This window comes from Pogona vitticeps, chromosome 1, assembly GCF_051106095.1.
Source record: "Pogona vitticeps strain Pit_001003342236 chromosome 1, PviZW2.1, whole genome shotgun sequence".
Classification (NCBI taxonomy): domain Eukaryota; kingdom Metazoa; phylum Chordata; class Lepidosauria; order Squamata; family Agamidae; genus Pogona; species Pogona vitticeps.
In genome coordinates, this window is record NC_135783.1 from 335,921,501 (window position 1) to 336,065,679 (window position 144,179).

A 144,179-nucleotide genomic window follows, 5' to 3' on the forward strand; every position below is an offset into this window, starting at 1 on the left:
ACAGCACATAACAACAACAGCAAGCGTGGCACAAGATAAGGATGCGTGTGTAAGTATGTAAAGCTGAAGTGCATCAAAGTTGTTTGATTTCTATGTCAAGGCCCATTCTAGCCCAATTCCTTACAAGCTTTCCCCTCCCTGCAAAAATATGCAATTTTCTTGTGCGCACATTCCAGGTGCACACCCCTATTGAGAAAATCTGTTTCTGTTTACTCAGAACGATATGCCGTTTCTTTGTTCTTTCTTGATGACAGGAATGTGAAGGATACATGGTAGCAATGTGTGAGCCACCCAATGATTCTCAAACGTCTGCACAACAGGATGGCTGCAACTGTAATTTTGAATAATTTACCCAAACGGAGCAAGTGACATCATTTTCTAAATTTATCCCAGGAATTTTCCCAGTTTGTATAAAAACTGTCAAATAAATATCACCAGAAAATAGTTCGCCCTCTTACAGGATGAGGAGGTGACTTTTGCAATTCCTTATCCTTGAGGCTGAAGAAGTAAAAATTTACTTCCCTAATGCACAGTATTGACCACTTTCTTGGAACACAGAGCAAACTCAGAAATGTTCATATTTCCAACTTCAGCTTCTGTCCCACAGGAGAAATGGTGTAAATCTATTATGAAAACTTCACGGAGAAAATTTCTCAAGGATCTGTAAGCATGAACCTGCCAAATGGCAGTTTGTTGTGGTTCAAGGTTTGTTGAGGTACATGAACCACGAACTTCCCAAACTTTTAAAAAAATGAACCATGAATCAGTACACTTGGGTTCAGAAGTTTGGGAACTGGGGAGAAGTTCTAGAATGGGGGCCCAAGCCACCTGGAGTCACCAAAATCACGCAGAAGCTTCCTCTGACTCTCCTCTGCACCCCTTCCAAGTTTCGTGAAGTTTGGAACTTGGATGTCTGAGTTATACTTCCTCAACACAGATCGTCCTGGGAAAGTGCCCTTTAGCAGATGGTAAAGGTAAAGGTAAAGATTCCCCTTGACATTTTTTGTCCAGTCGTGTTCGACTCTAGGGGGCGGTGCTCATCCCCGTTTCCAAGCCATAGAGCCAGCATTTTGTCCGAAGACAATCTTCCATGGTCACATAGCCAGTGCAACTTAGACACGGAACGCTGTTACCTTCCCACCGGGTGGTCCCTATTTATCTACTTGCATTTGCATGCTTTCGAACCGCTAGGTTGGCGGGAGCTGGGACAAGGGACGGGAGCTCACTCCGTCGCGTGGATTTGATCTTATGACTGCTTGGTCTTCTGACCCTGCAGCACAGGCTTCTGCGGTTTAGCCCACAGCGCCACCACGTGCCTTGAGGGAAATTCCAGCAGTGGTTCATGCCAGGGAACCTGACACAGGGTGTTGCTCATAGGGGGTGGACTGGGAAGGGACAATGCCCTTTTCCCAAACCCCACAGACAATGCCATGATGGAGGTCTGAGCTGAGGTATAGAGGTTGTTGCATGGTCAGTGGGCCAGAGGGAGAGACAGGCTGCCTGACAAGGGAAGTAATATGCTTCTGGAGATCTAACCTTTTTCCAATGTAGAAAAGTTCCTCTGATTAGCAGAAGTGCCCCTGAAGTGAAAATGGCTCCTGTGAATCAGTCTTATAAATAAGAACAAGCAACTTCCCCAGAGCCCTTTGAGCTGCACGTTTGGCTACCTGATCTGCCAATTCACTCGTCTCTAGGTTCCCCCCAGGGCTGCCAAGTACTTCTAATTGACAGGAGAAGGTTGTCAGGAGTGAGGGGGGAGAAAATGGACAAACTAACCAAACAAACCAAAAATCACTAAAAAAAAAATGTGTTGGCTCGGTTCATTTTGGTTTGTCACTTCTGACAAACCCGAACCAACTGGAACCAAGAAACCAGCAAATTTTGATGATATTCCTAGTTAATTTTTTGGGGTTGTACCCATCCCTATCTGTAAGGATGAAACTGGGCAACGGCTGTGCAGAAAGTACTCTTACTAAGTACTTTTACTGCATGGAGGGGGAAATACTGGAACAGTTCTTTGATGTGTTGATTCCCTGGTTAGAAAGTGATGCTTCATACTGTCTGGGCCAGGAATATGCTTCATACAGATGTGGCACAACAAGCACGGAACATAGAAGTTCAGGTGCCAAGCAGCCTGGAGACCATCAGTTGGCTGGGGGTGGGACTGACCTCACCCCCTGGATGACCAGGAAGGTTAAATAGCTATTCAGCTCACCAGAAAAGGCTTCTGCTAAACCATTGGTTCCCATCACTGGTTTCCCAGGTGTTCTTGGACTGAAACATCCAGCAGCCTTCACCACTAGCTGTGCTGGCCAGGAGTTCTGTGCCAAACACATGAGAGGCAGGAGAGGGTTAGACCAACACTCTCCGCCATCATTTACTCCACATGGAAAGAGAAAAGCCTCTCTGTGGGGGAAGAAGTCTAATTTTTCAGGGTCCACAATCATAATGGTGAGCTTCCACCCATAGCAGAGCCTTTCTTCTTCAGAACAGTTGGTCTCTATTTCCTCAACATCTAAATTAGACTTAATTTAAAAAGAGGGGGGAAAAAATCCAGACTAGAGATGAGCATGAATTGGAAATATGGTGTTTCATTTTGATTCATGATTCATCAAGGTGAAATAGCAAATTTATTTAAAAAATTAATGAACTGATTAATCAATTTACTGATTAATTTAACCTTTAAAATGTTTAAAACACTTGCCCACCTAGAGACACTAACATCACAAAAAAGCTTCCCCTTACTTTCTTCTACAAGCTCTGCAAGTTTGCTGAAGACTGGGTTTCAGATCCTACAAAGAGGGTCCCCCAGGGAAGTCCACCCCGGCACCTAGGGACATTGCCACAAACTTTCCTCTGACTCTTCTCTACAATCCCTCCAAGTTTGTTGAAGTTTGGTTTTTGGACATCAGAGTTAACAAATTGAGTCCCCCAAGAAGACAGCCTTTGGCAGCTGGCTTGGGGAAATCCCAATCTTCACCAAACATGGAAGGATTGTAGAGGAGAGACAGAGGAAGCTTCTCTGCAGTTTTGGTGTGTCTAAGTACCTGTGGGGAACTTTCCTGGGGGGAGTCCTCCCTGTGGGTGTATAACATGGATGACCGAAACCCAATGTTCACCAAATATGGGGGGGGGGAATGTAGAAGAGAGTCAGGGGAAGTTTATCTGTGATTTTTGGTCTCTCTGTGATTTTGGTCTCTCAAAAATCACTAAAAATTCATTGATTTGTATTCATCAGGGTCATCACTTTGGATGAATACAAACTGATAAATTAACAATTTCCAATGAATTTTGCAATTCATGCCTATCTCTAGTCCAAATTGTTTTCAAGACCCAGAAAATTGCAACACTGTGCTTGTTGTTTCTTGAGAACAGAACTCTGCTAACAGAAAGAGCAGATATGAAAACTGGGGTGGAGGAAGAGGGACAGAAGCAACGTTGAGTTTAGCAGTGAAGAGTCTGAAAAGTGAAGTATACTTCTTCTTTTGAAAAGCATGCCTTCATGTTAATGCTTCATGGTAAAATCTTCACCCTAATTAAGTATTTTAATACTTTTAAAATATTTGCACACTAACTTTTTAGCTTTTAGATATTGTCTTTTTAATTATGTAAGCCACCTTGAGACATTTTTAAAGGAAAAAACTGGGGTGAAAATATTATGAATGAATGAACGAATAAACGAATGTCGACTTATGGCAACTCTTACCAGTGATTTGTAAGTATGGTATAGTCAGACAGAGTATATTATTCCTTTCTTCTAGGAGTAATTGTGAGCTTGTTCAAGATTATGCAGGCTAGCTGTTCTGCTGACAAGCATGGGGGGGGTGGACTACCAACTACAATATATTTATTTATTTCAAATATTTGTATACCACCTGATTTACCAACAAGCACTATTCTGGGTAGTTAACAGCAAATTAAAAAAAAATTAACCCACCAAATCCAGCACCGCACAACCAACACTTTTAGTTCCATCTCAATCAGGTACCCATGTCACTGAGCTATCCTGCCAGCTGGTGAGCTTCTACTTTGTCTGCAGTTCTGCAGGACTCACAAATTGTGTTTTTCCAGTACAGTTCAGATCCCTTTCAAATCTAACTTGTAAATGAATATCCCAAACACTTCTGGGGCCATGACAATAGCAGAGAAGGCTCATATTCATCCTATTGGTAGAGAATGATTAGGTCTTGCTGGTCCCTCCATTGTTACCGAGCCTTTCAGGTCCCCTCAGTGAAATAAATCTCCATATCTTACCCTCTGAACATCATGGCAGGGGGGCAGTACTCTTATCTGAGTCCAATTTTGAGCATAAAGCAGGTGTCCTGCTTTCCTTTTGTAATTTCAGATGCTATTATAGTCCCACCATTAATTTGGAGGCAAACAGATTATGGAAAGGATACAGGAATATGAGACAGTCTTCATCAGTCCTTTTCCTGGGTTTTATTAGAGTTGATATATAATTACTTCTCCTTTTTGTCTTTATATCTCACAGGGGAATTATTTTATATGTGAAACCAGTGCCAACTTCTTTGGGCTAGATGAGAAAACTCTTGGGCTTTGAGCCATCATACCCCACTCCCAGTCTCCTCAGGCATTTTTTTTAGTGCCATATTTCCCATGAAAGTCTGAGGATTTTTAAACATTTTTTATCTCCTTGTTCTAGAAACTGGAAAGATATGGAATCCAGGAATGGGTGAGAATTTCATGTGTGTGTGTGTGTGTGTGTGTGTGTGTGTGTGTGTGTGTGTGTGTGTGTGTGTGTGTGTGTGTGTGTGTGTGTGTGTGTGTGTGTGTGTGTGTGTGTGTGTGTGTGTGTGTGTGTGTGTGTGTGTGTGCATGTGCTTTAAAAAAACAAGGAAATGCCGACCTTTACAGTTTATTTTCCTATTTGGAATAGAAAGAAGTGGAAGTTAAAAAAAAAAACACATGTAAATATGGGAGAAACTGAAACTAAAACTAACAGATTTCCCACCCCCTAGAGTGTAGAACATTGGGATGGGGGAGTTTTCACACCTTTCTGGATACAATACTGTGCATAATTTAGAGCTGAGCCAACATTTCTCAAAATAGAGTATCTGGGGGGAAATGTATTTTGGAGTCCCTGCCTGGAAATGAGGACCATTATGTAGAGTGTTATTCAGGATTTTGTTGCAACTGCCATTTCCCCCTCCATAATATTCCATAATTTTTTTTTGGCGGGGGGAGGATGAAAAGTACTTCTATTATTTTTAATGTTTAAATTGTTGCATAATTTTGAATTTTAGCTAAAAACATCTAGCTGTGTAGAAGTGCAGGGACTAACAGAGGAGAATTAGCTGTAAATCTCCGCAGAGTAGACTTCCCCTTTTCTCTCATCAATTGGCACTTACATTCTCAATAAGTCACTCGGAGCCACTGGTAAGAGAAAGAATAAAAACTAACATTTACTCACAATTCTGAACAGATAAAAAATAGCATGCTGTAAAGAAAAAAAACTGCTTTGCAGGATCAGGCCTCAATAGACTCATAGCCTGCTTCCAGCAGACAACATTCTTACTACACTAACTGCACAACTATTTGCTACTAAGAGAAAAGGAACTGCTGGATCATTCAGTGGTTTAAATATCTGGCTGTGGAGCCAGAGGTTGGGAGTTTGGTTCCTCACTGACTCCTTGACATGATCCTTTTCATAGGGTCCCTTCCAGCTCTGCAGTTCTGAGATTATGATGGTAAGTATAAAAAGAGGCTTAAGCAGAGAAGCATGACTCTCTTTAAAATGAAAATCAGGGGAAAACAATTGGTTACTGTTGGAATGATTGACAGTCACCCCAGTCCCGAAAGGTCCTTCCCAGCCAAACCTAATAAGGCAGCATACAAGGTTGCTAAAACTCCAACATAAACTGGACCAAACAATTTTTAAAAAGCTTTAAACAGGTCTTTAGCTATATGGCCTTCAAACAGAAGAAGCTTTCAAATTAGGTGTCAGGATCTGGCCCACACCACCCTGGCAGCTGCAGGATTGGGGCCAGCCTGACCCAGGAATAGCCTGGTGTTTGCAGGCTCAGGCCCTGGCCTGTGTAGCAGCTACTGGGCCACTCATGAGGCTCACCTGGAAACATAGGAGTGGTTCTCCCTCCTAGAACTTGCCTCAGCAGCAAAGGTCTGTGGTTGTCCTGTGCCTTGCTGCTCCTGAGATCCAGAGTTCCTGTGCTCCTACTTCTCTGTGTCTGTACGCCAATGTTCTTGCACCTGTTCCTGTTCCTGCTCTAGTCCTTGCTTGCTTCTGCTGGTCTTCTGCATCTCAGCGCCTTGTTCCAGCTCTGTGCTCCTGGTCCAGCAACCGGCTCCCAGCCCGGTGCTCCCGCCTCCACTTGGTCACGGCCACCTGTGCAGTGAGTATCTTGGAACTCAATACCTCATGTGGAGGACTGGGTCCTGGTGTCCTTTATCTATGGTGAGAGGCTGCCTGTGATATCTTGGACTTGGACCTTAGGGAAGTTGAGAATACATGCTAAACTCCTTGTCTTCGTTGATTTAAGTTATCCCTGCCTGATGAAGCACATCAACCAGGCTTCTGAAATCTTCATATGATTCTTTGGCACCCACTACCAAGTGTGAGACAAACATGTTAAGATCTTCATGATTAATGTAAAATATGTCTATAGCTGAGTAAAGGGAACTGTTTAACACACATAGTAAGAAAAGAACTTTGTTATGATAGCTTTTCTACCTACCACCATTTCCTAACCCAATTCAAAATACCTGCTTTTCGCTATACAGTGGTGCCTCGCTTAACGATGATAATTGGTTCCCAAAAAATCACTGTTAAGCGATTTCATCGCTAAGCGAAACACGGTTTCCCATAGAAATGCATTGAAAACCGGCTAATCCGTTCCAATGGGAACGGATTGTCGTCCTTAAGCGAAAATCGCCATAGGAAACATCGCTAAGCGGAACACGGTTCCCCAATTGAAATGCATTGAAACCTATTCAATGCATCTCAATGAGGGAAAAATTACAACAAATTTAAAAATAGTAGTTTAACAAAGGGTTTATTAAGTGCACTTATGATTTCAAGCATTCTAAACATTTTTAAACATTTTTAAACATGAGGCTGTCAAAACCATCGTTAAGTGAAACAGGGGGACCCAAACTGTAATTTCAGACCCAAACTGAAAGGAAAATGTTTACCAATTTACACTGGATATATTCAATGATAAAAATAAAAATAATCATGTGCTATCAAGTCAATTCTGACTTATGGCTTCCCTTTCCAGGGTTTTCTAGGTAGAGAATACACAGAAATGGTTTACTATTCCCATCTTCTGACGGTCCCAAGCATGGTCCCAAACATCGCTAAGCGAAAATTGCCCATAGGAACCATTGTTAATGGAGTGCAAGATCGCTCCGAAAAAGTCATTGCTAAGCGATTTCATCGTTAAACAAAGCAATCGCTAAGCAAGGCACCACTCTAAATCTCTATGTAAAGTAGTCCCTGTTTGAATTTTATTTACAACCTTGCATGCTATCTGTAGCTTGAGTGGGAGTGCATGGATGGGGGCAGAGTTGTGTGTGTGCATGCAGGTGCGCACCTTAGAGTGAACCTTGATCACCATATAACTGTCATAAGGGAAGCATTGGCTTCTGATCTCATTGGCTCAGTTTGGTGAATTTATGTATCCAGAAAATCAATAAACTGCCCTGAGGCACCGTTAAAACTGTGTTCACCACTGCAGGTTTTTAAGATTTCTTGCTGCTTTTTAACTGCTACAGCCTAATACTGGGAAGTATCCGGAAGTTATTAAAATCCATGTATACTTAAATCATAGATATTTAGGAAGGCGGTAACTTTGAGCATGACTATTTTCTCTTTCTCCCAAGAATATTCTGACCTCACATTATCTTAAAACTTCTGCCAGGTAGATACTATTTTTATTTTATTTTATTTTTTGTTTCAGCCAATTTGTCAAATGTTCATTATTTTCATTAGCATAAGGAGAGATAAAGATGGTCTAAAGGAGCTGAATAATGAGGCAACCCCGCTAGAAAAGCAGCTGAAGCAATGAAGACATACTGTAGAAGCGGGCAGAGCTTCATATGCAAACTGACAATGTAAGGAAGCAAGACGAGGGTGAATGTAAGGAATTATTTTAATGCACCATATATCATTTGAATTTCAACTTGCTGCCCTATAAGCATTTTCACAGTGCCCTGTTGAATAACATCTGAATGAGGCCACTCTTTGAGGTTCATTTTCTTTCACTTTTGAATTGTTAAAATTCTTTCTGTTCCAGAAGCCTGTGCTGCAGGGTCAGAAGACTACCAGTTGTAAGATCGAATCCACGCGATGGAGTGAGCTCCTGTCGCTTTGTCCCAGCTCCTCGCCAACCTAGCAGTTCGAAGGCATGCAAATGCGAGTAGATAAATAGGTACCACCTCGGTGGGAAGGTAAAATGGTGTTCCCTAGTCACGCTGGCCACGTGACAACGGAAACTGTCTTCGGACAAGTGCTGGCTCTATGGCTTGAAAATGGGATGAGCACCGCCCCCTAGAGTCAGACCTGAAAATGTCAAAAGGAACCTTTAACTTTACCTTTACCTGTTCCAAACAGGTGGTCTGTCAATTTTGGCACATTCTTTAAATAAGAATTGAAATGAAAATGTTTACCAATTTACACTGGATATATTCAATGATAAAATAAGAATAATCATGTGCTATCAAATCAATTCTGACTTATGGCCTCCCTTTCCAGGGTTTTCTAGGTAGAGAAGACACAGAAATGGTTTACCATTCCCATCTTCTGAGGGTTTCTTGGGGCAGTGCAGCTTGCAGATAACTACACAGGCTGGCTCTACTCAGTGGAGAATCGAACTATCAACCTCTTGCTCTGTAGCCACATACCTAAACAATTGAGCTATCCAGCCAGCTTACAGGTAGAGGTACTTCTAGCATATGTTGGATCTGCCTGTCACATATATGTCACGTATGGGAATTCTCTCCAGAGTGGAGGACAAGTAACAATTCTAATGCACTACTGATAAGACTGAATACGCAGGGATTCAAATGCAGATTTGTGAATCAAGTTTGCTGAACCATGGGCTTGACAGATACATCCATCAGATTTTCTCCCTTCCCCATCATTCTAAAACAAAAAGAAAAAAAACACATCATTTTACCCAGGTTGAATAGATAGAAATCTTCAAATTTTGAATGTTAGTATTTAAAACACACATGCACAGATATTTATTTTCCTACCCAAGCTGTCCTGGAACACCTTGGAAGCAATGCCACATTGCAATACATTATTCCAATAGAATTTTGTAAGGAACAGCTGTTTGGAAGCTATGGAAAAAAGCGTTTCCCCATTGGAATTATTTTTTTAAGGATTCTGAAGGAAGGTATAGTCTCTGTCACCCCAAACAAGCCAATGTGAAATAACTAGGATGTAATAGTAAAATTCCTGGACAATTCCTTCGTACCATTCCATGACATTGATAGAAAACCTTTCCTAATGTGCCCATAGGAGAACATTTTTGAGAAACTATGGGATATGAGCTCAGTCCAGCTTTTGAATAAATACATAGATGATGATGATGATGATGATGATGATGATGATGATGATGATGATGATGATGATTATTATTATTATTATTATTATTATTATTATTATTATTATTATTATTATTATTATTATTATTATTATTATTATTATTATTATTATTTAATTATTTAATTATTTAATTATTTAATTATTTAATTATTTAATTATTTAATTATTTATTTAATTTATACCCCGCCTATCTGGTCGGTGAGGACCACTCTAGGCGGCTAACTACCCAATAGAAGTGGGTAGTTGGCTTTCTCCCACATTCATTTTTATAAAACAACCTCAGAGGGATTTCTGCTTCCCCCTCCCCCTTTCTGTCATTTCTCTGAAGTAGACATGGGCACAAAGTGCTTCCTTGTGCCTCTGCGCAATTCAGACATGTGGCACCAACGGTACTTCCCTTCCCTGCCTCCTCCTGCAGCCAGCCACTCAGACAAGGAGGTGGGATGGATTCTTGGTGCACAGCCATTGACTGGTCGGCTGCTGGAGGAGACCAGGAAAGGAAGCCCAGGCAGGATGCTGTAGGAGGATGATCTGACCCAGTGCGCACCAGCTTTGTGAGTGGGGCAGTCAGCCAGGGAGGAGGGGTGATTTCTGATCATATCTAGTGCAAATAACTTAGTTTTACATTAGACGTATGAATCTCTCAGTTTTAAACTAATCACAGACTAATTTAAGCCACAGGTTCAACTGATCATTGTTTCTTTTTCTATTACTATTTTATCAATTCCAAGGCTGACATCAGATGGTTGAAGTCTAACTGAATACAAAACTACAGCTAAGAAGGTATTTCAGGCATAATTTGAAATAGCTCTGAGGAATTACAAGAAAATATTAATTGTAGAAGCTTTTTGTTCCCTAGTATTCCTGAAATATTTACTGAGAGAAAAGAGTGCATTATGTCTTCTTATGTTTAGGAACAGAAAGTCTTCACATTTTAGAAATGCAGATTAAGGAAAGAAGAGGATTATAATGAAAATAAATGAGTGAAATAGTGGGAATTTAACTTTTAACACAAAATGCAATTGTCTTCTTTACATTACACTCTCATATATGCAATGACCACGCGCATGTGCATGCACACACACATATTAAATATGCAGAAAAGCACAGTGTAATCTAAGCCCCAAAGTGCACATGTCCTTAAAATGAACTTTTTTGCCATCACTGTTTAAAAGCCAGTCTTTCATTTTATAAATATTGGGGCCTAAGAATAATTCATGAAACATTCTGCACTGTAGACACAGTGTATGTTTATAATTTTTTAAAACAAAATTAGAAAACCAACCAAGGCCAATTTGAAAGATGGTCTTCTAAAAGATGCTGCAGTATTTATGAGTCTCTGGGATTTCATTTTTTTTTCCATATATGTTTTTGGTAAGAAAAAGGAAAATCAAGCTCTATGTAACATTCAAAATAGTTACTCTTACCCCCAAAAAAGTGCATATACCCATATAAGATGTTATGCCATTCCCTCCCCAACAGGGAAAGGGGCGGAAAACCCTAGAATGAGGAAAGGCAGGAAGTTATAAAAGTCCTGTGGTTTTGGGGGAAAAATATCAAAAATAAATTAAACTTGGAGCAAAATTATTCAAAACTTGATTTTTTGCAGTGTAGCAAAAAAAAAAGATGCTGGGTGCATGCACAGCTTCTTAGATGCTCACTCATTTGCAAAGCAAGCCCCTTTGTGGGGAGAGTTTAACGATATCACATTAATTCTTGTGTTAGTATTTAACAGTCATAAAGAGGTGTAGCTTAAAAGCTTTCATGGGGGTTGCAGACTCGAGTAGTCTGTCCTACTTTTATGGAGCTTAATTTTAAAGGAGTGACTTCCGAAGCTGGGTATGAGAAAAAGAAATACTCCCATATGTCTTTATTAAAGGAGGAAGGAGCTCTCTGTTCAGTTCTGGGCATCACATTTCCCAGAGGAGATTGACGGTTCGGAGCCTGGAAGAGCAACCAGAATGATGTGGGGACTGCAAAACTAAGGCCACGGTCACACTAGAGAAATGCCTCCCTGTTTTCTCACATCTTCTGCTTCCTGTAGAGATGTACGTTGCAATCACGTAACATGTATCCTGTGGTATTTATTTATTTATTTATTTATTTATTTATTTATTTATTTATTTATTTATTTATTTATTTATTTATTTATTTATTTATTTATTTATTTATTTATTTCTATCCCGCCTATATGGTCATATTAGACCACTCTAGGTAGTTTTTCATCCTTCAACATTTTTAAATTAAATTAGATGCGTTATGTTCATCTACCCTCCTGCAGCCGGGCATATCCCATCCTCTTTTTGTGTGTATCTCTGCCCCCTTCCCCTCTTTAAAAAAATATTATGTGGGTATATCAGTGTGTCAGCAGAATGCCCTTCCTGGCCACATACTGATATGGGGCATTTTTCCCTATTTCCGTGCTGCGTTACTTTCAATGGTGGAGAACCCACAGCCCTTTTAACAGAAGCATACCAATGCGCCAACATATCCGTTTGAACATTTTTTAAAAAAATTAAGAGTCAGACAAGAGTCGGGAGTGGTGTAGGACCGCATGCCACATGTATAGGAAATGAATCAGTTTTGTAGTACACCATCTATGGAATTTCAGTTGTCCTGTGTGATGAAATGCGGAACAAATATAGTAGTAGCCTCCCTACAGGCTGGAATTGATGTGGATATAGCACAGAGGGGGGACAAAAAAAATTGATAATGGTTGTGCATCGTCTGAAACCCCCCTCCCCAAAAAAGGGTCAAAACCCACGAGGAGTAGAAACATTTTGCTGGTGTGACCACAGCCTGAGTCCTGAGATGAAAGGTGTCAGAAGATGGATCTGTTTAGCCTGAAGAAGCAACGATTAAGTAGACCGTGGAGAAGATCCTCCAGATATCTGAAGGGCTATCAAGCAGCAGAAGGACCAGACATGGGCAGTCCTAGAAATGAGAGGTGGAAACAGCAGCAAACAAAATGTCAGCTAAAAATTCAACAAAACACCCAAGATCTGTGAGCTGTTTGGCAGTAAACAGATGACCTCAGCGTATGGGGGAAGATTACTCTTTGATGTAGGTCTTTAAGCAGATACTGGATAGTCTTTAAGCAGGTGCTGGGGATGTTACAACTGTATCCTGCATTTCAGGGACTGTATTGACGTGTGGGTGGACTAATGACCTTTGAAATCCTTCTCAGGTTTATAATTCTATGAATAAATGGTATAAATGTTATTTAAAAATCATTTAGTTAATTGTAATTTGAGTATAGGGAATTGAGATGAATTAATGTGGCGCATTTTTAGATCAATGACTTTCGATAAGAGAAAGATTGACCATTGGCTTTAATGCAGTTGGGGACCGTTCAAATCACACCTCATTGTCATTCCTGTGATTCAACATCTAATGATTTGACATCACATGGAAGAATGTCTGACTATGAAGGCACTAATCAGCTGGTCCATGTGCACCTCATTATTATACATACATCAATGCTACACAATTAGAGCCCTATTGTCTCTATAAGACGAGACTCCAATGAAATGTAACAAACAGGGGAGGTCAATTTCATGATATTGTCTTAAAGACGCAACCTTTTGCAAGTGTCATGTTTAATTGGCACAGTTGTGAACCTTATTTAGAACAGTGTCTTGTCAGAGATCATATTTCTGGGTACAGATGGTTAAGATTAAGCTGGAAGGTTCAGAGACCAGTTTTCCACATGGTGCATTTTTAATTTTTTGACATTTTTTTCAATGTAGGTGCCTGAAGAATGGAAAACTCCAAATATGAAACCCATAAAACCTTTTTCTGAAAAAAAGTAAATTATGATACAGAAGTGCCTAAAGCCAGGTCTGTATAAGCAATGCGTGGAATTAACAAAAGGAAACAGCAATTCTGTATTGTAAAACAGAGAGACAATTGTCATTCTTAAGAGCAGCAATTAAAGACTGTAGGCTGTAAAATATAGTATGTTATATGATGTGTTGTTTGTAGGCTGGCAGCCTTCTAAATCACACTCCTGTAATTTCCCCCCTGACATTTCTTTTCTCTAAAAAAAAAAAGGCTCTATTTATTTATTTTTCTATCGAAACTATCCTTTCCTCTATATTTAAAATATATGATTTCCGCAGAGGCACTATTACAGATTCTCCAAATCAACAGGAAAAAAAACAACCACCGCACTCTGTTACTTAATACACAAAACTTCAGGTTCTTCCTGCATTATGTGAAATGGCTTGAAACAGGAGGCAGCTGCCAAAGAACATCACTGCTGCTTTGCTCAAGAGAGACAAGGGAAGGAAGAAGGGGGGAGAAATTCCCCCGATGGATACCACAATAGCATGTCTTTCATTATCGCCCTGTGTCAAGGCACTGCGTAATATTCATTGTGCATGCATAGTAAATTCCTATTTACCTGGCACTTCCTTTGATAAGTCAGTTTTTTCTCCCTCTTTTCGTCCACACAGCGTGGAACAGGGGAATCTCTTTTTTTAACCACCCCACCCCCCTTTTTTTGCCTATAATTCTTATTAAGGTGATACCTTTTCTGAATAAGAAAGCATGCATATCCAAAGGAGGCATTCTCTGGGGTTTTTAAGGGCCATTGTTTTTATTGTTTTCCTTTTATTCCTCCCACCCTGCTGCTTTTTAATGCTATAGTGACTTCTCTGTGTATACAGCTCTCATATTGAAATGTCTGCTGCAGATATATGCAATATTAAAGAGTGCTTATGAATTTTTGACATCTAATTAGTTGCTACCCAGTTAACATGTCAAGACTCAGAGGGATTAGGGAGTCAGCCCTTTCTGAATAAGTTAAAGCTATGCCCTGTCCTTTTCATGTATTATTCTTTAATGTAGGTGGTGATTATTTTGCTGTGATTAATTGATGAAGCTCATTGGTCTGGCTAGTGTTACAGAATTCACCATTCCTCACTTTTATTTCTCTCTATAGGGCTCTCCTCATTTGAAAGAAAGTGGTTCTTTTCCGGTATGTGAAGCTTCTTTTTTCTTTCACTGATAGTGTTGCATTTTGCGTTTCCTTTCAAGATCCTATCGACTTGATATTCTGTCTTTCCAGGCTGTTGAAAAAGTTAATTATCTTTTTTAAAAAATAAAAAACAAAAAAGTGGATTTCAGAAAACGGTGTTTTGTTTAACTCTCTACCCACCCTCCAAATCTGTGGCTTATTCTGAGGGAATATTATCAACTTTTTCTTTTTAAAAAAGTGAAGTTACTCTTTTCCACAGACCATTAATATTGCAAGATTTAAGATGTTAAAATGTAACCACTCTTCCCAATATGAATTTGCCTTTATTTTTTACCCTTTTTTCCTCTTGATTTTATTCTATGTGCTTTGCATTTTTTTCCTCACATCGATCTTTAAAAGCTGATGTTATGCGAACAACCTTCACAAATCCAGTTTGTTTTTTAGCATTTTCTTTTCCTCCTTCACCACCCTTCCCCCCCTCCAAACACCTGTAGAAATCAAAATGATGCACATTTCAAACAATGCAATTACTCATAAATTCAGCAGCATGTCAAGGCCTTTGCTAACCTTCTGTTGCATGCCAAGAGAACATTCCATTGATTATACACAGCTGTGTGAACATCCCAAAAGGAAAGAGAGGAAAAATAAAACTTGCAGAAGTCCAGTATATTTGGTAGATCTCTTTCTTGGGTGAGCAGTAGAAGGATTACACAAAGAACAGTATGAACCACAGTGATGCACATAGAATGGGCATTCAGTGTGTAAACGTGTGATGCGCATGCACTAAATCTCAGGCTTAAATCTTAAATTTATATAGGATTAGGGTGATACTAGGAAAGATTAATCCCAAATAGTTTCCTTCTGGTAAGATCCTGAACTCAGTGCTACTGATGGTGGGCTTGATATCATGTCACACATGCTTGTGAATTTCATGCGGCAGGCCTTCCTAAACAATTGTCCCAATAAGGCAGCCGTTTATTGTGCAAAGAAAAAAAAACCCATGGACATTCAGAAGACAATGTGGGAAGCAAGTGTTGCATCGAAAACTGAGCTTTATGCATCTGTCTAATCATAAGGCTGGCACTCTGGAGGACTTCCATGCAATTTCCCTGTCTCTTTAGAGCAAGGCAAGGGAACAAAGGCTACAGCTATCCCGAGTCCCTCTCGGGGTCTATGGGCAAGAAATAATTACTTCTCTCAGTAATTCTCGACTCTGGCCCATTATAAATCTCCCCCATTCAATTCTGTAAATCGGACAATAAGACCGCTCCGTACCGTTTATCTTGGTGAAATGGTACGAATGCTGTAAACCATCCTGGAAAAGAAAAGGTACTCATATGAAATAATCCTTCACCTATACACATCGACTGGAATTTTAATTATAGCTCTACACACCATTCAAGAGCTGGCTACAGTTTTTCCTCTTTCATTGCAGATATTTTGTTATGACCCAGGCATACCCCCCACCCAAAAAACTGAAGGAATCAAGGAATAAAGAGAATAAACATCAAGGTGTCAGGTGTTATATCACACACCGTTTTGGGGATATGTGTGAAAGTGTCAGTGGTGGAATGTGATTTCTAGAATACTGGGAGCAATTTTTGGGTTGGGGGATGGAGTAGGATGTAAACCTTTGCATGCTCATTAGCTCATCACAACTTCTAGGATGTAAACTAGCATGAATTGTGGCATAAAGGGGAAGAAAATGTGACAAACTATGAGACAAAACAAAAATGATATATGTACAGTGAGAGAGGGAGGGTTAGCACAAGAGAGACAGGGACATGGAATTAAAAGAAATATCAATCAGCAGAAGCATATTCTGCTTTCTGCCACACAGAAGATTTCTATCAGGAGAAAACATTGAACTTTGTAGTGCGAGCAGCAGCTGAAATTTAGAATTATTGTTTCCTCGTAACAGAAGACTCATTTTCCACGGCCGCATTTGCAGCATAATAAGCTTTTTGTTATTTTTTCAATTAGAGTCAATTGACCTAACAAAATGGTTGGCAATTAAGTGATTTTTGTAATGGTCCGGGGTAATTTAGTCGAGCTTGTCAGCTGTGTTTCATGGAGACGAGATGTCTTTTTTTCCCCCATTGCTTCTCTCTCAATTTCTCTCTCCCTCTCTGCCTTTGCCTCTCCCCTCCTCTCTCTCTCTCTCTCTCTCTCTCTCTCTCTCTCATAATGGCTCATAATTTCAAAATCTTTTCCTTCTGTTTCCCTCACAATAATTCGCAATTACAGGAAGTTGTTGGAGGTGATTTTTTTTTTCTTACCTTGCCTTTTGAGTCAGTAATTTAAAATAAAATGTACATACATGGAAAGGGGGGAGGAGGTAAAAGAGAAGAGCACTTAAAGAGAACACTTTTTTTGTGTAAAGTCAATTATTTTATGAATAGTGACACTAGCTTCTGCCGGGTTCTGCTCCTAAATGCCAGATCTATGATTATTTTCAAGCCAAACGGTTTGAAAGAGGAAGAACATTTTTCCTAAACCAAAACAACATTCAGAAAAATAAAAAATAAAAATGTTATAAAGTTCCCAGCAGAGGTGAAAAGCTTGGAAAACTAGGATATTTCTAAGACATATGATATATGACCAGGAAGTGCTCCCTGGTGGACTTTGGATTCTTATGTAGACAATTGATTCATTCTCTTACAGTACCAGCTAGCTTAGTATTTTTGTATTGAAATACTGCTTTTAGGTCTAGACTTTGTGTTATTTTCAATAATTTTGCCTGCAACGTGACAAAACATGAAACATTGTAAAACTGTATTATCAACCTACAACATTCTGTCCTAAAATCAGCATGTACATACTTGCCTATGTCTCAAATCTCAGCCATATTTTTAAAAAAGAAACAAATAAAAAAGCACTACCATGAAAAGACCAATTTTTGATGTGATTAAAGATTATAACGATCATTCCAGTAAAATAAGCTGTTACAGAAGATACTACCATGAATTGGATACTCACTTTGAAACAAGTCATGTCTAAAGAGATCACTCCCACTTTCTCGTGTTTGTATAAATATCTGTCTACTGAGGAGCCAATGCAGTGCTGCAGACAAATTGTTAGACAAGGGCTTAAGGAACCTGGGTTCAAATCCCTGCTCAACCATGGGAATTCACCATGAGAGAGAGAGAGACTGGTAAAATCACTTGTTAAATATCTCACAGCCCTTTCAGGTTGCCATAAATGTATGTCTCCCTTGAGACATTCCATTTAAATTTATTTTGGATAAGAGGTTATCAGAATTTGCAAAATCTGAAGAACCTGAAAATAACAAATAGGCTCATTCATACGTGTTAGACACCGAGGAATGGTCATGTCAAAGAGAAGGTGGTAGCCAGCCTCCCGCTGTTCACCCAAACTGACATTTCAAATTTTCCTCTAGTCAGAGGCAGCCCTTGACATTTTGCAGCCTGAGGCAGCCTAGGTGCATAGAACTGGAAGCCAATCAAATCAGTTTAGCTAATGAGACAGAGAATCTCATGAACCCCTGAGTGAAGCATGGTGGTTGAGGTACAATTGTTTTTAGTTGTTATCTGCCATCAGGTCACTACTGACTCATAGTGACCCTAACAGGGCTTTTTAAGGTTAGTTAGATCTTTAAGGAGTGGTTTTATGAGTTCCACATCCCCAGCTTCCATGGCGCAGCAGGAATTTGAATCCAGGCCTCCTATCCACTACACCATACTGGGTATCACAGAGGTACAAAACCACCTCAAAAATGTATCTGAATTGGATAGCAACCTCTTTTTTATGATTATAAAGAATATTCAGTACATGACTTATTCTCATTGAATCCAGGTATCTCAGCATAAGGTATAGCATACATCCAGAGACCTTTGGGTAGAGTGGGAGGCATATAAGTTAAATAAATAAATAAATAAATAAATAAATAAATAAATAAATAAATAAATAAATAAATAAATACAGTGATGCCTCGCTTAGCGATTGCCTCGTTTAACGATGTATTTGCTTAGCGATGAGGTTTTTGGAGCGATTATGCGCTCCATTTAGGGATGTTCCCTATGGGGAAATTTCACATAGCTATGTTCAGGACCTTGCCTCGCTTAGCGATGACAGTTTTAGGTCCCCTGTTTCGCTTAGCGATGTTCCGTTTTTGCTATTTTTAAAGTGTCTTAAAAGGTTTGAAACCTGTTTTAAATGCTTGGGATTGTTAGTACACCTTCTGAAACCTTTGCAAACTTAATTTGGCTTTGATCTGACTCTTCGTAAATTTTTGGTGAATTTCCCCTCCCCCATTGAAAACACTGAACTGTCAGTTTGACAGCTGTCAAACCTACAGTTTAGTGCATTCCAATGGGGGAGAAACAAATTTACCAAAAATTAACGAAGACTCAGAACAAAGCCATATTAAGTTTGCAAAGGTTTCAGAAGGTGCACTAAAGATCCCAAGCATTTAAAACCGTTTTTGAACCTTTTAAGACACACTTAAAATTGCAACAACAGACATCGCAAAACCATTGGAATGCATTGAATAGGCTTCAATGCATTCCAATGGGGGAAACATTGTATCGCTTAGCGATGTTTCCTATGGGGATTTTCGCTTAAGGACGGCAATCCATTCCCATTGGAACGGATTAACCGATTTTCAATGCATTCCTATGGGAAATGGTGTTTCGCTTAGCGATGTTTTCCCATAGCGATGTTTTTTTTGGGAACCAATTAACATTGTTAAGCGATGCACCACTGTAAATAAATAAATAAATAAATAAATAAATAAATAAATAAATAAATAAATAAATAAATAAATAATGAGGCGCCTTGATGTGGAGTGTCAAAAACAAAATCCACAAGAATCCTCATCCAGCCCAGGGCAAACCAAAGAGTTCTCTTTTTTTGTTTCCTGGTCAGGTTCCTATGATTTCCACAAAATATCTCTTGACTCCTTTCCTGTGGAAGAAAAAAATAGGCACACAATCAACAAGCACAAAAGGACTAGTGGGTTGTTAGGAAAGTCACAAGCAACCTATTTAGTGCTTCACATTCTTAAACAAAAGGTGCAGTCTTCCTCGTTTGTAGACTGCACAATTTTGCGCACAAAAAAGCAACTTCATGCAAACAATGGGTTATTTTTGCTTATAAAATTGTTCTCATGAATACAAGGACTCTGTTGACTGCACCAGGAAATTATTGCCATCCTCACCAGTGAGGAGAAGGCTGTAGCTCTCTATCCTTGAGTGCTAGGACAAGACAAGTGAAGGATTTCTTCCCTATTGCCAATATAGCTTTTGTGTGTGTGTGCCTTGGTTAAGTAGGAAAATACTTTTTCCTCTTTTTTCCCCCTTTCTACACCAGGCTCAACTTTGGCCTGTGTCTCCAGAGCCTTGATTAATCCACTGCACCTAACCTCCTTCCTTTCACTCTGTGGACTATAAAAGGAGAAGTTATGGTTCTGAATGAGCATCATGCAGGAAAAAAAAAAGGAAGCAAAAGCATAAAGTATTAAACTTTCATCTGGCACCATAGGAGAGATGTAGTTATTAAATTTCAGCTGCTTATCGAACTGATATGAAAGTCATTTTGCATGATTGCTTTGCATCCTCAAATCTTCTGCTTTTATTTGCTGTGCATCTCTCTGCTTTCTTATTAGAGAAATACTCAAAGGATAAAAAAGCTGATAATATTATTCAGTTTTGACAATTAGGTGGAAAAAAACATTTTAAGAAGTGCTTTTTTATTGCAGCTAGTAATAATATTGGTGGTCCTCCTGGTAGCAGTCTTTGCTGATGTTACCCAGGAGTGATGCTAGTTTTTTACCTTGGAACTGCTAAAGCCCTAATGGTTAGACTGGGGAAGCTGTTAAGAAGCTAGGACGGGATGTCATTCTCAATATCATAAATGTCATGTGCAGCCTTAGCTTAGAGAGCTTATAGAGGTGTTCCAATCCTTCTGTGGTTCTCCTCTAGCTGACCATTAATGCTTCCCAAATTCTTCCACTCTTTTTTTCTTCCTGCCTCCCCATACCCATACATCAATCATAATGGCAAACACCTTGCTCCTAATATTATACAGGAGCCAGTTCTAGTCTCTTTGGTATGTCAGGATTGATATCCAGCAGGGTAAAAATTCTGATGTCTAGTATATGATTTTCTTTCTTTCTTTCTTTCTTTCTTTCTTTCTTTCTTTCTTTCTTTCTTTCTTTCTTTCTTTCTTTCTTTCTTTCTTTCTTTCTTTCTTTCTTTCTTTCTTTCTTTCTTTCTTTCTTTCTTTCTTTCTTTCTTTCTTTCTTTCTTTCTTTCTTTCTTTCTTTCTTTCTTTGGCTTGCTGGCTTGCCTGCCTGCCTCTTCTTTATTTATTTTGTAATTTTATATATGATTCAGTGTGAGGCACTACTGTAAGTGGTTTATAAAGGTAAAATGAATAATAAGCCTGACCACCCAACAAAACCAGTAAGATAAAACCCTACATCAAATAAAACTCCAAATGATGGTGGATTACAGGGAGCACATGTAAAAAGAAACCTTCCTTCCTTCCTTCCTTCCTTCCTTCCTTCCTTCCTTCCTTCCTTCCTTCCTTCCTTCCTTCCTTCCTTCCTTCCTTCCTTCCTTCCTTCCTTCCTTGCCTATTGTCCATGTTCTGGACTTCCTTTCTAGACTTTTTGTAATCCAAAGGTAATTCTTTTGCAATCTATGTGTCAACTCAGGATGTGTGGATGAAGTGGATAGTATTAAAAACAAAATGCTCCCTATTCATATTTCTGCTAAGAGCCAGATTAAATTAATCATCTAGAGATGACATTTGAAGTAGTTTAGGAGTTCAATAGTGGAAAAAGAGGATCCTTCCAACAAAGGCAGACGTGAGAGTTAGGGCCAAATTTTGTCAGTCATTTTTATAGTCCCTCAAGTAGCAGGATATTTTTGGGGAGTGCAAAAATGCAGCTAAACAGCTCAATGGTTTATGTAGCTAGCTGCAAAGCCAGAAGATCAGAGTCTGATTCCCCTCTGTGCCTCCAGCAAGTACAGCCAGTCTGTATGACCATGGGCAAGCTGCACTGCCCAAGGATGCCCCTAGGAGAAGGGAACGGTAAACCACCTCTGAGTTCTGTATCTGGAAAACTCTGAAAAGGTTCACCATCAGTCAGAATTGACTTGATGGCACAAGATGGTTATTAGATATAGGCATGGCCCACTGGTTCAGTGTGGTTTGTTTACTGGCTGCATTACTGATCCGGCATTCGGTGCTCTGCTCCCCCCCCCCAAGTGGGTTCCCACTCAGAGGCAGTACCCCTGCTTCCCTGCCCCACCTCCTCTCAGCACTGGCTCTGAGTGGGTGCCCCCCCCCCAGAGATGGCCTGGCACTGAACTGTGGATGAGCTGTGTGGTTGATTCGTGCTCTTCACACTTTATTTTAGTATAAAACAAACAAAACAAAATTAAAAATGGAAGAATTCCCCCCCCCCTACACACACACACTTCTTCTTTTTTTCAAGCTGAAAAATCTGTTTTCTCCACCATCCGCAATTCTTCTGGATGCTTCCTGGTCTCCAATTCCTTGTGTGCTACAGCAGTTTTCATTAGAACTGTTAACTAGAGAATTGGTTAAACTTGTAGTTGGCATATATGGGGAGAGGGGAGAAATGGTGAGGAACACCTGCATCCGAGTCTGTGATGACTACAATGTTTTTGCTCTGTCTACCAGTTCTGTCTTGCGTTTTGCCTAGGGAGGAGAAGCTTGAGGTAGTGTATACATTCAGTGTAGGTGTGTCCATGTTTTTCATGTGTCGCAATACCAAAGGGCAAATTCATGCCCTCCCAACATATTTTGTGCCCTCTAGATTTGCCCCCCCCCTTGGTTGAAGCCTCAGTTTATTTATTTGTTTGTTCCACTTTTGCCCCACTCATCTAGATTCGGGAATCTACTCCAGGCGGCTTACAAAGATAAAAACAACATTAAAATAACTTTGATCAAAGAGCAAAAATCGATAAAGAAAACAGGATCCAAGAAACTATGTAATGGGAGGGGGGGAAGGCCTGTTGCAAGAACCGAGTCTTCAACTTATTTTTAAAAAATCCCAACAAGGGTGCCAGTCGAATCTCCAGTGGCAAAGTGTTCCAAAGATGAGCAGCCACTGCCGAGAAGACCTGGTTTCTAGTTCTCTCCTTCCGGGCCTCTCTCAGGGTTAAGCCTGTCAACCTTCTGGTTTGGCTTGATCGAGTGACACGAGTAGAGCTAGGTGGGGCCAGGCGCTCTGCTGGGTATCAAGGCCTTAAACCGTTTATGGCTTTATATGTAAGCATTAGTACCTTGAAATCAATGCGAAAACGAATGGGTAACCAGTGTAAGGCCACCAGAGTGGGGGAATTATGTTGGTGTTTATAATCTGGTTTATAATCTGGCGGCCATGTTCTGGACCATTTGTAGCTTCCGCATCAGTCTCAAAGACAGCCCCACATACAGCGCATCGCAGTAGTCTAATCTCGAGACTACAAGCACACTGACCAGAGTGTGGTTGCCCTGGCCTAGTTATAGCTGGGCCTTCAATGCTCCCGCTACAAAATCAGCTATGGATGCAGTCCTACTAAGAAGCTTGTGGGGATATTTAGATGTGAAATACAGGAGAAAGGATCTTCCCACCAGTCTGTTATGGCGTTAATATCAGACACATACAAACCAGCTGATATTAAGCAATGGAAGAAACACCAGGAGATCTAATAGCATCTTCTAGAATAGATGCACAATTTCACTGGAGAAACTTAATTGGGCACAGTTCATCAGGAAGTCAAACTTTTCACTCTATCTTGGATGAGAAAGCATCCCCATTCAATCATTTTCTAGGTTCTGGGGTCTTGCTTGTAATCAGGGATGAATCTGGAGAGCTTCCTCCTCACACAAGCAAGAACCCAGATCTTACTGGGTGATGCTTGCACTGGACCTCAGGAATGTAAGGCAGAGGGGGCAGCTGTGCAATGTCTGAGAACCACTTTGGACTCCTTGTAGACCACACAACTAAGAAAAGGTGACGACTACTCTTGGTTTGGTAATTGCCAACCCCCCAAAAAATCTGAAATTGGGTGGCAACAACAATGGTTTTCTATGGTGCAGGAAGGTGCCTCGGTGCCTCCCATACTACACAGGCAATCAGATTATCTGGGCAAAGTGCCCCCTTCCTTTCTCAACAGGGAGACTGAAAATACTCTTCTTCTGCGTGACACAGTTTCATTCATCTGCAACTTTTCCACTGCTGTCATTTGTGCCTTTCCTGCAAATTTGGTGACGCTATCAGAGGCAAACAGGGGCAGAAGAAGCCCGTGAGGCTGGACAAGGCTTACATCTTTCTTGTCCACCTGTGGGATGCAGCCACAATATACTAAACATCCAGACGTTGTTGGTTGCAGCTCCCATCATTTCTCACTATTGGCTATGCTGGAGAAGTTTAGCAAGATTTGTAACCCCATGACACCTGCTGGATATATTACAGGTTTAGGGATCTAGCTGTGGAACCAGAGGTTCGGAGTTCGATTTCCCACTGTACCTTCTATATAAGGGTTGGACTCTATGATCCACAGAGTATCTTTCTCTGCAGTTCTTAGAGAATATATGTGCCTCCAAAGGAAAAGAGCCAACCTCCGTGGCCTTGAGCAAGCTACACGTTATCCTAGGAGAAGGGAATGGTGAGCTACTTCTGAGTATTCTGTACCTGGGAAACCCTGAAAATGGTTGCCATAAGAAAGAATTGCCAGTATGCGTCCAGGCCAAAGTGCTGATATGAACTTATTAAATCCTTTACAGTTTAGGACCTTGCGACCTGCCAGAACACCTCTCCCTTAGGTCGACTTGCAATCCCAGCTGCAGAACTGGGAGTCAGACCTTTTCGGTGGTGGCCACCTTGCTGTGGGTTTCCCTCCCAGTGGAGATGTGCTTGGCCATCACCCGCTTCAACTTCAGAAAGCAAGTAAATATATAGCTTTTTACCCAGGCCTTTTAAAATTCTACCCTTTCTTGATTTCAGTCATTTTAATGTTCATGATCTGATGGATAGTGCTTGACGAATACTGCTTTTCGCATCACCTTTGAAGTTAATATGTATTCTTTAAATACAGTTGGATACTGTATTTAAGGGGGGATATTTTTATTGTTATTTTAATTTATTCTTGTATTACTGTTTATATCGGTTTGTAATGCTGCCCAGAACAGTGGCTTACCTCCAGATGGGTGGCATAGAAATTCATTTGGATGGATGGATGGATGGATGGATGGATGGATGGATGGATGGATGGATGGATGGATGGATGGATGGATGGATGGATGGATGGATATTGATGCAATGGGCTTGCCCATTCATTGATTGCTGCCTTGTTGTGGCGAGGGGCTTAAGAGAAGCTATGGGCTATGCCATGCAGGGACACCCAAGACCGACAGGTCATAGTGGAGAGTTCTGACTAAACGCAATCCACCTGGAGCAGGAACTGGCAAGACACTCCAGTATCTTTGGCAAGAAAACCCCATGAAGAGAAACAAAAGGCTAAAAGATATGACGCTGGAAGATGGGACCCTCAGGTCAGAAGGCGTCCAACATGCTACCGAAGGAAGAGCGGAGGACAAGTACAAGTAGCTCCAGAGCTAATGAAGTGGTTGGTCCAAAGCCTAAAGGACGCTCAGCTGCCTGGAAGTGAAAGGAAAGTCCGATGCTGAAAAGAAAAATACTGCATAGGAACCTGGAATGTGAGGTCTATGAACCTTGGGAAGCTGGATGTGGTCAAATGGGAGATGGCAAGAATAAACATTGACATCCTGGGCATCAGTGAACTAAAATGGACGGGGAAGGGCAAATACAATTCAGACAATTATCATATCTATTATTGTAGGCAAGGATCCTGTAGAAGAAATGGAGTAGTCCTAATAGTCAAGAAAAGAGTGGGAAAAACTGTACTGGGATATAATCTCAAAAATGATACAATGATTTCAAGAAGAATCTGATGCAGACCTTTCAACATCACAATATTCCAGGTTTATGCACCAACCACTGATGCTGAAGAGGCTGAAATTGACCAGTTCTATGAAGACTTACAACACCTTCTAGAACTGACACCAAAGAAAGATGTTCTTGTCATTATAGGGGATTGGAATGCTAAAGTAGGGAGTCAAAAGGAACAACAGGTAAGTTTGGCCTTCAAAACGAAGCAGGGCAAAGGCTAATAGAGTTTTGTCAAGAGAACAAGCTGGTCATCACAAACACTCTTTTCCAACAACACAAGAGACAACTCTACACATGGACATCACCAGATGGGCAATACTGAAAATCAGATTGATTATAGCCAAAGATGTAGAAGCTCTCTACAGTCAGCAAAAACAAGACCTGGAGCTGATTGTGGCTCTGATCATCAGCTTCTCATAGCAAAACTCAAGCTTAAACTGAAGAAAGTAGGAAAAACCACTGGGCTACTCAGGTATAATCTAAACCAAATCCCTTATGAATACACAGTGGAAGTGAAAAACAGATTTAAGGAACTCGATTTGGTGGAGATAATGCCTGAAGAACTATGGATGGAGGCTTGTAATATTGTACAGGAGGCAGGAACAAAAACCATCCCAAAGAAAAGGAAATGCAAGAAAGCAAAGTGGCTGTCCAACGAAGCCTTAGAAATAGCAGAGAAGAGAAAGGAACCAAAATGCAAGGGAGATAGGGAAAGTTATAGAAAATTGAATGCAGACTTCCAAAGAATAGCAAGGAGAGACAAAAGGGCCTTCTTAAATGAACAGTGCAAAGAAATAAAGAGGGGGGTGAAAGAAAAAAAACAGAGATCTGTTCAAAAAAATGGGAGATATTAAAGGAAAATTTTGTGCAAAGATGGACATGATAAAGGAGAAAAATGGTAGGGACCTAACAGAAGCAGAAGCCATCATGAAGAGGTGGCAGGAATACACAGAGGAAGTATACCAGGACGATTTGGATATCCCGGACAACCCAGATAGTGTGGTTGCTGAGCTTGAACCAGACACCGTGGAAAGTGAAGTCAAGTGGGCCTTAGAAACCATGGCTAACAACAAGACCAGTGGAGGTGATGGCATTCCAATTGAACTATTTAAAATCTTAAAAGATGACACTATTAAGGTGCTACACTCAAGATGCCAGCAAGTTGGGAAAACTCAGCAGTGGCTCAACATCAAAAAATAAAAATAAAAATAAAAATAAAAATAAACTAAGATCATGGCCACTTATCCCATCACCTCCTGACCAATAGAAGGGGAAGATATGGAGGAGTGACAGATTTTAGTTTCTTGGGTTCCATGATCAGTGCAGATAGTGACAGCAGCCACAAAATTAACTCACTGCTTCTTGTGAGGAAAGCGATGACAAACCTAGACAGCATCTTAAAAAGCAGATATATCACCTTGCCGACAAAGGTTTGCATAGTCATAGCTATGATTTTTCCACTAGCGATGTATGGAAGTGCAAGCTGGACCATAGAAGACTGACCGCCGAAAAATTCATGCTTTTGAATTGTGGTGCTGGAAGAGACTCTTGAGAGTCCCCTGGACTGAAAGGAGAACAAATCTATCTATTTTGCAGGAAATCAACCCTGAGTACTCACTGGAAGGACAGATCCTGAAGCTGAGGCTCCAATACTTTGGCCATCTCATGAGAAGAGAAGACTCCCTGGAAAAGCCCCTGATGTTTGGAAAGTGTGAAGGCAAGGGGAGAAGGGGACAACAGAGGACAAGATGGTTGGACAGTGTCATCGAAGCAACCAACATGAATTTGACCCAACTCCAGGAGGCAGTGGAAGACAGGAGTGCCCGGCGTGCTTTGGTCCATGGGGTCACGAAGAGTCGGACAAGATTTAACGACTAAACAACAACAACAAACTGGCTAGAGATCTGTTTCTTTCTTTCTTTTCTTTCTTTGTTCTATTCAAATAATGATTTGTCTGTGCCCAATGGAAGGACAGTTCCTTGCAGCTTCTGAAATTCAAAGACAGCCCTGTCTCTCAGCTGAGTGTTCTATTCCTCTCTTTGGTCAGTTAGTTGTTGATGATCTGTTTGTTTGTTTGGTAGTATGTGTGCAGTAAAGAAAGCAGAATACACAAGTATAAGTAAGTAAAGAAGCTGTTTTTATTCTTTCCCCTACAAATGTCTCAGAGTGAGTCATTTCAGAGTTTAAGTGCCAGTTAATGAGAAAGCGGTGGACTCTGGGGAACTTGAAGCTATTCTCCTCTGTGGATCTGTGTACTTCTTTGTTGTTGTTTAGTTGTTAAGTCGTGTCACTGTGTGGCAAAAGGAAATTTTAAAGAAATTTCAAAAGTCTGAAGGCTCCAATCTGGCAACCCTCTTCCTAGCGTCCTTCATAGCAATTTAAGAACAAGACATTCCTCGTCAAGCACAATGCCTACCACAAAAGAGGCATTAACATGGGTACTTCAAGCAACAAACTGGTGGTAAACTGTTACGATGATTCCCTATGAATACAATGCTTCTTTATAGCATGTAATGCACCGGTCAAACCTTTTATTTCAACCCTAGTATTAATACGTTGCATTCAGTTTCTAGATAATCATTATTATCTCCAGGAGAACATAATGGTTTTTCTGTAGTATATGCACTTTATGTTTGTGGTAAATTTTGTGATTCAAAATTATAGGCCTGTGGAATAGTTTATTATTTTAACCACTCTGTGGCGAAAAACTGTCAACTATTGTAGCGCGTCAGTGTTATGCGTAAGTGGTTAGATTCTACTTGGTATATATAGCAGGCAGCACGTAACCTGATATTTTGCTGATTTGGATTTTTAAAACCCACTTTTTGTATAAAGGTTCTGGGAGGATAGCCGATAAGAATGTAACAAATACTCCTGAATTTTCTGGTCCTTGACGAAAAAGGGTGTTGCAATTCCTCAAGATACTCTTTCGAAAAAAATGGACAACTGCAGTGGGCATTTTGACTCCTACAAAAGACTGAAAGACCTGCAACAGCATTCACAAAGAAGTGGGTGGGGGCTGCAATGAGAGCTTATATTTACCTTTAATAACCATGGCCTGATGCCTAGCTGGTGAATGAGAGCAATCATGTAAGCATTTCCTCACAGCAGCAGACCTCCTTCTTTTACCCAGTGTGGTGCAGTGGACAGAGTAAAGGACCACTAGGGTTCCAGAGACGAGGGTTCAGATTCCGACACAGCCATGGAAACCCGTGGAGGTGAATGCTGAATTCATTGAGCAACTCCTTAAATATGTCACTTACCTTGAAATCTCTATCAAGGTTGCTGTGAGTTGGTTCTGATGTAACTGCACATGACACATATATACAAACATTTGATTACCCTTCTGGAACAAGCACAGCAAGAAGGGAAAGTGTTATGCAAAATATGTATAACGTTCTTCACAGAGAGTTCAAATGTGCCCAGTAGCATCTTCTCCTAGTATTCTTGAGACCAGTTCAGGTACAGCATGGAGAAGTAACAGTGCCTCTAGTTCTTATCTGAAGTAGATTCTCTACCTAGACTTGATGTCTTGATGATGGAATATTCAGAAACAGAAAATCTTCACCCTGGACTTCTGCAGCCTATTCTATTTAAAACACACAAACACATACACACATACACACACAATAAACACACACCTGTTACTCATTTATTTAGATAGACCCAGATATTTTCTTTCAAAAAAAGGAGTCCAGATACAACAATGGTGAAAACCAGACTGTCCGAGTGCTTATAGAATCAGACAAGAAAGAAGGAGATTAAAATATTTTGAGCTGAGCCATGGCGTTTCTCAGCCTAGCATACCTTATAGGAATTTCCAAAGAAGTAGCCATGTAAGTCTCTCCCAGCAGTGTGTGTGTGTGAGTGAGCACAAAAATACTGTAGCACTTTAAAGATCTACATTTGTTATTCAGTGTGAGAATTCATGAAATCAAAATCCACTTCCTCAGATGCAGGAGTGCAGAAAAATGTCCTGTATATACATATCAGGTAAAAACCAAAGAAAAAGGTTTAAAAAGAAGACAAAAATGTTGTGGCAATGTTATTGTCTCTCCCCCGCCCTTCCCAACCCTTTTTTGTTTTTGCTAATATTCTAACACAAACTAATATGGCTACCTCTTGTAAAACTGTATACACAATTGTGTGTCTGAAGAAATGGATTTTGATCGACAACCATTCATACTGACATAAAACTGTGAGTATTTAATGTGCTACAACATACCTCATAGGGTTGTTGTGAGGATAAATACTTTTGCATTCAGACATGCCTTTGGCAACTCAGCTAGGTTGTTGCTGCTGATACCTTTGACCAGTTGTGTGGCATTGTATTCTTTTTATTGATGTATCTTAACTGGGTTTTAATGGTTTGCATCGATTTTAAGGGATGTGTTAACACTGCGTGTTAAACTGCAGAAGCCTAAGTGCTGCAAGGTTAGAAGACCAGGAGTCGCAGGATTGAATCCATGCGACAGAGTGAGATCATGTCGCTTATCCCAGCTCCTGCCAATCTAGCAGTTTGAAAGCATGTAAAAAATGCAAGTAGATAAATAGGTACCACCACGGTGGGAAATTAATAGCATTCCATGTCTAGTTGGGCTGGCCACGTGACCACAGAAACTATCTACAAACTTTTAAAATGCTGGCTCTACGGTTTGGAAACTGCCCCCTAGAGTCGAACACGACTGGACTAAATGTCAAGGAGAACGTTTCGTCGTCGTTTAGTCGTGTCCGACTCTTCGTGACCCCATGAACCAGAGCACGGCAGGCCCTCCTATCTTCCACTGCCTCCCGTAGTTCTGTCAATTTCATGTTGGTTGTTTCGCAGACACTGTCCAACCATCTCATCCTCCGTCGTCTCCTTCTCCTCTTGCTCTCACACTTTCCCAACATCAGGGTCTTTTCCAGGGAGTCTTCTCTTCTCATGAAATGGCCAAAGTATTGGAGTCTCAGCTTCAGGATCTGTTCTTCCAGTGAGTACTCAGGGTTGATTTCCTGCAAAATAGATAGATTTGTTCTCCTTTCAGTCCAGGGGACTCTCAAGAGCCTCCTCCAGCACCACAATTCAAAGGCATCAATTCTTCGGCGGTCTGCTTTCTTTATGGTCCAGCTCTCACTTCCATACGTCACAACAGGAAAAAGCATAGCTTTAACTATTCGGACTTTTGTTGGCAAGGTAATGTCTCTGCTTTTTAAGATGCTGTCAAGGTTTGTCATTGCTTTCCTCCCAAGTAGCAGGCGTCTTTTAATTTCGTGGCTGCTGTTGAGCTTCAGACCATTTTTTGCACTCTCCTCTTTCACACTCATTACGAGGTTCTTTAATTCCTCCTCACTTTCTGCCATCAGAGTGGTATCATCTGCATATCGGAGGTTGTTGATATTTCTTCCGGTAATCTTAATTCCGGTTTGGGATTCCTCCAGTCCAGCCTTGCGCATGATGTATTCTGCATACAAGTTAAATAAGCAGGGGGACAATATACAGCTTGTCGTACTCCTTTCCCAATTTTGCACCAATCAGTTGTTCCATATCCAGTTCTAACTGTTGCTTCCTGACCCCCATAGAGATTTCTCAGGAGGCAGATAAGGTGGTTAAGCACTCCCATTTCTTTAAGGACTTGCCATAGTTTGCTGTGGTCCACACAGTCAAAGGCTTTTGCATAGTCAATGAAGGAGAATGTTTACCTTTACCTAATTTTACTAGATTGTATTATTATCTGCCATGAATCTGTCAGTCAAAAGGTGGTGCATGAATTTGAGAGTTGTCCTGAAAATTTCTTCTGTGAAAATGTTGACCATTCTGGTTCAATTTCATAGTAAGGAAATTCCCTCTGGAAAGGATTTCAGTGGAGGAAAAATGTCAAAGGAATTTTGGTTGTTGTAGTTGTCTTACTTAAGACGTGGCTGAGTACAGTGGACCCTCGACTTACAGACGGCTCGACTTACAGACTTTTCGAGTTACAGACTTCTCTGGCTGCAAAATTTAGATTCGACTTGCAGCCAGAGAATTGACTAACAGACCAGAAAAAAACCAAAATGGAACAAAAATAAAATAAAAACTGCCAGTTGAGGGATTAATCAGTTTTCAATGCATTGTAGGTCAATGGAGATTCGACCTACAGACTTTTCGACTTACAGCCACCGTTCCAATACGGATTAATTCCTTAAGTAGAGAGTCCACTGTATGTGTTGTAAATGATCAGTCTGGATAATCATCTCTGGGACAGGAAGCATCCCCTCTAACTTCCTTGGGAAAAACGACACAAGATATCACCACCTCTAGGGTTTTGCAGACCAGGAAGGGTAGGCAGCTAATGAAACTATGGAGTAATAAACATTCAGGGAATTCTACCAACAGACACCTTACAGAAACCTATATGTTGTTCACCTGGAAGGGCTCTGAGGCCTAGCAAGGCCTAGATGTACTCAAGCTTCTTGCTCCTGTACCAGTGCTAGCTAGGAACTATGTTTCTGAACAGGAAACTAGGTGCTCCTAAGCCTAGGTGAGCCTCAAAGTTCAGGCCTTTCTCCCAGGTGAGCCACATTTAGATGTCTGCTGGAATTGGGATGGTGAATTATGGAATTTGCAGCACAAGAAGTTTTTTTTTTTTAAAAAAAAATCTCATCCTAATGGTAAGCTCAACACTATTACCAAAATAAAGTCAAAAGCGCCTTGCCAATAAAACAGAAAAAAAAGTAAGCCTCTCTGGACGGGAAATTAAACCTCTGGAAAATTGAAGGATGAACTTTGACAGTCTAGCTTCAACTTTTCTGGAGGCCGGCGACACATCATTCTGTATCTTCAAATCAGACTCGGATTGAACAGCATTTCAGAAGTCACCTTCAACAGGAGGACTACCCTCCAGCAAACCTTCAAATAGAAGATTGGCAGCAAGTGCATCTGTTCAAGGAGTACAGGCAGAATCATACTTCTTCAGCAGTGGGTTATATAAATAATCAAAAATGAATAAAAGGGGTCAGAGAATTTGCATGGGACTTGCCATGTTCTCATGCTACTCTTAAAATTCAAGACCAAGAACAATGTCTTTGGCGGAAAAGACTACCATTATGTCAGTCTGACTTATGGTGAACTTAAATAGTTTACAAGGAATGTCTCACCCCACCCTGTAAGTTTCCCATGGCTGAGTGGGGATTTAAACTTAAATCTTCTGAGTCCTAGTCCAACACTCTGTTCACTGCACCACACACCATTATTTGGTATTGCTAGAAGAGATGGAGGCAGTAACAGATTTTACTTTCTTGGGCTCCATGATCACTGCAGATGGAGACAGCAGCCACGAAATTAAAAGACGCCTGCTTCTTGGGAGGAAAGTGATGACAAACCTTGACAGCATCTTAAAAAGCAGAGACATCACCTTGCCAATAAAAGTACGCATAGTCAAAGCTATGGTTTTTCCTGTCATGATGTATGGAAGTGAGAGCTGGACCATAAAGTAAGCAGACCGCTGAAGAATTGATGCTTTTGAATTGTGGTGCTGGAGGAGGCTCTTGAGAGTCCCCTGGACTGCAAGGAGAACAAAACTATCAATTCTAAAGGAAATCAACCTTGAGTACTCACTGGAAGGACAGATCCTGAAGCTGAGGCTCCAATACTTTGGCCATCTCATGAGAAGAGAAGACTCCCTGGAAAAGACCCTGATGTTGGGAAAGTGTGAGGGCAAGAGGAAAAGGGGACGATAGAGGACGAGATGGATGGACAGTGCCATCGAAGCAACCAACATGAATTTGATAAACCTCCGGGAGTCAGTGGAAGACAGGAGGGCCTGCCTTGCTCTGGTCCATGGGGTCACGAAGAATCGGACACGACTAAACAACTAAACAACAAAATAGGAATGTCTACTAGAGATTGGATATTCATATTTGTTTCCTAGGGGAGACAAATGCGAATATCACCACCACAGGTGGCCAGACCCTTTTGACTCATCCCCCAGAACTGTCCAGCCCACTTACTGCTTGCAGGGACACACGGCTGTCATCATTTGCGCTGTGCCAATTGCGAAAGTAGCCCAGCCAGGGCTTCCCTGCCTTCCTACACTGCTGACCACCCACTCCGGCCAGGAGCTGGGATAACAAGTCTCCCCATTCAGCTGCTGAGTGGTCAGCAGGAGAAGGAGGCAGGGAAGCCCCAGCTGGGCTATTTCCACAATTGGCATGGTGCAAATGACAATAGTTGTGCCGCATCACGAGCAATAAGTGGACTGGCTGGTTCTGGGGGTGGGTGGGTCAAAAGGGCCTGGACACCTGTGGTGGTGATATTCGCATTTGTCTCCCTTGGAAGATGAATGCAAATATCCCATCTCTAGTGTCTACCATCTTCTCCACCTCCTTTAGCTTCTGTTTAAGTTTGATCACTGGCTAATTTGAAAACAAGACCTGCTTTACTAGAACCATTGTGATCCATGGTTTGGTTCTGAGGCCAATCATCTTAAAATATATGGCAATCTCAGAAGGGCAAATCATTGGGGAAGCCAGGCTTTCTTTCTTTGTTCTGAATCAGACAACACACAGCCAAACAAAACTAATTCACTATAAGAACAATATCCTCATTCTGGATGGGACAGAACAACCATACCAAAATATCGCCAATTGGATTCGATTACAGACCTTTGTCACAACAACTGTTCAGAGTGATGGGAATGCTTCCTTCTCTTCAGCCTGAAATACAAAACCTTCCCTGCTCTGCCATTCTTGTGAAAAACAAAGAAAACAACAATCACAGAATAAGTCAATTATTGACATGCTGATTTATTAATTGTTTTAATTTTGCATGAAGTAAAAGCTTTGGCAAAATGCTTCCCCCTTTCCTCTCTCTCTCTTTCCCCCCCCCCCAACACCAATTATTTCAAGTATCTGTGGTTTTGTGCTGTGACTGATACATCCATCTTAAGGCACTTTAACAATGAAGTTACTCACTTGGCTTTAAAAAAACAGGACTGGCGAGTAAATAGCTAAATATTAGGGGTAAGTGAAAGGAACTTATCAGAATCCATGCATTTCTTTATTGAATAGAAGGAATTTGAGTGTCATTTTATCTTTGCCTAAATGTGGAATATGAAGCTGATAGATGAGGCCAGCTGGATAGAGGACTTTGCTTTTAGAAATGTTGTTTTAAATCCCTGTAGTCTTAAGTGTATTTGTCCTGCTAATTTGGGGTTACCGTTTCTGTTTCTGTCAGGTTCTGCATCTTGAGCAGCTATATGGTGTGCAAGCCCAAGATGGTTCCTTCATGCTACGAAAGGGGTGATTTTGCTGCTTGTCATCTACCTCCCTTTTCTCTACTTTGCCCAAGGAAGAATTTGTTGATTCTTCTAATAAAACTGGTTTATTGTTTAACATGGCTTTTTTGATTTTTTTTGTCTTGTTTGTCTTCATCCAAGTTCAACAACAAATCATAAATCTTTGCATTATTAAAACTGGGTATTTCTTTGTGGTAAGACAACGGGGAATAACTGTTAACTTCTTGGGTCCACTTGGGTCTGGCACCCATTAACTCTGGTGTGTTCGCAGCCCACTTCAAGTTTGCAGATGGGATGTTGAAGTTCCCTGCAGTCCCCCATTTGTCAAGCCACATATCTTTCTCTGTCAGGATTTGAAGGGGCTGGGCCCACGGGACTTCTCGGGAATCACTATACATTTTTGCCTTTCTCTCCTTTGTTCTTCTCTCTTCACCCACACCCTATATTCCTTCCTTTGCTTTCTCTCCTCAGTCTCTCCCCAGTATAGTGGCTTTCTGTACATTTGTTGCCTCCATTTCCTTTCAGCGTACTCACAAAGCACCTTGAACTCTGCCCACTCTCCTGTCCAAGGATCTTCCTGGATCAACTCTACTAGCTCTTCCTTTTTCTCTCCTTTCTCCGCTCTTTCCCAACATGCTTCTGTCTCCTCCCCTCCTTCTCCCTCCTTCTTATCCTCTTCCTTTCCCGCCCGATTTGTGCCCCCTTTAGCCTCTTCTTTTATTTCTAGTTTACTTAATTCCTTTTCTGTCACTCCTATCTCTTGTGCTTCTTCTTTTACTTGAGAGGCAAATGGTACACTCTCCTGATCCTGAGCGAGGTGGCTTGTTGCCTCACAAAAGGAAAAAAAAACTTCAATTTTCATTGAAACATGTGTGACACAAACATATTTTCTACATGGCTGTGCTGAATTGTTACAGTGAAAGGCCGTGAATGAAGCTTTCACTCTTCATGACTTGTCATGTGTCACTGAAAATCACTACTGTATTCTGCAAAGCATCCTGTCTCATTGGAATGGAGTGTGGCAGCAAATGCCTGAATACTAGAAGGCAGTATTCCCAATCTGCTTATTCTACCAGTGCAACTCATGGGCTGAAATTCTGTGATGTAACTTATGTCTGTGGAAGGCTAATGACTTCACCAACAGAGGAGGATTTTCTGTAACTAAAGATTTCCTATTTCTGTCCCACAGCTTTCCCCACAACTCCCATGAATTCCCCTTTATCATGTGGAAGCTGTGTGAGCTGCAAGATCAAAGGAAGAAATCTTTAATTGGTGAACATGTCTGCCTGCTAGTAAGCTCATCAGGTGGTGGCAATTTTTGGATAAGGCAATTTTCCCAGCTTTCATCCTGCTGCTCTCTTGGCATCTATGTGATTGGATGAATTACTCCCCTGTCATACAAGCTGTGGGGTTGAAGGGGGAAGTCTTTAATTAACAAAAATCCCTCCCCCGCCAGTGATGCGATCATTTTTCCACAGGCATAGGTAACATAATTTCATCCAAGGCCCTTTCCTACTGTAGTATTCTATACTATAGTGTGAAGTATTCTAATGTCCACTCCATGGACATGCATTCAATATTACACAGAGACAAAATCAGGTATTTACACAACTATTCAGTAACTACAAGCAATTTCTTTTTTTAATGTCATCCCCTTAGAAGGCTATCTGTGTGTTTTATGTGGAAAGTATGGATAGTCTTAACAACAGTCACAGCTTTTAGTAGACCTGGGCAAATGTTAAGGAGTTGATGGCCTATCCAGGATTCGTAACAAAGCTCCCTGGAGCACCGATATGTATGTTTAGAGTGGTAAGGCCTGTTTTCCTACATAATGCAGATAGCTGGATACTTGATAAATTCTTCATTTTCATTGACTCGGACTGTCGTGACATGACAAGACATTTTCATGAGGAATTTTCAAGGTTTGTGAAATCTCTTGCCTCAAGTATGAGAATAAGACAGGAATATCTCTCTCTCTCTCCATCACCCCTGCCATCAAGATCCTTGCAAATTGTACAAAATGTCTTTGTGCAAAACTAACATCCATTCCCTTTGAGAAGCAAATACACACCAACACATATCAAACAGAAGTTTGATTCTTGGGTTTTTTCCCCCAAGAAGAAACAAACCACCTATTCAAGTCTTCTAATTCTCAGAACGTCCATGGAAAAAAGAACAGCCATTGTAGTTTTCTATAATTGTGTAATTTGTGCAAAAGTCACAATGCAAACAATTATTTTTTACATCACTAGAAAAATTCTTGCTGGGAAATAAAAAAGCTTTGCAATTCCTCAGACTTGCTTGCAAGGACAAGGCAAGTGAGGGTCTACTTCCCTAACCTGATGATGAATACATTTTTGGTTACAAAAAAATATTCATGTATACACAGTGAATACAATAGTTATTGTCAGATAAGAAGCTACTCTCAAGTTATATGTGTTAAACACTAAGTGTAATATCAAGTAAAAGAGTTCAGTCAAGTTTACAGAACTTTTACCATCCATACATGTGTTCCTGTGCCCAACTGCATGCAAAGAAATCTTTGAGTTTTAGGTGAAGAAATGAGGGCATAGTTAATAGAGAAAGATAAGACAAACGCATTTAAGTGGGAGGCCCATGGCATTGTTTAAATGGCAGCTCTTTTTGGTATTTTATAAACAACAATATGACACTATTACAAAAGCTGTTTCATTTAGGACCATCCGACATTCGGCAATTTAATTATTCCCTTAATTATTGAAGCATTCATCATAGTTTTCCAATTGATTCATTGCTGGCTGGCTGCATTTCTTTGACTCATTAATATAGTGACAAGTGAACTGACAGCTTCCTTGCTAACCCTACAAGAATACTGGGAATAAGAGATTTGGAATCTTGAAGAGTGCTGTGTATTATTGTAATTAACTAACAAAACCTGGTGGCAAAAGCTTCATTAAAAGGCAAAGGTATATAATAATATATCAGAAAAGCCCAATTATCAGTGGCTTTTATAGTCAAATCTACTAAGTAATATCTTCCTGGGGCAACTTTATTTTACTGGAACACAAGCAATTTAAAAAGAGAGAGAGATTCGTAGTGCAAATAAGCCTTCTGTAGAATATAGAGGCCACATGGTAAAATAAATAAATGCCACAGAAAATTTCTGTCCTGGTTGCTTGAGGGCTGTTACCTGTAAGAATAACTAATATTGTAATGTGTTCCATCCTCCCTAATTTTGTTTTCCTTTAATTTTGAAATCTTTATAAATCACAGTCTCCTAGGGAAGATGTTAAAGAATTTCTCTTTTTATTTAATAAAAATCAGGGAATATCTCTGTTTCTCTTGACCCCATCCTGTGCTAAATTCTTTACTTTTCTAAAACATACCTTTCGCAAGACCATCCCTTTCTCTCTTGTGTTTCTACAGTTTCTGAGATCTGTCAAGTACTCCTGGCACTGCCTGCCCCATGGTGGATGACTTACGTCGCAGTAGCTAACGTTCAGAGAGAAGGACACAGCATCCCACTCTTAGCATGATCTTCAGCTTCCTGCCCTTGGACATTTCTTGATTTCAGGCTGCTCGACAAATCAACAGCTCTTCCCTTCCCATCTCAGGTTGGGGGTTCTGTAGGAAGAAGAGAATGGCAAAAAAAGAGAAGCTTAAGTCTATGAAACATGAACCCTGTGGTTGAGTGTGAGCCCCAATGAGTGTAGCTTGAAGGAGCAAATCCGTGTAAATCAATACATTTGTTTAGCTTCAGTCACCAACTCTCTCCCTGAGTTTTAACACCCCAGCACACACAATGCTAGCGGAGGTGATTATCTCTGCTAGCATAATTCCTCCGTAACATCTGCTTTCGCCCATAACACTCCACTAATTTTTCCCTCATTTCATTACACATAATTTTCTTTCAACACAATCTACATGTATTAAGTGGTAATGACTTTCCAGTTAAGAGCAAATCGACGCCAAGGGACACCCCCCCCCTCGATTGCCTGCCGTGCCTGACTCCGGCTATTAAAGATAAATTTGGTGTCTCAGAAAGCGGCAGTAAGCTAATCAATCAATTAAGCGGTTAGGACATACATTATCAAAATTCCACAGCACGGGGGTGCATGAGAGCAAGCTGATATACTTGGTGATTTTAGGAATTAAAAAAAAATGTAAATGACTAATGAATACATTTTAAGAATGAAATTCTGCATTTAGCATCTCCTGGACTGAAAACACCAAGTATTAGCCTAGTTAATCAAAGGAGCAAGCATTTCAAATTCTAATGATACTGTAAATACAGTATATACTGTCAAGCAATATTTGAAGAATGGATAGGAGAGGCAAAAGTCTTTGCTGAAACCATGAAATAAGGAGAAGGCATTCTTCATTAAGGCAGCCGTTGAAACTTGCCAGCATATCTCTGGATATCGCCCAGGTCTCTCAGCAAAGACTGGTATTCCATAATCTACTAAACTACAGTAAAATAGGTTAAGAAGACGATGACAAGTAACAATCTATCTTGGATAGCGTTAAAATGCAACCATTAGCTTGATTTCCTATTCCTATCTTGTACTCAGTTCCTCAAGGCATTTATTTTTCTTTCCAGAGAAATCATAGAAATACACAGAAAGAACTTTCCAAGAAGGCCACGTTGCCACCCCCACATTGAAGCACCATAAGGTAAATACAACAACCCAGGACATTTCCTCCCATTTACTTACCACCATGAGAAGGATCTGCACAAACGTAAGCCACGGATAGAGTCTGATTTTCTGAATGCAAAGATCTTCCCTGAACAAATAAAGAATGAGAGTTAGCACCAATCAAAAGGAGGTGTTTTTTTTTTAATGATCTGCTATTCTTCCTTAATGTAGTGTGTATGTGTTTGTGTGTGTCTGTGTGTTTTCTGTACATGTGTGCCTGCATGTTGTTGGAGGGGAAACTGCATCCATTTAAGGTGGTTTTTAATTTCTTTTCTCCAGTTTTATATCTCACTTATCAAGTTTGAATGTCAGTGCTTTGGCAAATGATGGTGAGGGATTTTTTTTTAACGTAGCAAGCGACAAGAACAAGCTCAGCAAAGAAAAAGAAGCAAACTTTATTTCTTTAAAGCATAATGAGACTGAATGCCCGAGCAGAGTGAAATGGGATATTATAGCAACATATGCCTAATAATAAAATTGTGAACCTCTTCATTTTAAAAAAAATCCACAACAATCAGTACATCTTTAAAATAAAAGTGATTGTCACCAGGCACTGCCAATTACTTTTCCTGTCAGTGTTAAGCATTTTGCCTAAAGCTTTGTTATCCTACTGCTGTAGATATCAGATGAAATGACATTAAAAAAAAAAAACACAGCGATTTTTCAGGAGCTTCCCTCTTCTCCCTCCCTCCCTCCTCTGGCCCCTACCATTCTTTACATTTCCACAAGTTATACATGCAGTGAAAAAGGAAATGTGCAACTTGTGCTTGCTATAATGTCAGGGCAAAATGGAGACAACGGATGAAAAATGGGGCAGAACTTCTAATGCAATCTGCAGTCAAATTAAGGAAGGACTTAACATACATTAGCCATTCTCTCTCTCTCTCTCTCTCTCTCTCTCTCTCTTCCCCATTTCTTCAGGTAAATATAAGCTCAGGAACAGCAAGTAAGGCTGTACATAAATAAAACAGGGTTTACCGGTAACTTAAAACTGGTTTGCTTGCTTATAAACCAAAAGTAGACTTCTGCTGTCACATTGGGGTGTCAGTGTCAAATACAGTAATCTTGGTTACTACACAAAACAACATAAAATAGTCATTGCTACTATATAAAACAAACTGACAAATGTCTTCCCATTATTCTGTTTTCTTTTATTCCCCCACCCCACTGAATAGTTTAATGATAATAAAGTGTTAATTACCTAGTAAAACCACACACACACAAAACCACTCTTTTCTATATTTGTCACATTTCTCAGTATTTTCATGATTTCAAGACATACAAAATATTACATGTTTTATATTCATTTGCATTAAAAAGATGATGATTCAGTAGAATACTCAGGTGTTGCTTTACTTTAGCTATAAAGAAACACAACAGATCTGTTTCAATCCCACAACCATCAGTGGCATTTCTGGCAAATAAATTCATTTATTTTAAACAGACTTTCCTACATTTTTGTAGATGGCTGGCATTCCAGTCTATCTTTTTTTTCCTCTCCACAAGATCTACTCTTGGCTTGAAGGCTGATACATTTTCAAAAACTGCATGAAATAAATATGAAATTTAATACCACAGATGAAGAGAGAAAGTGGTTTTAGACCAAATCATCTCCTTTGTCCATTTTGAGAACACAGGTAACCTCAGGAAGTTTCTGTTTGCAAAGTTTTGTTCAAGTTTATTAAAAGATTTCAGGCGCACGAGCGTTCGCGCACACACACACACACACACTTATACACAAATAAATACACTGTTTTTTTGTTTTTTGTTTTTTTTTACAAATGGATCTATCTACACAGCGGCCAAATGAGGGGATTAAGGTGGTTATTGTTGTTTACTTAACTCAAACAAAACACCCACCTTAAACCCGCCCTCTATTCGGTTCAGTAGCATCTCCATACTCCAATAAACCGTTTTCATTCCATCTGGCGTGCGTTTGCTCTGAAGACATTTTCCTGTCAATCTCTCCTGCCACATTAAAAAATCTGTCATTACTATTGCATTGCTGCCTGGCTCCAGAGATTTCTCTGACTGCTTTATTGCTCCACTCATTTTTTTTCCCTGCTACAGCCAAGAAGCAGAAATAAAGGTTTGTTGTTGAAACATGGCCGCAAGGAAAGTAGGAGGCACACATCTGTCAAGGTATTACCTTTCTTCAACCAGGGATTAAGGTGTTTTACTGCACTCGCTACTGAGCAGTCACACTGAATAAATTTTCTCAGTAGAACATAAAAATGAACTCATACATTTTGAACTGAGTTTCATTCTTTCAACCAGCCCAGATAATTATGCAATGGCATCACAGTGGGGGTGGGTGGAGGGAGCCAAGAAGGGGGGAATTCTTTCCGTTTCAAATTTGCATTATTTAAATACAAAGAAGAAACCTAAGAAGATTCAAGGAGACTGAGGCACCATAGCTTTGGTTTGGGAAGGGGAAGAATTCTACATCTTTGCTCTGTACTGCTCGATATTGGACACCAGGAAAAACTATGTAGGTTACAGAAGTTTGCTTTTCTTGTATTTGTCATGTGTATGAAAAAAGAAAAGGCTTTTGCATTAATATTCACACCCAACATGAATAGAAGTGTGCTGTACAGAATATCTTGGTTTCTAAATACTGTCAGTCTGGAAAATTCAAAGTAGTTGAGATAAATACCAATCAGTGCATTTCTTCTTACTAATGGAATGGGAAATTTCCTCAGCCGTTGTGAACTATAACAAAAACCAGGAATGGTGGCCGCTGACTCAACAACCTGCATATGAATACAAGAAGAACCTCGCTGGATCTCACCAAATGACATTTCACCTCATCTTGTGACCACCCAGAGGCCTAGAGGAAGCCTGTAAGCCAGAAATGAGGGCAACATCATCCTCCAGCTCATGTTTTCCCAAAACTATTGAGAAGCACACAGCCTCTCATGCTGGAGACGAAATGCACATATAACGGCTAGTAGCCACTGATAACCTGACAGGGCACAACATCTGTTCATCTGAAGGATGAACCAGCACGGACAGCTGAACTGGTGGTTCACGCCCATCTTCACTGAAAAGTGTCTCTGACCAGGACAAGATTCTAGCTGGACCATCTGGAAGTCACCGAATAGACTCTGAAGTGAAGTAAAAAGATTTTAAAAATCAAGTAAAATGGGACTACTTGGACACAGGACAAATTTTCTGTGACTGTGGAGAAGGTCAATCAGTGCATCACTGACATGCCATTTGTGCCAGATTATGTGTCCAAAGAAAGATCTAGCAAATGGCCAAGATAAACACTATTGAAGTAGCCCACTTCTGGTCAAATATAATCGAATTGTCTTAACATTCTAATTTGTTTTTAATTTTACCGGGAGGCAGTGGAAGACAGGAGGGCCTGGCATGCTGTGGTCCATGGGGCCACAAAGAGTCGGACACGACTAAACAACAACAACAAAATATTTCATATATATTCATAATTTTAAATTGTGCAACACCCTGATACATATAAAGAAAGAAAGAAAAGTCATTAAAATCATCCGTGCTGGAAGTCATCACTACATCTTGTAGTGGTGAATGCCCTATTTTTGCTATGTCTTCTGCAAAGAAATCATTCTCTTCATCAACTCTAAATTTCAATGTATTGTATGCAGATTTGTGGTTTTGGACTTCAACTCCCAGAATTCTTCAAAATGTTCCCAGGCAGAATTATGGGATTTGCAGTCCAAAAAATCATGTATCTGCAAATACCAACCTACTACTTAGCTACATAGACTCTATCTATCTATCTATCTATCTATCTATCTATCTATCTATCTATCTATCTATCTATCTATCTATCTATCTATCTATCTATCTATCTATCTATCTATCTATCTATCTATCTATCTATCTACCTACCTACCTACCTACCTACCTACCTACCTACCTACCTACCTACCTACCTACCTACCTACCTACCTACCTACCTACCTACCTACCTACCTACCTACCTACCCCGTTAGTGCAAAAGCACTACTCTGGGCAGTTTACAATCAGCTAAAACAATAAATGTAAAGAAAAACAAAAAAATAACAACACATCAAGTGGTGGAAATATAAAATGAAATATGGTGCGGGCATATAGCCGTACGAAGCAGCAGGATTTCCACAAAAGGCCTTTCTATAAAGCAGTGTTTTCAATTATATTTTCAAGGAGTAGAGGGAGGGTGCCAAGCACAGTTCCACCAGCAGTTGCTTCCATAGCGTTGGAGCCACCGGAAAGAAAGCTCTACTTCTAGTAATGGATTTCTTGACCTCCCTTGAAGTGGCTATCCAGAGGATCATGGCCTGGGAGGATGACCTTAGGAAAAGGCATTCTAACAAGTCATGTTTGTGGTTTCTGATATAGTGAGACACAGAGAGAAATTATCCCCCATCACACTATACACTTCTCATTTTTTTCTCTCAAAAGAAAAGAGGCTTGCAAACCATGTAAAATCTCCTTTTTTCTACCACTTCTCCAGCTCTGCAATCAATTTTGGTCACCAGAACTGCAAACAGTGTTCAAATGCTGGTTGCAACTAGAGATGGGGATGTATATAAAAACAGATTGGTTTTTTCGACAAAAATAGCCGATTCGTTAAATATTCGTTGATCCATATTCGTCAAATTTTAAGTCCTGACGAATACAGGTTGAGGAATATTTGCCCATTTTATTCATCCTTCATAATTAAAAAAAAACATTCTGCCTACCAGCCACTAATCACCCACCCCTACCATTACCCACCCTCACAATCTAACTCCATCCCTTCCTCTCCCTACCTTGGCCCCACACTCCCACCGGCACCCCCTTACCATAATCGGTACGACCACTGCCAAGATCTCTGTCAGACCTCCGCAGCCATGGCATGTAAAGAGGGAATCTGGCTGCCCTTTGCAAAGATGGTGGCTGTGGCTTCATTTGGGGTAGGGAACTTGCTGCTGCCATCTTTGCAAAGGGCAGCCTGGATTCCCTTAGCCTGCCTTAAGGGAATCCAGGCTGCCCACGGTGGCGCAGCAGTGTGGTTGGCAGCAGGATGGGTGGCAGTGGCAGCGGGGGGATGGGGGCAGGGGTGTTTTTTTTAATAACCCCCCCACGAATCTACGAATAACTTCATTATCCGTTGCTTCGTGAGGCAACTTTGACGACTCACACAGTGGGACGACTCGCCAAAATGGCGAGTCATTCCCATCTCTAGTTGCAACACAGATGAGTACAAATTCCCTTTAATAGTGGTACTTTTATTTTCAACACATTCCTTAATGTTTTCAATCAAGGAATTTCCCTTATTTCTAGATTATCAGCATTCTATAATAAAGTTACCATCAAGCTATGCACCTGGACCGCAATATCAATTTCTTGGTTTAGTGCTGCCACTATACTAGTGGTTCCAAACCTCAGATCCCAAGACATTGCTGAATTGCAACCACCAGAAGCCTTCACCACTAGCTGTACTGCCAAGTGTTTCTGGCAACTGCCGTCCAAGAATGTCTGAGGACCTAAAGTTGGGAACTGTTATACACCAGTGGTTCCCAACCTTGGGTCCCCAGATGTTCTAGGACTACAAAATCCCAGAAGCTTTTACCACTAGTTGTGCTAAACTGGAAATATCTGGGCGTTGTAGTCTAAGAACATCTGGCGACCCAAGGCTGGGAATCTTCGTGCACAGAGCATATACAATGACCTAAGGGCAGCTTAGGCACATGGATGGGAAAAGAGACACTCACCCCAAAATTACTAATTTTGTCTCTACATTCGGCTCTATTTGCCTTTTTAATGTCCATTCCCCCAGTTTATTGACATATAATTTTGGAACTCTTTCCATTTTCATTTTGGGACTGCTGGGAACACATGAAGCTGCCTTATAACAAGTGAAACATATGGACCTATCTAATTTATGTTGTTTACGCCTACAGCTGATGACTATTTTTGATGCCATTGACAACCCTGGCCAACTCAGTGTTAATCCTTCCCTTGAGTTCACCACGTTTGACAAGCTAACATGGATACTTGGAGAAATACACTGTTTATATTCTTAACTAGCAACGTTATATAAGCAAGCAAGCAAGAGGCTCAAACTGTTAGGCCAGCAATCTTTCCATTAGTTTTGCCTGCACAACAGTCCATTGTGTGAGTAATTAATTAGTGACAGAGCTTCTGTGAGGAGGTATCTCATACATTCTAATGAAAGTAGAAACCTCATTACACCAAATGTATGTTTTCAGTGATCTCCACTGGCACCATGGAGACTGTGCAGCAGCTCACCAAGTGGAGCATTCTTGTCATAGAAGCTAAAGACTGTGGCCTTACTGTTCATTTCTTCCGTCTTTTCCAGAGACGTCAGGTTCATATTTCTTAATTTATAAGATAGGCTTCCATAGAATAGTAAGAGCAGTTCTTCTATTGTTGTTGTTTAGTCATTAGGTTGTGTCTGACTCTTTGTGACTCCATGGACTAGAGCACGCCAAGCCCTCCTGTCTTCCACTGCCTCCCGGAGTTGGGTCAAATTCATGTTGGTAGTTTTGATGGCACTGTCCAACCATCTCATTCTCTGTCGTCCCCTTCTCCTCTTTCCTTCACACTTTCCCAACATCAGGGGCTTTTCCAAGGGTCTTCTCTTCTCATGAGATGGCCAAAGTATTGGAGCCTCAACTCTGTCCTTCCAGTGAGCACTCAGGGTTGATTTCCTTTAGAACTGATAGGTTTGTTCTCCTTGCAGTCCAGGGGATTCTCAAGAGCCTCCTCCAGCACCACAATTCAAAGGCATCAATTCTTCGACGGTCTGCTTTCTTTATGGTCCAGCTCTCACTTCCATACATCACGACAGGAAAAACCATAGCTTTGACTATTCGGACTTTTGTTGGCAAGGTGATGTCTCTGCTTTTCAAGATGCTGTCAAGATTTGTCATCGCTTTCCTCCCAAGAAGAAGGTGTCTTTTAATTTCGGGGCTGCTGTCACCATCTGCAATGATCATGGAACCCAGGAAAGTAAAATCTGTCACTGCCTCCATATCTTCCCCTTCTATTTGCCAGGAGGTGATTGGACCAGTGGCCATGATCTTGGTTTTTTGTTTTTGTTTTTGTTTTTTGTTTTTGTTTTTTTGATGTTGAGCTTCAGACCATTTTTGGCACTCTCCTCTTTCACACTCATTATGAGGTTCTTTAATTACTCCTCACTTTCTGCCATCAGAGTTATATCATCTGCATATCGGAAGTTGTTGATATTTCTTCCGGCAATCTTAATTCCAGCTTGGGATTCATCCAGGCCAACCTTTCGCATGATGTATTCTGCATATAAGTTAAATAAGCATGGAGACAATATACAGCCTTGTCGTACTCCTTTCCCAATTTTGAACCAATCAGTTGTTCCATATCCAGTTCTAACTGTTGCTTCCTGTCCCACATATAGATTTCTCAGGAGATAGATAAGGTGATCAGGCACTCCCATTTCTTTAAGAAGTTGCCATAGTTTGCTGTGGTCCACACAGTGAAAGGCTTTTGCATACTTAATGAAGAAGTAGATGTTTTTCTTGAACTCTCTGGCTTTCTCCATGATCCAATGCATATTAGCAATTGGGTCTCTAGTTCCTCTGCCCCTTCGGAATCCAGCTTGTACTTCTGGGAGTTCTCGGTCCACATACTGTTGAAGCCTGCCTTGGAGGATTTTGAGCATAACCTAGCTAGCATGTGAAACGGTTGCAATTGTACGGTAGTTGGACCATTCTTCGGCACTGCCCTTCTTTGGGATTGGGATGTAGACTGACCTTTTCCAATCCTCTAGCTACTGCTGAGTTTTCCAAAATTGCTGGCATATTGAGTGTAGCACCTTAACAGTATCATCTTTTAAGATTTTAAATAGTTCCACTGGAATACCATCACCTCCACTGGCCTTGTTGTTAGACAAGCTTTCTAAGGCCCACTTGACTTCACTCTCCAGGATGTTTGGCTCTAGGTCAGCAACCACACTATCTGGGTTGTCCTGGATATCCAAATCTTTCTGGTATAATTCCTCTGTGTATTCTTGCCAACTCTTCTTGATGTCTTCTGCTTCTGTTAGGTACCTACCTTTTTTGTCCTTTATCATGTTCATCTTTGCACAAAATGTTCCTTTAATATATCCAATTTTCTGGAACAGATCTTTGGTTTTTCCCTCTATTTCTTTTTTCCTCTATTTCTTTGCACTGCTTATTTAAGAAGGCCCTCTTGTCTCTCCTTGTTACTCTTTGGAAGTCTGCATTCTATTTTTTGTAAGTTTTCCTATCTCCCTTGCATTTTGTTTCCCTTCTCTTCTCTGCTATTTGTAAAGCCTCATTGGACACCCACTTTGCTTTCTTGCATTTCCTTTTCTTTGGGATGGTTTTCGTTGCTGCCTCCTGGACAATGTTACAAGCCTCTATCCAAAGTTCTTCAGGCACTCTGTCCACCAAATCGAGTTCCTTAAATCTGTTCTTCACTTCCACTGTGTATTCATAAGGGATTTGGTTTAGATTCTACCTGACTAGCCCAGTGCTTTTTCCTACTCTCTTCAGTTTTAGCCTGAATTTTGCTATAGGAAGCTGATGAACAGAGCCACAATCAGTTCCAGGTCTTGTTTTTGCTGACTGTATAGAGCTTCTCCATCTTTGGCTGCAGAGAATATAATCAATCTGATTTCGATATTGCCCATCCGGTGATTTCCATGTATAGAGTCGCCTCTTGTGTTGTTGGAAAAGAGTGTCTGTGATGACCAGCTTGTTCTCTTGACAAAACTCTATTAGCCTTTGCCCTGCTTTGTTTTGTATTCCAAGGCCAAACTTACCTATTGTTCCTTTTATCTCTTAACTCCCTACTTTACCATTCCAGTCCCCTATAATGAGAAGAACATCTTTCTTTGGTGTCAGTTCTACAAGGTGGTGTAAGTCTTCATAGAACTGGTCAATTTCAGCCTCTTCAGCATTGGCGGCTGGTGCATAAACTTTGATTACTGTGATGTTGAAAGGTCTGCCTTGGATTCGTATTGAAATCATTCTCTCATATTTGTGATTGTACCCCAGTACAGCTTTTCCCACTCTTTTGTTGACTATTAGGGCTACTCTATTTCTTCTACAAGATTTTTGCCCACAATAGTAGAGATGATAATTGTCTGAATTGAATTCCCCCTTTCCCGTCCATGTTAGTTTACTGACACCCAGGATGTTAATATTTATTCTTGCCATCTACTGTTTGACCACATCCAGCTTCCCAAGGTTCGTAGATCTTACATTCCAGGTTCCTATGCAGTATTTTTCTTTGCAGCATCAGACTTTCCTTTCACTTCCAGGCGCATCCACAACTGAGTGTCCTTTCAGCAGTGGCCCAACCACTTCATTAGCTCTGGAGCTACTTGTATTTGTCCTCCACTCTTCCTCAGTAGCACATTGGATGCCTTCCAACCTGAAGGGTTCATTTTCCAGTGTCATATCTTTTTACCTTTTGTTTCTGTCTATGGGGTTTTCTTGGAAAAAATACTGGAGTGGCTTGCCAGTTCCTGCTCCAGGTGGATCGTGTTTAGTCAGAACTCTACACTATAACTTGTCCATCTTGGGTGTCCCTGTACTGTGCCCATAGCTTCTCTGAGTTACTCAAACCCCTTCGCCACAACAATGCAGCAATCTGTGATGGGGAAAGCCCGTTGCATCAGTAGATTTTATTTATTTGTTTGTTTGTTTGTTTGTTTAATGCTCTTGTTGTTAGAGAGTTAGAGAGGACCTCTGAGCAGTGAGATGTGTGAGAAATTTGCTAAGATTTTTTTTTATAAAATACAATGATTCACCTGACTCATTAGATTAGATTAGGTTAGATTAGGTTAGATTAGATTAGATTAGATTAGACTAGATTAGATTAGATTAGATTAGATTAGATTAGATTAGATTAGATTAGATTAGATTAGATTAGATTAGATTAGATTAGATTAGATTAGATTAGATTAGATTAGGCATCCTTCAGGCTCGAGAGATTATGGTAACATGCTCTGAATAGAAGACTTGGAACAGCATCTAGTGTGTCGGAGAAGGCCAATATGAGAGTGACAATCCCTTCTACACTGAAAACAAATACAATCTGTCTCCTGTCCAGCTCCGTGATTTTGCTAGTTTCAGGACTGCCTCTTTGCCTCAGCCTGCTGGACAAGTGTCTCCTCAAAATTTCAGAGGCTATGATGCATCACTTGCCTCCAGGCTGAACGCTCAGATGTCAGGGCTTCCCATCTGTTGAGGTCCATTCCTAAGGCCTTCAGATCTCGCTTGCAGATATCCTTGTATCACAGCTGTGGTCTCCCTCTGGGGCACTAAATTCTCCATACAGGAGATCTTTTGGAATCTGACCATCAGCCATTATCACGACATGCCCGAGCCAACGTAAACATCACTGTTTCAGTAACGTATATGTGCTAAAAATTCCAGCTCGTTCTAGGACTACTCTATTTGGAACTTTGTCCTGCCAGGTGATACCAAAAATGTGTCGGAGACAACACATATGGAACATGTTCAGCTTCCTCTCCTGCCATGCACAAAGGGTCCAGGACTCACAGGAGTGTACCTGACTCATACCTACCAGATAAAATGCAAAAAGGTGCTCCAAAAAGGGAGCCACCCACCACCAGTGATGGGGGTCATAGGGCAGGGATCAGGAGATCAGAGAAAACAAACAGGAGGGGAACAGTAATGAGGAACACCAGACTACAGCCGGGATGGGATAGAGAGCAAGGAATAAAAGGACTAGATGAAACGGTGGGAAGGGGTTGGGGCCCCACAACCACAGAAGGTAAGGCTCCAGAGGTATATGAGGAATAGCCAGAGGCTCTGGAGTGGCTGCGTCTCAAGCCTATGAAGGATGCCCTCCATGAGGTGGTGAACCGGCCCCTTGACGTGTTGGTACAGATATGACATGGACAACAACTTGCACCCACTCTAAGCTACCTCATGTCACCCCAGCGACAGTACAGGTATTGGAAGAGACAGACAGAACGGCTACACCAGCTGGCAGACAAGGTCTCAGGATCTAAGCCTCCTTTCCCTCATCCCTGATGCTCAGGATGCTGGACATGGAAGCTGAAGGGGACCACTCCCTGATGAGGAAGGACATTTAGTGTACAGGGGATATACATCTTCCACCCAGAGGAGAAGGAAGGAGTTAATCAATCTTGGGTTCTTTTGTTTCCTTGTCAATAAAGATTTGCTCCTTGAGTTCAATTCACCATTTTATACCTTATATATGTCAGGACCCTCTGACCGTTTCAACATACTGCTACCCAGGGATTGGTGCCTGCTCCTCTATATTCCTGCCCAACTGCAAAGATAATCTTCAAAGGATCTTCTCCCTGTCCCAGTGTTATGCTAGGTGGCTACCAGTTTGACCTCCTGCCAATTTATAGAATGCCCTCCTGCCTGGCATCCCCGTTAGTAGCATTTAGACCTTGCAGTTCCAGCAGGCACGTAGTCCTTGATTTTTATTTTCCATTTTACGATTTGCATTTCATCACGAGCATTTAACATCCCGGTATTTTAGCATTTTGGTAACATTCCAACTACTTTATTCATTTTTGTTGTAAAATCTGTGATTTTTTAAATTGATTTTATATTTTGGGGGCCATTGTTTATATTAGTTAAGTGCCCCATGGGAATTAGCTAGTCGAGCAGTATATGAACATCTTAAATAAACAAATACAGAAATAAATCTCCATGGGGCAGAGCTGTACACATGGCTAATATGCTCGGTCAAACCACAGTGACCCAAATACAGCTGCTTCTTTCTGCGCACGTACTGCTATCTGAGCACATTCTCCGTGGTTACACGTGATGTGAGGCCTGCTGAGTTTTTCACTTTCTCACCCACCTTCTCATTCTTTTCTCCCTGCCAAGTGGTAAGACCTTCTTCCTCCTCCCTCATGGACATATACGTACAAAGTACGGTAATCCACATGTTCTTGCACACATTGGACATTATCTAAAGTTTCTCTGTATGCATTTTTGAAGGATAGGTATGGTTTACACATGTTTCACTCTCTCAAAAAATGCCTCACAAGTTTCTCAGATTTATAGATTTCTAAGTCAAAGTGCATTCCTTGCCACAGGCAGTCTCAAGAAATATAGAATGTTTATTTATTTATTTATTTATTTATTTATTTATTTATTTATTTATTTATTTATTTATTTATTTATTTTATTTTATTTTATTTTATTTTATTTTATTTTATTTTATTTTATTTTATTTTATTTCATTTATATCCCGCTATCTGGTCGTTACGACTATTCTGGGTATCTCTGTATGGTTTTGTCCTAGGAATTCACCTGAGAGTGTTCTTTTTGGGTGCTGTTTTGAGGAACACCAAAAGGGTACTATGATGGAATTAGAAAAAATCCTGATGTGTAAGGACAAGACACTGCAAACTAAGGCCAAGATCATCCACACTACTGTATTGTCAATTACTGTGTACAGATGTGAATAGAGACTAACAACCACTGAGCACCATTTCCCTTTAATGTTTGATCCAATGGGATGGGAACAATGCACTAGAATGTCAGGCTTGTTTGTTAACATGACTGACCTCTGCTTTTCTGTGTCACATTTTGTATCAACAGTGAACTAATTTATTCTGAGAAGCATTCCGAATTGTTGTTTTGCTGTGTTCTGTTCTCATTATATCCTACTGACTGGCAAAACCTGCCTTAAATGCCATTGTCCTACCCAAATGCTCTCATCATTAGGAGACCAAAAGGCTCTTCATTTGCCTTGCTTTCCCCATAAAGATCTCCCAATGCGGATGTACCAAATACAACTTGTCATCATTGGAGCCTCGTGACACAGTGGTTAAACTGCAGTAATGCAGTGAAGACTCTGCCCGTGACCTTAGTTTGATCCTGCGCTCAGGTAACTGGCTCAAGGTTGACTCAACTTTCCATCATTCCGAAGTCAGTAAATTGAGCACCCAGCTTGTCCAAGGGGGGTGCATAATTAAATTGGAAACCATACAGGAAGAGTTTTAAGCACTATGGAGTGCTATATAAGCAGCACACTTTATCAGATATGGGAGCCAGAAACTGTGCATGCCTAAGAAACTAACTATTAGTAAGGGTGGATGGGATTTTTTTGTTTCAGTTTTGATCAGAATTTAGTAAAACTCACATTTGAATGTTGAATAAATCAAATGTGACTAATTTGCCTGTCTCTTAGGGTTAGATATTGGTGTACAGCTCACACGGTCAAAGCCCCAAGAGAGCAGGTGGATTATAACATTGCGTGTCCGCACCCCTCAGGTTTTCCTGCTTGTTCTTATTTAGCTGCAACTCTCACAGTAGCTGGAAGACCAGTGGAGTTCTCCAAGAACAGTATATTGTCACAAACCAGCCCTGTTGTAATGCCAAAGAATTGAAAGCAGTTTGCTCTTGAATGTGCAAGCAAGAGTTATTAACTTTACAAAAGCCCTGACTCTCACTTAATGATATGGGCAGATTCAGCTACCTATGCTTGTTGACTCTCCTGGTGTTAGAGCGAGGCTGACTATGGGGACTATCATACCTGCATTTCAAATTTACCACTGTATCACCAGGATTAAATTATAATTCAGTTGTTTGTTTTTTTATCAGAAATCAGAAACATTCAAATGTGAGGGAAAGTGAAACAAATTTCCCTGTTCAGAATTGCTACTTTCATAGTTTGGGGATTTGGGCTTACGGCATCAAACCGCTGAAAACCGTTCTAGCCTCAAAGTACAGGCTAGATGGAGGGACACGTAGAAGTTGGCTGCTCGCAGATCTATCAACGTTGATCAGTTTCTTCTGTATACATGCAAAGAGTTCTGTACCTTTAAATGTCCCCTCCCTCCATCTTCAAGGCCAGAGAGCAACAGCTGTGGCTTCAGTGGCTCCCTAAACCCTCCTGTTTTGCAGAGCGCTTAAGCCAGTAGGTCTGCTGCACTGGGAACCCTCCTGGCCACAGGTGAGGAACTTAGCCATCTTCAATACTCAGTAGGCCAATCAAGCTGGCCCTGCATGAGGTAAGATAGATGGTCTCCCCGTGTGCCCTGATCTCCCTCTGAAATTTCAGCAGATCAATGTCACTGTGGCTTTTAATTACCCCTTGGCTTCATCATTATTTCATGGGCTTTAATATGCCCGGCAGGACACAGCATCATAGAATACAGATAAACAACCGCCAAGCACCATTTCCCCTTGAGGGCCATCCAAACGCCGTTGGAAGGGAAGGAGGCACCATAATATCAGGCTCGTTTTGTTAACAAGACTGACCTCCGCCTTTCTCTGTTACTTTCCGTATCAACAACACAGGACTAATTTATCCTTAGGAGTATTCCAAAAGGGCTGTGTTGTTCTGGACACCGCACTCTGCCGGTGCAGAAGGAAACCTTGCCCTAATATTGTAGGAGGGTTTTAACAGACAGAGATTTTCCTTCAAGAAGTCACTTAGAGCTGGCAGAGTTAAATGACAAAGTTGCTTCCTGGACTTTGCCAGACTTTTCAGGTGAGGAATGGCATGTAACCCTTGATGAATAAATGAATCCCTCTCTGGCAAACTAGAGCTGCTGCTCTTATTATTATTATTATTATTATTATTATTATTATTATTATTATTATTATTATTATTATTATTATTATTATTATTATTATTATTATTATTATTATTATTATTATTATTATTATTATTGGCTGTTTCCATCACACAAAATGAATATTCAGCAGAGCTGGGGAGATGTAATTGCTTTTGTGGACTACAGTTCCCAAAATCCCTCAGGCAGCATGGCCACCGGCTATGCTACCCTGTGGCATTCTGGGAACGTTATGCCAAGATGTAACTGCCCAGGGATGCTTCCCTCTGCCACTTCTTTACCAGTGGATTGTGCTGAGTCCATAAAACTGGCCTTCAAAGGAAATGTCAATGGAAGAAAGATTCGTTTTAACACCTCTGAATATTTTTTCAGCCACCATTAAGGAAATTACAGCTACATGGACAGTAATCACACCCCCATGCTAGAATTCAATCCATATAAAGTGTGTGTACATACAGTCCTATAAAGATATATGAACTTGCAATAGTTTTGTATGAACAAGGCCAGCTGCAAATCCAACCCCAGGTCCATATGTTGCAAATGGCTTGAGGACAACTATCATAAGTGAAGCAAAAAAGGGGGCTGGGGAGGAGCTGACAGGAAAATGAAAATATCCATCAGAACAAGATGAACACGTGTGGAGGTCAGAGTGGGACAATGCCAGCTGACCACGGCCCGGCCCCCTTACATAGCATGGACAATTAACCTTTTGCACTACAGTAACTCAAATCCTCTGGACAGCATGGCTCATGCTACTTGGGGAATTATGGGTTCTGTAATACTGTATGGGGGAAAGGTCATGTTTTTTCTGGTCCCTAAACTTGCATCTATATATGCACGGCCTGGGAAGGTTAATCCTGGAAAACCTGAAATGCTTTTTAGAGCATTTATGTCTGTTATCTCAGTAATCATTGTTCCAAGGCACTATGTAGTAGTCAGCGCGCGCGCACGCACTCACGCACACACACACACACACACACACACACGAGAGAGAGAGAGAGAGAGAGAGAGAGAGAGAGAGAGAGAGATTTCTCCAGTTCTTGGCCATCTTTTTTAAAAAATCTTTTTAGTGGCCAATATTGCATACCAATAATGCTCCAGAACAAAGCTGTGCCCTCAGGGATAGACGTTATAGCAGCCAGCAACTCTGGAGGAGGTCTGTGATTAAAATAAAAGAGAGAAGTTCTGCTGAACTGCCTGCCTCTTCATTGCATGCCTTTCAAAAATATGGAGCCCCCTTCCCCTACTCTGAAGAAAGGGGGACAAATTCAGATTAGACTCACAGCTGGTTTTGTGACTGGTTCCTTAATATTTATGCTCATTAGACTTACCCATATAAAGGTTAAAACTAGGTACGTATATTGTATTCATTTCATAACTGGCAGCTAACAGATCTCTTTCCAAGAGAGCCAGTTTCCATAACAAACATTCACAAAGCATTATCCCACATTTCTCATATTATCAATTGCATAGCATACTGAGATTATAATCCCTGTAAATCTGAGCTGCCAATTGTTTCAGTGGCACACACCTTTACAACACCATTTTAAGACATCCAGATGTGGATTTTCCCCTCAGAAAAGACATGAACTCCAGCAGAGATAGCAACCTTGCTACTGTTGGAATGTCTGCTTATCAAAAGTGACATGGATCATTATATCTCAAGGGATTGTTACATCTACATTAAATCTGACTTAATGATTCTCTCTGAACATGCAAACATGACCTCATAAATGGAAGCTTATGAAAATGCACAACTAGGAGCATGTACTCCAATTTGACTTGGAAGCAGCTTCCCCCTTTAAGGTCTTTGAAAAAGTTCCAGTCTTGAAAGTCTTAAAAGGGGAGCTCTAACATCTCCTTCCTCCACTTTCTCTCTGTTATTCTGGTTTCTGTGGTGGCCTCTCCTCCCATATTGAAATCAACCTCAGAAATGGGCAAAAGGGGTGGGTGTGGAAGGTGCAGAGCCGGTTGGGTTTGGAAAGAATTTGAATCTCAGAATCCTAATACCTCTCTGTTCTTGACCACACACTGAACATGAATTTACAGCACCTCATTCCATGTCTTAAATCAGGACTAAATCGATTTGCTAGTCCTGACTGTATAAGAATTAATGGGACTTCTGTGAGTGTTGATTTAGCAAGTAACAATAATTCAAAAATACGTGTCATCCAACCCAGTGGATCCTCCTGGTCCACATTGAAGTCAGCACCATTGGGAAGATACTTCTTTGGACAAGAGTGACTGAGTCACTTAGTGCATGTTCTAATTTCCTATGAATATCCATGATGCATTGACAATGTTGGCTTGGTTTTTAAAAAAAAAATCATTTGAAACATTATTACAATCCTTTTGGAAGTAATGAACTCTCTCCCGTGGGAGGCCAGGCTGGGCCCATCTTTGCTGCCCTTCCATAAGCACCTAAAGAGCTTTAATAATGTAAGCCACCTTGGGTCTTTTTATGGAGAAAGGGTTTTTAAAAAAATATTAGTAAGTTAACATATGTGTTTGCTGTTGTGTGACTTGGTGCATTATACCAAATGCCTACATTAATTTCTTAGTTTGTGGTAAATTTGTCACCAGTGAGATTTACACCATTTTCATTACAAAAGTGTTAGAACACAGTAGGATTTTGGCCACTGTTTTAATTTCTCAGTTGAGTTCTTAACAAAACGTATTCCAAGAGGTTAGTTCAACTGCGGATTGCAAATGTCATTCTCCCAGAATACCTGTGCCCCAAATTCTGCAAGAGAGGCTTCTGTGGAAAAGTCCAAATGGAAAGAGGTTACTTTTTTGAACTTCAGTTCCCAGGTTCTCATCACCGATTGCAGACTTTTGAATGTTTCATTGAATTCCTTTAGCTGTGCAGTAGAAGTACAGAGATCCAAAGAATAGAATAGCTACAAGTTCCACAGATAGTCTACCCATTTTTATTAACTAAAATCTCAGTAACTCATTATGAGACATTTGTAGGAGAAAGAATAAAAACATTTCATTACTCGCAGTTGGAAACAGATCAGTAGCAAACCTAAGAATACAAACCTCTTCCTAAATAAAGGAATACTCAGCAGGGAGGCAGGGCTCTTTATGAATTCAGATGTGAAAGGGAACAATTAGTTAGTTACTGGGTAAATTGATAGTCATCCCAGCCCAGAAAAGTCCCTCCCAGTCACTCAAACCACAGGCATCATGCAAGGTTGTAAGAACTCCAACATCACCAATGTTGTATTCTGGGACTTGTAATCCTAAAACATAATTTTTCCCATCTCAAATTTATCCAAGCACATCTAGATAAGCATTTGCTTTCTGCATCAGGGTGAATCGTAATGAATTGTGCAAAAGGTCAACGAACTTTACCCAGCCACAAGGACCAGGGATCACTACGCACAAAAGACCAGCTAATGACACCCATCAACCACAGTGACACATAATCTCTTCTCCTTAGCACAACAAGACACCCAAAACAAGACACACTAATCACCCATCTACAGAAAAAGACAAAAGCCTATCTCACAGCCATAAATACTGCACTCCTAAGCCAACTACACCAGAGCACAGGTTGCTGTCCTCTGAAGATGCCGGCCACAGAAAGTAGCAAAACGTCAGGAAGAACCTTCAGAGCACGGCCAAAGAGCCCGAAAAACCCAGAACAACCAGTTGTGCAAATGTCTGTATTAAAGCAAATGAGACATATATCCCTCTTTTGAGAGGCAATATTTCCCCCCCAATGACTAGTTGCTTTATGTATTTGGCATTGGATCAAGGCCTCTCTCACCTGTAGTCCAGCTTTGAAAAGGTTTGAGGCACTCCCATTCTCTGCATAACCTGCCAGTTAATATCGTGTTCCGGCTAGGTTACATTCAAATCTGAAAAGTGAAAACTCTTCGGCTTGCTAAATTCTCTCTGATGCCATAGCCTGTTCTTTGAAATGGCATGTACTTTACATCATTATATAATCGGTTTATTTAAAAGGCCTCTTTTACAAAACCAAAAAACATTTCCGACTATTTTAGGCAGGCCTCCTCCCACCTCTTTCACTTTTGAGGTGACAGTCCTCATAGTTGTTTCAGAAAACGGGACAAACAAGATTACAGAAATAGAAAGGTGGTGGAGAGAAAAGTACCCAAGAAAAACTATCAAGTTTAGGGGAAAACGTTGGCCCTACTGAGAAATCATGTTCCTGAACAATAAGATGAGCGAAACAGCTTGCTCTTTGATATAAAGTGGGTTAAAAAAAACAGGAAAAAACCCTATAGAATAATTTTTCTGCCTCAAGTAAATGTTTTCTGCTTGTTGCCTATTATTACATTCCTCGTGCCCCAAATAACAAGTACTTTAATGCAAGGTCAAAAGTGATACTAATAAACTCTCTCTGGCAAGGCTTGGCTTTATACTTCGTTTACAATGAAAATGAGTTGGCTGTCCAAGGTTAAGCAACTGTAAAGGCTTGTTAAAGAGTGCAAAGAGTTTAAGTGGTGAGCATTTCCTAAGCAGGCGATTGGGAAGGTGATGAGAGGATCACCTGGTGGAGAAGAGAGAGCCCCTGGAGTGTGTCATCATGACTTTTTAAATGCTCAGAAAAATCGTTGTTTCTCACAGTGGGTGGAGAAAGAAGACCAGAGACTCTTGAGAAATTTGTTACCTGCATATCCTAGCACCAAATGCTCTAAACCACATTTCCTGGTTTAATGCAGGGCTCTTCATCCAGTTGTCCTTTGCAAAAGTTGCCTTTTTCTTTCCTTTTCCCCCCAGAACCAGTGACCATGCTGTCTTGGGGATTCTGAGAATTGCAGCAAAACAAATGTAACAAAACTACAGCAAATACTGTCCTATCACAGGGACTTTTACAAGTTAGAAGTGCTTGTTAATCCGGATTTTTTTAAAAAAACTAGTGTGCCAATCCTTTTGTGCTTCCTCTAGATGTGCGCTTCGCTTCCCAAAGGGAAAGACATCAGTTTGATGCAGAGACACTTTGTACAAACTGTAGAAAGAAAGGAGAAGCAGCAGTACCTAAACCGGCTGCATCTGTAGGGCTGACTCTGACAGCAAGACTGGTCCCCTATATTTCAAGTGTCTAACCTCTTGGGAAACTGGTATTCCCACCACCGCCACCTGTTATGCAAGGAATTAAAACCATGACTCACCATCTGCATTTTAAAATTGTCGCCACATCCTTTTAAACAAATGATTTGTAATTAGAGTCATCATATACATAAAGAGCCTGTGTTTTCACTTAAGCGGTCACACACAACAAAGTGTTTCCTGCTTTAAAAAAAACACTTTAAAAAAGAGAAGTTATATTCCCACATGGTTTGTTTTAAAAAATGCTATTAAAGAATAATCATGCATACACTTATTTCATCTGAGTGGGAAGCAGAAACTGTCCAACTTTCTTATTCTTCCTACAACTGTTACAAACGGACAGATAACGGCAGTAATAAGAAAACAAAACAGTATTTTCCTTTCATGCTGTCTTCTCCAAATAATGCTTCCGTAGCTAGCAGTTTTGCTTCCTGGTACCTATGAACATGAAATCACGGGAATTTCTATGTGTGCACACAAAAACCCGCACATACACTTTCCTGCTAAAACCAAACTAGAAGAAAGGGTACTCCCCCACAAAACATACACGTGTTCTCCAGCCAGAGATGGCAACTATTTATTTATGCATATATTTCACCACAGAATCCTGCAACCAGCCTGGGAGTTTTAGTCCCCTCTCCACCTCCCAAGGTTGACATTCGTACAAAAACCTGTAGATGCAGCTGGGTCTCCAGGCAGGATGACAAAGCTCAGAGCACATAGCACTGGAAGAAATTCTTTAATTTTTGTGTGAGAGGTAATTTTTAAGCCTCGGCACCTATTCCTGCTAACACCAGGGCTCACTTGGTCAGCATGCATGTGTTTTCTCTCTGTGTGTTTTTTTCTTTCAAAATGGTAAAATGGGGCAACCCATTTCCCACCCCTCACTTGTTCCACGTTTTAGCCCTGAATTCTCAGGGAACAGGAAGCTGCTGATCTGGCAATCCAACCTCCTGCTGGATTTTGGATGTCATTATGGCTATCCTGACTGTGAACGCAGCAGCTGTAAATAACAATGTTGTGTTGTATCCAAATGTCTAGATGGGAATTCGCTGGTAAGGGAACTTTATCACTCTCTTCTCTCATCATAAAAAGAATCTCCATCAAGGCCAGCCCATGATATCTGCCTGCCTGAGAGGAAGAACAAGATGGCACCCTTCCCATTTTATCCTGAGAAGATTATTACTTTGACAGAGATGATGGGACATCCTTCGCCACATATGAAAGTAGAAGAACAATTAAGGGGAACACGGGGCAGAATCCAAGGCACACACAACTTGTTGTTCAACGGGTTGACCCTCCAACCTGTTATAGGAAGAGAAGATGGCAGAAGGAGAGAAAAGCAGTTCTTACTCCGACCCCAGGACAAAAGTGAGGAGGGAAGAGGTGATGAAAAGCAGTAGCAGCAGCAGGAATTTTTTCCCTGTCCTCTTAAAGCATGATGTTGGGCACAAATTATGCAGGTGGGAAAAAGTTGTAATTAGAAATTGATAGATGTGCAATTGAAGAAACAGAGGGGGAAAATAAACAGGTTTTATGTATCTGTTTATTAAGAACTTAACACGTAACTTGATTTATGCAATGGTCAGAAAGTGCTTGAATCTGTATTTAAATCAAAAATCATGGCTAGATGTTTATGTCAGTTTCAAAATGAGGGCTACAAAGTCAAGCCAGGATGGATGGCTTAGAATTCCAGTTCTAGCAATGTGAACTGAATTGTCCCAAACAAGAAGCTGCTAACCACTCAGCACTTTCACTCCTATCAAAGAATACTCTTCTTTGGTAGGAAACCAGAGCGACAAAGAAATGCAGCAAACCTCCCATCAGAAAAGTGGGGATAACATTGAGTTTAACCACTATGTATGCCAATAACCTATGAAGCCCTTAAATGACTTGGGTCTAAGCTATCTCAAGGACCACATCTCCCTTTATGAGCCTGGTCAAGTGTTAAGATAACCAGGAAGGGCCTTTCAGTGGTTCCCACCGCTGTCAAAGATACATTTGGTGAGTATCTGGGAGAGGTTTCTCTGATGCTGCTTCCAGACTTTAGAACTCCCTCCCACAGGAAGCCAGCCTGGCCCCTTCTTCAATCAGGCAAAAACCTTTCTCTTCAAGCAAGCTTTCCCATAGTGACTGATTGCCTGAATGAGGTTTTTTAATGGATTATTGTACCTTACTGTTCTGAATGTGCTTTGGTGTTCTTTATGTTTTTTAGTATGGTATTTGTTTGATCCTTTTGAGTATTTATATACTTAGTGTTATTAGCTTTAAATATTATCTTTTAATGATGTAAGCTGCCTTGGGTCTTTTTTTAAGGAGAAAGACAAGGTAAAATATGTTGTTTGTTTGTTTTTGTTTGTTTGTTTGTTTGTTTGTTTAATATACCATCCATCTATCCAGGCCACTCTGGACAGGTCACAACATAATCACACAACAAAAAGTGTAATGACTGAAGAAGCTACTTGGATGAGTAGCAAAACATTTCAACCTAGTAAGAAAAAAAATCAGTTGCCATGACTCAACTTCCAGATAACCTCACCTGGTTATCTTCACAGATATCGTTACAAATATAAAATAAAATCCAGCACATAAAACATCATGAGATATAATGACAGTAAACTATTACATATTAAAATATTAAATATTTAAATATTTTAAATGGTAGTGCAGTTGTCTCGTGGCTGTTAATTGCAACAGGTTTCTGTTGATGGGAATGCCTGCCTAAATAGCCATGTTTTTTTTAGAGATTTTTAAAATGTTAACAGTGAGGGATCCAGGCGGATGTCTGGAGGTAGTTGATTCCATAATTGGGGTGTGAACACTGAGAAAGCCCAGCTCCTAGCCCTTTCCTTCTGGGCCTCTGTCAGGATCAGCACCCTCAGACCGGCCACCTGGGAGAAATGTGTAGGATGGGCAGTTCTTACTGGAAGAAGGCATTCTGCCAGGTACTGAGGTCCCAAACAAATTATTTTTCAATAAATAACAGTCAAATTAATATTATTACCCAGTAGTTAGAGGAAGATATTGTCCTGAGGTTGCAGTCTTGCTTGGCTGGTGTTAAACCAATGTCCATTCTTAGCTGCAGATGGTACCCTGGGTGGCTGTTCAGAGTATCTTTCATCATCCTGCCCAAGAGGGAAAAGCCATGTGACCCTTTGGACTGCATAGGAAGGAAAAAGCAGGGATATACCCTCTGGTTCCTTCTACTTGCTAGTTCTGATATTGTACCTTGCAAAAGTTTATAAAATGTGAAAGGCAAAAATCAAATTAAAAAAAGAGAGAAATAAAAAAATGAAGAAAACCAAAACTTTGAGGCACCTTAAAGACTGCCATATATTTATTGTGAGCTTTTGTAGACAAGTCTATTTCCTCAGACAAAAATCAAAGAATACTTTCCTTGCCACTCAGGAATGATAACACAGTGGCATAAAACTTTTTTAAAAAGCAACAAAATGTCTTTAAAATGCCTTAAAATGTCCTACAAGTTTAACTTAAGTAACTAGGAATTGTTGCACTTAAAAGGTACTTTTACTGTACTTTTTCTTCTCCACCCCACCCCACTTCATTTTGATCCTGAAAATCTGTAGCCGTGTCATCAGTCCCCTTTTTAATTACACCATATCCTTTACAGTACATCTGTCCTGCTAAATAACTCTTCTTTTACTGTAACTATTCAATATATAGTTTCACTACTCAAAAGTAACTATTGTTTCTGGAATGGATATTAACAAAATGTCTTCACATCCCTACCAAATTGCCTCCAGTAGGGATGGGGATTGTATCCAGAACTCCCAGTGCTCTTCAACAGGATTCTGGCACATGTCTCGGTTTGAGCAAGAGCCCAGATTTACTGTGGCGCTTTGCTCCTTGAACAGATTCCTCTGAAGCAGCTATCTACCTTGCTTCCTCATCGAGCTTGTCCTCGGCTCATTTGTAGTCCACTGGAAGTTCTAACGCTTGCGGGGATTTCTCAAAGGCCTTTGAAACCATTTAATCAAAACAGAAAAAGCTAACCAGGAGAAGGGAAATTATTTTAAGGACATCCTAATTCTATTATCAGGAATCATCTGGTTGTTAATGATACTTCAAAGTTATACCCAGCCTGAATTTTGCAGAGCGCTCCAGAGGGGGAAAAAATTCAGCAGAATATTTGAAGACTTCGTTCCTCCATTAATGAGAGCTTCACCTTCGCCTGTTTGAACTTGGGCTCTATGACCAGTGTTCCATTTTTCAATAACAGACACCTTTCTTCTCCAACCCCCACCCCTCCTTCATTTTGATCCTGAAAATCTGTAGCCGTGTCATCAGTCCCCTTTTTAATTAGACCATATTCTTTACATCTGTCCTGCTAAATAACTCTAATTGAAATAGCACCGGCGTGAATTTTAGTAATGTTCCCCCCAAGACATCCCGAAAGTGACTCACACGAGAAAACAGACTGAAGTCACAGCTGGAAGCACGTCAAGGATCATTTCCATTTTTACATGATTAATTTGAATTTAATATCTTAAATCAAAACCTGATTAATTTAAATAAAATTTTGATGGTGCCCTGCTTCTAATATACATTGCAGTAATTAGATTGGGCTTAATGTGATTTTTTTTTTACATAATTAAAAAAAAGAGCAAGTCAAGTGTAACAATGCAGTGTGTGTACAATGCTTTGATGTGGGGGGTAAAAATGTCAGCTCTAAACATTACTTTGCTTTAGAAAGGTTCATAGCTGAAAGATAATGTCAAGGGCCAACAGATAATATATATTAGAAAAAAATATACCCTCCTATTTTGTTTTTTGGGGGGAAGGGAGTTCATATATATGCAGTGAGATCAGTCACATGGATCAAAAAGTTTATAGCAGTAAACTGGATTTTGGTTTTTCTCCCCACAAATTCATGAAATTCTCTAGGTGACCTTGGTGACGTCAATCTCTGCCAGGCCGTCCTACCTTCCAAGCATGTTGTTGTAAGATAAAACTGGCAGGAAAAAAGACATGGAAGTCACTCTGAGCTTCCAAGGTGAAAGACAAGATATAAATGTCTCACATAAATCAACTGGGTTTAAAAATAAAACCACCTTCTGTACCTGAAGGAAATAAGGCACTGTCTCATTCTACACGAAACTTACAGGAGAAAATCTCCTGATAAATGAGGTGTAGCATGACTGGGAGGCACCACACAGGCACAAATGACATCTCATACAACAGGGACTGTCATATAAAGGATGGTGTAGGAAGCAGAGCTGGCTGGGTAGCTGAAGTGAGTTGGATAGCTGGCTGTGAAGCCAGAGGTTGGGTGTTCAGTTCCCCATTGTGCAACCCTAAAGAACCAGCCTGTGTAGCCCTGGGCTGCTGTGGAATCAGTGAATTCAAGAGGAATGTGGAGAGAAGGAATATCTGACTAAATGACTGCCCATCAGTCTCTATACATGTTACATACAAATGCTTGCATGCATGCATGCCTGACTGCATTTTTGTGTGCAATGATATGCACATGGTCCTCTGGCTCTGCCCATCACTGGCTACTTTACTGCCAGCCTTACCAGCCATAGTGGTCACTATTTACCACTGAACTTCACTATTGATGAGAAATTTGAAGTCAGGGCACATTATATATATTTTATATTGATATATTTTATGTTGTAAGCCGCCCCGAGTAGACATGGTCTAGAGGGGCGGGGTATAAATTTAATAAATAAATAAATAAATAAATAAATAAATAAATAAATAAATAAATAAATAAATAAATAAATAAATAAATAAATAAATAAATAAATTCAGAGCACCACAATACCCATACTGGTTGGGGACTTTGGGAGGTGTACTCCAGAAAGCTTTGGGCATTCATGAGGTTACAATCCAGTCCAGTGCCCTCAGCATTTCAAAATGATGTTTATAGCTCCGAGTTCTTAAACTTATACGGCCTTTGTACTGCTATTGAAGGGTCTGTTCCTGAAGGAGTAAATATGAATTAACACCCACCCACCCTCTCTCATATTGTGCACTTCTGGTGCATTTCTTCTTTTTAAAAAGAGTCCTAAGCTCACCACAGTTTTATTCAGCTATTATAAATATCAAACATTCTTTCACCACCAATGAAATGGAGAACGTAGGTTCAACCCTTCCTGTTGTTCAGGAACTGCGAATTTTGCCACCATCTTGGAAAGTAAGTCTAAAAGATGTCGGCAGATCTCCATAAGTTTGCAAGAAAAACATGTGCATCTCAGTAAAATTAATGAGTTGGGTTTTTGACTACCCAGTCCTTCACATCCTTCGGCTGATGGATCTTGTTGACAGAAGCCAGACAACTTGAATATAAATTCCAAGAAAGCCACTTATTTATAATTCATCACACACACACTGATAAAAAAAAGAGAAGAAAAGTTGCCACTTTTTATCTGACAGCCGAGACTCTGATGACAATCAAGGATTTTAATTTTTTTTTTCACCACCTCTAAATTTAGGTTCCCCCCTGCAAAAAGTATATATCATTTTTTGCCTAAAAATAGCTGCTATCTATCTGGAAACAGGGGAGGAGCTTTGGTAACATCCTTGATCCAAACTTAAAGTCAAAGCAAAATTAATCAAGAAGAGTTATCTATAATGAATCACCATTCATTTCTGGAGAGGAAAGCGGGGGGGGGGGGCTACCTTTCACAGCAGCCGAAGGAAAGTACAGTACTTTCGGAGAGTTACATTAAACTACGGACTCTAAGGAGAAGATTACAGATTTTCCATATTCAGCGGCATGAATCAAAACTCTTAGGAACTATTCTAACTTACTCTCCCCCTCCTCAACTCCTTCTGCTCCCCAATGCAACAGGGATTATTTTTCTGTATAGGCAATGATTTAGATGGCTAATTGAAAGCAAGCTGCTTCTTCAGTAAAATATTACCAAGACAATCTTATCTGAGTTTACAGAGTCATTTCCAATTTGTAAATGCTGTATTCATTTCTAGCAGATAAAACACCTTAAAAGGGGGGGGGGAGAGAAAGAAAAAACTTACACCCGGCCACAGTGCAGGATTTGCTGTTATAACCATCCTTGCCCATTCCCTGTTCTCACCTTCTCCTTATCACCTGCAGAAACTTTAGACTTGCAGTTGAATAGTTCCACTACAAAAAAACATAAAATAAGGGGAAAATAATCTCTCACCATTTTACAAACAGAATTAATGATTTCTTTCTCTTCCCCCCCCCCCCCTTGAAATCCTGATAACTTGCTGCCGTTGTCGCTACTTATCTGCCCTACTGTGAATCTGGCTTCTTTGGCACCTACAATTCTTTTTTAAGAACATCACCTCTGCAAATTCATCCTATACCTATAATATCCAACCCCCGGCTGACCCTCTCTCCCCTCAAGTAACATCCCAAGTTGTGTTCCTCCATTATAATAGATGTAAATTAATGTTTTGCCATTGTTTGTTGCTGTAATCATAGAGGCAAGTCTACGCTTCTAACAGCTATCTTATTTTCAATTTGCAAAGCCTACTGTGCTTAATCCCATGTGGCAGCCTGTGGTTCTAGATATGAATTTTAAAAGGTAATTAGACCAGCTCAGGAAAGCTCTCCCTGAAATAGAGAAAGCAGACTCCTGCCAGGTCCAAGGGGGTCCCTTAGAGGTCCCAGGCTGGTCTCAGTTCTCATCCTAGCTTATTACTCTTTTCCACTGCGCGAAACAGCTTATTTGTTCATGAAAATTTAAATCATGTCAGTACTGGAAATAGTATTGTGAGCCTTAAAAATGGTCACGCCGTTGCTGTTGTCATTTTGTACTTAGGTTAGCTGGTCCAAAGACTTTGTTCTACCCTCCCCCATTTCCTAATGTGTTTTTTTTTTTTAACAAATAGCTGGTAAACAAGATGTCCACTCATAAAAGCCATAATGGATCTCTAGCAGGTGGTGGTGTGTAAATATCAAGCAAATTGTCTTCCAATCAGCTAAGTAAATGACAGCATCCTTGGGAAATGCTATGTGTTTTACATAAAGCTCAGTATGCATGATGGCACATTACCGGTATCATTGAAAAGCGCTATTGTAACTATCTCTATGTTATAAATGTGACATTAGCCAGAAGTTCTTAAGTTTTTAGAAAGCCAGTGAGAAACATCAGAAAATGAAGACATGGACTAGTAAATCTGAAAGCTGAATAAATCTTGATAATAAATAATAAAATGTAATTCATATTTCCATCATGTGCTGTTAAAGGATGACATTTGCTGGGTGTCGTTTGTAAATGTCTAAAACAAAGCTATTAACATGGACCTTTATGGTATTTATTAGTAAATCTGAAAGTGAACTGAATGCACATGGCAATGATCAAATCTTGTCTGTATTTTTATCATTTACTGTCAAAGGAAGACATTTGTAAATGGAACCATAAATGTTCACAGGCCGGCAGCAGTCTTCCAAAAACAAAGCAAACAAAAGGAAACTAAGCAAAAACAAAACAAAACCAAATACAGGAGACAAATAGGAGAGAAGATATGCAGACTTTAGCCAAAAGTAGGCAAGTTCAAACTGGATCTCATTCAGCCTAGAACCTAATTTCCAAAGTCTTCTGCAAGTGACCATTTCATGGTTCTTCAAGAGCCATTTGGGGATGACAACAGTGTGACATCAAGAGAGGGAGAGAGAATGTGAGTGGATGGTTGTTGTGGGTTTTTCGTGCTCTTTGGCCGTGTTCTGAAGGTTGTTCTTCCTAATGTTTCGCCAGTCTCTTTGGCCAGCATCTTCAGAGGACAGCACTCTGAAGATGCCGGCCACAGAGACTGGTGAAACGTTAGGAAAAACAACCTTCAGAACACGGTCAAAGAGCCCGAAAAACCCACAACAACCATTAGATCCTGGCCGTGAAAGCCTTCTCAAATACAATGTGAGTGGACCTACCTCTTTTTGGCTTTGGTCCTCTAAACTAGCTCAACCCTGGAAAGAGTTTCCAGGCTAGCTACACTCCATTCCCTGAGATTTTACGGTCTAAGCCTTAGAGACAAGGGTGGCCCCTGTGATGCCATAGGGGTGGGCCATTAATCAAAAATGCAAAATGGTGTGTGTGTGTGTGTGTGTGTGTGTATGTGTGTGTGTGTGTGTGTGTGTGAGCCAATCCAAGTAGTGCTATCAAGGGTCTGTTTCCCAGTGGACATTATCAACACTGGTTTCTAAACCAATGGTTAGGAGGATAGGAGTGAATTTGAAGCTGCAAGTAGGTGTCTGGGCAATCAGTTAGGGTGAAATCACAAACCAGATCTGGCTTGTCACACCAGCAGCATCTCATTTCCAGAGGTTTTAGGGCCAAAGCCTGAAACTCGGTGTTGGAGGTTCATACCCTTAAGAACATGGATGGAAACTGAGTGCTCCCCCTCCCCCACGATGTCAGAGCTCGTCCATCTCAGGACACAATTTGACTCTCAAAAGTGGAGCATCACTTCTCCAGAAGGCTACAGAGGTATGATTCTCAACATCCCTGTCCGGAGCATAATACACATTTACAGCAGTTCCATTCTTATTGCTACAGCCTATTGGGAAAGCACATCCTTCTAAGGCTGGATTAAAATATGTTGCTCTCCTAAGTGTCAAATTTAAAAGGCTGCACCGCAGGATGAGATGCTGACTTCTGACAGAATGTTGGGGAGTTGGATTCTGGTTTGTTTTGTTTGTATTTAGTGACTTCTCATAATCCAATACCGGAATGTATTTAGCTTGTACATGAATCCAGCTTTTTATCCAAGTTCCAAGTCCAGGCATTATTAATTTTGAGAAGAAAGGTTCCTGTGTTACAAAGTTGAGAAATTCTTTCTCCCATAATGCTGTCAACTGCCCGGCACATCCAGTGCAGTGTGTGCTCTCTAGTGTAAGTGAAATAAAAAAATCTGTACTGTCCTCCGTAGTAATGTTGGACCCCATGCTAGATATCTGTGTGAGCATCTAGACACACCATGAAAAGCAAATTCATGCTTCACCTCTCATCTTTGTGTGTTTGCATCCTGTAGGAAGACTACCTTTATTTTTAAATAAAAGAGCAGCATAAGACAACATCCGTTCCCATTTTGATTTCCTGAAAGGTGACTGTGGTCAGGCAGATGGTGCTTTTAGTTGTTTCATCTAACCTCATGATCAGATATAATTTGTACCTACAATGTACACGTCCATCTACCCTACTGTTGTACATTTCACTTCCAAGTGGTGCTGGTACCTTTCTCCCTTGTGTGAAGACATTTATTATACTTACACAAATTGAATTCTCATGCCTGTTAATTGATTAGATCAAATCCTCTGTGAAACATTGTCTGGTGACCTTCACAGAGGTTGGAAGTCTATTTTTTTTTCCCAAGCTCTGATGCCACCTAATGCCATTTGTACGATGGTGGTGATGGTTAGAGTTGGGGGAGAATATAGTTTGGTTTATCTCTGAGAAAGATCTTTGAGATCCAATATTTACACATTTCTTCATAAATTTAATAAGAAGAAGTTGGCATTAAAATAATCTGAATGTGGGAAAAGGTAAACCTGGCAGACTCACCTCCCCGGGTTGAGGGCTTTGAATAGTTCAAAACAGTTTAGCTTCAAATTCATGTGTAGCTAATCATAATTAGGATTGACAGCACTTTTCTGTGCTTCTGATTTTAAGCAGTTTCTCATCCTCAGTGGTTACGTATATATCAGGCAGGTACACTGTGGCCCTCTCAAGGTGTTTCTCTGGAAATAGGTCTACTTATCAGATTTGGCCATGTAAAAATGTGTGACTCTTTTTTATAAAGACTTTTGAAAATTGAAAAATCTCTTGAAAACTGGCATGACAAGCTTGTTTGTTTGTTTTAATAAAAATGAATTTTGGGAAAATGAAACGGAAATTTTGGAAAAATGGAAGATTTATTTGTCCATGTTAGTGCATCACTGTTGGATTAGAAGTTTCAGAACTGGATTCCAGACTCTGCTCAGGCAGTCACCAGTCAAAGGATTTAATCCACCCAATTCATTTGCATTATTGTTGACTCATCCTTGAACTCTAGTTGTACTGTCTGGTTCACATTTACTTTCCCTGTATAACTGCAAGCAGAGACTAGGCCCAAACTAGGCCACAAGAATTTATAGAATTTATGCAACCAGTTTGGAATCCCTGTTGCATTATAAAATATTGCCCTTTGGGTTGATATAGGCCAGGTTAGATCTCTAACTGGATATAATAGAATTTACCTCAGTGACGGCACTTCACCTCAGAGAGTTAGGCTGGAATCCAGTTGCTCCGAGTATGAACCACCTGTAAACACAGTTCTCCTTCACATATTTGGGTCAACACTCTTTATATGCATTCATTTTATTTTTGCTTGGTTATTCAGAAAAAAGATACATACCCAGAATGACTTGTAATAAAGATCTGCACAATGGTACTGAACAATCAACAAACTTGATTGTGTCTAGCCAACTAATCCGATGATGTCCTCCAGATTGTCAGAGAGGAAGCACTGTAGAAAGCACCAAAGGTAGACAAAGGTACTACATACAGTATGATATTATTTCCAGATGTAGTAGATGGGGAAAGAGATCCTATGGTCAGCCCTTATATAAGGCCAGTGTGAGAGAAAAGTCTGTGAGATCAGCTGATCTTGCGTGTCCTCCAGGCCTAAAGGACTCATGATGGGAGGCATTACAAGACTTCGGGTGCTCTACATCAGTGGCACAGAAGGAGCTCAGCACTGCATCTCTACTATATCTCATACATGACTTAACAGGGGATAAGATAACCCCTTATTAAGCTATAACCCTCCTGTTAAGCCATTAGGGAGGTATATGAGACATTGAAGATGGACATGGCTTCCAGCTATTGGTGAAGGTGATATTATTTTGTGCTTTTCAGTATTGAAGTTTTATAGATAGACTGGACAGAGATAAAGGGATTCAGGGCCCAAGTAAATAAATGCTACGACAGAGTGTAAAGTACATTTTCTGCCTCTGACAGGTTTGGGAACTGCTCAGAGTAAAGCTGCTCCAGACATCAAAAGAGAAAATGTACAGGGTGGAAAGAGGCCAATAAAAAAAACTCAGAAGCAGCCATTTCAGTGCCTCAGAAAGAAAATGTTGAAATGTTGCTGAAGTGTGAATTTTCTGCGATGCCACAAAACTTCCGCTCCAAGCTTTGATTCTACACGTACAGGGCTTCAACAAAGAAAGATCCGGGCTGCTAGGACTCACTGAAGACAGGAAGTGCGGTTGAGACACAGAAAATGGCAAGAGAAGGCAACTGACAAAGGAGCCGCACATCGACAGCAGAAGCTGGGCTTTTCAGCTATTAGTTGAGGCTGCCCACTGTGCGACATCAAGGGCCGGCTAAGCCTGCAAGCCATGCAGTCACATACATTGTTTTGGCACTAATCCAAAGAGAGGAGTTCTCATACTGGGTCTGAACAGAATTAAAGGGTATGGCAAATGAGCAAGGAATTCATGGTAAGGTAAAAACAAGCCTTCCGCTCTACAGCCCATCTACTACAGGGACAACGGAGGATGCACGACGAGTGATGCCAAATTAACCTGTCAATGTGAAATATTACAAAATGGCAGAAACCAGAGAAAGGAAATGGCACCAGACTATGCATAACATTGTTACCTGTGATAATCAGAACTGACTGCTACATCATTTCCTAAAGGAGAGGTTCATAAGGTTACTTTTGTGGGCTAGAACCCCATGGACCATGCCGACTTAGGAATACTGGGAGTTGTAGTCCCCAAAAGTTACAGCTCTGTTACAAAAAGTGCAGCAGGAAAAAGTAATAACAATAGAGCTAAACAAGGAGGTCTTGCTGCTGGTGGCCCATTTACTAGAGATGAGCAAAAGCATATTGGTCTATGTCATTCTCACTTGTTTTTACCCTTAATTCTGTTTTCTTCCCTAGAGTACTTCATCCAGCAGGCCTTTTTATGCTCTTTGGATCCCCAAAGCTCAAGATTGTTTAGTTGCTAATTTCTCTCTTTTCAGAATTCATTCCTTCTGTTTGTTCTGTACGTTTTCCACCCATTTATGCATGTTTAATCAGAAAAAAGCAAATATGAGAAGATACACACACACACACACACACACACAGAGAGAGAGAGAGAGAGAGAGAGAGAGAGAGAGAGAAATTACAAACATAATACAAAAATAAATACAGAAACAATTATTTTTTTCTTAAACATTTTAAAATGGGCAAATTTAAATGTCCTACAGTGCAAAGAGTGTAAGCAACCTCAAATCTCCCTTTCTCTTAAGAGATTCTACTTTGTCACTTTTCCTTTGGTGAACGGGCCAGGACTACCACTGTTTATTGCTGCAGGAGATAATGTAGATACCATGACAATAATGGCTTTCATCGTGGGCTGCATGCCTTCTGATTCAATTTTTATTTTACTGTGCTAGCAGACAATGTCTCACAGTATGGTTCTGCATTGTCTCCGTAAGTTATGAAAAGAGTTAAAGAATAAGGCAAAGCATTCTTGTTTTCTCTCCTTCCTTTATTACAAACAATAGCAATTCATTTCTTAAGCCTGTGGCGATGCAATGTGTGTTTAGTACCTCACACAATATATTTTGCTGTCTCCATGATCTTGACACATTCACCCAAACATGTGCATTCTGATGAACTTTAATGTATGTACCAATGAATCATAAAGGAAGACCTGAATGGACATGACTGACCCAATGTTATCACTTGAGAATTGGCAGATAACTATGCAAGTTGTTGTCCAATAAAAATAACAGTATTTGAGGTTATGATTAGAGATAGAGGTATTCATATACAAATACCCTCGCAGAGGTGGACATAACGCGGGACCAGCCCCATGGGGCCAGATGGTCCACTCAGCATTCCACCACTGCCGCAACCGCCACAGAACTTTCCAATGGCTCCAAAGATTGCGTTCAGCTTGCCACTCCTGGCAGTAGGTGGGACAACAAACCTCTCTGCTAGGTCGAGGAGTGTGGTTCACTGAACGCAATCTCTGGAGCCATTGGAAGGCTCTGTGGTCACAGGTTTAACAGTATTTGATGGTGAGCATTCCATATTATGAGAAGAAACAGTAATTCCATATTATGTCTCATGAAAAGAGAAGACTCCCTGGAAAAGACCCTGATGTTGAGAAAGTGTGAAGGCAAGAGGAGAAGGGGACGACAGAGGACAAGATGGTTGGACAGTGTCACTGAAGCTACCAACATGAATTTAACCATGTTAAATTCATGGAAGGCAGGAGGGCCTGGCGTGCTCTGGTCCATGGGGTCATGAAGAGTCGGACATGATTAAATGACTAAACAACAACATTCCATATTATGCAAGATTATCTAGTATGTGAGAGCTGCTATGTCAATTTTAATACAGTATTTGATGGCTGCTCTTCAATAGCATATAGTATTTGAACATTTTGTTAGATGACACACCAGTGGTAATTAGACTTGATGACAGCTTTTATTGTTGTTTAGTTGTTAAGTCATGTCCAACTCTTCGTGACCCCATGGACCAGAGACTTCAGGTCCATATTTCTTAGTTTATAAGATAGGCTTCCATAGAATAATAAGAGCAGTTCTCCTATTGTTGTTGTTGTTGTTTAGTTGTTAAGTCATTTCTGACTTTTTGTGACCCCATGGACCAGAGCACTCCAGGCCCTTCTGTCTTCCACTCCCAGAGTTTGGTCAAATTCATGTTGGTAGCTTTGATGATACTGTCCAACCATCTCGTCCTCTGTCGTCCCCTTCTCTTGTCTTCACCAACATCAGGGTCTTTTCCAGGGAGTCTTCTCTTCTCACGAGATGGCCAAAGTATTGGAGCCTCAGCTTCAGGATCTGTCCTTCAGGGTTGATTTCCTTTAGAATTGATAAGTTTGTTCTCCTTGCGGTCCAGGGAACTATCAGGAGTCTCCTCCAGCATCACAATTCAGAAGCATCAATTCTGGTGACAGCTTAGGAGATCTCATATATGAAGCCGGCCTAAGGTTCTTATATCCCATATTAACCCACTCCTGACTGAGAGGGATACCGAAAAGCTGTTACAGGATTCATTGTTAGAACTCAGCTCAAGCAGACCTGGTAAAGGCATCTGATATGAATTTTTAGGACTATTATTTACATTTTTTTCTTATAAAGTATTGGTGTATAAGCCTGAAGAAGTGGATTTGAACTGCAAAAGCTTGTTCAGGTTTTATAGTGGTCCAATAAAGGTATTGCTTGCTATTGCATTTGTGGAATCTTAAGGAACTTTTTCTAAGTTTTTAAAGGAGATGGTATCATTCCTAGGGGCATTCTGAGGAGAAAGGGCCTTGTGGGGTGTTCTGATCCTCTAGCTATGCCACCAGCAAATGTTTAAAGAAGAAAAACTGGGGAGAAAATTCCACTGCTACTACTCTAACTCATCCCTCCGGAGCCACAAGGAAGGTGAGGGAGTCAAAGTGTGGCTTCTGAACTAGACACTAAAATAGAGATTTCCAGTTCTAGTAAATAGCAGATCATGCCAAAGACATGGCAGTGCCGGTAGAGCTAAAGTCCACCAAAATTAACACAATCAAGTAATACTAGGGAGGATAAAGTAAGACTGTAATACTGTCCATATAAAATCAAATTTTTTAATTTAGGGTTTCTAACAGACAAAAAAGCGCAAAAACTCTGTTGTGATTCTTGTTGTTCTTTCAACTTATATACTGTCCCATAGTGCTAGAGCACTCGCTGGGCAGTACAACATAGTTGTGCAAGCAACACTTTGTCTCACCCGAGCACAGTGAGGTGGGTACTCATTTTACTGACTTTGGAAAGATGGAAGGCTGCGTCAACCTTAAGCCAGCTATCCAAATCTATCAGGACAGAACTTTTATTGTGAGCAGAGGCTTGACTGCACCACTGGGCTCAAACTAACATCTGTAATTTCATCCTAAGCCAACTTCTAAAATGCACAGCCGCCTTCTCATCTATTAACTACAGCAATTGTTCTAGTGCAGAATTAAAGGAATCACGTTGCAATCTGAAAATATATGTAATGTGTAATGGCAAAAATAGGTGTTGTGGTGAGTACCTTACATGAGTGGAGGATTCAGAGTTTAAATTCAGTCAACAGAACACCAAGGAAGGTGAAAGACCAGGTCCAAGGAAAAAAGAAGGAGAGACAGGAGCTCCTTGACCTCACGAGATCACAGGATGTAAAGCATATGTCTATGAGCTGTATTCAGCTAGCATGCAGCTGGATCCTGCTGGAGCAGTTTAGTGCCTACTTTGGACACAGAATGCAAAAAGCATCTCATGTACCAGAATGTGTTAAATTTTCATGAGATACATTTTTTTCCCCCAAGCAACTGCAGGACTGCCATTTTAGCCCAAAATTACTGGTTGCTGTTTGGAGATATATTAGGATACCTGATGTCTTAAAAAACATTTTTATAATACTGAAACTTTCTGAACTTTTTTTAGTCAGGAGGGCAACAGAGGGTGAAATGGAAAAAGGCTTTTCTAAGGCTTTTCTGTTTGCAACTTCAAAGTTAGCCTACCCAGCAGTTAAGCTGAAAAAGAACAGGCTTACCTCCATACATTAGTGGCTTTTAAGAATGCAGGGTCATCTTTTTTTCTTTCAACCCTCCCCATTCTCACTAAACAACCTCCAAGGTAGCTTCCTCTGAGGACGGCTTCCAGTAACAGGTGGGTGGGTTTTGTGGTCACTCCAGTGGTTTTAAGAACTACGTTTCTGCTGTTTTTACTGTACAGCTTGGAAGGAGCAAAGCTGAGCTACTGTTACTCAAGTCATGGTCAACACAGAAAGAGGAAGTCAGCAAGATGACACTGTTAAACAGAGGAAGGTGACCCTGTGATCTCCTTTACACAGGGCAATTTCTCTGAAAGTCTGATGTAAAAGAGATGTAAGCAGGAGCAATGTTTGTGGATTTTTAAATTTTGTGCTGCCAAGTCAATTTTGACTTATGGTGACCCTTTTCGGGGGTTTTCCAAGGGCAGAATACTCAGAAGTGGTTTACCATTCACTTCCTCTAGGGGCATCCTGGGACTGTGCAGCTTGCCCAAGGCCACACAGGCTGGCTCTACTTGCAGGAGGCATAGTGAATAATCAATCTCCCAACCTATACCTGAGCTATCTAGATAGCCAATATTTGTGAAGGGAATAACAAAATGTGGATCTACATGAGAGGGTAGGAAATGCCTTTCAGGTTCTGAAAAGTGTCTTTTGGGGTCCTCTTTCACGCTAGAGCTGAGAAGTTGTTTCCTAGAGAAAATAAGTTGTCCCTGGAGATGGAGGCTTGGGAATACTGGGAGCTGTAGTTCTCAGGTGATCTGAGATACAAGGACATCTGCAAGCGAGATCTGAAGGCCTTAGGAATAGACCTCAACAGATGGGAAACCCTGACATCTGAGCGTTCAGCCTGGAGGCAGGCACTGCATCACGGCCTCTCCCAATTTGAAGAGACCCTTGCCCAACAGGCCGAGGCAAAGAGGAAGTCACAAAAGCAGCAAAACCAGGGAGCTGGACAGGGGACAGATTGGATTTGTCTTCAGTGTGGAAGAGATCGACACTCTCGAATTGGCCTTCTCAGCCACACTAGACGCTGTTCCAAGTCCTCCATACAGAGCACGTTACCATAGTCTTTCGAGACTGAAGGATGCCTAAGTTCAAATGCAATTTTTTTCTAGAGATCTTACACAAGGTATTTATGGTGGTCAGCAACTCTTTTCCAGTAATATTGGACTCTTAACAGAAATCCACCATCGGATTCTGTGCATTAACATCATCATTAGTATTCTCGCTGTCATCAACTAGTGGAGGTACCGGCTAAAAACATATGCACAGAAAGCTAGGTTATTTGGAATTCAATATCTAGGGGAGATCATTTTTTGGTATTTAGGGCAGATAATTTATATTACATAATTTAATTTCTGAATTAGATTATATCCGGCCTTGGAGATTTTTGCCACTCACACATGCCTGTTAAACAATTTATTGGAGAGGAGATAATGTATGTACATAATTTCTAATAATAACCCCTTCACTGCAGCATCCTTTGCCAGTAACATTTAATGGCTGGCAAACTGATTTGAAATGTGGCTTCACATTATGGGTTCCCCCTGTGGTCAAAACCACAATCGGCAACAACTGCTTTGGGTTACAGGTGCTGTAAGGTTGTCTAAAACAGAACACATTGCTGAGTGATTGCTTCCAAATTCTGTTCTATAAAGAATTGTCCTTGATTTCAAACAAGCCAATAATGGCACAAAGAAACAGAAAACACAAATACAAATAATTTGAAAATAGTTCAGACCTAATTTATCTGCTGTATGTTCTATCAGTCATGGGGGAATGTAGGACAGAATGTGCAGTTTAGGGATCTGACAAATACTTTTTAATTCCTTGCTTTCCTCAGTTTTGGACACACTGAGACACGTCAACAAAGAATTTTCAACTCCCAGGAGATTCCTCACTTCCAGGGTGAGACAAATTCCATCAGGCTCTCTGCAACTGTTTGCAAAACATCGCTGCACAAAAGGGGTGAATGATGGTTTAAAAAGACACAAACTACTCATCCAGTGCCTTTAATTCTTAGAAATCCAGAAAACAAAACCACGGTTCTCCTAGTTGAATGCAACTGTTTTATTTTAGGCACATTATCTGTATTCGCATACACACTCACACAAACATTCTCTACAAAGTGCAAACTCTTGTGGAAACAAGACAGAACATATCTTACCCACTTGCAGGCAAAGAGAAATTATTTTAACTTTTTCTTTCTCTGACACACAAATGAGATAGACACAGATTTACATCACCAATACAGCTGTGCTCACATCCTGCTTCTAGGCTTTGCAGAGGACAGTGGTTCCCAACCTTGGGTCCCCGGGTATTCTTAGACTAAAACTCCCGGAGGCCTTTAACACTAACTCTGCTGGCCAGGGTTTCTGAGAGCTGCAGTCCAAAAACATCTGGGGAATTGGGAACTACAGTGGTGCCTCACATTACAACGTTAATTCGTTCCAGCGAAATTGCTGTAGAACGAAAATGTCGTAATGCAAAAATAAAAAGTCCATTGAAACATATTGAAACCCCTTCAATGCATTCCAATGGGCTGGAAACTCACCGTCCAGCGAAGATCCTCCATAGGGCGGCCATTTTTGGTGGCTGTCTTGCGAGGAATCTGTCCAAAAACACAGCGGGGAGCCATTTTATTTACCCGGGTGCCATTTTGAAACCACTGATCAGCTGGAGGAAAATCGTCATTTTGCGAAGAATCGGTTCCTGAAGCAGGGAACCAATCATCACAAAGTGGAAAAACCCCATTCAGACCATCGTTTTGCAATTGTGATCGCAAAAAGATCGTCATAATGCGGTTTCGTCATAATGCGGGGCAATTGTAAAGCGAGGCACCACTGTACTGCCATGAGGAATTGGTTGCTCACCAGGGGAATAGAACTTCAGGCTTGGAAGCCCTTTTGGTTTGAACTAGCAAGGCTCCTTTGTTGCTGTTGGAGAAAAATGTATACACTAGGAAATGCTCAGGATAAAAAATGCATGCAAAAATCCTCACACATTTCTGTGCAGAAAGAAAAAGCTATGCAATCTAATATGAACAAAAATATGGGACATGGATCCAGGTGGGATTCCAAAAACTGAAAGCAATCAAGTTTGGGGCTCAAATCCTATTAAGAAAAAACACAGGACCAGAAGGGCAATCATGTACTAATTTTGTCCCTTTCTGGTCAGCAGGGATGGTGGCAAGTCTTTGGGTCTGACTCCCAAGACTGAGTCTAAGTCTTTGGTACCAAGTCACGTGTCCCACGCTTCAAGTCTGAGTCCCTGTTGAAAACAAAGCTTCCCCCCCTCCCCAAAAAAATGAAGAAGTGGGTGGATTCCGAGAGTCCAAGCCATTGAAAAGAAAATCTGAGTCAAGTCCAAGTCAAGGCACTGGTGCAACCTAAGTCTGACTTGACAGTAAGTCCCACAAGTAGAGTTCTTATCCCTGCTGGTCAGCTGTCCTTTGCACAATTGGTCATGTGACTGGTTGTGTGCCCAAATTTGTAACTAGCATGTGAAGGAGACTCTGCTGAAGAGGGAGGAGATACATTTTTGACATCACACAAGTAAATGGAACTTTGTTGTGGAAAGAACACACTGTTTAGCTTCCCTCCATGGATTCTACCTCCACAGTTTTAACATATGCAAGAGACAGTCAAGACTTTAGTGATTGACTATCACGAATCCTTATAATTTGTGTAGCCCTAGACCAAGACTGCAACAACTTCCAAGTTCTTTCCTCTCTTCACTTAGTGATATGGTTCCCTTGGGGCAAAAGTCAATATGAATGGTTTTACAGGAACTCATATTAATCTCAATGGATTTTTGAAACAGGACACCCTATATTTTAACCAAGTTAAGAAATTTGCTACGAATTCTTGCCTTAAAGATCTTCTATCTTTACAACATACAATGCCATAATTCAACCGTTCTCCAAAAAAACTGGTGACCAAAACTGATTCATACTTCTTATTGTTATTGTTGTTTTGTACCATCAAGCCGCCTCCAATTTGTAATGGCCCAATGAGTGAGTGATCTCCAAAATACCCTATTATTAACAGCCCTTGCAAACTCAAGGCCTTGTCTTCCTTTATGGACTCTATCCGTCTCACACCTTCATACTTAGGTTGGAGTAAATCTGAGACTGATAGCCTGTAATGGAAAATCGATAATATTCAGTGAGGGGAGATTGACCAGCACTATCTTCCCCAAGCCAACAGAGGTTGACTTAACTGTGTAGCCTCTTTCCCGTTAGCCTAATTTCCTGTCTAAAAGCTTTACTGCCAAATAACTAGGAAGTTCTTTATTTTTTTTTTAATCTGAGAAGAATATGATTACACTTTCAACTATATTTTACCTTTCTTTTTTAACTGCAAAAGTTGTTCGTTGTCCAATTTCTAGCTGGAAAACCATAAAAGTCAATTTCACTTCAGTAAAGCAGGAGTTTTTTTTTTCCTTGAAGGAAGATTAAATTGATATATCTAGAGCTTCTGTCATTGTAATATGACATTAGGAGGCTAGTCAAACAGTAGCTTTGACTCTAAGTGGCCTACTAAAGTCGTAGTCTACTGCAGAGTGCTTTTTGATGCATCAAAGGAATGGTACTATCTTTCAAACTGCATTCATATTTTCACCTCCTATAATCGCTGCAAAGTAATAGCAGGACTCTACCATGATCCTTCTTTTTTATATATAGCTTCTAGAAGTCAGTTCTATGAGGGGTTGCCTAGGCTTGCATTAGATATTCAGGTTTAAATGAACCACTCTTTTGGCTCTCCAATCTGCAAAATGCATTCATTAGCTTTTTGTCCTTTCACTCTTCTTTCAGTTTAATCTCTCCATCTCATCCCTGCAGCCATTGCTGTGGCTGCATTAATAGCAGCAGCCCATAGCTTATGATTCTCCAAAATTGAAAATACTTCACAGGAGCTTTTTGCTATCACATCTGTGCGTTGAGTTTAGAATAGAAACTTCGGGAATATACACAATGCAAAACATCACCCAACTTAGGCACATAGTTGTTTTGTATTGGACCTCCTGGAGATTTTATTTTAGCAAGCATAAAGCTTGGGAAAAAATTGAACTACCATATCTAGGAGCCCTCAGCTGGCCTGAACATGTTGCCTGTGGCATTCCAAGAGCTGTGTTAAAAAAAAAAGTAACAAAATCATCTGGCTGCCCACATTCAAGATAGCACACATTTAATCTGCAACTGGCCACCCACCTCCCCACTTGCCTTTGGGGCATCAAAGGTTGAATATTGGTATTTCTTAGCACCTTACCAACTTGTGAAGTCCACTGTGGGTCTCTTCTCAATAACTACCACTCTCAGTACACTTATTAAAAAGCCTCCTTGTCCACTGCTGGTCCCAGCACATCAAAAGAATGGTCTTAACCGACCAGATAGGTGGGATATAAATAAAATAAATAAATAAATAAATAAAAGTGTAGGTAGATAAATCTCTTGATTGAACATGATCAGAGGCTGAGGGTCACTCTCCTGGTATATTTAGTCCTTACCCTGGAGAGCTTGAACCTGTGACGCTGCTCTATGAAAAAAAAAAAACCTGGGGCTGTAACTTTGATGTGAAGACTACCACTTTAGGCCATGAAGGACTGTTCCAGGAGTTAAGTACCTATTGGTACATAGGGAGCTTTCTTCTCTATATGGTTGAGGCATAATAGTCTTAGAAACAAGAGTCATTGCTGCCTCAGGAACCACATCTGCCTTATACTGAATCAAGCCATTGGTCCATTATGCCAGTGTTCCCCAGCCTTGGGCCTCCAGATGTTCTTGGACTACAACTTCCAGAAGCCTTCAGCAACACCTCTGCTGGCCAGGATTTCTGGGAGTTGAAGTCCAAGAACATCTGGAGGTCCAAGGTTGGGGACAACTGCATTAGGCTACTATTGTCAACACTGATGAAAAATCTCTTTCCAGGGCTTCCATTTCTCCCCCTATCTGGAGATGCAAGGGATTGAACCTGTGTCTTCTGCATGCAGCCCTTATGCTTTACCTCTGGGCAATAGCTCATACCCTCATGCACAAGGACATTTTCTATAAATGCTTGAGTGCAGCTGGATAATCAGAAGGGATTGCACCAAACTCGATGCCATTTATTGTCCTTTGCAGGTGACTTCAGCAAATGGCTCTGCAGATGAAAACAGAAGGAATACAGTCTACAATGCAAGCAAATGCTCTTCCTAATTAAGCAAAAACTACGCGGCTATCTGTTCAGACTAACCCTAGGCATGTTTACCCAGACATGTTTCTTACTGAATTTAGGGAAGCATAATTCCAAAGAAAATGACATTAGATTGTAGCCTAAGATATGCTAATTGCTGGGTTTTTTTTTTTTTTTTTTGCTTATTCCCCAGGTCTGAAGTAATCATTGGGAACCTTCATAGATTCCCATGTCCTGTAGTGTTTCCTTAATTCAGAACAAAATGAAGATCTGAGCCTAAATCGGCAAAGACCTTCAACTGTTCTGTCCAGTTGGCTAGGGACCAAAACACATTGCTTGTTTTGCAAGTTTAAATGTTCCCAGATGAGCTTGTGCCTACAGTCTCTGTCCTGCTGTTTTTCAACTAATCATTTGCAAAATTGAAAAAAGAAAAAGAAAGAAAAAGAAAGAAGGGAGGGGGGGAAGAGCCACGTAAGACTTCTGGTAGGTGAGCCGCAGCAGGGCAATTAAGATGATGCGGGAAAGGTACACAGCTGCTCCTAGACAGATACAGTTCCACTGATTCTATCTATAGTTGCAATCCTTCCGAGAGATAAACACCATGCGAGAGCGACGCGCCGGAGGAAGTGCCACACTGAGAAAGTGGTGATCAGAGTGCTGCCTCACAGCCCCTGTGGTCTGAGATGAGAAACGAGGGAGGAGGGAGGAGGTGGAGGATGGAACAGCCCGGCAAGTGACAGAAGTCGTGGGACAAGACTTGAATCAGAGGCGCCGTGTGTGAGAGATGACACTTGAGGGAGGTGGAATTTGAGCTGGCATGAAATGCTCAGCACAGGAGGAGAACCTGTTCTTCCACTCTTTGGGGGAAATTACCCCCTTTTAAAAACACACACACACACAACCCTGTTTATTTCTCACAATTAAACCTGTTTCATTTTGTTGGAGAGAATTGTATTCTAATATTACATCTACACGCCACATGCTTATGCAATTTTACTTGGGAGCAAACATTGTGGCAATGAATGGGGCTCCTTTGCAAGAAGGACCTTATACAGAATAGATGTGAATTTAGCTTCACTTTGTTTCTGTTAGTTTTTGGTAACCAAAAATTTCAAAGTCTTATTTCAGATTCTGAAGGGAAAGAGTCTGGGATGTTAAAATATTCATATGGGAGAGAAATTGGAAATGACATGTCTATCCATCAAGGCCATGGGATTTGCATGCTTAAAAGTCTGAGTGTCAGTCCTCTTACTGTATATTCAAAATGTTAGTGATGAAGTAGAGTAGCTCCTTTTTTTTCCCTGGGAAGAGCTCCTGATCTATAACATATATGCATGGCAGGTAGGGGCGACATTGTCTTTCTTCATGCTGGGAACAGGTGTACCCATTAAATTTAACAATGCAGAGGGATGAGAATTTTGTCTAATGGGTTTTCAAAGAATTTCGTGAAATCCACGAAGTTTGTCATATGTAGGACAGGAAGAACTTGAGGTTTTAAAACAGCTAAAAGGTTGGTGAAAACAATACGGACAGATTGTCTTCAATAAAAATGCTACCTCAGAAAAATTTGCTTGTGTGGATTTTGAAAGTTCGTGGTTTCATACTAACTGTACTGACCATATATTTATTGGAACCTGGCTTATCAAAATATCTCAGCAACTCCATTATGCTCCATTAGATACTATATAATCATTGGTGTCCATTATTTCTGTTGTTGTTTTTGAAAGTGGAGTGGTGAAGAAGACATATATAAATGACAAATGGTTTACAATTGGATTCTGCATTTATAAGAAATTTGATGAGTTTGTACTTTCCAGACTAATACACAGAACAGAACCCAGTTAACTTTCAATGTTTGTACTTCTCTGAATTTTGCAATAAAGTTCTTGTCTGCATTCATCAGAAATCTGACAAACTCTTACTACCCAGACTAATATGCAAAACACAACCAACTTAATTTTTGAGGTACAGTTCTTGGATCACCATTGAACAAAAATATGTACAAAATGCACATGTTTCATTAAGATGCATACAGAAACATGGAAAACATTAAAATGCTGTGCATTTTTATGCAGGGAGTTTTCTAGATGTAGAAATGGGATCTGAATGAATACATATGAATCTGACAAGGTCTATGGATGGAATAATCAATGCATATCAAATATAAATCTTATGATCCTGCTTGTCTCTATTTACCAGATACAGTCTCAACTTTCTTGTTTGTCTTCCTGACATGGTCCATTTCTATATTTGCTTTCTGAGGTGAAGTAAGCCTACTGAGTTCATTGTGACATATTCCAGAGCAGAGTTGTGCACTGCTCCCCTCATTCAATCCATGTCTGAATAAGAGCACACAGATTGTGCCCTGCTTTGCTTTTTGCCTTTTGTGATATTCCAATCCAACCCATGTCTATGTCTCTAGTCATTATTTTACCGTATCTCCAGGGAAAAGCCCATTACTGTAAATGGAGAAATGCAAATAGCGATATTTGGTGTGGGGGTGGGTTACGCAGCGCCACCAGAATTATTTCTGGCCAAAATATTTGCCCACCTTTTGTGTAGGGAATGCAAGAAAAAGAGGAACACGAGACAGCTATGTGCCAGTGTACCAAGCATTACACCAACAAGAAAAAAGAAAGCAAGAGGAAGCGGTAGAAGAGAACCTAAAGTGAAGTTCTGACTTAACCATTAAAAAACATACTAGAAACATAGAATAATGGAGTTGAAAGGTACAGTATCTATAAGATCACCAGGTCCAATCCCCTGCTCATTGCAGAAATCCAAATAAAAATCCAGGTATTCATCCGCACACACATGTACACTAAGTCCTAGTAGTGTAGTACATCACAATAATAACTATTTTTAAAAAAAGTGGAGTGGAAGAAAATGTGGAACTCAAGCTCTATGCTAATAATGCTACACAGACATACATCTCTTCTTCTAAACATCTACTAAAATAAATACTGCCAAGACTGGCTACAAGGGTAAATATAACCCACGGGGCTCAGTTAAAGTCCTCCCTTGTGTTCTAGAGACTGATGTACAGTATGCAAGACAGATCTTGGGCTCAATTGGATGCTGAAGCTGTCTTTCTTATAAAGTACTAATATTCATAGATATTATGAACCACTTTCTATCCCAATGAAGGGCATAAAGTTGGGGGTGAACCATATTTTAGGGGGATATTCTGATGAAGGATATGTCTTCCTTCCTTCCTTCCTTCCTTCCTTCCTTTCAGACTCAAATTCCCAGAATTTCCAAAAAATTCCTCAAGCAGAATTCTGGGAGTTTCATCTCATAGACCCATACCAATAGGCACCTTCATTTGTCTCACCTGCAATGGGGCCTAGTTTCCCAAGGATCCAGCTCAACCATCCTAGGTCTTCATTTGCTAGAGGATATTGAAGTGTTTCCTTGGAGGAAGTTGCTTCAATGATTCTTACGTGTGGTAGTTCTTTGGAAAGCACCTTATATAGAGCCTAAGGGAAAGCAAGACTACTATCCCCAGGAAGCATTGTGGTGGGAAATAAAGGCCTAGTACAGCTAAATGTGGATCCATGGAGTGAGTAAAAGAAAGAGAAAATAGGTTTATTCCAGAATGCAAACAGTAACAAACATACTTCTTTTTGTTCTACTGCTCCATAGAATGGCTAATTAATTGGCTGGGAAGGGATATATATATATTGCTTATGTTCATGTTCTACCAAAGAGTGTGATACTGGGCATATGTAGTCTTATGGATGTTGTAAACTTTAGGGTATAAGTGTTAGTCTAAATTTTCTTCTATGGAAGAAACCTAGATCAGAAATAAGAGTGAAACTATGTAGACAAACAGCCATTGTTTGCTTACACTTGGTTGTCTTTTAGAATTATCCTTTTTGTATGGTAGAGTGGTTGAAAAGGACCCGGCACAGTTTCTTTTACTTTAAAGAAATGCTCCTTCTTCTGCAATACTCTGGCTATAGCATGCTTTCTTTCTTTTTCTTCCTTTAGTTAAAGACCCCCAAATAACGGCCCTTGTTTATGAAACTTTTATCTGGCAGCCCAAGGACCAAATTAATCAGATGTAACCACGTAAACTGGAAAACGTCGCACACTGTTTGATGCTAATTCATTGCTCTGCCGTTAAAGAAGCTGTTTTTCATCATGACTGCACTCTCTTTCACAGAGACATGAAAGGGTGCCCTTCCTCTACCTCTGCTTTGCTCTGCAAGCCTTTTCATCTTTTCTACCTTGCTGGAGGCATGATTAGGGCACTTCACCTTTGACCAGATGGGCAGACGAGCATCCATCCTCTGGAGCCAGGACCGGGTGCTTTTCAGTAGATCAGCTCTTCAGTGGTACTGAACTGTGACCTTGTCTGCTGTTCAAAGACTAAATACATAAACTTGAGTTTCCGTTGGGTCTGGCCTGGGAACTTCAGCTATCCCTTAATCCCAAGTCTCCCACTCAGCAGTACAATGGACAGGCCACCATACTAGCTGAGAGTCTAAAAGAAAGAAAGAAGAATGGAGGGAAAGAATGTCTTTCTTGATTCCTTTGACAAATTGGCCATTATTTGGGCTGCAGACAGCCCAGTCGGTTGAACCACCCCAAACATTAGTGCTTCTCCAGTCAGTTTCCTTTCTCTTTATTTTAGATACATATGGTTTTTTTAAAAACTGACCAGTTTAATGGCCTGCCCTAAGGAGATGTCCTGGTTTAAACATCACTACAGAAGTCTGCATAGAGTTTCTATGGAAATCTGAAAAGATTTCATAGCTGCTAAGTAAGGACAGGAGCTAACCATGGACTTCCCTTCACAGAATAGTGGTACCATTGGAAGTGGGATCAGATGATCTCTCTCACACACTGCATCTCACCTCCCCATAATGTCAGAAATCTGCTTCAGAGGACTGGGAAACCCTCCAGAGCAAGCTTTTAGGCAGCTATGAGGGCTCAAGAGGGAGGAGAAGTAAAGGACATTTTTCCTTCTTAGTACTACAAAATGGGTGCCACCTTCAATTTTGGCCTTTGTATTATAATTAGAGGCTACCCCTCATGTTTTGTCAGTAGTCTGTCTTCATATAATTTAAAAAATGCTGCTCCAGTCCAGAGGGGTTTACTTTCATTTCTGTTTAATTGAAATTTATTTGACAATTTAAACTTGGCAGTTATGGACTGGAGCCATTATATCTTATCTGCCCATAGATTGAAACAAATAGTTCCCCACATCATTTTGCCCTTACTACAAATAATGGTGTCCCTAAATATTAGGGGCTATGGTAAAAACTCAGGTGATGGTATTTCATTTCACTCGAAACAGAAATGTGTGGATTCTAGTCCGTACTGTAGATTGATTCTCTTTCAAAATACCTATTTCTAAAGTCCCTCCCCAAAAAACGCTTTTCCATCAATATTTTCTAAATGTGTTGCCTAAAAAGGCACTTGCAAATGTGCTCTGAAATTTTTCGGAAGGATAAGTTCAGCAGTGAACTTATACAGGTTTACTCAAAGCTGAACAATAGAAGGGCAAGGATCACATCTACTCCAAGCTCATTCCCCATGATACCTTGCTTGTTCTCCTTGACCTGGCTTGAATATAAAGATTTCTAAGTGACATATGGGAAACAGCGAGATTCTGGTTGTCTTGTCAGTTCATTGCCTCCATCTGTGTTCATTTTTCATTTGCCAGCCTACTTTTTTCTCAGTCTTCTTGCCTTAAAAAAAACACATACACACACACACACAAAAACCATACCTGCCCATTTGTCTGCCAGACTCTTCTATACCCCTTTCCAGACTCATCGGGAAATATTCCTCTTGTACAACCCTTGTGTGTGCTGAATTCTGATTCTGACTGAATACATTACATTACATTGATATGAACTGACTTTGAACATAGGGGTGTACAATTATTAAATTATTCTGTTTGGTTTCAGTAGGCACAGAATGAGTCCTTCTGAAAAACTGGAGGACTGCAAACACATTTGGACACTCCCTGGGCAATGACAGCTCTTCCTTCCACTGCATAAGCACCATCGGATTGCTCAATATGAATGAAGAGTAAGTCACCAGAAACCTATCACTGATATACTACTACACAAGGGAAGTTGCATAAATTGCAGTTTATCAACATTCATACAATCCAGATTATAATAATCTTTGAATTGCAGAAATGGAAGGGAGCATCGAGTCCAGCCCATGTCAAGGATGCACAGTGGGAAATTGAACTCCCAACCTCTGGCTGGAATTTAAACCACTGAGCAGTCCTAATCTTGTGCCTAGGAATGTCACCAACCCCTCTTTCGGTAGTTCCCTTTTGTTGTTTAGTTGTTCAGTCATGTCCGACTCTTTGTGACCTCATGGACCAGAGCACACCAGGCCCCCCTGTCTTCCACATTTGAGTTGGATCAAATTCATGTTGGTAGCTTCGGTGACACTGTCCAGCCATCTCATCCTCTGTTTTCCCCTTCTCCTCTTGCCTTCACACTTTCCCAACATTAAGGTCTTTTCCAGGGAGTCCTCTCTTCTCATGAGATGGCCACAGTATTGGAGCCTCAGCTTCAGGATCTGTCCTTCCAGTGAGCACTCAGGGTTGATTTCCTTTAGAATTGATAGGTTTGTTCTCCTTGCAGTCCAGGGGACTCTCAAGAGTCTCCTCCAGCACCACAATTCAAAGACATCAATTCTTCAGCAGTCGCCTTTCTTTATGGTGCAGCTCTCACTTTCGTACATCCCTACAGGAAAAACCATAGCTTTGACTATGCGGACCTTTGTCAGCAAGGTGATGTATCTTCTTTTTAAGATGTTGTCTAGGATTGTCATCGCTTTCCTCCCAAGAAGCAAGAAGTTTCCTTTATACACATGTAAATCAGCAATATGATTCCAGCCATTATGTAAAACTCCCATCGTTGTAATGATTTGTTCTCTAAAATTACATTTTTAATTACAGTCTCCAGTGGTGCAGCCACTCTCTGTCTGCTGCACAGAGAATCTTGTGGTATCTTAAAGACTAATCATAGCATGCTAACTCCTGGAATGAAACATAATTTTCTGATGGAAATCCATATGTTTCTGACCTTGTGGTAGATACTGGAAAAGGAGAAAACCCACAAGAGTTTGCCAATGTTGACATTTGAAAAACTGTGTATTTCTGTAACATGCACAAACAGGCTGTAGTCAATGAACACATAATCAATTATAACAACATGGACATTTGAAAATGCACACAGAAATAAATGAAACGTTCTACAGAAGGCAAGGAAACCTGCATTTGGAACCAAGGTGGAACAACTGTGAAATGAAAATAGGAGAGGTCTAGCTCATGGATTTGGACTGCTAATCCAAATCCATGAGCTAGACTTTTCCAGTCAAATACAGCCTCCACCTTATTAGGGTTTAATTTCAGGTTGTTTGCCAGTCTTACTGAAAATAAGCAAGATTCTGGAGTGTTGGCTACTTCCTTTGGGTTAGGTGTCTAAGAGTGAGAAAGCTGAGCATCAGCAGCATATTGCTTTGAACCTCTGACTCTTCTCCCACACTGGCTTTATATAGATATTAACATAGCAGGCAGAATGGAACCCTACCAGTGGTTTGACAGGTATTGATTAAAACCATTCATTCCTGTGGTTGCGAGGAAAGGAGCTGTACTATCTACACTAAACATGCCCAAACTCTGTTTCAGAGTTTTGCTCAAAGTTTTGGCAGACTTGAATTTATGTGTTCTGGAATCTGCTGTGACTTTCTAAGAATTTATCTTCTAACTAACTTATCCTCTTGATATCTTTCTCTCTACAGTGCATTAATATCCAAACTGAACTGGATGGAAATGTCTTTCGCGTAGGGGTTTACAAACAATAGAAAGATTAGCATGACACCTTCTATGCATATACGTGTTTAAAGGTGTCTTATTCTAGAATAATAAATCTCATTGATACTTTCGTACTGGAGCAAGGTCAATTTTAGGTTTTGAAATAAACTCTATAGAAAAGGAGAGCAATAATATAGTAGCCTGTATTGCTTTTTTTAAAAAAAAAGACACCTCTTTTTCAGTTGATACTTTTTTCTTTTCTTTTTTTCTCTCTCTAATAACCCAGTGGGATTCTGATACCAGACATTCTGCTTGACTGACATCCACTGGGAAAGCGATGACACCATTAAATATTTAAAGGTTTGAAAACCACAAGAACTACTGTATATAACCAGATTGGATCGACTTTTTAACTCTTTTTGATTAATAATGAATAAAGCCTCGGATATGTGAATTGGTTGAGCGCTAACCTGTTAACAAAAGGAGTATAAGGGATGAATGCTAACATACCTCATGAGTTATTCCACTTAACACTTTGTCCAAACAACACACACACATAACACACAGAATAATATTCCTCAATCTCATCTATTCCTGATTCCATTAATGATTGATGACTACCTAATGTTTCTCTGTATCTTGATAGAGATATGTATTTTGATCATCTGTCTTTCTGACAACAGCATTTCCCCTGTTATCGACAGGGAGGGTGATGGCATATCCAACATCCTGGCTCCCTGACTTTTTATTTGGATGTCATTAAATATTTATAGACTGCACTCAAGGTCAACAAAGGGTAGCTGGGCAGCTAATCTGACCCTAGGAGGTGAGCACATTCTTTTCTATCTACCTGGTTATTGTGTTCGTCTATGTGTGCTTGAATTTTTGGTGCACCAGTAGAGACTTGCAGTTGTGCAGGAATATGTACTAAGAGGCAGATTCATGGAGACATGATGAAGGATACTGTTTTACCCAGCCTTGAGCAGCTAAACAAAGAAAGGCTAAGGACTTGGTGGGGGGGGGGGAGATGAGAATTTTTTTATTTCTGAAAAACTGCCATAGCTAATGACATCACCAGCCTTACACAGTGCAGGCTACACTGTGGATTTCAGCCAGCCTTTTCAAAATAGCAACAGAGTGGCCTAAAGATAGAGCAAATGTCTCCACCCACTCATTCAATAAGTGCATAACATGCACAGGGCAACAGCATGTAGGGTAAGGGCTGCTAGAAGATAAGACAATGTTTGGAAGACACTTTTCCAAGGATCATGATGAATCATCTTGAAGATGGCCTGGGTTGGGGTGTCAACCATGGGAAAAGAGGACTGCACAACGCTTTTGACTAGGTTTCCCAGTCAGCTCCATCCCATTCTGTGAAACTTTATGATGAAAGCCTAAGACCAAGAGGCAACTCATGGTGATACTATGGGACAAGATCTTGTGATGTCACAAAGATGAGACCTTATGGCTTCTGGGCCTGGTGTGCCTTCAGGAGATCCCAGGAAATGGGCTTGAAATCTGAGTAGAACCTGAAGAATCAGGCAACATCGAAAACCAGGACTGGGTGGGGTGGGATGACAGAAAAACATGCCCAGCAACTGTAGTGATAGCAGTCCTGCCAAGTCTCACATCCCGTAGGCTTGCGTACATCGTACTTGACATATGGGGAGTTTGTCCAGCCCTTATTCTAATGTAAAAAGATTAACAAGAGATCATAGGGAGTTCCCCCCCCCAAAAAAAAACCCTGCACTGCTGCTGCTAGAGACTGTGCACCAAAAAGATTTATAAGCCGTGGTGCTGGCACACTACTCTGTGCCTTAGTCCAAATGGACCAATGGGCCCATGTGCTTGTACACCTTCCCCCTCTGTCCCCCTTCTCTTGCTCCTGGCTTCTTGGATTGCAAGTGTAACACCCCTAAAGATTTTTTTGCACTGAGTCAGCATTCAGTCTAGCACCACCTAGAAGTGGGTGGAGATGGATGCTCAGGCGTTAAAGTTATCTATCTGATAAAATAAAATGATTTCTTCCTGAGCCTACACGGATACCATTTCCACCCTCGTCTGGCCCAGAAGTCATTGCCCCTCCCAATTCATGCCTGCTCTGCCTTTGTGACATCATAAAAACTCATTTCTTGATCATAGTTTTTGGCTATGAAACCTCAGGGAATGGGATGCTGTTGACCTGGTAACTCTTTTTAATTCTCCCTGGATGAGAACCCTTGGTTCTCCTTGTGAGGCCAGTGAGACTGATTTCTCCCTGAATCCTGTTTTGTGGACATGATCAGAAACGTAAGATCCAAGAAGCGAGCCTTTATTTGACTTTGTCATCTGTTTCACTGGCAATTCCATTCCTTTCATATATGGGGAAAGAAAGAGTGATGCCTCTCAAACCAGTCTCATACTGGAGTGGGATCTGTCTCAAGGCCTAGCAACAGGTTTTAAAACAAAACAACACGTAGATCTCACAAGCCTAAGGTCCATCTATACGTGCCATAGAGCATCTGCAAGATCCCACTAATAAAGCAATGAAGAACCAGTTCTGAAGCCAACCTAGTTGGAGATTCAGACCACATCTTTGCTTTTTTGTCAGAATGTCTCAAGAACTGGTCTTTCCGACTCCACTATCTTCAACTGTCATTAAAAGAGAGGTGGGGGGAGATGGAGGGAAGAAAGCATATCAGCATTTGTTTTCTTTTTTCCATCTGGGATTATGTGACAAAATGATCTCCTGCCTCTAATCAATTATTTTTCCCCTTTCCTATCTTTTGCATTTTCCTGCAGAACCATTTGCAAGTATAAGCGAGAGATCCTTCAGAGATAATCTGGTGATTATTACAAATTCAACCTCGGACGCTGCAGGCATTAAAAGATGAAAATTGCCTAAAGTCCACTGTTGTACAACAAATCCATACCTCTGGACTCCTGTCCTGAGGTGAAAATGCAAACAGGAGAGATATTTAGAATCATTTTGACAGTTCATAAAATTAAGCAGGGATTAGGGAGCCTTTAAAAAAATGCCATAGGGCCCACACAATGTTAATCACATCTCCTTGCAACAGGTAATACTACAGTGTACTATTTAGAAGAAAAGGTGGGAGCTATCATATACCTAAACTTGCCACATATGATTATGACAAAGCTGGTTTAATGACAAAGCAGGTTTTAATATATGAATCCTTTAAGGAAAATGCCCACCCGCTATACACAGGCACTTACTTATATCTAATGAGGGAACATCCTCAATCCTAAATCAAACATGTGCTAGCATTAGGGAACAGCATTAAGCCCAAGCCTGTTTTTGACAACGGAAATTCTCTTCTTCCAGAAAAACTGACTTTGTGCCACCAATGCTATCTTCTAATAGCTGATCTCCATGATTTGAAGAAAGAGCAATCTTCTGCCCAAATTCCTGTCCGGGTTATGATCTGCTGACAGAACCAGAAAAAGGGTAGAATGACAAAAAAAAACTTGAATATGGTCAGATCCAAACTACTTCCAGCCCAGAGACACAGACACACTGTTGGCATAAATTTAGGTCAGATCACAAGTAGTCTCTGGGATGTGGTGGTGCTGCGAGCTAAACCGCAGAAGCCTGTGCTGCAGGGTCAGAAGACCAAGCAGTCGTAAGATCGAATCCACGCAACGGAGTGAGCTCCCATTGCTTTGTCCCAGCTCCTGCCAACCTAGTGGTTCGAAAGCATGCAAATGCAAGTAGATAAATAGGGACTACCTCAGTGGGAAGGTAACAGCGTTCCGTGTCTAAGTCGCACTGGCCATGTGACCATGGAAGATTGTATTCAGACAAACGCTGGCTCTGTGGCTTGGAAACGGGGATGAGCACCGCCCCCTAGAGTCGAACACGACTGGACAAAAATTGTCAAGGGGAACCTTTGCCTTTACCTTTACAAGTAGTCTCAAGGAACTCTCAACTAACAACAGGGCAGCTTCCTTTCCGAGCAGGAAGCTAAGACAGACAGGCCTATGCCTAGCCTTCTCAGCTATGCCTTTCCTCCAAGTGTCTGTAAGTATGGAACTATCAGGTGGAACTCCCAGAATTGAGAACTGTGTGATTTGTAGTACAATTCCCCCCCCCCCAATCACTGCCTATTGATTCATCTGTCCTTGAGCTATCTTGGCCAGTTAGCAAGACACTCCAAAATCCCTGTAATTACCAGAGAACTATAATTCCCAGATAAGGACCCCATCGCAATTTCTCCCACATTTGAACGTTTACAACCGCAAAAATTTTTTTTTAATTTATATGCCGCCCACTCTACCCAAAGGTCTCTGGGCGGCTTACAACAATTAAAATTCAATGCAATAAAATAAAATGATTAAAATACAATTAAAATACAATTAAAATTGCCATCATTAAGACCCACAGTTAATGTTATTTCAATTAAAAGCCTTCTGGAACAGGAAGGTTTTGACCTGGTGCCAAAATATCATCAGTGTCGGCGCCAGGCGAATTTCAGTTGGGAGGGCGTTCCATAGTCTGGGGGCAGCTGCCGAGAAGGCCCTTTGTCTACAAGCCATCCCTCTTACCTCCTTGAGGGATGGCTCTTTCAAAAGGGCCCCCTGGCTAGATCTTAACAGCCGGGTAGGCTCATATGGAAGGAGGCGGTCCTTCAAGTATCCAGGGCCCAAGCCCTGTGATCTCTATGAAGGAATGTGTCTATTTGTCAGAAACATCCTGAATCAAATGTGCAACCACTTGCACTAGACAAATTCATGATGTCCAGCTACTTCTGACATGGAAAGGAGCACGGTTAGGCTGATCCTTTAAGATGATGATCCTATTTGGGAAGCAAAGAGGAGAAGCAAAAATTAGAATGGGAGAAGATAGAAGCTCTGTCTGTGTATTTTGAAGTAGTAAGGATGGTCATCAATTAAGAGCCCTGTACAGAAGCAAAATATAAGGTTCCTCTGTCTTCTTCACAAAAGGAGGGGAATATACGTAAAAGAAGGGAAAGAGCTAGAGTTAGCAGGAGTGTGTTGGTCTGAGGAAGTGGTGAAGGAGAGTGAGGAGTGGATGGAAATGATGACTGTAGACTCCTGGGCAGAGGAATGTGTTCCCTTGAAAGTATCCAAAGAAGTAGCAGAGTGAGAATGGAAAGAAAAAAACAGTGCATAAACTGGAGAGCTGAAAGAAAGAAAGAGAGAGAGAGAGAGAGAGAGAGAGAGAGAGAGAAAGAAAGAAAGAAAGAAAGAAAGAAAGAGAAAGAAAGAGATTCCAGAGAGAAGCTAACAATAGGGAACCTAGAAAATGTCTCATCTCCCTTGGGACCAATAGTGGGATAACCCAGTACTTTTTCCAAAGCCTGGTAAGATACCAGGAGCCCAATGCGGGAGAGGTGTTTTGCCATGAACTTACACAGATTTATGAACAATACTTCCACCCTGTTGGTTAATGACATGTTAATACCAGTTGATTGTTTGGTTGTATCTGTTGTTAAAGAAAAGAAGAATATGGAAGGAGAATTGTGGGACTCTAGAAGATGATATGTTGAACATAAGTCTTAAAGAAAAACTGTTGTCTGTGATGTTGAATAAACCTGTTGAAGCAAAGATGGAATCTCTGCCTTGTGATGAAAAGGAAGAAGTGTACAAAAAGGAGGGTGGGAGCTGGCGTGAACCTCACAAACAGAAATGGGGAAATCCTCCCATCCCTATAATAGAAGCAACTATGGGTAGGTGCTTAACCACCCCCTTTTTTCCTGCAGATTCACCATCATAAGGCCAGGCTTTCTTGACTGGGTATAGCTTTTTAACAATGTTCACTTTATTGGTTTACATTTTCCTCCAGAACTTTCCACTCAAGGTAGGGAATTCACAAGGGGAGAGAGATAAGGATAACACCCACTCAACACCCACATCTATTCATGCCAACAATACATAAAAGCCTAAACAAGGTCAGATGAAGAGCAAGCAATGAACAGGAAGTTCTCCTCCACAAGAGGCAGGCACATATGTAACAAACGAGTTAATTCCACACATCCTGAAAGGCTAAAAAGTAAACTATTCTTCCACTTACATTAATCCAACAAAAGGGTTGCTGCTATGAATACAGGTCAGATACATTTTATGTGAGGGTTCTTTCCCATTTTAATGGCCAATGACAATAATATATCTCGCATCAGTCTTAAGGCTTTAAGCAAATCCATCTGTACAATGAATAATTATTATTGCTGGGCAATTAGTAAAGCATTAATCAAACACTTTAAACAATGCAAATAATAGAGCAGAAATATGATTTTATGTTTCTGGTCCAATTCTGAGTGCCTGGCCAAATTTCCAATTAACCATTTATTCATAAGGTCATTACCCTATGCCTTGGGAGTGTTCTTTAAACCATCCGTCTGGGATGGATGTAGAACTGCCACAGGACGGGGTCTTCAGTCCAGCAAGCCTTTTGTCAGATCATTATGGTTGAACTCAAAATCACCCACGGGGTCTTTTTGTTTCTTTGACAATTTGAAAGTTTGCTGGATGGAGGTTCAAAGCAAGTTAACCTTGTGTGCTTTAATGAGACTGTAATAGCTTGGGAACTAGGTGGTATATTATGGTTCCCCAAGGACATGACTTTGATGCAAGACAAAACCCTAAAAGCAAAAAGAGCATATGGGATCCTAATATCTTAGGGCTGGCTAACCACATTTTGAATTAAGTACTGTAAATGTGTCCATATCAAGCAAAAGTGCACAAAATGCATAGAAGATATGGGGGCCATTTTTCTTCCCCTAGAGCCCACTGAGGACTCCTTCCACCATGGAAAAAAATAAAAATAAAATAAAATAAAATAAAATAAAATAAAATAAAATATAATAATAATAATAATAATAATAATAATAATAATAATAATAATAATAATAATAATAATAATAATAATAATAATAATAATAATAATTATTATTATTATTATTATTATTATTATTATTATTATTATTATTATTATTATTATTATTATTATTATTATTATTATTATTATTATTATTATTATTAAATGCAGAATACATCATGCGAAAGGAGGAATCCCAAGCCGGAATTAAGATTGCCGGAAGAAATATCAACTACCTCCGATATGCAGATGATACCACTCTGATGGCAGAAAGTGAGGAGGAATTAAAGAACCTTGTAATGAGGGTGAAAGAGGAGAGTGCAAAAAACGGCTTGAAACTCAACATCAAAAAAACTAAGATCATGGCCACTGGTCCCATCACATCCTGGCAAATTGAAGGGGAAGATATGGAGGCAGTGACAGATTTTACTTTCTTGGGCTCCATGATCACTGCAGATGGAGACAGCAGCCACGAAATTAAAAGACGCCTGCTTCTTGGGAGGAAAGTGATGACAAACCTTGACAGCATCTTAAAAAGCAGAGACATCACCTTGCCAATAAAAGTACGCATAGTCAAAGCTATGGTTTTTCCTGTCATGATGTATGGAAGTGAGAGCTGGACCATAAAGTAAGTAGACCGCAGAAGAATTGATGCCTTTGAATGGTGGTGCTGGAGGAGGCTCTTGAGAGTCCCCTGGACTGCAAGGAGAACAAACATATCCATTCTGAAGGAAATCAACCCTGAATGCTCACTGGAAGGACAGATCCTGAAGCTGAGGCTCCAATACTTTGGCCATCTCATGAGAAGAGAAGACTCCTTGGAAAAGACCCTGATGTTGGGAAAGTGTGATGGTAAGAGGAGAAGGGGACGACCGAGGATGAGATGGCTGGACAGTGTCTGTGAAGCAACCAACATGAATTTGACACAACTCCGGGAGGCAGTGGAAGATAGGAGGGCCTGGCGTGCTCTGGTCCATGGAGTCACGAAGAGTCGGACACGACTAAACTTATAATAATAATAATAATAATAATAATAATAATAATAATAATAATAATAATAATAATAATAATAATAATAATAATAATAATAATAATAATAATAATAATAATAATAATAATAATAATAATGCACCCAGGCTGTTTGTTGCTGAAATTCTCCTTCCCTTTTCATTTTTTTCTACATTTGACATTTGAGGTGTTGCAGGGGATGCACTCAATTGTATTGCATGGCCACTGCTCCTTGAGGCTTTGAGTAGTCAAAATGACATATTATCAATAGGGGGGCTTCTAGAGGCCAGAAAAATAGTTTTAGCAGCAGTGCAGTTGTAGTCCTTGGGCCATACTTTTGTCCACTCCTGTTCTAAAATAAGTTTTCCTCCAGACCATTAATATTCGATGTATGCGTAGATTGTTGTGAAGCACTTACTCCATCACTGTAATACACTTCTGTGTACCCCCATATCTGCTGGGGTAATAATGGTATGGATGTAAAATGTTTCTCCAGCTCCTTCTGGGCCCAGAATTTCTCTGGGCCACCTGTTTCAGGGTCCTAGGAGAGCTCAGATTTAAAGGTCTCTGATAGCTGGAAGCCGCCATTTTGTTTTCTTGTGATTTTATCCCAGTGTTAGAGTGAAGAAATGGTCTCCTACTATGACTGGTTTCAATTTGATGACATGATAATATAACTATGTGATGAAGAAGTGAATGGACACATACATCCCAGCTGCAACCCTTCCACCATGTCTCTGTGATGTGCCGGATTTCTCGACTGCATATGTCTTTGTGATTGTGTTCACTCTACTGTGGTTGCATTGCCTCTGTAGACTTTTTCTCCTCAATATGTGGAATTTGTGGATGAAGGAGGCTGGACTGGAGCATTTAGCATTGCTCTAAAGCCAGTTATCATAAGGAAATTCTTCCTGTCCTTACTCTGTGGTAGAGCAATAGAAAACCAAAACTTGACCGCCAGTAGCTATCATCAGATATGATTTAAGACCCAAACTTGAGCATGTACATCACAATTTAATTTTTTTTACTTGTTTGGAGTTAAGTTCCTCAGTTCAGAAAGGAAAGAGACATTATAATCTCAGCGTAGATGCTCTAGCATTTGGGCCTTGAACTGGAACAGCTGCTCACCAGATAGCCCTTCTTGGTATTTATTCTCTTCACTTCCCTGGCAAAAGGTGGGGACACCATTGACAGTGGCAAGGTATGCTATGGTGGAAGATGTTAGCAATAGCAGAGACTTTATCTTTAAGGCATAATTCTCCTCAGATTCTTCCAAGTTGTCCCATGGATGTCTATTGAAATTGACCCAGCAAAGGAATTCCCATATTAACTCTACTCACTTGAACAGATTGAGACAGGAAGATATGTGAGTTGATTGCCTGGCATAAAATTCTTAAATTTTAAGAAACAAGGGTGTAAATAAAGCACATTTATATAGGGTGGCCATGCAGTGTTCGAGGAGATTACAAAGAGTGCAAAGGTAGTATAAGTATCATCATAAGTGCTTGAATCTGAGTATGCTCTGAAGAACCTTACATTATCTAGGTCTCAAAGATGAGGGATTGACCATCTCTGAAGCTGTGCACCTGTCATTCCTCCCAAATTGACCAGGAAACATTTTGTGAAAAGAGATTGCCAACAGGGAAGGCAACAGAGATGGGCACGGACCACTGGTTCAGGAGTTCGTGCTGATCCGTTTACCAGCCCCACAGGTGTTCGGCATTTCAGCACTCCAGCCCCCTGTGGTGGGTGCCTACACAGAGGCAGTGCACAGGAGGAGGTGGGGCAGGGAATTTGGGGTGCTGTTTCTGAGTGAGCACCCACTTAAGGGGGTGGGGCAACAAACCACGGAACACCTGTGGGGCCGGTAAACAAATTGGCACAAACCGCCCAACCACTGGTTCATGCCCATCTCTAAAAGGCAATATTACACACACCAGCTTCCTTTACACTTCTATACTGTTCCTCTCAGGCTCATTCTCCTCAGTCTCATCGGTCACCTTATTGTAACCTCATAGAAGCACCAATAGCTTGCACCCTCACTCACTGAAGTTTACCCTTATCATTTCACCAATCTATCAGTCTAACACCCTGGTGTTACTTGATGAATCTTCTGATTGAATTCCTAATGTGTCGTAACCTCAGCTTGTGCAACTGAGCAAATTTGACCTATGTGAAAACAGATTCAGGCCATGAATTCCTTTAGTTGTATGCTTGGGCAGGTGAAATAGAAGCTGTGACACCATTTGGATATGGTGGTCATTCAGTGTATAAACCAGATTGATGCACTGGACTGACACGGGTGGGGTATATGGAAAATAAACTGCCCGATCATTCTGGACATAACAACTTACTAGCTCCAGATGATGTACTCTATGGCTTGTAGCGGCAGCTTCAAAGGCAGTCAATCAAGCCTCCAGCAACAGGGGCTGTTGGAATTAGGAGGCAAATGAGATGAGACAGAGAACAAAAGCTGCTTTTTGTAGAAATAGTTACCTCATACTCATTCCTCTCTTTCTTTCTTTCCCCCTCTCCATTTAATTTATATCCTTGTCATTATGACTTTTATGAAACTGCCTTACTTCCATCTGGGCAGCAGGTTTATAGAGCAATTAACAGGACAATCAAAAAGGTCTCATTCAATAATAGCAAGAATTACCTGTCCCGGAATGGAGAAAAAACACAAGAAGATGTTGTTGGGTTTTGTACAGCTGAATGGTGACAGAGGTGAGAGGGGACAAAAAGAGAGAAATCTTACTATTTGAAAGAAAAATGCAGAGCCTCTGAATAATTAATGGATTCTTTCCTACAGCACATTAACACTATTAATAATATAATAATTGATGTGACTTACGTTGAGGACTAAAATACATGGAATAGTTCTGACAGAATCTCCAAATTAGTGGCAGAAGATTCCTGGTTGATGACTACACTGGTATAGGTATATGTCAAATGAATGTGAACATATTTAGGCACATCTATTGATTTTTGTCAACAGAAGAGAATTTCAAATAGTCTTTAACAGAGTCCATGTAATAGAGGAGGAAAGGTTATATAGTCATGGCTTTGGAATACCTGGAATATTGTATACAGAAACTTGATATGTAATTGAAGGGAATTTAACAATGGTGGGAAACCTAAGCTTAGTCATACATTTTCAGAGCCTTTGGGTGAAACTGCACAGCGATGGAAATACACTGTGATCCACAGTATTTCAAAAGAGGTTTGTGATAGTTTTCATAAATAAAATCACTGTAGTCATCGATGACTACAAGTTTCTCATGAAAGACAGAAACAAGTCGGTTCTGGGCTAACCACCAGTACATTTGATCTAACAAGGTGCTAATTGGCAATTTCCACCTCTTTTATTCATTTTTTCCAAAGTTGTTTAGCGATAATTTGTTTCATTGCTGATTTTGGAAAACATTTAAAAGATACTATGTGGAAACAGCAGGCTCTCAGTTGGGGAAATTGACACCGCCAAAAACATCCCTTTCTGTCGGATCAAGCAATCACATGGGCAGAAAGTAGAAAAAAGTGATGCCAATGAATTGAATCAATCTTAACTACCCCATCTGAACTTTTTAAAAAAATCCCATTAAAGAAAGATCATTCCCCACTGGAGTTGTATGTGCTTAACTCTGCATAGTGCACTCACTAGTTTTTAACTTGATTTTAACTGTGCTAAATCCGATGCAAACTGCAAAGTAAATAATCAATGCCCTCCAAAAGTCATATTGTACTTAAAATGTTCCGGGCATGAGCCAGCCAGTCTATTGAAGGCTTCAGATTTTCAACAGAAGCTATACAGCATATGATTGTACCCCTTCACATTTCCAGTTTCACAATTGGGGTGCATGGGATTGTACAGATCAGATATTCGGCTCGAATCACCCTGACCTTAGAGAAACTGGGTTGGAGAACATTGTGTTTACTGGCCATATTGTCTGAGAGATCCTGAGATTTGTAAGTTTGGAAAAAGGACATTTTCTAGATCTGGGTTTGGTTATGACCACCAATACCTGCATGATGGCCCTGAAAACCATATAAGCACTGTGTGAGCAGCAGTGTATTAAATATGCTCTTAAAGGAGTTACATGAGTTAAAGCTTTAACATAGACCTCAACTAGCAGGGGAGCTCTTAGGCTACCTGTAAATGGGATATCAGTTACATTGGCAATCAATTATTCATCAGTACCATTAAAGGCCCGTGTTTGGTTTATAATAGTAAACTAAAATAGACTCTACAAATATTGCATAGTAAATATTAAGATCAAAACCCACAATTTGCAATGAAATGAATATCTCAACCAAATGTCACAATGATTGCATCCTGCCCAAAACTATTGTACCTCTACCTCTCCCTTTTGAATAACCTACAGTTCCCATAACTCCTTGGGCATCATGTCCATATTTGAGAACAGCATGCATCTCTCTATTTTCCAAATGGCAAATGATTCCTTAACTAGTTCTTCATATTAGGTTACAGTTATGGCGTGTCTCCCCATCACCTTTTTAGTCTTGGCCAAGGTTTCAAGTGAAATGCCTGAATAGGGTTTAAATTTATTAAGAAAATGAATGCAAAGAAAAAAATGTATTGCAAATTAGGAGTTAGTTTTTCAATAACGCGCAATGCCATATGTGAAGGAACTGAGAAAAATGGGGGAATATGGAGGCATCAAATCTGGAACATTTGGGCTTCTTTTTCAGTGCCTAGGAGCGGCTGGCTTGGAATGTGGAGGTTAGTGTTTGCCCACTAGAGTCTGCAATTTATCTCTTGTGAGAAAGGCCATTCATGCCAAGCTGAATTGCTCCCTGGTACTGAACTAACTGGGAAATAATTTCAGCTGTGGGAGGGGAGTTGGGCATAAAGTGCTCTGGTCTTCATGAACATTTGAGGGAACTCAAAGTCTAATTGGGGAACCATTTGGAAGGATGTGGAACAGGATGCTTAATGTATAAAAAGAGATCAGAAATTATGCTAGCTTAGATTACCACTCAGGATATGCTATGCTCAGTTGCTGTCCTGCTATGCTGGATCATAAGAAGAACCTGCTGGATCAGGTCAAGGGACCATCTAGTGGCCCCACCAGATGCCTCTGAGAGCACATGAGACAACTAGATACTTGTCTTCTGATATCCCTCCCCTGTATCTTGGGCAATATATGCCTCTGGAAGGTTATACTCTGTCTTTGCTTTGAAACAATGCTGACTCTACATAAATGTGTATTAGGTAGATTAGTTTAGCTTTGCTGTTTTCTGGTGTGTTGTCTTGATTGTCTTAGTTTTGTCTCAAATTGTATTTTGCTCCAATTGCTCTTCGAAACCTTTTTGAAATCTTAAATATGCTTGTTAATGTATACACAAATTATCACCGTGAGCCCACCTTATCTTGTTGTTGTTCTTGTCGTTTTGGTTTATTTGCTGCCCCATAGGGCTAAAGTGCTCTCTGGGTGGTTTACAACATAATTATTCAAACAATTATATAAAAAAACCCAAATATCATGTCTGATTTCGGAAGCTAAGCAGGGTTAGCCCTGGCTAGTACTTGGATGGGAGACCATCAGAAATATTAGAGACTCCAAAGTAGGCCAGGGAAAGCATGAGACTCTGATAGCTTGATGCCAGACTCTTGATGCCAGAGTTGTCAGTGCTAGGCTTGATGGACTTATGATTTGGTGCAATGTGTTCTTATGGTTCTACTGTATATTGCACATGAAGAGCAATAGCCTTCAGTTCACTCCCCTTGCAGCACTGCAAGGAAGCACAAGAGGAAACCTTTGCCATTTTGTAGCTAGATGAGCAAATCACCAAGACGGCTATTCATAAATACAAGAATGTCTTCAATAATTCCAGCAGAAAACGTTTTCCTCTTTTATCTCACCCTCCACCTGCCTAGCCTTCCATGTTCCTTCATTTCTTCCAGTTTCACATTCACTTTCATTGTGCTTTTTTCTTGCCCACTTCTTTGGTTTGTATGTGTGTGTGTTTCCCCCACTGTTCCCAATTTCCCATGCTCTACTGGCTTGGCTTTGAGTGGCAGCTCGGAGTCTGTAAGCAGGTGTTGTGGAAGTGAAGCGTGCTATTCAGCCAGTACATTAGGTAAAGTAACATTCCCTTGGGAATGCTAATGCTTACAACTGCGTCAGCCCCAACTGTTCCTCAGAGAAGAGGAAGGGGACAATCCTGACCTACTCTGACCAGATGTTTTGGAAGCCTGCCCATTTTTAGCAGACATAATTGCTATTAATTTATCAAAAGTGTAATAAGTATCAAGGAAGCAGACTGGTTTGGAAGAGAATGAGCGCTAGAAGGGAAGAGATTAGTAGTGCATAACACCAACGACATGTACAGGCATTCTCTTGTTATGTGTCTTTGATACTACGCTACCTTAGCTACCATAGCTGCCATGAAGGAAGAGATCTGACTCTGGAAGACAGAAGCTGGGAGAAAAGAATTGGTCTTGCTCACTGGTATTTATTTATTTTGTTTTATTTTTATTTTTATTGCATATTTGTATATCCCAGGTTTCCTCCAATGGATTCATGGCTTGGTTCCTTCAGACTATACCCTGTCAGCAACCCCTTGAGGTACATCAGGCAACGAGAGCATGAGTGGCCCAAAGTCACTCAGCCAGCATCACGACCTAGTGAGGACTTGAATCCAGGACTTCTGAGTCTCACTCCTACACTCTAGCTGTTATTCTACGTTGGCTTTACAGCGTTTAACTTCAAACATTTTCACTAGACCTGAGTTGGAACATGTGGAGCATACATGCTCTGTGTCTGGAGTGTTCTACATTTCCCCTGGCAAGCTCCAACGTACAGTTAAAAAAAAACACTAAATAAATTCATAAAACAGAATCAAAGAGCAGTGGAGTCAGAAGGGGCCTGTAAGGCCATCGAGTCCAACCGGCTGCTCAATGCAGGAAACCAAACCAAAGGGTATCTGACAGATCGCTGTCTAAACTTTCTCTTGAATGCCTCCAGTGTTGGAGAGAGCACACATTTTTTAGCTTCTTTTGGAAATGCATTTAATATGTATTTTGGAGAAGAAAAAAGATGGAGGCAAGGCTTTGCTGCTGTGTTAGGTTATTGTTGTTTGCAATGTAATGTTTTGTTTGTGGAGTCAGTTTTAACTGTTTGTAAGCCACCTAGAATTGTACTCTGGCACTAATGGGGTGGAAGATTAAATAAATAAACAGACAGACAGGCAAGGAATGGTGTCAGAGAGCGATCACTGTGTTGTACTGGAAATAAGATGAGCCATTTTGTGGGGGTGGGGATGAGGAATAAAGCCAACTTGGGTTCTTTTTAAGGAGAAAAGCAGGATAAAAATATTTTTTAAAAAAATATATAAATACATACAATGAGCTCCTTTACAAACCAAGGCCTATCTCTACCACTGCAGGCTCACTGCCATTTTTAAGTACCTCAGTTTATTTTCAGTTATTCACGATGATCATACATGGAGGGAAAAGAGCTGCAGTATTCTATGAGGATGGTCTAACCGCTTTTAGTTAGAAATCATGAAATTTCAGTTGGAATTCATCAAATAAGAGGTAAAACATCAGCAAAACAGAGGAGAAAGGAAGACACTGGATTACATAAATATTTGAGCAGGATGGTTTAAACTTTATATTGTATTATAAATGCACATTTTAAATGATGGTCAGTATCTGGTGTTTGCAAAACATTCTGTGGATAACTGCAGCTAACTGATTATGTGTTGGGTTATTTATTGGCCTGGTCATGTGCCGATCATACAACTAAGATGTACCCTTTCTGGTTAACCACAATTAGCTACAGCTATAGGCCAACTGGATGCTAATATGAATAGAATTCTGACCAGTTACTATAAAATGTCTCAACACAATGGGTGAAAGACTGTGACTGAACAATTTGGTGTACCTGCTGCTCAGTTTGCTGTTGAGGTTGATGGCAGCTTCTAGCCCCCCCCCCCCCGATTCTCTGTGGTTTCTCTAGCTTTAAAGGGGATTTGGGCAACATTTTAGAGAAATGACACCTTGAAACCAAGGACTCTTTTTCAAATAGGGGACCGTCTTCTATCAGTAGTGATACAAATCATTGCTGGTCTAATCCTTGCAGATGAGTACAAGGAACCACCTCTATCAGCAGGACGAGCGTGCCTGCTGATAGAGGGAACAAGAGACCATCTGCCGGCCACAGCCCACTGGGTGAGAGGCAGTGGAACTGTGGTTGGGCCCCTGTTGGATGCCAGCTCTTTCTCAAGGGAGCTGGCTCAACCTTCCCCTGTGCTGGCAGGATCAGGCCCTGCTGCTCCCGGCTGCCTCATCCCCTACCAACACCGGCCACCTGGCCCAGGGGGAGAGAAAGGTTTTAACCGGAGCTTCCTTTGGGACCTGACCGGACGAGCGTGCCTGCTGATAGAGGGAACAAGAGACCATCTGCCGGCCACAGCCCACTGGGTGAGAGGCAGTGGAACTGTGGTTGGGCCCCTGTTGGATGCCAGCTCTTTCTCAAGGGAGCTGGCTCAACCTTCCCCTGTGCTGGCAGGATCAGGCCCTGCTGCTCCCGGCTGCCTCATCCCCTACCAACACCGGCCACCTGGCCCAGGGGGAGAGAAAGGTTTTAACCGGAGCTTCCTTTGGGACCTGACCGGACGAGCGTGCCTGCTGATAGAGGGAACAAGAGACCATCTGCCGGCCACAGCCCACTGGGTGAGAGGCAGTGGAACTGTGGTCGGGCCCCTGTTGGATGCCAGCCCTTTCTCAAGGGAGCTGGCTCAACCTTCCCCTGTGCCTGCAGGATCAGGCCCTGCTGCTCCTGGCTGCCTCATCCCCCTCTCAACATGAGCTACATGGCTGGGAGGGAGAGAAGGGGCTTTAGAAAAGTTTTATTTTATATATGTTTTAAATGTTTTTAAATTGTTATTAATTGCCATCAATGAAGAAGAGACCCACAGTGGATCTAATGGAACAGGAAGGGGGGAGGGTGTTGGAGGGGGCAGCCATTGAGGTGGTGCTGGGTAGGGGAAGGAATGGCGGTGGGGGTAGGACATGCCCGCGTAGGAGAAGAGAGGTTAGATATCTTACATCTATCCCCTCTTCTAGTTCTACCCCCAACCAGATGGTATCAGGCGACCATATCAGCAAACCCTCGAGCCACACGGTGCTGTTGATGAACGCCAGGTCAGTACAAAATAAAACTGCCCTCATCCATGATGTAATTCTGGATGAGGGGTCTGACCTGGCGTGCATTACTGAGACCTGGGTGGGAGAGGAGGGTGGTGTTCCCCTCTCCCAGCTATGTCCGCCTGGGTACTCAGTCCAGCACCAGGGTCGCTCGGAGGGTCGGGGAGGGGGAGTTGCTATAGTCTATAGGAGTTCTATCTCCTTGACCAGGCTTCCTGTCCCTTTGAGAGGAGGTCTCGAGGGCCTGTATTGTGTGTTGGGCTCGCGAGACAGGTTAGGGATTCTGTTGGTGTACCGCCCACCCTGCTGCGTACCAACAGTCTCCCTGCCTGAGCTGACAGAGGTAGTCTCGGACCTGATGTTGAGGACTCCCAGGCTGTTGGTGCTGGGGGACTTCAACATCCATGCCGAGGCTGCCTTGACTGGGGCGGCTCAGGACTTCATGGCCACCATGACAACCATGGGGCTGTCTCAATGTGTCATCGGTCCGACGCATGAGAAGGGCCACACCTTGGACCTGGTTTTCTCAACGGGACTGGAAGATGGTGGTTTGGATGTGGAGGGGCTGGTCGTGACCCCATTGTCATGGTCAGACCACTTCCTGGTCAAGTTCAGTCTATTAGCGTCTTCTTCCCTCTGCAAGGGTGGGGGATCTATTAAGATGATCCGCCCTCGGAGACTAATGGATCCAGATGGATTCCTGAATGCTCTGGGGGATTATCCGTCTGATATGGTCGGCGCTCCTGTCGAAGCTCAGGTCACCCTATGGAATAGGGAGATGACCCGGGCGGTTGACACGATTGCGCCTAAGCGTCCTCTCCCTGCTCGCCGAGCCCAGACAGCTCCCTGGTATACTTCTGAACTGCGGGCGATGAAGCGAGAGGGGAGACGGCTGGAGCGCAGGTGGAGGAAATCCCGCTGGGAGTCCGATCGAACACGACTTAGAGCCCATTATCGGGCCTATTTCGTGGCAATACGGCTGGCGAAACGGCAATATTTCTCCAGCCGTATTGCTTCCTCAGAATGTCGTCCAGCAGAGCTGTTTCGGGTGGTCCGGGATCTTCTTCAACCGGGAAATCCGGTGGAGGTCCCGGACTGCTCATCAGCTCGCTGTGATGAGTTTGCCATACATTTTGAGGGAAAAATCGCTCAGATTCGCAGTGGGTTGGACTCCACAGTTACTGCAGAATCAGAGGATGTGTCCAGTGCGCCGTGCTTAGGTCCAGTATTAATGGATGAGTTTCAATTGTTGAGACCTGATGATGTGGACAGGGTGCTTGGATCTGTCCGTTCTACCACCACTCCGCTCGACCCTTGCCCATCCTGGCTAATTGGAAGATCAGCCAGGGGGGTTCGCACCTGGGTCCAGGAGGCCGTGAATGCCTCTCTGAGAGAGGGAGTGGTCCCTACCGCCTTGAAAGAGGCGGTGATTCGACCACTCCTTAAAAAGCCTAACCTGGACCCAAGGCTGGTGGTCAACTACCGACCAGTGGCAAACCTCCCTTATTTGGGCAAGGTGTTGGAGCGGGTTGTGGCCGGGCAACTCCAGGCGCTGCTGGATGAAACGGATTTTCTGGATCCATTTCAATCGGGTTTCAGGCCGGGTTTTGGTACAGAGACTGCCTTGGTCGCCCTGTACGATGACCTTTGCCGGGAGAGAGACAGGGGGAGTGTGACCCTGTTGATACTCCTGGACCTCTCAGCGGCTTTCGACACCATCGACCATGGTGTCCTTCTGGATAGGCTGGCTGGGTTGGGAGTTGGGGGCACTGTTTTACAGTGGTTCCGCTCCTTCCTGGCTGACCGTGTCCAGAGGGTGGTGCTGGGGGACAGTTGCTCTGCCCCATGGCATTTATGTCATGGGGTTCCTCAGGGCTCAATACTGTCCCCCATGCTGTTCAACATCTACATGAAACCGCTGGGAGAGGTCATCAGGAGGTTTGGGCTGAGGAGTCAGCAATATGCTGACGATACTCAGCTCTACCTCTCGTTTTCCACCAATCCAGGTGAGGCAGTTTCTGTGCTGAACTCGTGTCTGGACCTGATAATGGACTGGATGAGGGTTAATAAATTGAAACTCAATCCAGACAAGACGGAAGTGCTGTTAGTGGGTGCTTCGCCGGACAGGCTGGAGGGCCATTTCCCTGCCCTGAATGGGGTTGCACTCCCCCTAAGGGACAGGGTCCGCAGCTTGGGGGTGCTCCTGGACCCCAGTCTAACACTGGAAGCCCAGGTGGACTCGGTGGCCAGGGGCGCCTTCCTTCAGCTGCGGAAATTATACCAGCTACGGCCCTACCTGGACGAGCGGAGTCTCATGACAGTCACACATGCACTGGTAACATCCCGCATAGATTACTGCAATGCGCTTTACGTGGGGCTGCCTTTGAAGACGGTCCGGCGATTGCAACTGGTCCAGAATCGAGCTGCGCGGCTGGTGAGTGGTGCAGCTGCCACGGAACATATCAAGCCGATTCTGTATAAGTTACATTGGCTACCAGTTGCTGCCCGGGCCCAATTCAAAGTGCTTGTTTTGACATATAAAGCCCTAAACGGCTTGGGCCCTGGATACCTGAAGGACCGCCTCCTTCCATATGAACCTACCCGGCAGTTAAGATCTAGCCAGGGGGCCCTTTTGAAAGAGCCGTCCCTTAAGGAGGTAAGAGGGACGGCTTGTAGACAAAGGGCCTTTTCGGCAGCTGCCCCCAGACTATGGAATGCCCTCCCGACTGAGATTCGTCTGGCGCCGACGCTGATGACATTTCGGCGCCAGGTCAAAACCTTCCTGTTCCAGAAGGCTTTTAACTGAAATAATATTAGCTGTGGGTCTGATGGCAATTTTAATTGTATTTTAATTGTATTTTAATTATTTTATCTTTTGCTGTATTGAATTTTAATTATTGTAAGCCGCCCAGAGACCTCTGGGTAGTTTGGGCGGCATATAAATTGAATAAATAAATAAATAAATAAAAATAAATATCCTTTTCCTCACTGGGAACGAAAGCAAGTCATTTCCCAGGAATTATAAACATGGGTTTTTACATGGGTGAGAAGCATTATTTTGCATAAATGGTACAAAGCTGCATAAAACTGTGACAGCTACTGCTTTGTTTCATGGAATTATACAAATTAGAAGCATTGAATGGATTGTGTTCGTCTGTCTGTCTGTCTGTCTGTCTGTCTGTCTGTCTGTCTGTCTGTCTGTCCATCCCACCCAATGAATTAGTCCTGCTTTGCTTGCTTTGCTTCTGTGCTATCTCTGTGTGTTTGTGTATGTACCTTCCTTCTGAAAAGGAAAGAACACTGGTTTTGCATGGAGATGGCCTGCAGAAATTGCACAGACACTGTTGGAGGGGGGCAAGAGCTGCTTGTATCATTCTTAGAAGCGAGCAACATAATAATAATTCTGTGCTGTCCATTCAATTCCAACTTATGCTGACTTTTTCAGGTAGAGAATACTCAGAAGTGATTTACCATTTCCATCTTCTGGGGGTACCCTGGGACTATGCAGCTTGCCCAAGGCTACACAGACTGGCCCTTCTCCCATGAAGCACAGTGCGGGAATCAAACTCAACTTTTGGCTCGGTAGCCAAATACCTAAATCATTGAGCTATCCAGGAATCAAAAGGAGTTGAAAGTTCCTCTTTGAGGTGTCTTATCTTGTCGAGACAGCTTATATCATCATGAACATAGAATTTAGTGAGTATTCTTCACATCTCTACTGTAAAATAGAACATTTGGTTACCTTAACTGCCTCATGTCAATTTTCTGGACTGAATGAGAGAAAGAGATAGCTCTAAAATGTGTGCTTCAGAGCCAAGCAAACCCTATCTTTGTTCTCTGTCTGCATCTTTCTCTAAAACAACTCACTGTTGTTTTTCATAAATTACAAAACCACATCTTCCTTTTTTGTACAGGTCCTTAGCTGAGTTGTTGGAGGAAGCAGACATTTAAAAATAGAACAATCCAGGCCTTCTGAGCTATTTCAGAGCTGCTGCAAGTGCATCGCTTCACTGACATACCTTAAGGAGGCCTTCTGGCCCCATTAACCCTATTCCCATCCCATCCACATTCAACTCTCTTGCAGTATTGCTACTGAGAAAACCCAGGATGATTGCTCTATTTGTGGCAATCAGTTGCCAGCTCCTGATTGTAAGCATCATCATTTTGATGGCAAGTTGAGAAGCCCACAGTGTTGGATCCTGGGAGTTGTAGTTCAAAACAACATGGATTCTTAACTCTGAGGGAAATCTGTAACATTGTGATCTCATGACGTTTGCCTAGAGGTAGACTGGAGTATAAAAGGAGGAAAGATGCAAAGGAATCAAGGCGGTGTGCCTTCAGATCCATCTCTTAATTTGAGAAAGCTTCCAGTTTAAACTAGGTCAAAAGGCAAAATAGAAAGGATTTTAGCACTGAATATTTTTTTAAAAAACTGAAATCCTGGAAGACTAGAATGCAGCACAGAATGTACAACTGGAACAATACAGGCAGCAACTGAAGGATGTCCTCTCATCTCTAGGAACAATGCCTTTGGCAAAGATGTGAGGGAACAGCATGATCCAGATGACAGAAGGCTGTCCCAAAGATATGCAGACTTGGGATCATTTCACATTTGAATAGTAAGAGCCATTGACTTGAATTGAGCCTGGAAAGTGCTTAAAAGGCTATTGTTACCTGAAAGACATGTTTTCCAGAATACAGATACTCCATGTTGTTGTTGTTCATCATCTCTTTTTTTTTTTACACACACAGACAAACACACACACGAGTATTCAAGCCTGCTTAAAGGAATGAGGGCAGCTTGCCAATTTTTTTTTTTTTTAAACTCCAAAAAAGAAATCAAATGCCTTGGAAATAGAAGGGTTTGTTCTCATTATCATTTCAAGGCCCTGGAATGGCTGTCAACTGATGTTCAGCTGAGATCCACAGGGTTTCTGCCAGTGGAATGGAGACTGAAGTGGCCTGAAACATTTTATAGGCTGAAGCAGCTGAGTTGCACAAGGTAGGAGTCGAAGCACTTAGGGCAGTACATGCATCATTTGCTGTTGATGTTAAGGGCTGTCAAGTTGCCCTCAACTGACAGCAACACTATGAATGAATGATCTCCAAAAAGTTATGTCCTCAGTAGCCCTGCTCAGCTTCTGCAGGCTCAAGGCTTCCTTTAGGGAGGCAGCTCATATCCTCTTTGGTCTTCCTCTTTTCCTGTTGCTTTCAACTTTTCCCAGCATTATTATCTTTTCCAGAGAATTCTTCTTTCTCATGATGTGCCCAAAGTAGGACAGCCTCAGTTTCAACATTTTTGCCTTGAGAGATAGTTCAGGCTTGATTTGCTCTATTTGGTTATTGTTTATTTAAAATATTTTTATCCTGCCTTTCTCCTTTAAAAGGACCCACACGCCAGCTTACATCGTTAAACAGACAATATTTAAAAGCGAAACACAGTAAGTATACAATATTTTAAAAAGAATTAAACAAGTATTATATTAAAACAGTAAATAAAACCAATACTTAAACATTTTTTAAACAACAAAGTAAAACAATCCATTTAAAAATCCTTCTCAGACCGCCAGCCACTTGTTTGTGTTTCTGACAGTCCAGGGTAACTACAAAGCTCTCCTCCAGCACCACATTTCAAATGACTCAATTTTTTTCCTGTCAGTTTTTTTTCTGTCTAGCTTTCACACCCATACATAATGACTGGGAATACAAGAGTGTGGATGATCTTCGTTTTGGTCTCCATAGACATATCCTTACACTTGATGATCTTTTCTGGTTTCTTCATTGCTGCCCTTTTGAGTATCAGTTGTCTTCTGATTTCTTGGCTGCAGTCTCCATTTTGATTGATCACTGAACTAATAAATCACTTAAGGTTGTGCTAACTGCAGGCATGGAGAATCAAGACCACTATGTACTGTGATCAAGATCAGGACACTGTTTACTGTGAGGGTTCTCTCCCATGTCATATTCCTCACAAAAGCCACTTTTATTATTATTTAGCTTTGAAGAGTAGGTCTGCTTAGCATTAGGGACTCTTTCTTTCTTTCTTTCTTTCTTTCTTTCTTTCTTTCTTTCTTTCTTTCTTTCTTTCTTTTGACTGCACTGTCACAATCCTTTAGAGATTCTGAGAGTTATTACCCAAAAAGCAAGATTTTCAAGTTCTGATCGAGAATTGTCTAAACTCTGGTAGTACCTTGTCTTGATTAGTCATTCACTACATGAAAAGTGGTGGGGCGTGATGGCGCTGCGGGTTAAACCACCGAAGCCTCTGTGCTGTAAGGTCTATAGATCTGTAGCTGTAAGATCAAATCCACGTGACAGAGTGAGCGCCCGTTGCTTGTCCCAGCTCCTGCCAACCTAGCGGTTCGAAGCATGCAAATTTGAGTAGATAAATAGGGACCACCTCGGTGGGAAGGTAAATAGGGTTCCGTGCCTAAGTCCATGTGACCACGGAAGATTGTCTTCGGACAAAAACGCTGGCTCTATGGCTTGGAAACGGGGATGAGCACCGCCCCCTAGAGTCGGACATGACTGGACAAAAATTCTCAAGGGGAACCTTTCCCTTTACCTGAAAAGTAGAGCTTGTTTTTAAACCAGTTTGGAAGCTTTAGTAAGCACAGAATGTAACAAACATTTTTTTTGACCAGGACTACTGATGGCCTTCGTATCTTGACAGCTTTACAGGCAGTGATGGCACAAGGTCTCTCAACACTTGAAGGAGAGGAAAGAAAACAGGCACCCTTGTGCTGCCCAGTAGCTGAAGCCCCCTCCATGCTTTCCCTCCCATCAATATGCCATCTTTTTCTGCGTATCATGGACCAAAATGTCTTCAATTAGTTCGATATAGGCAAGATATTAATTCAGCAAAAAGTCTGTAACATGTAATGAGTAAATTGTCCATTATCTGTCTTACTTTTTGATTTTGAAGAAGTGTATTCCACACACAAAATCTTATTTTAAAGCAATTACAATGGAGTGAGACTACAGCACAATTGAACAGTTCATTCACAGATGAATGTTTCTGTTTGCCTTTCACTTCATCAAAAGGACACAAAGACCTTTGGATTTTAAAGAGGAAAAGAAGAAACTGTGATTGAAAGAAGGCATTTCTTTTCTAACTCCTGTCTTTGCTACATCCAGTGCATCATTGTGCATAAAAAAAACCCCATCCCATATGGTTGAAGTAAGCTGGAGGGGTTGCTACTAACCATATTTGAAAAAGCAGATGTTACTAATCTTCAAAATATTGCACAAATGATGCCGTCCTTGATTGACAATGGTCAGGGTTCATCAATTCCTTTCAGGGATTTTTCTTCTTTTTCTTTCTCCTGTAACATGTAAGTGAAAACATGCTGCACTCACTCAGACACACACACACACACACACACACACACACACACACACACACACACACACACACACACACACACACACACACACAAACGGAGTGCTTGGCTCCAGAAGGACAGGCCATTATTAGCAGAGAATTCATTCGCAAAAAAAAAAAAAAAAAAATTAAAAATGACATATCCTGCAGGGGGACACAAACATCTGTTCTGTGTAAAGCATCTCAAAGGGCTTCTTCATAAAAAAAAAAAGAGGAAAGGGAAATAATTATCTATTGTTTTTATGCACCAACATCCACTGTACCATATGTAGGGTCCAGTCTCTTTAGCCACATCGTTGAAACACATACCTGGGAAAAACAAATTTTTGCCTTGGGACTCAGTGTGGAGTATGCAGCGAGTCCAAATGATCACCCATTCAGGTATTACCCCCATCAACATCTGCATGGCTTCTCCAATGGTGTTGAGTCCCATGCCTTCAGGCTAAGGGTATGAAATCCTGCTATGGGCACTTTCATTACACCTCTCAAAATTCTACTGGCATTCTGCCCCCGGTATATTTTCATATTCCAATCTTCTGAGATACCTTTCGATGTACTTATTTTTTTTTTCATTGTGTGTGCATAAAAATAATTTTGTGCCACCAAGTTATTGTTGGCTTATAACGATTCTCATGAGATTTTTTTTTAGGTTTAAACTGCTCAGACATGGTTTGTAAATTTCCTTATCAAGAGGAAAAACACACAGCACTGAACCCGACAATCTTAAAGCCGTCAACTCCTTTCGCTACAATGGATTAATCCATCGCAAGATTGTTGGGGCGGAGCCAGCTGCTGATAGGAAGGGCATTGTTGTTGTCCTCAAGAAGCGTGCAGGCCGGCGGAAGCCAGCCACTTCCCATGAGAAGATCACCATCAACAAAAATGCACGTGCTACTCTTAGCAGCCTCCGCCACATCATCCGCAAGAACAATTACCACAAGGACCTACGCATGGCTGCCCTGTGTCGTGCCAGTGCAATCCTTTGGAGCCAGAATCCAGTGGTGGTGAAGAAGAAGAGGACCAGGGCTACCAAGGCTGAATAATAACTGTTGTCAGATTATCCAATAAAAGCTTAGAACCAGAAAAAATACCTGATAGAGTCTTTATGACCCATTCATGGGCCATCTGAATAAACAAAGAGACCCTCACCCTACACCAGGAGTGGACATTTAGGTAAAGTATGGTCAGATGGCTAGGCCATTGGAATGGAAAGGCCAGGGATAAAAGATTGTAACAAATACTCTTGAATTACCCTCTTTGAAGGGCATGCCAGAAAACTCAGGAAGAAACATTACCAACATACATAAACATATCAATAAGAAAACAGGATAGTTGCCGTTACACCCAGACTGCACAGGTGCATCCCGGAGACGAGGTCAAGGCAGAAAATATATTTTTTCTTCTAACCCACGGGTCAACTGAAAAGGAGCCTGAAGTCCAATCAGGAGCAGGATCCAAAGCTGAGGTACAGATGACCACTAGAAATGTAGTATTTTTATGGCTCTTTGTTTGTACCATTATAAAATGTATGTACATGCATCTCCACATGGTCTTCTCTGCTTTTAAGAGAGACCCGGCTGTTCCTTTTTTACTTTAATAAAATTGGCTTATGGATCAGCTGCCTTGCGTCTTAACCTGTTGTCCTTGCCAGAAACCTGAACCCAGATTTGGCCAGTAACAGGTTGACCATCCCCTCCTTCAAGTTAGCAGTCATGGACTACACAACTTAAGCTTTGGTTGCTTATGTAACTAGAGTTCTTCGAATTATGATCTACCTATCCACACATAGGGGTTCTGCGCTTGCACAGACCTTGCTTCGGAAAGTTCCAGAGCCTCAAAAACGAAAGTGCCTCTCTGACTATACTGCGCATGTGCAGCCCTTTCCTCAGTCCCAATTGTCTGCCGCTGGGGGGGGGGGGAAATGGAAGGGCAAAACAAGAGGTGAAGCCTATGCTCTTGCAGGAGAACAAATTAACTCTGCCCGACATGTGGTAGGCAACGCAGCTAAGAGCATGGCAGCGAGCATCACCTTATGCTGCCCTGCATGGCTACACTCCATTGGCCTTCCAAATTAAATCTCTCATAGAAGACCTCCAATTCGATGGAGATGACCTATTTAATCGCATGACTAATGATTTTATGCAGGACCTGCACAAAAAGAAAACAGATGCAAGGAAAATGGGTATCAACTCCTATTGTTCAACCGCTTCTTAGTTCCACCCTCGCTGGAAGAGGCAGATGCCATACTACAAATCTCCATCAGAGATTTAGTCTAGAACATGTGACAAACATCCCAACAACTGCATCCCTCCCATCTCATACTTACAGATAGGAGCATGATGGGATGGGATGCCCACTGCGGCCACAGAGCTAGGGGGGAAAAATAGAAATCACCTGGTATTATGAGGTTCAGAAGCAGAGGAAGGGATGTGACTGTCAACTCACAATATGAGAGAAATGACAATCCAGTATTACTAGGGGGGAAATCATTATGAGCCAGATTCAGGAAGGCTAAGATGAAATTGTGTCATTCAGAATGTGCTCAAATAGTTTTGCATGTGGCCTGTGCTTGCAGGATAGCTATTTTTGGCTAGTCCTTCATAGTCTCTTTAGGAATGCAGAAAGTGGCCTCGTCCCTGGGACCATGACATTTCCCTGCAGGTAGCCCAGGGCAAGATCAGAGCGTAAGTCACCTAAAGCAGGGCTATTAAATCAAACTTGTGTATTCTGGAAGCAGCAATGAAAACAGTAATTGTAGCCAGACAGTCCCCCCCCCCCTCAAAAAACAAAACAAAACAAAAAAAAACAAACCCTCATCTAGAATGTTAAATTGAGGATGCGCACCATTTCCATGGAAGCTGGTTAGTCATAAGTTCTATGAAGAAAGGAGAATGCCATTTCCACTCACACCCTCTTCCCTCTCCACATGTTTACAGTAAAAACTGAGGAGATTTTTGGTTGTCCATGGAATACCTCAAGACATTTGGGAACTAATAACAATTTCTGATCATGTGAAGATGCCTCATGGATAGATACAGGTCTCATAATCAGATTTATCTTTTCACAGAGATTGGAGAAACACTAGGAAGAACAACCTTCAGAAAACACGGCCAAAGAGCCCGAAAAAACCCATAACAACCATTTTTGCAGAGAGCTCGGATGTAGTGTAGTCAAACAGTCCTGAAGTCATACACAGATGGAGTTAACAGCAAATGGCAGGATAAAAGGTAGGCTGAATCTAGAGCAGGAAGCAACATCATTTCTCAACACTTTTCCAGCTACGCTCTTAGATCCCCATGCAGAACTGACCTACAAGCACTTGGTCTGCTTGGGAAGGCATGTAGCTGCAAGATTTCACTTACTGGTTGGTCTCTTGGGGAAGAAGAGTTTCCTTCAAGGAGACTCTAGTCTTGAGAAGACCCTTTCCCTGCATCTGAGCACCTCACCTGGTGGCTTCTATCTGAGCTTGTGTTTTTGTCCTATAGCATTCTTGTGGGCTGGGTGGTGGCCGAGCATCCTAATTGGACTGAAGCATAGAAAAACCATTTTACAGATGATCATCTTCCTGGACTCAACCTCTCCCAACCTCCGGCTCTGCAATCACCTACCTAAACCACTGAACTATCCTTTATGCATGTGTCTTTGGTGCTGTACATATTTTTCATAAAATACACACATTTCTCTGTGCAGATCCACTGATTAAAGCATGTTTGTCCATTGTCTTATTTACATGTTTTCAAATATGCTTGTTTTTTTTTCCTCTTGGAATTCATTGCACGTCAGCAACATAAGATTTCCTGCAGCAAATGGCACCCTTTTCTGCTTTTGAGTCCAAGATGACCAATGGTGTAAGTTTGTGAAAACAAAAGATAAAAAAAATTGGAGGAGTGAATGTCTTAGCAGTGCTTAGTTTAGATAACTGAGTGGATAATCTTGGTCTCCCGCTGCATTTTTTAATGAAAGAGACCAACCAAATAACATGATGTATTAGCATGTGTGCTGACTTAACACTGGCTTTCTGATACATGTGCAAATGTAGGTAAAAAGAAAACAAGCATGTCTTTTCACTGTAGATGCACAGACAAATTCTAAAGCGAAAGAACACATTCAGTGAAATGATCCATTCAAGCAGCATCCTAGAGGCTGAAGGCAGTGACAGCCAGAAAGGTCCGTATCCAGCCATATCTAGCATCGGGCATCAAGCAGCTTGCTCAGGGAGAATCAGAATGTATCTTGCAATGAACTATCTCCTAGGGTTCTTGTGTGAAGGATCAAAAATGCAAGACCAATAAACCAGGAAGAAGTTATTGGCATAAATGAAGCATAATTAGGAACACAAAGTGGCACCTTTTGCTGAATCAAACCATTGGTTCATCAACTTTCACAAAGAACAGGAGAGTATACAGTATCTGGTTGTTGCTAGGTTTAGAGGGTTCCAGTTCATCCTGAGTAGAAGCATCATCTAATACAGCCATGACAGTAGGGTAAAGACATGACTCTTACAGCCTCTCACTGTTAGTGAGAAACAAACGAACAAATTCCATTTTTCTCCTCACAGACAGATTTCTTCCACAAGATGTCCTCCCTCCTCCCTGAGAAATCTCATGACATTTGTTGGATGTTTCATGGTTATGTTTTTGCTGGAATAAACTTCACCAAGTTGAAGCCCAAATGTCGTCAGTTAAGACTAATAAATAGTCCCATATGACATGCTGGAGAGCTTCTGTCCACTCCACTCAACCTCATCCTTCTGCTGATGGTAGATGAGTCTCAGAAGCAAAGGTTAAAGGCAGACTTCCTCCCTTCTACTTCCTAAGCAGTTCACTTCCCAGAGGAGGAGGGAGAAGGAGGAGGACATTACATATGGTCCAGCAAGGAGCCTGGTTTAGTATACACAAGGGACATCTTTCTACGAGTGAGACAACTGGGTTGAAATTGACCAGTGGATCTGGCTGGTTTGTTCATGGATGCAGTTCATGCTGGGGAGATGAGATCCTCAAAGGATGTATCTGAGCTGCTTGAGGATTCCACCTTTGAACTCACAGGCTTGATCCCACAGCTTGCGGTAGTGGATGGAGGCGGTCTTCTCCGCTGGGGCTTGTCACCAAGCGGAGTTCCTTTGCCCTCCCTTCGAGATAGCGTGAGACACGCTATTATCTTAGTTACCCGGGGGGAGTGCCCTTAAAAGGATGCTCCCCCACGTGCTCGACCTCTTTCAAGGCTTGCATTCCCTGGCAGTGGCTGTGTTCAGCACTGCAGGGATTTTTGCTGCATAGCAACCAATGGCTTCAAGGGAGCTGTGGGGGTGCATTGACACTCCCCAAGGTTGGACTGTAGTGTCAGGGATCAGCTTTGACCCATAAGCTTTAGGAGTAAGGGGGTGATAAATCCCCCATTGTGCTCAGCCCTTGAGTTGTGGAATGGGCCAGTTCAGCGCTTGTCTTATGCACCTTACAGTTTAATATAATATTTCATGCAAGGCACTTCCCCGGCGTAGACAACAGTATAGCTGATGCCCTGTCCTGTCAACACATGGAGCAGTTCAGGGCATTGGCTCGAGGAGCTTGCAATTGGCCAGAAGTCCTCCCATAAGAGGTATGGCAGATTGGAGGTGGGAGGCACTATAAGCAATAGGGCTGGCTCTTGCCCCAAGTATTTGATGGAGTTACTTTGCAGTTTGCGAAGAGTTTAGATAATTTAGTTTAGATCATTTTTAGAGTTCATGAGCAGTTGGAACAGGTGTGGCCCATACCAGTTGATTACTTAGAACAATTCAGCATTTTTCTTTTTCGAAAGGGCATGGCACCTAGCTCTATTCAGGGCAAGATGTCGGTGTTGGCATTCCAGGCTATTGTCCCTTGGAGTAGCTGATTCCACAGGGGACTTTAGAATTCATAAGATGATTGAAGGATGGAATAAGGAAAGAACTAGAATGCCCGATGATAGGTCCCCTTTCTCTCCAGCCATACTGATGAGATTTGGTGAATCCTGGGGCAGCATTTGTAGTGATAGGTACGAAGCTTCCCTGTTTCAGGCAGCAACACTTTTGACAGTTTTTTGGAACATTTTGTATTAGTGAGAGGTTGTGGCATGATACGTCACAAATGGGGTTACAACTTGCAGATGTCACAATGGGCAAAGACAGGTTACAATTGCATACCCGGAGATCTAAAACAGATCAATTAGGGAAAGGAGTCTTTCTTCACTGGGGACTTGCTCCATTTTAGAAATATGCCCAGTTAGGGCACTAGAGGACTACCTTAAGAAAAAAGGGGGGGAGAGATAAGGGCTACTTATTTTCTCATAGTGACGGCACCCCACTGGCAAAATACCAATTTTGGAATATAACTGGAGCTGCTTTGAAATGAGTGGGTTTGGCTGGATAGTGCTTTGGAACCCACTCATTTCGCACTGGGGCAGCATCTACTGCCACCATGTTAGGGTATGGCCTGGAGGAGATCAGGAAGGTGGGGGAGATGGTTCTCCCAGAGATACAAACTTTACATGCAGGACTTGCCACGGCTTTAGGCTGCTGCCAGGCTCTCTGTCTCTTTCTTTTAGATGCAGAGTGACCCAGACAGCAATTGAGGATCCTGTTACTGGGTCACCGTTTCATTCACTGGGCAGCAGATTATGCTGCCAGGACAGCATGGGGTTGAGATTTGAGAATGCAATCAGCAGTGAGCTTGAAATGGCTTGGCTGGAGGGACATGCTTTGGGCCAATTTTTCCGGCATGGCAGACGCAGTGGCAGCTGGTGTAACCCCAGATGTGATGTTGGTTCATCTGGGGGATGATGACTTGGCCAGGAGAAGTGGCAAGTCCCTCGTGCTGGACATTCCGGCTGATTTGAGGAACTGGAAGGCAAAGTTTCCATTTTCAAGAATAGTTTGATCCACGATTATCCTTCGGCATAGATGGAGAGCCGACTGCAATCGTAGTTGCATAAATAGAGCACGTAGGAAAGTTAATAAGGAGGTTTGCCGAGCCATGGTTAATGGCTTAGGATCAATAAAAGGACACCCAGAGATCTGATTGGACTGACCGGAGTTTTATAGAGGTGAAGCTGGTTTAGAGATTTTCTTGAGGGATCTTTGTAGGCCAAAATGTTCGGCTGGATGGCAGGGGGATGGAGCAAAGCAAGCTTGCCCATTCTGTGGCAGGGAGTGCAGAAGGAAACTGAATAGGTGAGTGCCCATGGAGTTCAAGCAGTGCATAGCGGGTCTCCACTTTCGGCGCTGCGTATCGTGAGGTTACATTGCTGGGAGGAAAGAACTGCTGGGGCCCTCCCCAGGCTGAGGGCCACCAAAGACTTGCATGCCCAGGGGTGGGGTGGGGCTTGATATTTCACGAGCCGGGGTCATGCTGTCTTAGGGACAGCACAACAATGGGCTGTGGGACTCACCCACATAGGTTGGTGAGGGGTGGATCCTGCGAGACCTTCAGCTCCTAACCTGATACCGCACTACTGCAGGCCCCTGGTTTCTAAGCCATAAGTTATGGCATGCTGATTTAATAAAGTGTGGCCCTATTTATATCCATCATCTGCGTCTCACCTCATTATTCTGGAGTGGGAGGGCAATGGGAGATTTTGATCCCTTTCCTCCGGAAACATTGCCTTTGTGAGAATAGGATACGTGCACATTTACCTTCAGCAATTGCCTTCAACAATTACCTTCAGCAGTCTCGATGATTAAAAGATGTTCCTCACGTTTTAAAATGGCATCTTCGTAGATGAAGGAGGAGTTAAAGCCAATTACAGCATAGTCCATTCCCTGTAGGCAAATAAAGAGACTCCACTTCAATTCATGGGGATGGAGCACATACTGGCACACCAGTCAGTGTGCAAGTAAGTGCTCCCCTGAGAACCATAGTAGGGTCTATTTATTTCCCACAAGGAATGGATGGAAACTTGCAACTATGCTCATATTATGCAATAGGATTTCACTTTGTACATTGTAAAGGGGAAGGAGTTGAATTCTTAAGAACATAGGAATGGGAAAGCAAAATAAGGGTTTGGGTGGGGTGGCTGTGAATATTTTTTTCAAAAATTATCTTTCCCCAGATGGCAAAATGAGGGTGTGGGTTTGGAATATAATAATAGACAGGTTCCCCCCTCCCCTTATTTTCTTTCTAATAAGTCTTTTATGTGGTCTCCTAACTTAAACAGCAATTTACTAGCAATTTCATTGTTAAAAATGTGCACCTTTCAATTGAAAGGCAAATGAACTAGATTTTGGGGTTCAATAACAGTTGAATGAAACTGTTAATGTGTTTCTACCCACTCTCCCCTTTCTGCATTTGTGTTACCCCCATGTTCCCCACAGTACACACCAAATACAAGAATGTGGAACATTTATTCACTTCTGCCAGTGATATGATCAGTTACAGAAGGTTTTAGAAATGATGTTAAAGGTGGTCAGAACTGCTTCCCCCATATGAAATATGTCAGGGGCAGAAACAAGTTTGCAAAAACATGCACCCACACATTCAGGTAAACGTCTATTAGCAAACATCTGATAGCAAATATAATAGTTGCTTAAAGTGAGGATCTTTTTCAAATCTAACAATTTTTTAAAAAAAATCAAAGTTAAAAAAAGGTTTACATTTAAGCCCTTTAACTGTTAACAAAGGTTACATTTAATTCTCAAAAATATTTTAAAAGAGAATCTATACATTTATGAAACATTTCTAGATATAACCCTACTATTAAAAGAAATTCTTTGTGAATGGAGCCTGCTAGTTCTTTTTTGGAAAAAAAGAAAGAAAGATCTGCTTCTATCTAATTTTACTCCTCAGCTCCATGTATAAATATCAGAATACAGGGAGCATGATCTAAAAATCTTTTCCAGGTAGTGCAAGTTATTAAAACTCCATATCTAAAGACGTAAAGAAAAAGCAACCCCACTGTGGATTCTTTAATTGTGTTTTTCAGCAAACTGATTTAAAGTTCCCTGGGGCACATATAGTGTAGGATTGTGACATATCACACCAGGTTAAGTCAAACTCAAAATGTTATGTGATATGACAAGATATAAAGCACATGATTAACGCATCCACTGGGAAGCTCGCCTTTATGAAAACCGTGTAGCAAAGAAGCTCGGAACTCTCTGAAATAAACATAGATTTTTTTTTTTGAGAAAGAGAGGAAGAAAAAGAGAGAAGGATAAAGGAAAGGCTGGACTGGGTCATCGTCACCAGTACAGCTACAAAGAATTCCAATGGCACAATTTTTTTCCAGAGTCATGACAGTCCACGACGAGGAGGTAATATGGTATACAACCATGCATGCCGTTTTGGTAAAGGACAATGCAAGAAAGAATTTTAAAAATAGATAAATGCGAATCGTAAACCCCCTGGCTGGATAGCACAGTGAGTTGGGCACCTAGCTGCTGAGCTAGAGGTTAGGAGTTTGATTCTCCACTGTGCCTCCTGACAGAAGAGTCTGCCTTTGGACAAGCTGTACAGTCACAGAGAACCCCCAGAAGAAGGCCGTGAGAAACCACTTGTGGGTACTCCCCAATACCTAGAAAATCTTGGAAAAGATTGCCATCAGATGAAAACAGCTTGACAGCAGGTAAGTGTCATTAATCAATTACAAACAACTGAGATGTATTTAGTATCTTTGTATCATGCCTTTCCCCAAGAAGAAGAAGAAGAAAAGGGCATGCATGTTTGGCTTCTTCTCAACCTTCCCCATGTTCTCCATCTTGCTGTCTCACAACAGGTTCATGAATTTTGTCTCCATGAATATAGTCACCATACTTGAAGATGAGTACTAGTCTTGCCCCTCTTTGTCACATGGATTTCTACACATGGAAAGTGGCATTTGTGGGCTCATGAAATGACTGACGTTGGAGAGCATGGAGGAGAAGTCGCAGCTCTCCAGAGCATCATGAGCCTTGCCTGAAAGGATCGTTGCCCAGTCACTTGAGGCAGCCATTCCACTCAAGCTAATGGTAGGGCCTGCCCTGTGCTGCTCCAAAGCTGTGGGCTGCTGTGTGTTATTTCACAGCAACAGAGGCCCAAATGAAAATGGTTTTGCTTTATCCCGGGGGGCAGGGGAAGGAAACAGAAAACAGAACACACAAAAAAGAACATTTGGTTTCAGTGCAGAGCCTTGTAAGTCTGATGGACTGGGTACCTCCGTACTTTGCCTTATGAGATCAGAGACTGAGGATGTCGGTGATTAAGTTTCCTTGGAAAGAATGAAGATGCTTCAAAGAGGCCAAATAATACACAGAAGCAGGAGAAGGGGTGGGAAGTAGACATTAGCACGCACTGCGGTTCAGCCCAGTTCAGTGCAGCACCTGCACAGGTGTTCTTCAGATGCAGTACACTTCCTTCCCCTGCCTCCTCTAAGCAATTGCCCACTCACCAGCAGCTGCGCACTTCCCTTTCCCACCTCCTCTGGGAGATCGCCCATTCATCGTCAGCAGCAGCATCATTCATTCCCTCCTCTGCCTCCTCCAGGTGATCACCCACTCAAAGGCAGCACCACGGGCTTTCCTGCCCCATCTCCACATCTGAGTGGGCAGTTGCCGGAGGAGGCAGAGGAAGGAAACATATGCTGATTATGATTATGAGTGGCTGACCATCTAGAGGAGGTAAGGGAGGAAAGGACACGGTGCCTACAGAACAACTGTGCAGGTGCTGAGCTGAACGAGGCCAGACCGCTGAACTGCAGTTTGTACACATCTCTAGTGGGGAATTTTTTCTTTTGGATGTCCTTTCATGGCTTCAGAATCCAGAGGAACAGCACCCCACATTTTTGAATGGTAAAGCAATTTAATAAACAAACAAAGAAACACGGAGATAATTTACTAGATATGGAGTTTATGGTGCTCTCAGTTAAGTTTATGCAATAGAATCCTTCTGTTTGTAACTGCCGCCGCAGTTTTAAACAAGCTACTATTCTGTTTCCAGTGAATTTTATCAGGTAATTAATTATAGGCATCAATTTTGCTGGCTTGATTTCTATACCAATTTTTTTTCTTATTTAAAAAACCCCACAGCAGTTTACAATCAAAACAAATGTGATAAAACCAGTTGCCAAAAGAAAAAGAAAAGATTAAAAAAAAATCAACAAGTCATATGTATGCATTATCTCTTTGTATGAAAAAGTCTTTTTCAGTCCTTGATGTCAAAGCCTATGAATTTTAGGAATGCCCCAATACATGAATATTTTCTGTTGATTAAAAACTCCCTTTCCCCCCAATTTCACTTGGTACAGAGATAAAGGAAGGGGAGCCTTTTTTGTTTGGCTACTTTTTCTATTTTTTTTCCTTCTAGAGGGAGTTTTATAAGAGGTAGCCATATTAGCCTGTGTGAACATATCCAGCAAAATCCAAAGGAAAAATAATAATAAAAAAGACAAAGCATGTGGTTCCTTAAAAACTAACGGTTATATTTTAATGTGAGCTTTCATGGACAAGTCTACTTCTTCAGACATATGAGGCAAAATACAGAGTTCACGCAGTAAAACATTTATGTCTGGCTTTAAGATACAGTGGTGTATGATTCACACATACAACAATTTATGACCTGTTTGGTGTTCAGTTAGTGGGCCAAGCAAGATCACTTGAGGTGCAGGTGTGGTTTCCTCATGCAAAACCATATGATCCTTGCATGTGGATGCAGGAATCACATAGCATGTGACCTTAAGCAATCCTTTTTCACTCAATCCAGACCCCTCCCAATGTGGGTTTCTTGTTGCATCCTTAGTTTTGGGCTGGGAGCTGAAACCTGGGACATCAACAGCATGATCCTGCAAGTGCCTGTTCAAAAATAAGGTCCATTGAGTTTGATAGATCCTGCTCCCCAAAATCAAGCACAGAAGTGCAACCTGAGGCTGGTCATGGGATCATCTTCTCCAGAAGCCTTTGACCTAGAGGTTCGGTTAGAGATGGGAAAATTTACTTTTTTGAATTAAAACTCCCACAGCAAGGCGGGCAGATTTGTATTTTTGGACGACACCTTCCAGAATTCTTCAAGTAGTCACTAGCCATGTATGTTATTTTAAGAATTAGAGACTATTTATAATTTATGGTGTCAAAACTCTTTCCCTCATAGTTAAATGACCTTTAGAATTGTTATATCTCTGGGGCAATTCCTACCGAACTTTGCAGGCTGCAGCAGTAGCAAACTAACCCTAGATGAACCTAGAGATGAGTATTTTTTTAACATTACATCCTAACTGAAAATAAGTAATTAATATCCTACAATAAACCCTAAACACACACACACACACACACACACACACACACAAAGTAGAAAATCCCATGGAAGCAAAAAAAAGGCATAAAAATGTTGGGTAATACTTAGGAAATGACTGTTTTTCCCTCTCCAGACATCATTCCAGTTGTAAGACAATAAAATACAGAAATAGAGACCAAATTGCTAACATGCTCTTGATTATAGAGAAAGCCAGAGAGTTCCAGAAAAACATCTACTTCTGCTTCATTGACTATGCAAAAGCTTTTGACTGTGTGGACCACAGCAAACTATGGCAAGTCCTTAAAGAAATGGGAGTGCCTGACCACCTTATCTCTCTCCTAAGACACCTATACGTGGGGAAGGAAGCAACAGTTAGAACTGGATATGGAACAACTGATTGGTTCAAAATTGGGAAAGGAGTACGACAAGGCTGTATATTGTCCCCTGGCTTATTTAACTTATATGCAGAATACATCATGTGAAAGGCTGGACTGAAGGAATCCCAAGCCAGAAATGAGATTGCCAGAAGAAATATCAACAACCTCAGATATGTGGATAATACCACTCTAATGGCAGAAAGTGAGGAGAAATTAAATAACCTCTTAATGAGGGTGAAAGAGGAGAGCACCAAAATGGTCTGAAGCTCAACATCAAAAAAAAACTAAGATCATGGCCACTGGTCCCATCACCTCCTGGCAAATAGAAGGGGAAAATATGGAGGCAGTGACAGATTTGACTTTCTTGGGCTCCATGATCACTGCAGATGGTGCCAGCAGCCACGAAATTAAAAGATGTCTGCTTCTTGGGAGGAAAGCAATGACAAACCTAGACAGCGTCTTTAAAAGCAGAGACATCACCTTGCCAACAAAAGTCCGCATAGTCAAAGCTATGGTTTTTCCAGTAGCGATGTATGGAAGTGAGAGCTAGCCCATAAAGAAGGCTGACTGCCAAAGAATTGCTAAACATTAAAAAAAAGTTTGATTAATTCTCGTCAGAAATGGTTTAGGGTTAAATCAAATTCCTGTCTCTCCCTGCCAATCAACCTTCCCAAGCTAGTTGCAATCTGATGCCATGGACTTTGCCACATGTGCAGTATTTTCAAAGAGAGACGAAAAGATTTGTTGCAGCTTTGCTTCTAAAAATCAAAACCCTCCCATCCCGTCCCACAGCTTCGCATAGACACGATCTGTCCACTTTGGCCCACTTAGAAATGATGTGATCAGCAATGTAGAAAACTTTGATCCCCCCCAGCCAGTAGATCAAATATCTTTTGACAGCTGGTGGAGCTGGACGTCGAAGCATGGTAAGGAGCAGAACAGAAGTCAAACCCATAATGTCAGCTGAAATATACCAAAACTGGGCATACTTTTGCAAATTCAGGACTATTGAGTTTCCCACTCATTAAGGCACCTTCAGTACTTTTTGGCCTTCACATCTGCCTTCAAATTGCACTGTTTATATGAGCTTGACGCTTCCTGAATTGGTAAGAAATTATGGGAAGTATCAAGCACAGGGGGCTTTCTGTAAAGGATTTGGAACACACAACTGACAGCGTTAACTGAGAAGAGCTCTCTTTTTTTCTGGCAGCTCTGGAAAATGACACCATTAGAGCGTGATTTAAAAGGCACCATAAAATATTAACATCTTCTCTATCAGACTTATAGCTAATTTCCACATCCTAGAGACACAGTGCACTGGATGTTGTAGATTTCTAAAATATTGCATTATTAGACTTTCCCCCCCTCCTTCCTCCAGTCTTATTAGTGTGTTTGCATGCAAATTGCGATCAGAGTTAATGCCTCCTAATAAGGCAGAGGAAATGATTACATTATCAATTTTTAATCATACATGCAATTTACAAAACTTAATCTATGTCTCCATTGGAAAGTCTGTAATAAGAGATGGTTTATTTTTGATTTTACGGCAATATCGCTTGGCTGCCGTTGCCGTTCCTTTTCATTGCAAACTAATACATCTCACTTACTTCATCATAGTGTTTAGTTTAGGGAGGCAGCAAAGAATGGCCATTATATCCATTGCAGGCTTGTTTGACTGTGATTTATCAGGCGTGATGCAAACAAGTGACTGTCTCTGGTCATGCACCAGACATTTGGCAAGCTCCTTGATCTGCAAAAACGGGCACATGCCAGGAACTGGCAAGCCATAATTCATGGCTGGTAGGCCTCTGGCTACCGGTTTGGAGAAATGCCTAGGGATGTTCTGCTTCTTTTTCCCTCTCGAAATTTCACCGGCATTTTTGCTGTAACTGTAACACTTTGGAGGTCTATGGGGCTGTCTGTTCACTTAGATATCTGTTCACGCACCTTGCAAACACAAGTTTCACAAAATGAGTCTCTTCTTATTCTCACAGCAGCCAACATGAGCAATGAGAACAACCAAATGCTACAGTTTGTGCAACCAAGCCCTCAGCAACAGCACCAAGACAGAAGCTGCTTGTACAATCGTAAAATTCAAGTGTCCTTTTGAATTCAAATTCAGACAAAAATCCAAGAAATCTTCCTCAACTGGGTTGGGTATTCACAACGTAGAAGAATCGGCCCCACATGCACGATCTTCAAATCCCTAGAATAAAATATCAATTCAATTGCATATTAATCCATGTGGATTCACTCCCCCAACACAAACATAAAAGGAATTCTACCTAGACCAAGTTGGCAAGGGCCCTAGCAGTCTATGTGGCAACAGTAGCTCTAGACTCTTCAGTTCTCCCAGTCTTTCGGATTCAAATCTCTTAGTTACAGCCCTGCTTTCTTAGTCCCACCCCTTTGGGCTGAACCAATATTTCATAAAGGTTACATATCCAGTTTCCATCCCACTGTGTTTCAAGTGTGTGTGAAGGGAATTGCCACTTGCAAACTTGATATGAACCTTTCATGGTGTGCATTTTTCCTTCCTTAGTACATGCTGTTGAGTATATTGCCTATTGGCCACAGTGGAATAATGTGCAATGAAAAAAATTTTAGTCGCATAATGTCCCTGAGTAGAAGAAGGAAAAGAAAAAGTTAGAAAACAGGCAGGGCAGACAGAATGTGATGGTCATGGCTTTCCCCGATTATGGAAAACTAAAGATATTCATGTGTTGTTGTTAATAGCTTTGCAAATGTCCAGTTGAATGAGTTAAAAACAATTTCTGCTAGTGCAAATTTCTTTCCCATCCCTGAACCAATCACCTGGAGAAGTGGACATCATCATAACTAATGGCAAAAAGATATGTGTACAATTTGTCTGTTTAGTTAACATGTGCACTTTTTCCAAGAACCAGGAGCCAGGGCGGCTTAAAGTACATAAAAGTTCCAAATATTTAAAGATAATAAATTATCTGACACATTATACTATTAAAATACAACTAAAAGCAAAATATGTAAAATTTCTTTATGAAGATACAGCCTGTGCAAGCCATACACAAAAGAAATGCCAGCTGTTGTTGGTTTGGAGGGGGCAGAAGTCTATTACTCCAGCACACCATGCTCACTGACATCAGATCTGCTGCCACAACTGGATCCAGCAGTCCAATCACTGTGCTGGCTGAGAGTAGTGGGAAAAGAGCCCTAAAACAAGAACAAAATGGGAGGAATGGAAGAGGATTTATGACAAGAGGTGGGTAAAGATGGGAACTTTGTATTCATATTCCTGGGTCCATTCCCTCCCCACAGAACCAATCTGGTGCGCTCATTGGGCTCTGAGTAGCGCATGCATATATTGGTGATGACATTGTGCTAATTGCGTAATTACCCTGACCGGCTCTACAGTGCCTCTTTACACAGCTGACCACTCTGATGAGGTGGTGGGATGACAAGTCTCCCTGGTCAGCTGTTCAGAGGCCAGCTGTGCGGGAAAGCGGGACAGAGATGGTTGGGCTATTGTCACATTTGGTGCGATGGATGTGTGTGCTGCATGGAGCCTGATGAGTGGGTTCAGCCAGTTCTGGGAGGAGGAGGGTAATGGACCTCCACAGCACCTGTGGTGCTGTGCTTCATATCCATATTCCTAGAGATACAAATATGAAGCTCCCATCTCTAGTGATGAGCATTACGTGCTATCCAGCGCTTCATCCTAATTCATATGCACAGCACCATAGGTTCCCTTCTCTGCCTCCTCCAGCAGCTGACCACTCACCAGCTATGCAAGGAGAATCCCCGTCCTGCCCCCTCATCTGAGTGGTGAGCCGCTGGAGGAGGCGGGGAAGGAAAGCCCAGGCTCCTGCCAGGACTAGACAGCTGGACCCGCCAAGGCTTGTGAGTGGGGCAGCTGGCCAGGGGGGAAGGAGGGAGAGAGTGCACAGAACCACGAGGACAAAGCTTTTCATAGTGCTTCATGCCCACCTTTACCTATGACAGATCTGAACCCTGCTCAGCATAGACTCAGAGCCACTAAACCAGCAGAAATTAAGGCCAGGCTTGGGGTAGTCCTGAGGAACTGCCAATCTCCCCAAGCTGGGAGAGGTTTGGATTCAGCACAGTCAAAGAACCGTGGTATCAGCTGTGAATCCTCCTCTAGTATGACTCACCGTGAGATTTGTTTCTCCACATGAAGATAAAGGAAATTATAGAGATTGGCGCTAATGTGTTATAATCAATTATCAATTAAGTTTGACATTTTCTAATTTCATTGCCCAATTTAAGTAGTGTTTAACCTAACTTGATGGGTTTGCATCAATATTTCTTCAGTGATAGCCAGCTATGGAAAGATAAAAGGAAAGAAAGCTGTTGCTAGCCAACAGGATGGTCACTGGATGAAATCCAGTAGAAAGTTACAACTAGAGTAGGCCATTGGATCAGTGGAACTTACAGAGAAGCGGGCTCAACAAATCTCCACTATTCTAGTTGTGTCTTACTAGTGGAAACCATTCCTATGCCAAGATCAGCATTGTCCAGTCTGATGAAGATTCTTAAAGTACACTAAAGGATCAGGATAAGGAGATGACATTATAAGGGAGATAGAAAGGAAAAGCAAGAGAAAGGATTTTAATTTGGTGAGTAAGAAATGGGATTTTGCAGCTATTTCCTCCTCTCCAAACCTCAGAAAAGGGGCAAAGGGGAGATCGGGAGTAAAACTGCAGATGGATTTTTCACATTCACTCTGATAAGCCTGTAACATTAATTTAAACACCAGTTTAAACACCCTCTTTGAAAAATATACACAATTTAACTAGATTCTTTTAGTTTATCAGCAGTTAACACTTCTCATTTTTCACCAACTTCCCCAACTCTGGAGATGAAGATCAATTTCCTGAGTCTTTGGCCTGCTTTCTCGGGCATGCTAGTCCTACTGATCAGCTGTTCTCCATCTGAGGAGCAGACTAGGAGTTAGATGTCCGTCAGGTTCATCAAATTGTTGCGGTACAGCTGTCAACCAATTGCCTTGTTCAAAATATGCTTTGAAATAGAGTGTGGAAGGGTATTTTTGAGATAGTTGTTGTGGGTTTTTCGGGCTCATTGGCCGTGTTCTGAAGGTTGTTCTTCCTGACGTTTCGCCAGCCTCTGTGGCCGACATCTTCAGAGGACTGGAGTAGGAATTCTGTCCATGCTCTGTTGGTGCTCGTTGGACAGAGTTCCTACTCCAGTCCTCTGAAGATGCCAGCCACAGAGACTGGTGAAACATTAGGAAGAACAACCTTCAGAACACAGCCAAAGAGTCCACAACAACCATCAGATCCCGGCCGTGAAAGCCTTCGAGAATATTTTTAAGATAACTGAAGCCAACTGTAACTGAACAGTGCCATGATGACGACCATGGCTTTAGACCATCGTCATACCACCGTGCAGTTAAAAATAGCTTCAACATCTTATTGTATCCATTCTTCCTTAAAGCCGTTTTCCAAGCTCTGCATTTCAATGTGCACTGTGGCAGAAAATGTATATTTTAGTACTATTTTGAGAAGGTGTTTATAAAAATACGTAGACTAAAAATGAAAGAACAGAATTATGGGTAAGAGTACAAGAAAGGTTAACAGATGAGATATGGATTCAAAGCAGTCTCTGTCCTCTAGAATAGAGAAAAAAGAAAAAAATGTTAAATAAGACCTTGTTTTCTAAACATTAATGATGGTTTTTATTCATTAAATTGTGTGTTATCTTTGATTAACATCTTGAAAAGGAATCCATATTGAAGATTAGCTATAATGCAAATTAATTTACCTTTATTTACACAATAGTTACACGTTATAAGTTGTAAGAGTCACATGAGAGTTTTGGTTGATAATTTAACCATGGCTTTGATTATGTAGACAAAAAAACAAAGGAAAATTGATTCAAAAGTTCTCTTACTGATATGCCTACCTATGCTCTTGTTGTGACTAGCAATAACAACAGCAGCGTCAAAGCAACAACAGCAACAACAAATGTGTTTTTCTATAATTGGTAAATTAGATAAATTGGATAAACTATGCATTCATTTAATTCTGTATATTTTTGGATTTCAGCATTTTTCTGCACAGAGACTTTACGTAATTAACAAAAGTGCATTTAAAAATATTCACTGTTATTAGACTGCATAGCTAGTTGTATGGCTAATTTGACTTGTCCCAGGATTAACAGCTCACTAGGGAAAAGAGTTAAGTAACATGAAAGTGGAGCCAAGAAAGTTGAAGAAAAATAATTTAATGAAGAGCCAGTGTGTTAGGAGATGTCACAAAGATAGAAGCCACCAAATGTAGGGATAATCTCTTCCACTTTGTAGTATATGACACAGTAAATGGCTGTTGACACTGAAAACAGTCAACAAACTAAGTCTTGAAAGAACTTTCTTCCCAGTTCTACATGTAGCTGGGCAAGCTATTTAAGGCAGGAACTGGCAGGAACTTTTCAGATGTTTGTTTACGGGCTTGGCCTATAACATGTTGTTTGACTGCAACAGTCATAGTCACCATGGTCAGTCCTCAAAAATTACATAACTACCAGAATCACAGGGACATATGGAAGTGAATGGGTAGGATTTTGGTAGAAAATGAAACCCATACGGAGGCCCAATTCAGTTTTGCTTTAATTATGCAAAAGAAACAGTCTGAAGGGGAAAGAGTGGTCCGTTCAGATGCGCTAGCCACATGAACCAGATCATGAAAAATCACAGCTCTGGCTCACGTGGAGAGCCTACTTGAATAGTACTATTTGGTTTTAAAGGGGGGTGGGGTGGGAAATTCTAGGAATTCTGTTAGTCTTTTTATTTAGCAAAGTATACAACAAAAAATACAAACAGAGAAACACTGAGAGCTCATCCACACCCTCTCTGGTTTTGCACACTAATGAGCACTTTGTATGATAAAATCACTCTAGAATCATTTAAAGTAGAAAAAGGTACCTTTACGTACAGTTACCATCTAGAGTTATAGTCAGAAGAAAACAAGGGGAATGCTTGGTGCTTGGAGGATAATCAGAGGAAGAAAGAACAATGGGAAACAAACAGGAAGAGGAGACAGGGGCATGCCTCAAAAGCCAGAGGTAGGAAAAGAACTTTACCTATTGTTAGTGCATGCGACATGGCTATTATCTAAACAGATGCAACCACCACCTCCTCTTGAAGCTGTCATTTTCATATGGTGAAAGCATTGGAGGAGGAGGTGCAAAAGTATTCCCCTCATAACTTGTGGTGTCCTCAGATTTTTCAGCATGACTCAATAAGAGTAGGGTTGTTTTTGGTACTGCATGCAACTGTGGACTTCAGAAATCATAGCCATGTACATCCCATGAGCAGAACCTCATTTACCTCTTCAGGCACATGGCAGAACAGGGGCTACCGATTGTCTTGACTACAGGATCCGAGCAACCATTAATATATGCATTTATTAAATAGTGAATGATCAGACCTCTCCATCTCACATCTCCTTGAATTCCACCTGCATTTTCTGTCCTTCCATATTTTATATTGGGTTACTCTTTTATTGAAATCCGTACAATTTTTTTATTCATTCTTCCTAATCATAATCATGTACTGTCAAGTCAATTCTAGTGTCTGGTAACACTTTCCAGGGTTTTCAAAGTAGAAATACTCAAAAGTGCTCTTCATTCGCTTTTTCTTGGGACACCCTGGGATTCTGCAGTTTGCCCATGGCCACAGAGGCTAGCTCGACTTTCAGGAAGCCCAGTGGGGAATCGAACTCCCAACCTTTGGCTCTGCAGCCAGATACCTAAACCACTGAGCTATCCAGCCAGCATTCTTCCTTAGGTGCAAATTTATTTACGGATCTTACCTAATGTGCACCTAATTTAGACAGACTTTCCATTGACTAAAGCATGTTTCAGTGTACATTTCCAATTGCATGTATTGTAGTCTTTTGGATTTTGAAATGCGTGCACTGATTTGTGCACACCCAATTTCTCAACAACAACAACAACAACAACAGCAACAACAACCAAACCAAAAAAAAAAAAAAAACACCCTCTAAGCCTTACAAATGTGTAAATCTTGAGAGAAGGTCTCTTTCCATAATGAGTCTCAAGAGGTGCTAAAATTTCATCAAGAACATCAAATGCAACAAAATTACGCCTCCCCCCTTCTCACAAGTAATATTTCTTCATCTCTTTTCAATTGCCCAACTGGGAACTAATGTCCTGCTGTATTGGCCTGACTTGTTCCACTTTCATCCATGTATTTCGAATGGCCTTTGAAATTTTAAACACCATTTAAAAAATTCTCATTCTTACACAATTACGTTTTCAGTTTGGAGAAATACAAGCTACCATCACCGGAGGATGCCGGTAACTTTTACTATACATTATTGCAAGAGAGCTAAGCATACGGATATTATTTGTGACAGAAGCCATACAATTAAAGACATGTCTATGAAAAGAATAATACCAACTATCTTAGAGGTCTGTTACAAGGACTGCTAAGATAACAGATGTTGAACACTTTGATCCCCCCCCAAATGGGATGCTAATTATTATCATAACATCTGAAACAATGCTCAGCCTATCAGCAATTAGAGGAGAATGTGATGAGCCTTCTATTTCCTTTAGACATTAGAAAGTAATAAAATAAAATAAAATGCATCGCTAATGTTTGTCAGGAATTTTTTAACGGCATTTTTTTTTCAAAGTCTTCCTTCTGAAGATATTATTTCCTAAGAGAATTCATGATGACGAGAAAATGAAGATCAGAAGATCAGATTCTGGTATTCACAGGATCTGCCCATCTTCTCCATCCTATGCAACAGATTATTCTGCTGCTTGATGTCCATTTACCTTAAACCTCACCTGAAGGTAGAAAGTGAATTCTCTTGGACAAGAGTGAAAAAAATGTTCATCGTTCTCTCCTTACCTTTTAAATGTTTGGCATCCTTTAAGCGAACACCACTCTGTGCCCAATTATGTGTGTTTAACTGATGGTGTGAATAAAGACAGTGTGACTTGCCGACGCAATCAGCAGATTCATTTAAGCTGTGCTTGGACTAATACTAAACTCTTGTGTTGATGGGGGGCAGGAATGCACTTCTAGAGAACCGTTCCAGTGAATAAACTTGCTACGTAAAGTAAACGGGATCTAGGCTATCAAGCATTACATAGGAACATGGTTATAGAAAAGGAGTTTAATTAAAAACAAATAATTCCCTTACCGTTTATCTGCATGCTTGCTGATGTATGGGTATGAGTTGAAGTGGAAAAATAAATTCTGTATTATGTAGGGATCAGAGAATTTCCCCCTTTTTATTTGTTTGCTTCATTTGTTTTTTAAACTTATACTCTGCCTATGTAGTGACCAAGCCACTACTGTGGGGAGCTTGAAGAAAATAATATAAATGTACAGACAAAATTGAAATAATAAACACAGAAAAGCAACCATAATAATAATAATAATAATAATAATAATAATAATAATAATAATAATAATAATAATAATAATAATAATAATAATAGTAATAATAATAGTAATAGTAATAATAGTAATAATAGTAATAATAGTAATAATAGTAATAATTCTAACCATACCCAATCTAGCAAGCAGTACAAAACTCAAGATGGTGAACCTTGGGTCATCACAAAATTGCCTCAAAATTAAGATTAAAAAGGAGTTAGGTTTTCAAAGACCTGAGTTAAAAAGCCAAGTTTTAATTTGCTTCCAAAGCTCAAGAGAGTGAGGATCAATCATACCTCCACAGAAAGGAAGTCCCAAAGCAGGGCAGCCACTACAGAGAAGGCCCAATTTCTGCTGATGACTTCTGGGCCTCCTTTGGAGAGGTCAATTGCAACATCAAAGATTGGGGGTACAGATGGGATGGGAGGATGATCTGATGGAGAGGCAGGTAGCAAGGTCCTAAACTGTGAAGCGCTTTATAAGTTAACATCAGCACCTTGAGTTTGGCCTGGAAGCGTACTGGCAGGCAGATGAAATATGGTCAAATTTAGTTTATTTTACATCTGGTTTGTTTTCTCCCACATCTTCTTCCTCCCAACTTCTGGGTTTCCTAAAGGAAATTCGGGATTAGGAGCACAACAAAACATCCTCATTGAGTGCTACTCTTAAATAGTACCTGACCTTTCCAAGCTGAAAGGAAAGGTACCCAGTAACCTTCAACTCAAGTACACTTAAATGCACAGAGATATCTCCATGTGCCTGAGAAACCTAATCAGGTTCCCAAGTGCTGAAAATGTGAGACTTTATGCACTTTGTGTGATTTATATGCACAAGGCCAGAATTTAGCAATTTATCAAAATTTGCAAAGTCAAGGTATAAAGAATTTGAGGTTCAAAGATACAAATATTGGAGAAAGCAGACAGATTTTCTCATCTGAACCAGCACTCTAAAGATTTCCGCAAGTGCTATATGAGAGCTGCCCTCCTAGGTTTCTCACTGGACAGAAATTTGCATCTTATCACTGATTACATATTAGAGGTCATAATGAGTAGATTTCCCTTCACACACTTGCATTTACAATAGGAAGAGAAATGGGGGGGGGGGGAATCTTGAGTTACCTCTAGTCCATGACTGCAGGTAACATGGAGGCTCCCACACCTCTGCTAGATTGTCTTCCCCATTAGAGGATGCAGGAGAAATCTCCATGCCTGTGGTTTATAAAGCTGGAGCCCACAATTGTTCTGAGAAGTTCTGCTGTGCTGGGCAGGGATTCTCAGAGTTGTAATCGAATAACATCTGGGTTCCTAAATTTGGGAGCCACTGTTCTTTTGGATGAGAAATAACATAGGAATTCCTCTTCCCTCTGCCTACTTTAGGGACGTGGTGGCGCTGCGAGCTAAACCGCAGAAGCCTGTGCTGCAGGGTCAGAAGACCAAGCAGTCGTAAGATTGAATCCACGCGACAGAGTGAGCGCCCGTTGCTTGTCCCAGCTCCCGCCAACCTAGCGGTTCGAAAGCATGCAAATGCGAGTAGATAAATAGGGACCACCTCGGTGGGAAGGTAACAGCGTTCCATGTCTAAGTCGCACTGGCCATGTGACCACGGAAGATTGTCTTTGGACAAAACACTGGCTCTATGGCTTGGAAACGGGGATGAGCGCCGCCCCCTAGAGTCGAACACGACTGGACAAAAATTGTCAAGGGGAACCTTTACCTTTACCTTTACCTGCCTACTTTCCCAGTAAGAAGGATGAGCAGATGGAGAGAATCTTTAAGTGGAAAAGGCTTTGAGGGAAGGAGTTGCAGAGGGGTGGGATCTCCTCTGGATCCCATGAATGGCTGATCAGCTTAGGCTCTCATAGGGAATCTGTAAAACCAGGAGCCCTGTGCAGGCACTCAGATATTCCTCCATGGAATCTGACAGAAGTTCTGCCCTCCAGTGTGCATTCCACAAAAGCCAGCCTGTGGGTGAGTTGCACAGCACCAGGATGCCCCTAGAAGAAGGAAATGGTAAACCACTTATAAGTACAGTCTATCTAAAAATCCCTGCTGAAAAATGGCTGAACACTGTGCCACCAGCTCGCTGGTAGAGCCAAATTATCACGGAAGCAGCAACAGATGGCTGTAATCCTCAAGTCTTGCTCAGGGATCCACAACCTCTCTTTTCTGCCTTTCCATTCCAGTTGTCTTCTCCATGTGGAAGGGCAATGTACTATGTGAGCTCTGTATAGAAGTTGGAATCATGAGAACAGGCTGTTTGGATCCAGAAGTAACACTTCTCCATTAGGAAGTGGATAGTGGTTAGGCTGAATTTAGCTTTCTGGAAAGAAGGACAGTTCCTTAATGGAACTGTTGTTATACCATCATGTGCTGTCAGGTTGCTTCGGAGCTACAGTGACTCTTAAAAGGTTTCTGAGGCATCTCCAAGAACGGTTTACCATTGGAGATGGACATGGTTTGTGCCAGTTCGTTTTCCAGCCGAACAGGCGTTCAGGGCTTTCCAACCCCGCCTCTTCTGGCAACCGCCCACTCAGAGGTAGCATCCAGAGGCAGAGCAGGGAAGCCTCTGAGATGGCTCCTACTCATGGAGGTGGGGTTGGGATGCAACCAACCCCTGGCACGAACCGGCATGAACCATCAAACTGGCAGTTTGTGCCCATCTCTATTTACCATTGCTATCATCATCCCTCCAAGGGTTTCCATTCCAGAGTGGGCATTTGAACCCAGGTCTTCCAAATCTTTATTCCTTAAATCTCCATTGAAATTGAATCAAGGTTTAAAACAATCACATTTGAACTAAGCCTAGAAAGGATTGCTTGTGGATGGGAGATCTCAGAGTTCCCCAGCCAAGCATGGCCAGCAGCATCTGAAAAATTAACTTTCTCAAACTCTGTTTTTCAGCATGCACTGAAATGGATGCTGAATACATATGGAGCCAAGAAACAAAAGAAGGTTCTCAGAATAGCAGTGCTCAACACATAACAGATATGAGTATTCTGAGCACAGAAAATTCATCAACCCAGCCTACTAATTGTCAGCATCACTCCATACAGCTCTGGATCCATTTTTATTTACAGGCCGACAGAGTTGTCCCATTGCCTTCAGCAGGCTTACTTGCTATGCGCCAGATATTTCACATGGTCCCTCTGTATATGTTTTAAGCCATCCTGTCAGTGTCTACCACCATCAGCTGAAAAAGTTAATTATAGACAGCTTCTGAAACGTAAATGTAATTTTTATTGGAAGTGGAGAGATAAATAAATACAGCTGGAGGGAAAATGCCATTAGGACTCCTGTGAAGAGCCCCACGATGTTCCACTTAGAGTAAACATTCCTTTTTCCGCCTTTTTAGAACTGGAGCCTGCTGCATTCAAGTCAGCCTTCCTTTCATGTGGGACAAGAAAAGTTGGAAAGGGAATTTAGTTAAAACTCTGAGTTGAAATTGAAGCTTACAAGAGATTAGAGGCAGTGAGGCTCCAGAAAGCCCTTGCTGTTTCTGTAATGCATAGTTCTTTCTGACTTACGATTTCCATATCTCTTTTATGTAGCCATCTAATTGGCACTCTTTAAATGATGCAGAAGTATTTTCTCTTAGTAGACACTCAGTATGTCAAATATTTTTGCAATACTTTGCATGGAGCAGATCTCCTTTATAGAGGTCGGATTCCAGGAAGGAGCCTGAAGTTACCTCATCTAACGAAGGCTATTTTAAATAACAGCCGTTTCTTATACTTTAGGTTCAAAGTGGTGAAGGAGGGCTGTGTTGAGGTGTTGGGGGAGTTTGTTTTGTTTTTAAAATTCAGGATTGCTGGAGTCACGAATGGGCTTGTAAGCAGATTCGGAAATGCCACTTCAAATGGCTTTTATAGGTCATGAGTGGACAACTGAGGGGACAATATTTGAATTTTCCCCCTCCGTTCAGGCATTTGATGAAATGGTCATCTAGCTGCTATTCCATACATTCAGCTTTTGATTTTCCAGTTGGTTCTTTCTGTCTTCTTTGTTCATGTGAAAAGCATCACGGTGCAATTAATAAATATATCAGATAATTTTTGCCCAGGAACAGATAACCTCAAGAACATTTGGGGCAGCTAACATCGAGTCTTCCATAGTACATATTGATGGACACAGAGCACGCTGACAGATGTGGAATTCCTTATTCTTCTTTGCACTGACAAGACTGTCAGTGCAAATCTCCTATTTTCTTGGGTTAACTTTGGTTCTGCCAGCTCCAGACTGTAGCCTATTAAGTGACTTCTAAGTAACTCAGTTGTCTGTGTGACCAAGGACTTGACTTTCCTGGGGTTTCATATATTTTAAAAGGTGGCTAGTTCTTTTTTCCACATTATAGTCCTGACATTCTCTTTTGTTTTTTCAAGATTCACAGGTGTTCTGAAAAAACACTTTTCTTTGATTTTAATCTGGGAGGGGTGGGCTTATAGCCAAAGACTGGAGGTACATTTGGAGGTAGATGTTTCAAGTTTCTCACTCTTGGCATCTACCGCTTTATATACTAGGTGAAATGCCTACTAGGTAACTGATTTTATCAGTAAGGGTTGGCTTCTAGCATTCAACAGTGATTCTACAGTTTTCATTGAGTCCTATGTCTACCTGTTTTGCTTTGGCTGAACACGACTGGTGTATTTACCTGCACAATAGCACAGGACCAAGACTGTAATCCTTAATGTTTGTGGATGTGTGGCTCTCAAAAGCTTTAGAAGAATATTGTTCCTTGCAGAGAACTTTTGCTTTATACTTTGGAAGTTTTTCTTATATGACAATGTACAATCCAAATTAACACCAAGATATCTGGGGGCAAAACCATGATTTAACACAGAGATCTCCAAACTACAGCCCGTGGGCCACATTCAGCCCGCCTTGCCTTTTTATCCGGACTGGCGAACACCGCAGGCTCAAGTCCGCAGGCTCAGGTCCATTCCCTTCAGCCCATGCATGTGTGCGCACTTGTGTTCCTTTGGCCCTCAAAAATCTGTAAAATGTATGATGTGGTCCTCATACTGAAAAGTCTGGAGACTAGAGATGGGGTTATTTGTATACAAATATGAATACCCCCGCACAGGCGGAGATAATGAGCATCTGTGCTGGATGGTCCATTTACCGATCCGCTGCTGGATTAGCCATTCCTGGCAGGAGGCGGGATGACAAGCCTCTCTGCCAGATCAAAGAGTGGCTCGCTGATCATGAGCTCCGGACAGGATTGCAGACCCCATGGCAGCAACGAATCGGTGAGTGGACCGTCTGGCACCATGAGGCTGGAACTTCATTATCTGCACCTGAGGGGGGGGGGATATTCATATTTCTATACGAATACCTGCATCTCTACAGGAGTCCCCTGATCTAGCTGGATGCCTTTCCAGGTAACTTGGAGTTTCTAAGATACCTGCTTGTTTCTCAGATGGAAGACACATATCTGAGTCTTAGTAGAGTTGGTTTCGGTTGATTTCTATCATAATATGTAGCAAGTTCTTCTAATGCATCTGTTGGAATATGTCCTACTATACAAAAGCTGTTTGACTGAGCAGCAAATGGGAGACTTTCAGCATGAATAAAACTTGTAGTGTCTGAAGAAGTGGCCATTTGTTGGTTTAGATGGTAAACAAAATATGAGCCAGTACAATGTCTTGCAGTAGACGATTTGGAGGGCAAGTTCCACCTGCAGGAGATCCTAGGTACAATCCAAGGAATTTCCAATGGAAAATGTTCTCAGGTAGGACTAATGCCCCTGGGCTAGTTCTGATGCTCTAAAATAAGGGTGGAAAGACTTTATTAGCTATTTATAGGTAGAAAGGTCAATTGACCCCAATAGCAACTGTCAAGTTGTCTTGTGTCACCTAGTGAAATGTTTCTTCATTTAGTTCCATCTGTGGCGGAACAGTGAATTAACAGTCCATTGTCCCATTTTATATAACTTGGTATTCTGTCCCCTCTTCCCCCAGTGTAAGAGAAACCTTGATACAGGACTTCGTTAAAAGCATTGCCGGAAAGTTGTATATAACCGCATTAATCAACCCATCATGTTACAAGTCAAAGTCCAACAGATAACTGTGCTTCCATAGAAATGAACCATGGAGGGCAATCAGACCAGTCTTCAGCTGGCCCTTTATATAATACGATCAAAGGGCCTAGAGGAGAAAAGAACTCAAATGAAGACAATGTAACGTACTGAAAATGTGCACCATTTAGATTAAGCATCCTTCAGTCTCGAGAGACTATGGTAACGTGCTCTGTATGGAGGACTTGGAACAGCATTTAGTGTGGCTGAGAAGGCCAATTCGAGAGTGACAATCACTTCCACACTGAAAACAAATACAATCTGTCCCCTGTCTAGCTCCCTGATTTTGCTGCTTTCGGGACTGTTTCTTTGCCTTGGCCTGCTGGACAAGTGTCTCCTCAAATTGGGAAAGGTCATGCTGCACCACCTGCCTCCAGGCTGAACACTCAGATGTCAGGGTTTCCCATCTTTTGAGGTCCATTCCTAAGGCCTTCAGATCCTGCTTGCAGATATCCTTGTATTGCAGCTGTGGTCTCCCTCTGGGGCAATTTCCCTGCACTAATTCTCCATACAGGAGATCTTTTGGAATCCAACCATCAGCCATTCTCACGACATGCCCAAGCCAATGTAGACGTTGCTTTTTCAGTAATGTATACATGCTAAAAATTCCAGCTTGATCTAGGACTACTCTATTTGGAACTTTGTCCTGCCAGGTGATACCAAAAAGCATCGGAGATGCATAAATGTGCACCATAGCTTTAAATTTATGTAATTTTCTATGTCAAGGAGAACTGGAAAAGTGTATTGGGTACTATCAGATCTCTTCACTATTTTTTCTTCTTCTATTATTGGCTTACTTTTAATACGTCATAGCAATTATTATTAGCTATAGCATTATTATCATTCAAAACATTAATAAACCCAAATATGGCGGTGTGGGGCTCAAAGTCTCGTGAAGAAACAGTGGGAGAGTTAGGTCTAGTTAAAGCTACTTATTTCTCAAAAAAGGAAAGGGGGAGAAGAAGGGTTGTCTCTTTTGTCATCTTTTTTTACTGGGGGGAAAAAAAAGAGTGTTTGCCTTCACGGCTTTGGAGTGCTCGCTAATTCCATCTGTCCACAACAGAGCCATCAGAACGGCGAGAAAAAGCACTTCCATATGTGCAAATTACCACGCAGGCTCTTAATCTGTGCTGTGCTTCTCTGAAGTGGATGGTACGGACGGCTGCCAAACCCCACTAATGGCATTCAAATAAAAGACTTTATTGGTTTTAACTGCCACTATTCAACCCCCCCCCCCATCAAATAGATTCAGAACATCTCCCCTTCCCCCTTCTTTTCATCTTTTTTTTTAAAAAAAGCATCAATTTGCATTTCTACTAGTCATCAAATGGTTGATGGCTACTGATGTCAATTGTCTTTACCCTTAAAACAGAGGACTTGGAATGAGGTGGGAACTGGAGGAAGGCTTAAGAAGGACAGGCAGCTGCTAAGAGAGATTTCAATCCTTTGCTACCCCTTCTCCAAGGTGACTCTAGCTTTTTGGTTGATGATCATTGTTAGGAGCCCAAGAGATCATTACTGTTTGAGTAGTTCTTTTTTTAAATGGCCAAAGTACCTTGGTAGCAGAGGGAACAATCCATGGCAGAAAGTGGCACCTCAGTGACAGGAAGGAGATGTGGGATTATGAGAAACTGTGAGTATATTGCTTATATACTGCCCCATAGAGCTTAAAGCACTCTCTGGGCAGTTTACAATTTAATTATACCCAAGCTGGATACTTAATTTATCAAACTCGGAAGGATGGAAGGCTGAGTGAACCTCAAGGCAGCTACCTGGCTTTGAACCAGGTTTCTGAGCAGAGTTTCGGCTGCAGTATTGCAGTTCAACCACTGTGCCATGAGGCTCCGGTAGAGGATATTTATTTAAAGTTAATTACAAATAAGGACATTATGAAAGCTTGCAATTTTTTAATAAACTGCAACCTACTTCATCAGATGCAACATTATATGCCAGAGTCCACAAACGTCTATGCCAAATAAAATGCATTTGTCTTTAAGGTGACACAAGACACTTGGTTTTTCACCAGTTTATGTTTCTGGCTGTTTACCTGTACAGCCTCATGCCGCAGTTATTCTTGAATATGATG

General features: G+C 41.3%; 3 long non-coding RNA genes and 1 pseudogene across 7 annotated transcripts; 3 read left to right on the forward strand and 1 right to left on the reverse strand.

The window, feature by feature from the left end:
• The first annotated feature begins 10,034 nt into the window (after nucleotides 1-10,034).
• LOC144586089 (uncharacterized) lies at nucleotides 10,035-21,641 on the forward strand. Its single transcript, XR_013540817.1, has 2 exons — nucleotides 10,035-11,637; nucleotides 13,339-21,641. It is a non-coding gene; the product is annotated as an uncharacterized LOC144586089 (long non-coding RNA).
• Nucleotides 21,642-27,650: 6,009 nt separating this feature from the next.
• LOC140703248 (uncharacterized) lies at nucleotides 27,651-72,323 on the reverse strand. 5 transcript variants are annotated; one of them, XR_012082656.2, is made up of 3 exons: nucleotides 39,470-40,359; nucleotides 38,141-38,378; nucleotides 27,651-34,226 (listed from the first exon to the last, which is right to left on the reverse strand). It is a non-coding gene; the product is annotated as an uncharacterized LOC140703248 (long non-coding RNA). The 5 variants fall into 5 exon arrangements; XR_012082655.2 differs by lacking the exon at nucleotides 27,651-34,226 and adding an exon at nucleotides 57,799-72,323 and having other exon boundaries at nucleotides 35,190-38,378; nucleotides 39,470-39,539; XR_013540815.1 differs by lacking the exon at nucleotides 27,651-34,226 and adding an exon at nucleotides 41,312-41,702 and having other exon boundaries at nucleotides 35,190-38,378; nucleotides 39,470-39,539.
• LOC144586088 (uncharacterized) lies at nucleotides 48,515-52,303 on the forward strand. Its single transcript, XR_013540816.1, has 2 exons — nucleotides 48,515-49,267; nucleotides 49,378-52,303. It is a non-coding gene; the product is annotated as an uncharacterized LOC144586088 (long non-coding RNA).
• A 29,746-nt stretch (nucleotides 72,324-102,069) lies between the features above and the next one.
• Nucleotides 102,070-115,039, forward strand: LOC144587353 (large ribosomal subunit protein eL28 pseudogene; annotated as a pseudogene).
• The last annotated feature ends 29,140 nt before the right edge of the window (nucleotides 115,040-144,179 follow it).